The sequence below is a fragment of the Stenella coeruleoalba genome (genome assembly GCF_951394435.1).
Source record: "Stenella coeruleoalba genome assembly, chromosome: 8".
NCBI lineage: Eukaryota > Metazoa > Chordata > Mammalia > Artiodactyla > Delphinidae > Stenella > Stenella coeruleoalba.
This window is the reverse complement of record NC_137154.1, coordinates 30,644,580-30,788,758: the sequence shown is the minus strand read 5'-3', so window position 1 is coordinate 30,788,758 and position 144,179 is coordinate 30,644,580. Positions and strand designations below refer to the sequence as shown.

At 38.3% G+C, this 144,179-nt stretch overlaps 1 protein-coding gene across 1 annotated transcript; it reads left to right on the top strand.

Moving 5' to 3' along the window:
* Positions 1-32,605: 32,605 nt before the first annotated feature.
* On the top strand, positions 32,606-104,283 carry BBOX1 (gamma-butyrobetaine hydroxylase 1). The gene is made up of 7 exons (XM_079930221.1): positions 32,606-33,075; positions 34,289-34,403; positions 52,417-52,615; positions 78,715-78,820; positions 83,827-84,023; positions 101,835-102,001; positions 103,735-104,283. The coding sequence occupies exons 1-7, from the start codon at positions 32,857-32,859 to the stop codon at positions 103,893-103,895; spliced, it is 1,164 nt and encodes a 387-aa protein (XP_079786347.1). The 5' UTR covers positions 32,606-32,856; the 3' UTR covers positions 103,896-104,283.
* The last annotated feature ends 39,896 nt before the right edge of the window (positions 104,284-144,179 follow it).

Genomic DNA, 144,179 nt, shown 5'->3' with positions numbered 1-144,179 from the left:
CATCCCTAGATACAGTTTTGGCCCTGAGAGCTACACAGTCTGAGAACATCAGAGCTAGAAATAACCTTCACAAATGGAGAATCTGAGGTCCAAACAAGTGAAGAAATTTATTCCAGGTCATATAAACTCATGGTATTAAGGCCAGGATGTCACAGAATCACAACCCGAGGGGCCAAGTTCATCCCATTTACCTGGTCAGTCGTCAGCTGCCTGAATTTCTTATATTATAATATGGCAGCCCTGCCAAGTGATAATACAGCCCACATGCTTGCACTCCTCAAATTGTGGTGCATTCCTTTGTCTCTGGAGGAGTGCATTCAATTGTCAGAGAGTTCCAACTCTTAGAAAGTTCTTCTGTAGTTTGAACTTAAATCTCTCCTCATGGAGCTTCCACCATTCAGGGACCCACAGCCTCATTTATCCCTTTTCCATATCAATTTAATCAACGACCCGGCAGCTCCTCTGGCCAGGCTCCATAGCCTCCAAACTTTCCTTCTGTAGCATAATAACCAAGGTCTCCTTGCTCCACTTTATTACCAGCAAGCAATGATTTACAGTGGTTAAAAGCATGGGCTTTGCAAACCGACAAACCTCTGGGTTGAATCTCAGTTTTACATTTACAACACAAACATCCAAGGGCAGTTTATTTATTCTGACCATAACCTGGGTTCTTTTACGTGAACTGGTGATGATGATATCCACAACATAGGATTGTTGGGGTGAATAAATGAAATAACATGAATAAAATTCCAAGCACTACACCTAGCACTTCGTAAGAATTCAACAAATAGATCTGAATGGATGAATGAACAAACCCCAGGTTGGGTCTTTGTATAAATTCAGCATTGTTAAGGGAGCTGTATAGAAAGAATTGCAAATCTGGGGAAGACCCTGTTGGGGAGAAGGCCAAAGGAGGAATGAAGGGGAGAGGCCCGAATGATTACCCCAAAGCTGCCACGGCTTACGACTGGTGAGCTTTCCGTGCAGGACATCCTCAGCCCTTCTCTCACAAGTTCACCAACCACGTGATAAGCCGTGTAGTTCATGCTCATGGCTGTGCTCAGTAAGGGGACAAGAGGAGTCTTGAATTCAAATCTTTTTCAGCTAATTCTGGACTTTCTCATAAACGTCTGACCACATGCTAATTTGAAAGTCCAAACACTAAGTTATTTTGGGAATGGGAGAAAAGGTACTTTCTATCGTATCCCTCCCCACCCCCTTACCAGCTACAAAAACAGCTGAACAGACTTTCCTAACTCTTTCCCAAAACTTTCATGTTTGGGCTGAGCTCAGCCCTGGAAGGTCTCACTCTCAAGAGAAAGACCTGAGAAAGTCATTAAAGGCAAATGAAAGCCCTGGAATTTCTATACACAAGGACGATGGGAATTCAGTTGGCTTTCTCTCCCAGGTGATCCATCTCTCAGTAACAGGAAGATGAAACCAAAGCAAACTGTCTCAAGGATAATATCATTTTTTTTTTTTTTTTTTTTTTGCGGTATGCGGGCCTCTTACTCTTGTGGCCTCTCCCGTTGCGGAGCACAGGCTCCGGATGCGCAGGCTCAGTGGCCATGGCTCACGAGCCCAGCCGCTCCGCGGCATGTGGGATCTTCCTGGACCGGGGCACGAACCCGTGTCCCCTGCATCGGCAGGCGGACTCTCAACCACTGCGCCACCAGGGAAGCCCAAGGATAATATCTTTTAAAGCATATAAACTTCAACAGAGTGTTAAGAAGGGGCTCTTGGGCACAGACTGCCTTGCATTGAATCATGGCTCTTCCTTTGTCATCTGGGTTATCTGTGGCGAATGACTACACCCCCTGGGCCTGTTTCCTTCTCTATAAATGGATATTATGGTCCTTATCTCCTAGTATTTTGAAGAGAACCAAATGAGAGACTCCAGCTTGGTATATGGTCTGGCATGTATGTTACACTATTTCATTAAGTTTAAAAGGACAAAGAGCAAGCAGTCTTCGTCCCATGAACACGATGGGATCAAAATGATTAACACCTAGAGTCCACACTCTTTTTTTTTTAACATCTTTATTGGAGTATAATTGCCTTACAATGTTGTGTTCGTTTCTGCTGTGTAATAAAGGTAGAGTCCACACTCTTTTTCCTGTCCCTTACCTGTTTGGCCCCTCCTCTCCTCCTATCTCCTTCCTGGCTCTTGGCAAAAGGAAAAAACCACACTGACACATGATCCACCCCATTTCCCAACAAAAACGTTTTGAAGGAGGAAGAACCACATGCATTAGGGGGATAGAGTGTGACATGAAAGGAAAGGGATAGAGGCCAGGGATGCTGATCTGCATCCTACAGTGCATGGGACAACCCCCACGACAAAGAATTATCTGGCCTGCAGTGTCAGTAGTGCCAAGGTCGAGAAACCCTGGTCTATAATATGTAAGACATAAGGCAGCAGGGAGACAATAGGGATGTGATAGTTAGATTGAGGATCTTGAATATCAGGTTAAAATTCTTCCCAGACGTAATGGGTGTATTATAGAATTCAAGGCACAAAGAAAGTACAAATTTCGGAATATTTGTATTACAAAGGTTTGTCTAACATATTAGCACTCAGAGATACTAGAGACTTTCAGGCATCCTGATGCAAATTCACGTATTTTATATAGTATCATGGTTATAATGCCCTAACATCTGGCTGAAAAGTGAAAGCATCTATCAAGAGGCTAATTTTATCTCCTTGGCTTCAAAAGACAACTGGATTTCTGGCCCTTCCATTGATTAGGGCTTCCTCTACACTCTGGCAAGACAATTAAAAGGGATGAGGGATGTTGATTTTTCTAAATAATAGTTTGGCATGATGTAGACAAAACATCTGGTTGATTGGCACTTTCATTTTGCACTTGGTGGTTTTGATATGGAGGAAACATAATCATTGTTGGATGTTGGCTAGTCATCATTGTAAACCTAGCTGATGGCAGGGTACTCAACTGGTCCTAAAATAAAGAATTGTAGGTATGAATCTTCAACCTGAAAGACCATTGCTTATAAGAAAGAGGAGCTCTAGAGTTGAAAAGGAAGAACTCAAGCATAACCTTCATTTATGTCGCCCTGTGATTGCTCATCTCCAAATACACTCTCAATGTACTCCTGGGAAGTTTGTGTAATCCACCAAAGCATTAGATCAAGCCATGTTCCCTGGACAAGGAATATATCTGCCTGGAGAACAGGGCTCCTTTTTCTTCATGCACAAGTTACTGTCTGCTCACAAACTCAAGTGAATGCATCCACCCAGAAGGGGAACATTGTATTTTTGTTTGCTTTTTAGTTTCTTTTTTATTCATCTACCAAGAGGTGACACCTTGTTCTAATTCATCTAAAGGAACAATATAAACCAGTGAAGAATGTGGTCTCTTTTTCCTGCTTTTCCAGTTCTTACATATCTTTCCAAGCCCAGCTCATACTACCTCCCTAAAGCCTTCTCTAGGGTTCCTGTCGATGGTGATATAATGCATAACAACTGTGATTAATAAAGACTACCTGGATCACTGTGTCAGGTAGGATATTAAAGGTTTATCAATATAAGGAGAAAGAATTCTATGATCTATTAACAGCACCTTTTAAAATTACAAGATGGGGAGGAGGTAATATGTAAATCAAGTATTTTCTTTCCTTATCCTTTCCTGACATTTACTGACATTATCATTCATTTTGGTACCCATTATAGACATTAATATAACAATAGTGAGCAACAGTAGATATTATCCCTGCATTCTCAGAGCTTAAAGTCTAGTGGAAAGAATCACTAATCAAATAATCATTTACCTTCTGATGAATTAGAGACAGTCCCAATTCTTTGCTGTTTCCTTCATCAGGAGGTGGCATTTTACGTTCCTCCCCTTGAATCTGGATGGCAATGTGACTTGCTTTGACTAATAGAATGTGGTGTAAGTGACACTGTGCCAGTTTTGGGCCCAAACTTTAAAAGGCCAAGAGCAGCTTCCACTCTTTCCCCCTGGAATCTAGCTACAAAGGTGTGAAGAACATTGGGCTAGACTACTGCATGAAGGAGCCCACATGGAGAGAGACCAGGGAAGGTGAGAGGCCATGATGGACATGACAGGGCCAACTGAGCCCCCAACTGAATGCAGCCACATGAATGACCTCATCACAGAATATGGAATAGAAAAACCACCCAGCTGAACACAGTCAACCAAAAGAATTGCACAAAATTTAAATTGTCATCATTTTAAGCCAAGAAACATGGAGGTCATTTGTTATGCAGCAATAGCTAGCTAAAACACATCATATCTGAGATAGACTTCCACCACATTCTTTTTCTATCACATTACCCTGTTTTCTTTATAGCTCTTATCACTGCCTAAAATTATTCCATTTAGGTTTCTGTTGTCTGTCTCCCCCAGCAAGAGAAAACTGTGAGAGCAGGGACCTTGTCTATACTGTTTCCTGTGATAACTTCTGTGCCTAAAACAATGCCTGACACAGAGCAGAATGTTCAGTAAGCGTTGTAGATTAAATGAATAGATGGACAGTTGCAACTATGATAGATGAGATAACTGAGAAGTAGATGTTGCTAAAACAGTTTGTAATAAGGGAATTAGACCTGGACAGGGAAGTCAAGGATGAGATTTGTTCTGATAAAACCTTCACATGATTTGTTCAGGAGGAGAGTGGGAGAGGAGCTATTTTCTTTCTAGTTACTGTTCAATTAATCATTCTCTTATAAGTGACATTATCACTTTAAACTTCCCATGGTGGCAGAGCATAGAAATTTTTTCAAAATATTTTTAGAGCAACCTTCTGAGGATCCAGATATTAAGTAGGTAAGTAATCTCCTGAATTATATAAAAAATTTAATTTTACAAAAACTGCTCAAGAAAAGATGTGGAATCTGCTCTAGTCCTCTGCTAGAAATCTGAATGAAAGGGAAAATTCTTCTTCCTCAATTTGAGAAAGTACCTCTTTCTAAATGTGAGGAAATTTTGAGGTATATTTTGTGTTTCCTAAGTGTAGAGTCCATTTGAGAAACTTTACAGGAAGAAAGAAAGAGTTCTTAAAGAAGAGAATCAGTGAGAGAGAAACATGGAAAGATCTTTTTTCTCCTTCTTCCTGGAAAATGTTTCCTTGCTGGGAAAAAGGAAATCAGAAGAACTCTGGAGTTGCATGAACCAAAAACCAGAATGCTGTAGACACATAGTTCCAGGGCTGTGAGTGAGTTGGTGAGTAAGCAGCTGAGACCCTTCCTTCAAAGCCAAAAGATGAAGATAAGAAAAGATCAGAAAGAGAAAAGGATAAAAATGAAAACAGTTAGGAAATGATGGAGCTGATAGCAATTTTGCTATGTGTGTAAAATATATATGGAGTGTGTGGTAGAATTAAACCTATTTTCTTCCTTATAGTTGTATGTATTTTATAAATGTTAGTTTTATACACACACACATATACATGCATGCATATCTATAAATATATACATGTATCTTGAGTTTCTATCTGTTTTTAAATTTTTTTAATTACTGTTTTGATCTTTGTTTAAAGCTTGGTTTGGGTTGTTTTAATGGAAAAAGATAAACAGCATGAAAGGAAGAGAAATTCATGGTTATAAGACTCTGAGATTAGTTTGAAAAGAAAAATACTATCAATTCAGTGCACAGAAAGACAACGAGATCCAGATCAACAGGTAAACAGAGACTCTGGCTTTATTTGGACCATTGTCTGAATCTTTGATCCACCACTTACAATCTCTAGAAACTGAGAGCACTACTTAACCTTTTATCTCTAAAGGACAGGTTCTTTCAATGTTTTGAGGTATTTATGCATGAAATAATATGATGTCTGAGACTGGGTTTAAAATAATCTAATAGGAAAGGTCATGAGGTGGGAGGGGATGTGGGTAGAGGTGAAATAAAGTTGGCCATGAGTTAGCAGTCTTTGAAACTGGATATAGATGACTTTTTTGTTCTATTCTCCTTACTTGAGTATATGTTTGAAATGTCTATAATATAAAATTTTAATGTCAGGAAAAAATAAATAAATAAAGGACAAGTTCTTTCTATTCAGTTCAAGAAATATTCTATGCTTGAAGAACCTTCTATGCTAGGTTCTGACACTACAGCAGGAAGCAAGAGAGCTAGCTGTTGCCCTCATGGAGTTTAGATTTTAACCAAAGAAAGAGACATCTGGAAAGTAAATTATAAATGATCTGGGAATCTCCTCAAAAATCTTTAAGAAAAGTTCCCTTATAATGTAGTTGAGAGGATTTTGTAAAATAATACTTATAAGGTTTCCAGGATCATGCTTGTCACATCATAGACATTCAATAATTTGGAGTTCCAAGTCCCTGGGCCTTGAAGCAAACAGAAAGTAGACAACCAATATCTTCCAGATTTGAAAGGTTGATGGGAGCAAAGATCATAGTTGCCTATTGTTCACCATAGTTCTAATGCTTAGATTGGATTAATGAATGACTGAATTGATACCTCTTAAAGCTTAAATACAAAATACATTATGTAAGTGTGTAGCTTTGAAGCACTGCCTGTTCTTTGAAAGCCAGACAGTGTCTCACTTACCTTTTCCAAGTCCATGGTGAATAGCACAATGCTGAAGAAATGATAGGGGCTTCCCTGGTGGCGCACTGGTTGAGAGTCCGCCTGCCGATGAGGGGGACACGGGTTCGTGCCCTGGTCCGGGAGGATCCCACATGCCGCGGAGCGGCTGGGCCCGTGAGCCACGGCCGCTAAGCCTGAGCGTCTGGAGCCTGTGCTCCACAATGGGAGAGGCCACAACAGTGAGAGGCCTGCGTACCACAAAAAAAAAAAAAAAGAAATGATAGAAAGCGTAGACCAATGGGAAAACACTGGACTGGTAGGAGAAATAGTTCTCTCTCTGCCAGTTCTCACCTGTGAATCATTTCATCTCTAAATACTAGCATCCTTACTTTCAAGTAGGTTTTGAAATCTTTGCTTCCCTCACAAAATAGTGAAATGAGATAATATAAGGGAAAGTGCTCCGAAAACTACAAGACACTACACAAATATAGAGGAGTGTTATTATTAAGACACTTTCATGCTCTAATCCCCTGCAGTCTGGCTTCATCTAACCATCTCTTTATTGAGATTCATTTCTCAAAAATTACCCATAAAGTTGGCTTTAGCAGTCTTTCAGAGTTAATTATATTTGGGATGACAACTTGTACTGGTTTGGATATCTAAACCAGGGTATGTGTTAAAAAAGAAATAGAACAGTTGGACACTCTCTTTCTGTTGTACATTCTCTCCCTGTAGAAAAGCCATGTGAAGCCAGTTTATCAGGAGGTACCTTGATCAGCCAAGAACTGGCTGTCTTGCAGTCAACTCTGGTGACTGGAATGTTTAATGACACCAGCATGTCTGCTTCCAGGATAAGGATGCATCTGCCTGTGAGAAATGGATGTTTATACCATCTAATCAGAGCACTCTCCCCTCTGGCTTGTGTCTCTCTGCTTCTCTTTGCTGGTCAAAATCCCTTCTGAAATGACACATTCTTTCCTTAGATAAGGTAACTGCTTCAATCAAGTTTCAGTCCTGTCTTACTGGCCTGAAAGGCACTCTTTCTTCTTTATGTAGCTTTGACCATCTCTGATGGATCAAAGCTTAAGTGTTCATGTTATGGTTTAATTCTCACGTGGCCATCTTATTTCATTTTGTGTGTGTTTTTAGAGGGCACTTCATTGTTGCCCCATTTATCACCAACAATAATGACCTTCTAATACACCTTCAAACTAAACGGCCCTTTTTTGGTCCTCCTTCTCCGTCCTCCTTCTCCTTCCTCTCTAAGCAATGTGACAAAGTCCACCTTGCCTGCACTAGGAATTTCCCAGCATCATCCCTTTTCTCAATAGTACCCAGCTTCTTTGGGAGGAATTAGCTTCCCCCCATTGTTTTTGAAGTTGATAGAAGGGTAATTCCTGGCTTGCAAATGCACACCTCCAATTATGGACCAGACTCTGGTTCAGCCGTGATAGGTCTGTGACCAAATCTCAACTAATCAGATGATTTGGGAACTTTGAGGGGCAATTACTCTTATCACGGGGAGGATGAAGTGGCAATGACTACAACATCACCAGCATGCAAGATTCTTGGTCTTGCTGGAGATATTTGTTAAATGGTCCAATCTTCCTGCATTTTTTTGGCCTCTCGATTGATAAATATATTATACACATATTTTTATATAATGTATACAGTATATAATATATAACATTATTATTACATAATACACTTATATATTATAGTATATTATACATTGGTTCCTATTGTTCCTGAGCCTAGTCTACTTACTACCATTTTATTGCATTTAAGGACATTTTCAATAAAAATCTTGAGTTTGAGGTCTTGGCTAGGTAATCCCTTTGCATGAGAAGTCAGGTTTCTCTGACATAACACCATGGCCAGCTATGGGATTAATCAAAACCACAAGCTCAAGCACATTGACTATTTCAATATTGTACTCAGTTTTGCATATTGAACTATCTCATTAGCTACAAGACAAACCAATGAAATTCTTAATACATAGAAGAAAACAATAAAAGACTAACTTTCTACATGCCCCCTATTCTCTAGTCCTTCAGTAATAGTATTTAAATTGTTTCAAGGGGCTTCCCTGGTGGCGCAGTGGTTGAGAGTCCGACTGCCGATGCAGGGGACACAGGTTCGTGCCCCGGTCCGGGAAGGTCCCACATGCCGCGGAGCGGCTGGGTCCGTGAGCCATGGCCGCTGAGCCTGCGCGTGCGGAGCCTGTGCTCCGCAACGGGAGAGGCCACAACAGTGAGAGGCCCGCGTACCACAAAAAAAAAAAAAAAAAAAGTTTCAAGGATAATAACATTTATGCATCATTACCCGCGTTTTCTCAAAATTTTTAATCTAAATTCTAAAAGGCATAAACAAGGATCTGTATAGTCAGAGCCATTTTTATAAACTTTTGATGTTTATTTTGTTGTATATCTCACAAAAATGAATATCTGGAGATAAGGACAAATGTACAATGATAAGTTTACATTTAAGTCATCCGTGGTCGTATGAATTTTGCTTATATGGCTATTTGCTTATATGAGTGCTGTAAATGGCCAGATATAATAATTCTGTGTTCTATGACCCCTGAACACTTCCACTAAATCCTTTTGCTTAAAGTAGACAGAGGGATTTGTATTGCTTGCTACCAAGGAGCTTTTAGTCTCCTCGTGTAAAATGAATACAGCAAAATGGTCTCTCTTCACCTCCCCCAGCACACTGCCTTGTATATAATAGGTTCTCAATAAAGTCCGCATAATTGAACTATTATGTGTTATTCAGCAACTATAGTTGAATTGAATTGAATTGCCCTGAATCGAATCAAATTGAAATGAATGGACAGGCTTTTTCTCAGACCCACAGTAACTATAAAACTAGATTATTTGACCACCATTCAGAAAATTGTGCTCACAGGAATCTTGACAGATAAGGTTTCAGGAACCCCTTATTTAAACACTTCTCAGACAAATTACGTGTCACACTACATTACTAGGATTTCTGGCAAGGATTTCCAAGTAAAATGTTTTTCCAAAGCAACTACCTGTGTTTGTAGGTGGTGTGTCATCGTAAAGTGGCCATAACAGACTGCAGTGTAGTTTGGGGCTCTGGTTTAACCACAGACTCTGACTCAACGGCAACACTGGTTTGCAGAATCAGATGGAGTAATGTATGCTGAATAGGAATTGCAGATAACAGCACATGGATTGGGTTTTTTCCTCCTGAAGCTCAGAAAAAAAAAATGTTTTCTCTCTCTGTTACTGGGTTTCTATTGTTTTCTCTCTCTGTTACTGGGTTTCTATAGTACATCCCTTATCCAGCGTTAGATCAATGCTATTTGGCAGTTGTGCAAAAGATTGTTAAAGAAAAATAAGAGATCAAAGTTATGCTCATGGGGAACACTTCTTAAGCAACCTATGCAATAAGACACTTTTTAAAATAATAAGAATAGACTTTGATTTTTTTAAAAAAGTGGTCCATATTTATGTGGCTCAAAAGTTTACCAAAACAAGACTATATGCTAACTTTGTTAACTAATATTTTTATTTTTTCCTGAAAATGAACCTCTCTCCCTGGAGAGAACCATCATTGGAAACCACCAGATCTTGCTGACCACAGAGATCTGAATTTCATCAATGAGGCCATGGAACTCACTAAACACCACCACACACTTATACTGGGTGCATATATGCCATGCAGAACATACCATCTCAACAGTTTTTCACTTTTGAACCAGTGTGTCTTTCCCCAGCTTTTCAGAACACTCAAACCTATACTTTCTTCAAAGTGATCCTTGAATACCCTGGATGAAACCTCTACCGAAGGAGACCAGACACTCAAGGCACACATGCTTCATCTTTCATCGCTGATTGTGATCAGGGAGGGAGGATTTGGAGGCAATAATATGGCCCAGTTGGAAGAACTTAAGAGAAATGGTTTAGAGCAAATCAAATCAAATAATTTTGCCACTAAGAAAAATATAAAAAACAGTTTGATCAGCTTCATTAAAAAATAAAAAATTAGCCTTGGTGAGGACAGAACCTTTTCCCACTCAGTTATGTTGGGGAGAATTTATCTAAGGGAAGAAATAATGAGGCCCATTCTATATCATGCATGATGTTAACCCAGGTAGAATGTCAAACTCAAATCCCTGAAGTACAAATGATGTAATAGAAAGACCACCGCAAATTGGTTATCCATATAGCGAAAAATAAAATTGGATTTCTGCCTGCCCCATAAAAATCAATTCCAGATGGATTAGAGAACTAAATGTCAAAAGTAAAGATTTTAGTGGGAAATATAAGTGAATTTCTTTCTGACCTCAATGTAGAAAGGATTTCTTAAAATACAAAATGTGCTGATGTAAGTGAAAAAATGGATGAATTTAACTATATTAAAATTAAGGCCACTTGCTAATCAGAAGACACATTAAAGAAAGTGAAAATACATGTTATGAACTGGAAGAAGATATTTTCAACATGTATAACCAATAAAAAATTGATAACAACATATAAAAAACTTTTGGAAATCATAAGGAAAGGACAAGTAACACACTAACAAATTGTCAAAGGCATGAGCACACACCTCGAGATTAAGGAAATGTGTGTTGCCAATATACACACAGAAAGATCTAGTATCATCAGATATCTGGAAATCACAACATAAGATGCCATTTTAGACCCTTTTGATTGGCAAAATAATAATAGTAGTAATAATTTTTGACAAGTGCCAAGTGTTGAAAAGAATTTAGATAATAAGTTCGAGAGGTACATATTAACTCTCTGAGACCAATCCACTGCAGGCTGATCTCCCAGAAAAAAGGATGACTTCCTGCAAAACTTCATAGAAACCAGCATTGGTCAAATACTTAAGGTGACATCAATCCCAGTTAACCTCAAGGCTTAGACCCCAGCACACTGATGATGCCCCATGATGGACTGGTGCTTCTGTGAACATGAATACTCTTGCCAGGTGACAAATTCTTCCATTCACTCACATCATCATACAGCTGCAACTGATAGATTGGGACCCTGACCTCCTGATCACTGCAAGGGAAAGGCTAATGGTACCCTCTACTGAGAAGATTCAACTAGCAAGATAGGGCTGGACTAAAAGTTTTGCTATTTTATTCTGGAATCTGATCACATTGGCAGAGGAGCTGGAGCACCCTTAACCATAGAGATTAAAAGCCCCACAACCCAAGAACCAGGGTCTTCTATAGTCCAACATCTGGTTATGCCAAATAACTGTAATCTATCCCATAATGGGTGAGCAAAGGGTAGTTTCAAGCAGTATTCTAGTTCTTATATTGAATTGTGGTGAGTCCTCAAGTGTTTATTGTATTATTGAAAATAAACGAATAATTATAAACAAACAACAAAACAAATGCAACCATTCATGAGCCAGTGATGAGAGTACTTCGTAGCTAAAGACTATGATTAATCCAATCCTGTGCTCCTGGGTCTAAAATAGAAGGAAAAAATGGTTTTAAAGCTTTAACTTAGATGGTTTACCTACTTTCTCTAAAATCTTAATAAGAATTTGTAATGTAGCTATTTTTGTATCCATATTTCATACAAAGTGAGAGGATCAGAGAGGATAAGTGAAGAGTCCAACACCAAATATCTAATAAAAGTAAGTATCAGATTTGGACTTAAGTCTACCTGATTATGTATTAGTTTGATTAAGCTGCAGTGATACTAGTCCCCAGACTTTCAGTGGCTTAACACAATAGAAGCCTCCCATTCACATAAGTGTCCCAGGAGCATCAGTTGAGTCAGTGGGGCAGCTCTCCTTTATGTGGTCATCAATGGACTAAACCTCTCTGTCTTGTGGCTCTATAACCCTTTAAATCTTCATCATCGTGTACAGGAAAGAACATGAAAGAACAGATTGGGGAAGTCGTATAGGCCAGCTTGAGAAGGATACTCATTATTCCTATTCAAACTGTGTTAGCAAAAATGAAGTCACATGAGCACACTTAACTGTGAGGGGGGCTGGGAAATGTGGGAAGAGTGAATTTGGGTGGACAGATGGCAACTTCCACCACAGGCTCCAGATCTCATGCTCTTTCCAATCTTTCCAATGTAACAGGTTGCTTCCCTTGAAGACAATGGCAGGCCATGAGCCACAAGTTCTGTGATGCTAGGGCACATGTGCTCCCTGAACAAATGTATTCATTTTACTAGAGTATAAAAGAAACATATCCCAAGCGAAGCTGTGTGAGGTGCTTCCTCTTTATGCTTAAATCCATGGATGCATATTAAACAACTGCATTATACATAGAGTTGGCCATCCTTCAGTTGGTAACTATAGGAGAGAAACTGCACTGACTAATGTAGTGGGTATGTGTGCATTGGCATGAATACAAGGAAGTAATGAAAAATGTAAACAATCATAATGTTGAAAATCAGTATATGTTGGTTGTCATCCAAGACCATTTTTTGGGGCTTTACTTCATAAAATATAACATATTTTAAATTTGTTTTTAATTTTGGCTAGTCCATTAGAGACCGATATATTAAAGAATTACCAATATTATTTATAGGTTCTTCAGAATTAGGACTTGTAAAAAAGAGAGAGTTTTTCAAACAAAATTAAAAATTTCTATAGAGTGTGCCTAAGTTATTAGAAGGCAGTAGCAGATATTCTCTAAGTAAGCATGTATATGTCATACTAACTCAATCAGTTATCTGCTTTCATGCTTTTCTAAATAAGAGTAGCTATTTATTAAGCACATACTGTGTGCTAATAGCTTTATATACATTAGATCATTTAACTACAATAATGCTATCAGGTCGTTGTTAGGATTCCCAGTTTTCAGATGAAGACCCTGAACTTGGTTTAACTGCTTAAGGTCACACAGCTAGGAAGGAGTAGATCAGAATTAGAATGTAGATCTCTCTGATTCCAACACCCTTCTTCTACCCCATCATGATCAGTAGCCAGAAGACCAGCTCAGAGTCAATAATGTTATTCACAAGGTGTCAAAAAGAATGATGATTTCCTTATTTTGATTAGAGTGTTTCTACTGGGAAGGCTACAGCTGGTACTATATATGGTAAGTTTAAGTGATATCCTTGCATCTTGCCTCTCAGGATGGTTCCAATTAGCCACCCAATTCTGACCCACTCAGACATAGGGTGCCAGACAGCTGAACTGAGGATAGAAGAGATTAAGATGTTCTCTTGGTTTAGTCATTTTGGAAGCAATGCTTATCCCTAGGATCCCACCAACTAAGAATTTTAAGATGGAGCATTTTTATCCAAGACAGGATATTTCCAGGGCACTGAAATTATATCCTGAAGGTATAATACTTTCCCTAGTAGCATGGCTGCTCTTGACTGGAAATCCCAGTTTCACATATACTAAGTAATATGAAATTGAATGAACTTTTCCCATTTCCTTAGAATTGACTCTTGGGGGCCTCTGCTGATGACAAAGAAGTGACAAGTACCCCACATTTTAAAAAGAGCAAAAAACAAAGGTGAGCCAAATTCTCTCCAAGGCTTATTTAGAAGCAGTAGATCTGGCTCTTCCAAACCCAACCATATCTCAGCTACCTGAGTCATCTTCCTCTCTTCCCTGCCACAACAACCAGCCTAAATAAAAAGACAGAGAGCTAGCGGTGTGTGGGAGTAGAGAGTCATTGACTCCCCAGCTCCAGCTTCTTTTGGAGAAAGAAAAGGTGCCTCCTAACTTTACCCCACCCCAAAGCTAATGAGGAGGGCACATAGAAGACAATCTGAGAGCCTGAGGGTGTCCACAGCAACATGAAATTGTTATCTCATTCCCTGGTTGGACCTTTGCTTAGGCAATAATCATGCTAATCTGCCTGTTTAAGCAAGGCAAAGGGACTGGAGAGAGATGGCAGCATGGAGAGAGGGACTTCAATGGTGAGATTTGGCAAAGGTGTGTGAAATTTCCAAGGTTAAGTGGGCATGTCAAAAGGTGGTTGAACAGGAAATATCTTGCTGGTAACACACCCAAGAGGGCTGGGCACCCATTGAGATATCAAGAGCATCAAGAAGCTGTGGGATAAACGGCCAGGAGCACACGGTGCATGGGTTCAAAACAGTTAAGCTAGAAAGAATCTCATAATAAAAAACTAGGCAGTAAGGAAAGCTCAAAGGGGCCTCTTGTACCCCACAATAGAGTCGGCATGTTTGCCTTACAGGGGCATCAGCAGCCAGTCCATCTTAGCCAGCGACTCAGAGATTGCCCAGAGACATGGAGAATTGCTGAGACCTGCTCAGTTAGCGATGCTTGTACTATTCCGTCTTTTTCCATACTAGAGAGAACAAGAAAAGGAAGATAAAGAAGAGAGAGATCTAACAGGTGCCCCAGCCTTAAATCAAGCTGAAGTTGGATGTAGAAGAGTAGAACATAAGCAGTAAATTGAATATGACATTGAAGCTTTAAATTCAACTAGACTGGATTGGACTTCTTTGTACCTAAAATTTATTGGAAACCTGTGGGGTCTGTTTAAAATTGTTTAGATTATTCGATTTCATTAGATTGTTTGCAAATGGTCACTCCCTCCCCCTTGACCTCCTCCATAGACTGGAAGATAATGGCATGAATCCTGCATTCATGTTGGGCTCAGCTATGGCACCTGCTTTGGCATATGGATTGTTGGCAAGAACTCAAATAGCACTACATGGATTGGCTGGCCCTTTTGTACTTCTGCTTTTTTCCATGAGAAGAACATGTCTCAGGTGGTCACTGGTCCAAAGAGGATGGGAGACCCATGGAGAGGACATGAACCCAACTCATGAACTACAGCCAAGCCCAGTCTAGAACTGCTGTAGCCCAACCAACTGGCACAATGTGAGAAATAAAAGGATGGATATGGGCTTCCCTGGTGGCGCAGTGGTTGAGAGTCTGCCTGCCGATGCAGGGGACACGGGTTCGTGCCCCAGTCCGGGAAGATCCCACATGCCATGGAGGGGCTGGGCCCATGAGCCATGGCCGCTAAGCCTGCACGTCCAGAGCCTGTGCTCTGCAACGGGAGAGGCCACAACAGTGAGAGGCCACAACAGTGAGAGGCCCACCCACTGCAAAAAAAAAAAAAAAAAGGATGGATATGAATTAATGTAGCCATTCCACCATATTTATAGGCATTAGGTTGTTTACCTTCTCAAATTTTTTAAATTCAGAGAGTGCTGCAATAAATATCTCTTTGAATATATCATTTTACATATGAAAATTATTTCTATATGCTAGAAAACTAAAGAGGAATTTCTGAGCCAAAGACATTGCACACTAGAACTTTGTTATATACTGCTTAAATTCCCTGGAAAGCTGTTAGAGCTCTTCATATCATCACTATTTACATTCCCACCCACTGGACCTAGGAGGGCCTGTTTCTCCATGCCCTCCTAAAGACAGGCCTTAACAATCTTTTCCGATTTTACCAAGCCGAGAGGAAAAAACAAAGTCTCATTTTTTTCAATATCAATGGTTGAAGATAGTAAGGCATTACTCCATGTGCTCATAGGGAAAGTTTTCCACAATCCAAGTGAAAAAGCAAGTTGTAGAACTACGTATATAGTATAATCTCATTTCTTATATACATGTATGAACTTATACATGTCTCCTGTATAAATGTATGTATGTATGTAACTGTGTGTGTAGGCATACCTTTATGTAAATCTATATAAACATTAAAAATCTGGAAAGGTATTCTCCAAACTGTTACCATGATTCTCTCTGGCAAATTAATTTGGGGACAAGAGAGTAAGGAGAGAACTTCAGTCCTGTACTTTATATAGTTCCATGTTGTTTAAAATTTTATGATCATGTAAGATTTTATAAGAAAAGAAAGTGAAACAGATAAAAATATTTCCTTAAATATAAAACAAAGATCTTCATTATCCAGAATTATACAGCCATAATCTCCATTAATGATTTCTTTTATTTCCAAACTCACTAAGAAATCAATAAATTAGTATACTCATATGACATGTCACAATTCTTTTGTGCCTGGTATTTATCATTAATGTTTTTTAACTTAGTAATATATCAAATATGGTAAGTTATAATAAAAATATTTGGAATGTTAGTGTACTATAAAACAAATGAATTCCAGATTTCCATTTGTATTTCAGTCTCAGAGCTCTGTGTTTATTAATTTTTTTAAAGCCATTAATGGGCCAGCCCAACCCTTTTAAGTAATTTATTAGAAGAGTAAAGCCTTTCCATTGAGATGTTTTTATAGCTCTAGTCTATCTGTCTAAAAACATCTCAAAGTTAAAACTCACTCCTACGTTTGCAAATCAAGGACACATGTCTGGATGAAGCATTTTTAGTGACTCTTTATACTCAAGATGACATTCTCTGAAGTAGGAAAAAATAGAGTATTTTGAGAAATTGAAATTTGGCTAGACAAATAATGAACCCACAAATCATTGTTTCCCAAATGTTTTATATAAATGGTTTCCCACTGTTCAAATCATGTAGTGAGTGAGGAGTTACCCTCTTTCTGCCAAAAATGCCATCAGAGCCTTGTGAGCTAATTGGAAAAATGATCATGAAAGAAAAACAAAGAATGTTATAGAACCCTACAAAGCTAAGAAAAAATTTAAAGTATTGTAAATACATCTGGATAAGAAAGGAATGTGAGATTTAGGATCTAGTGTTAAGGGAACAAAAGACACTTAATATACTTTCTCAAGTGCAAGTCTGCCCACAGATTGCACACACTGGACGAGGTTCTTTAAGACATTTCAGTGTAGTATATATTTTCTTCCAGTCACATTCTAAATTCATCTTCCACAGTATATTATCAAACCCTAAATCCATTTACCCACACATATGTTTAAGTCTTTTGTTGAGGTATCCAAACAGGCTGGAGAGCACTTCATTTGTTAAACAACAAATCAGAAAACAGAACTATCTGTTACTTTGTTGAATTTGATTGCTGGCTTGCAGAAAAAGGTTTATGCAGGAGATACGCTCACAAGAAAACAACAAGGAAAGTTCCCTTGGATCCCCCTGGGTCTCCTAGAATTTAGCCACAGAATAAGAAACATGTTCCATCTTTGAGATCACTTGAACCTTTGCCTTAGAAACCCCCTCATTTCAAGGTGAACCTATAGGATTCAGACCCATGTTACAGTGCTGATTTGGGAACTATTTGATAATCTTAGGAAGGCATGTTTATCAATTTATGTCCTCAAATCCATGGGTATCATTTATTTAGTCCCATTTCCAGCTATTTGTGTTAACCTCAACCACCATCAGTGTGTTACACATCTTTCTAAATGTGACAGTCTTAATTACAAACAGCTGTTTGTAATAATGCATGCTTGACCTAACTGTGCTCAATGTTATAGGCAATCTTGTGTCTTGTGTTCAACAGGTGCTTGAAGGAATGCAATGGTTTGCATAGCTATATCCAAATCTGTAGTGCATGTCACTAGGTCTTGGCAGGGTGGGTACAAAGTAAGACTCTCTGGGAGTAAGACTGGTCCCTTGAAAGAAATATTTTTTTAAACCTCTGTCTTCCAAGACTCCTCAATTTTTCCCTCTCGTGTCTTTCACTCTCATCCAAGAGCAGATGCTGCTCCCTGCCTCCCATCTTCTGCCCTAAATGATTCCCGCTCATCTGTCTAACCTCATCTCCTCCAGTTCTTCCCCTTATCACCATGTGCATCTGCAGTGGCCCGTCTTTTCCTCAAGGGCACCAGACTGACCCTTCTCTCAAACCATTTTCCATTGCTCTTCTCCCTGCCTGGAATGTTCTTATACTCTCCTGTCCTCTGTTCTCTCTGCCTGCAATGTTTTTCATCCTCTCCCAAAGGCTGGTTCTCTCATCATTCGCTTCTCAGCTTGAGCATTTTCTGCATTACAAAAAAAAGCTTTCCCTGACCACCACAACTAATATATTTTCACTCAAATTTCTCTCCACCTCATTTCCCTGTTTAGTATTTTTTATAGCACTTACCACTAACTGGTGAAATTATCTCATTATGAAATTATCTCATTAATTTATTTCCTCCTTATTGTCTATGTTCCTCAGTGGAATAATAGCTCCCTGAGGAGCATCTCGAAGTGTTTATGGTGGGCTCTTAAACATGCTTGTTGAAGAAGTGAGTAAATGAATATTGCGATGACTTTTAGTCTCTTCATTGCTACATAGTGATGGGGAGCTCTGGTTTTGAAGTCAGAACTGTATTTGAATTCCAGCCTTGATAATTACCAGCTGAATAAACTTTTGCAAGTTAACAACCTTCTCTGAACTCCAGTTTACTCACCTGTAAAGTAAGAATAATAATGTCTACCTCACTGGGTTTTGTGAAGGTTGAACAAAATAGAGCATCAAACACTGATTAAAGTGTCTGCTCCACAAGAAATGCTCAGTAAACATTAGTGACAAAGTAGTGCTTCTCTCAAAGGATATTTGCATTTGAAAAGATCTCAGGAAGAGACTAAATCTTAATGAGAAGATGCTTGCCTTTCAATCAATGGGATGCCTATTACTAGTGTAGTTTCTTTTGGCAGAAAAGAGATCATGTTAAGAAAGGAAGTTAACTAGCACCCTGCACATCATAGTTTGAAGACAGTGTTTCCAATGGAGAAGGAAGAACTGTCTTTTAGAGGGTGAGACGGGAGGTCAGATATTGGTGAGGAGAAGGTCTTATCCAGCAGCGTTTCCTGGGTGACTTTATCTTAATCAAGTATTGGCCTTGCAGACCCAAAAAATGTCAGTTTCTCGGAGTTGATAACACTAAGTGAGACTGCCTTGCAATGTCCACACTGAAGCATATAAACTAGAGACCAATTTGTTGAATTAGAACAAGAACTCTTAACTTTGAGATGGAAAATATTCCTATTAGCCTAAGCTGTCCATTTTCCCCCTCTATGAAAAAAAAATCTGTGAAAGCCAAATTTTGATATAAAAATATGTTGGTGGGCAAGGAGAACTATTTGTGGGTCTCAAATGTTACTGGATATATGCTGTCAGATACTGATGCATCCATCTGCATTGCCAAATCCTTTGGGGGTGCTGGAGGGGTGCCATCAGCTTTCTTCTTCTAACTCCTGGTTTTTAATGTTTCCTCGCCTTCGATTGTCACTTTCCTTAGATAATCTTAATATCACTTATCTTGCAACTGCTTGGGTCTTACTAATTCAGACAGGTGAGAGTTGGAAGAAATGTTTCAGCCACTCAGTTCTATGCTAATTTCCTAGAATTAATTTTCTATAATTGTATTCTCAAAACATCTTATTGTTAGGGTCTTATTATGCCTTAGTATATATTATGTTTACAATCTATGTCTGTGAGTTCACACATTTGAAAATTGTCAGTGACTGTAGGAGTGATAAGGATTTGCAGACATTGGGACAGTTCAAAAGTATTCCATTTTCGTCCTCCCAATAACACGGTTGGATTGCAGTTCTTTACCTCCTTGAAGGGATGTGTGATGATTGACTTGCTTAACTAATAAAATGAGTGAAAGTGGTATGTGACACTTACAGATAGGAGTCTTTAAATTCCAGGCATAATTAGCCATGCTTACTGTCCCTCTGCTACAGCATCTGGTGATATGCCAGGTAGTAGAGACTTCATCAGTCTTGATCCCCAAGTTCATGGAGAAGATCCCACTGCCCACACATGATGGGCATGTCATGTGTGTGAGAAATACCTCACAGTTGCTTTAAGCCATTCAGCTTTTGCAGTTATTTATTTATGCACCATAACCCAAGCTATCTTCACTAACATAGAAATGAAAATCTCTAGAGTGGACACCTAGATGATATCACTCTTGATGTTATCTGGTTTTTCTTTCCTGCAGAAGTAGTCCAGATTCACCATCTATAAATTAAGATTTTAGATCAGAAGATGTCTAAGGTTCTTCCCAACTTCAATTGTACTTCTCCATTTACTGATGATTTTCCTGAGTGCTACCTTTAGGTTCATGTGCGCATGGATCCATTTGTGTTTCCATTCAGCAGCCTGTTCAGATGAGTTTTCAACACTTTTGTGGTCTGATCCTAGGATATTCTTTTTTGGAGATCTTTTGGAGAAAGAACTGTGTTGTTTTTTTGATAGTGTAAAGGAAGATTCCCAGACATATTTTTGCTATTTACAAGAGATTTCTTTCCCAGAGTTTTGAGATAATAGAAACAGAGCTCACTCAACTTTTTTCATAGAAATTGGGAGGTAAAACAAAAAGCTATTGGTGACACTATGAAAAGAAAACATGGCTAAAAAAAAAAAAAAAAGGAAAGGAAGAAAAATTACACCTAAAAAAAAAGAAAGAAAACATGACTATCGGCTAAAAAATATTGAGGAGGGAAATAATGGTTCATTGAGCACATGGGAGAAATACTGAAATACTTTGGGAGGAAGAAAACACCCTCATGAAAAGTAAAATATCTGCTATTAGGAATGATTGAGAAAAAGCAACGCTTAAACTAAGTGTATCAACAACCAGTCAATGGACTATGTTTCACAGGTAACAACTCTCTCAGCAGAAGTGATTACTCATCATTAAGATTTATTCAGTTAGCCAAGCAAATGAGAGGGAGAATGCCTCTGCTGAATCTTCCTTATTTCTCACATGTTCATCTTGAATTCCTCACTGAGGATAGTATATGGAATGACTAAATCTCAACTACTAATTCAAAGCCCTTTTTCTCTTCACTATCCCAGGATACAAAATACAGCTGAGAACAAAGTTAGAGCATAAAACACAGCCTTTCCTCCCCTGAGCTCGAATAACAGACTTGTAGCCAAATGGAATTTTACCAAACTTTCTAAAATGAGTAACATTGTGTGAGCACTGTTCCCTTGGGAACTGTATGAAAATGAGATGTCTATCACAAAGGATTCTCCAAGAAAAACCCTCAAAGAAATGGGCATTTGTCTTGACCTATAGACAACTGCAGAAAATTACAAAAACCTAAGAACAGCTTAAACTAAAAAACTTGAATTTTTCCCAAATATGATAATAAAAAACATATGAAAATTTATTGAAAGTCTATTATTCATTCTTTCAACAACATTTATTGATTGTATATAAGGTGCCAAGAACTGTGCTAGATGTTTTCACATGAACTGTATCATTTGGTCAAGAACTCTGTAAAGTACAGATGAATTTATAGCTGAATGGCTTACCTAAAGTCATGCACCTATAAAGCCTCTTATCCAAGAGATAGTTATTAAGGTTTACTATATTCCAGCACTTTTCTATGCACTAGGGTGCATCAGTAACATTCGGCTGTGGGGGGGGGGGGGGTTCCAAGAATGGGAGTACAAATTGAGGCTCCTATACTACAAAACTAAATATTTAAAATATAAATGTTACCTATGCACAATGAGGCCAAACAAACTGAAACATCAGAGTTTGGAGCAGAGAAAGATTTATTGCAGGGCCATGCAAGAAGAATGGGTGGGTCCTGGATACAGCCAGCTGTATGCATCTCCTCCCAAATTCACATTCAGTAATGTTGCATTGGCAGTTTGAATTTGGCCGTGGTGGGAGAATTTACACCATGGCAAATGGAAAACACTACAAATTGGTTCATTGTTGTTGTTGCTGCTGTTGTTTTCAGAGAGCCTCTTGTTAAACATTGACCAACATACCACTGCTTGTGACAACCTAACTGTTGAATAAAATATGTTCTATCCCCCAACCTTGAAAAATATACCTTCAAAATAATCTAGGAGGCCAAGTTTGAATTTATAATTCCCAGATTCCTGTTGTTCTGCACCAGATTTTGACAGGGAAGGGAGAGCCAGCCCGTAGACTCTAGCCCTCGGCCGGCAACCTGAGGCCACAGCTCTGTCCACTTCTCATCAATCTCAAGTTTCACCCTTCACTGGGAGGAAGATCATGTGGACACTCCAGAAAACACATGTAAGCTCATCTATCTGTACACCACACACACATGCAGAGCTGCCCCTGGACCACCCCTTGGGCCTAGGGTTTTTCATATCAGGGGTGCTGTACAACCTCAGTGGCCTAGCAGAAGAGAAGAGAATGGTTACAGACCCTGGTAGCAGACACAAGTCTTTGCAGGTCTGAAATGTCAGGGTCTGGGTTCACAGAGCATCATCTAGAATGGAGGGATGGTACAGGCTCCAGGTGGGTCCCCTGGTCCCATGTGAAGTCACCTATGGGGAGTGGTATGGATGGAGAGGAGCCAGAGTAGAGCCCCCTAAAACACAGGGCACAGCATAGAGTCCTCTATTGTTTGTTCTAAGAATGATACTAAATACAGAAGTCTCAAAGTCCTCATGGAGCTCATATTTCACTAAGAGGACATATAATAGTTTAAATATCAAATATTTAAATATTTAAAAAAAATTATTTTCAAGATCAAATTGGTTATATTACCACCCCTCTTTAAGATTAGTAGTGACTATTAATCATAAGATTAATGGTGACTATTTATGGACAGACTATTTTTTCAGAAATTACTAAGTTCTTGGAGACTGACTAAAAATTCAGAGCTTGGCTATTGATTTTAGTTCACAAAATGATTACCAATATTTACTTTTCATCACAGTATTTGTTATGATGTCTGAGGAAGGACTCAGGACAGCTTCCCACTCAATATAAGTGTTCCTTCTACCTACCTGAATGAGTCCTTTTGCAGATTCTGGGCTGGGCTTGCTCCTTGCTCATGGGTCCCATCACCCTAGATAATGAAAGTATTTTTGTTATTTACCTGAAAATTAGAAACTTGTGGGCAGAGAGAGCTGGTTTTTCAGTGCTTACCAGCATACCACTGGGTTACACATATGTATGGTAAATACTTCAGTGTAGACTAAAAAAAATTTTTAACAGCTATTACTTTTGGGACAAGTAATTCAAAAGAAAGAGAAGGAAGGCTTTTCATTGATTGTATTTCCATATTTTTCTGAATAATAATATGAGGTCAGTGGGATTATGGGTCATTTTGGTTTTCTTCTTTATAGAGAAGTATGTATAAATTATAGTCTTTTTAATATCATTAATTTTTGTGTGTGTGTTTTCAACCTTTATGAAATGACTAAAATTTAAACAGAAAGAATGCTACTATCTATTGACTGTATAGGAAGTATCATGTGCAAATCCTGTTAGTTTTTCCTCCTTCAAAAGTGGAAATGGTGTAAACAGCAGAATCTTTCCATAGGCACTAGATTTCACTGAAACTAAAGAGTCCTGCCAGTTAGCAATGTTTTCTTAAGCCCAAGTCACCCTCTTTAGCATCACCAGATGCTACATATGATACAGGTATGTTGCCACTGGAGTCTCCAGGCTCCAGTGGCTTTCCTCCTCTGGAAACACCGCCCACCTTCAAATCTGCAAGTGAGATCTTGCTCAGTCTCATCAAATTCTGCCACTTGGACGACACCAAAGAAGCCTTTCACGTAATCAAGACCATCTTTCATTTGTGCATGCTCACTGAAATGAGGGCATCATTCATTCTATTTCTGTTTAAAATAAAAACGGAGTTACAATGTGTTTCTAATGTCTAACTCATTGGCTGTACTTAAGTTCAATTAGCTGTACTTAACATGGAATTAACTTTTAAAATAAATTTTTCTTCAGCCTAAACCTAAAAGAAACACATGGGCAAAATATCAACATTTCTGGCTCTGGTACGGATGTCACCTCTTGCGCGTTTTGTGACCTTCTGTAGTCCATGAACCTCTACAGTCTCATTTTCTCTATCTGAAACCCAGAATTTTAACATTGTTTGCCACTGCCAGGATAGTACACTGAGAGACCACATATGAAAGCAAGCTGAAAACTGTAAAGGGTTAATACAGATAGAAGAGAGGCCTCAGGGAAACGCTTATTTTTTATTTTTTTTTCAATCTTAAAGAGGCTTCTCACAGTCAAGAGTAGGATTTGTCTGTTTGCTTTCAATGTGGGAATTAATTCTTTATGTGCAGGTGTTTAAACTTTAACCTTAACAGGTTTGTTTATTGTTGTCGTTTTGTTTTCTTTCACTCTTCTGTTACAAACCGTGTTCATGCAACCCAGTTTTTCAACAATGTTCTGAAGGCTGGAACAGAATTTACCTAATTTATTCCAGCAATTGTTACTAAAGCACAAAGTGTGAAATAAAAGTCAGTGGAGTGTATGGACACCAAGGGGGGAAAGCGGCAGGGGGCGGCGGTGGTGGTGTGATGAATTGGGAGATTAGGATTGACATGTATAAACTGATGTGTAGACAATGGATCACTAATAAGAACCTGCTGTATAAAAAAGTAAATTAAATTAAGTTAAATTTTAAAAAGTCAGTGGAGTGTATTTCTACACTATTATGTCATCTTAATGTTTAAAATATAATTAACTGATTGCTTCTGGCATACCTATCATCTCAGTTACTGTGGGTTTAAAGTGCTGGCAACACTGATGGAGGACCCCCATGTCCACACACCTTCTCCTCCCATATGTGGGAAACAAAACCTGCCTGATTTTCACTGGATTCCTGCGTGTCAGTCTTTTGACCTGGAAACTTGGGGGAGGGAAGAAGGAAGATGGAGGAGGAGACCACTGATGAAAGGACACAGTTTAAATTTTACTGTGAAAGAGCTGACAGGGCATCATTAATGGAGGGGATGCTGCAGTTCTGGAAGGAGGGAGTTATCCTGGGCAGGAGACCTTAGAAGAGGCCACGGAGAGTGGATCTGCATTTTCTCTCTCTCTCTCTCTCTCCCTCCCTCCCTCTCTCTCTCCCTCCCTCCCTCCCTCCCTCCCTCTCTCCCTCCCTCCCTCCCTCCCTGTCTCCCTCCCTCCCTCCCTGTCTCCCTCCCTCTCTCTCTCTTTCTCGCTCCTTCTCTCTCTCCTTCTCTCTCTCCTTCTCTCTCTCCTTCTCTCTCTCCTTCTCTCTCTCTCCTTGTCTCTCTCTCTCTCTCCTTCTCTCTCATTAATTCTTTTGTGGCTGCCTGTCTGAGTCTCACAGCTGTGGAGTCCTTCAGGCAAGAATCAACAAGTTGTGGGCTGAGGCTGTTTGGGTGTCTTCCTGGGAAGGGTGGTGTTTGGTGAGAGGAGGGCAGAGGGCTCATAGGTCACTTTCCTGGACTTCAGTTGCCACCTGCACACTTTCTTTTAATGGAATCTGGACCCCCGTTAAGAACTAGGACCTGAGACTTGCCCACCAGCCCTCCCCCTGCACGGGGCACGCACCTACTGAAGGCCCGGCAGCCAGGCTCTGGGTCCCTGGCAGGCTGCCCACCCTGGTCTTTCCCTTTTGTTGCCCTAAGGGCTGTGTGTTGGGAGTCAAGTCACTTGGCAACCAGGTGCCTGCAGAAAAGCCCCATGCCCTCTGGCCGCTACTGTTCACTCCAGCCAAAGCGGCAGAGAAAGGAGGGCATCGGGCTCAGGGGGGACCATCCCAGCCTTCCTACTAGCCCCTGAGAACTAGTCAAGCTCCCTCCAAAGAGACTCATATGGAATATTCTATGGGCACGGAGGTACCACCTCATCTCTGCTCAGGTGGGAGCTAGTAGCTCCTCCCTGTTAAATGTGCATCTCAATGTCTTTTCTCCAAGTGCGTTTTTCAACAATAAAGCTATTGCCGGGAACAGGTGGGACAGGAGTAACGGAGTTCCTTCACTTGCTGCTGCTGGCGCAGGGGCAGGAGATAAGACAGGTGAGAACTGTTCTGCTTTTACCAGGAAAGATTCTAACTACTGCAATGCATTGCAGTGAGTCCTGGGGTTTTGTGGTTTTAGGCACTAGTAGAAGTTAAAGTATTTTCTCTTTCTAACTCCTTCTCCTCTAGGCCATAAAAGCTCTTCACTTTTTTTTTTTTTTTTTTTTTAAATCTCCAAGCTCCCGTCAGGAGTTGCTACACCTTCAGATTGGGACATCCTTCCTCATTTGCAAACCTCAGCTGTGTCTGGGGGCAGGGCAGCAGCGGTGCTGCCAGGAACAGGAAGAAAGGCTTCCAAGTCAGAGCAGTACATCAGACGTAGGGAAACTGGGGGCAGATACATCTGGAAGGTGACGGGCATCAGGAGGCTACCTGCCCAAAGGACATTGAAGATCAAAGCTGATGTTTTCTTTCCTTGGTAAATTTTGCATGACTTGGCACACAACGCACATCTGAGAACAGGTATAATTGAGCTCAACTTTCCCTTATTTTGAAGGGCTTGTGGATTCGGGTCTACGGATTGGGGGTGGGGTGGGGGGAGTATCCAATTGGAAATCCAGTCACATGCATCTCACGGCCATGTGGGCTGAGATGGGGATGGTCCATCCGGCATTAGGAATAGGCTTGATTTTGGAATGCAGTGGATCTGATTGCTTCTTGGCAGCTTCCTTTTCCCAATTATGTTTGGCTTAGTCTCGTAGTCAAATTACTTTGCAGTCCCTAAGCTGATCCAGGAAGCATACAGCGGGCACAGAGAGGATACTGTCTAAAAAGTAGACTGGGTGAAGGGGGAGGGGGGGTTCTGGCTGGAAACTGGAAATGTTCACTAACTAATCCACCACCCAGCCCAAAGAAAGTGACTGTATATTACACCTTGGCCCTTTGTTAAGCCCCCAAACTGAATGTAACATGCTTTTTTAGAATATTGGTCAATTAAGGCTATTGTGCCCTCTTTCAATTATTTTGCTTCCTGAATATAGCTCAAGAAGACATAGGACAGGTATTTTGAATTGATTTTATTTGAAAACATAGAATTTCTCATAATGAATATATGTTCTGTTGCAAAGATTTAGAAACCTTCTTAAAATCTAGACCCAGCACTCTGCTTTACCTTGGTAAACAAATGAATTGATAATTTGAGTTTCAATCTGAATGTAGTAATGCCACCAGACTGAAGCTAAAATTTTCCTTTTTATAATTTAGGAAGGAAGTGTTTGCATAAAATGTGATACCTTAAAAAAAATCTGGTACTTTAAATAAGGGAGCAGTCAGAAGGGTAAACCTACTCAAGAGAATGGTCCAGTTTTACTAATGGCTTCATAGAATTCATTATTCCCATGAGAGTATATTCATGAATTATTAAGTAACTCAGCCACTTATTAAATCAAGGTAGAGAAAAAAAAGCAATAACTTCTAAAAGTTAAAAGGACTTAGGCAGCAAATGTAATGAGTAGAGTATGTACGTATTCAAACCATATTAAAGTTCACACACTACAAATGCAGTTTGGTCAGCTTCTACCTTACCAAGTGGAAACTGAGTTTTATGATTTAAAGGCTGTGCATAAAGGAATAATAATATTTTAAGCCTTTATGGTGTAATGTCTGAAAACTTCTTCCTGTCCTCTCCTTTCAATGATGAAATGTCGGATGGTGAGGTCAATCAACAACCAATAATCATGAGAGTTAGCTACTATTTTAACAGTACCTTTTTGGTAAATTGAAGTTATTGCCTGGAAAATTATTCAACCACAGATTCTCCATGAGGTAGTCCTGTGTAGTGGTCACAATTTCTATTTCCTCTTCCTTCAAATCAGTTTCTTTACCTCTTGAAGCTTAAGATCATCTGTAAAAGGGAAGTGATGGAACGGATCTCACAGTGTTTTCTGGAGGATTAAATAAGGTTTGTGCAGTCGAAAGCATCATTAGAGCAGCTAGAACATAAAAAGCGCTAAATACATGGTTTTGTGATACACCTCGCACACCTACTCATATGATTTGCATGTTTCTTGCATTTTGATCATTTTTTTGATCCTAATACCTAAAAGCAGGAGGTCAAACACAGAGAATCCTGTTCTATGACAGCAAGTCTGATGACTTACCAGAGGAAGAGAAAATAGATATTAACAGATCCTGACATTTGATAACATGAGTCCACTCTGTCTGGTCTTCCATTATAAAAATCAGTCCAAAAATGACGGCCTTTTATTTTGGAGGGTGAGTAATCTAGCAGATGAATCAGCCTTCTCAGGTGCATATTATTAATCTCCAGCAATTTTAATTTTAAATATAGTAACTATGTAGTTTCTACATCAACTTCCTGAGAATCCTAACTAAAACCTCTGATTCAAATTAGCTGTAATTCGCATTTGAGGAATTTTTGCACTCTTTTGTATAGAACCAGAAGTTGTTCACTTTCTATGTGTGTACTGGACTGGCAAATCCAGGTTTGGGGCAACCTCTCCCTCTAGCCAGCAGTATGTGCTTGGACAAATCATACCCAACATCTCTGAGCTTCCACTTTCCTTGCATAAAAATAGAGGGCACTTAACCCAGTGATATTGAAGACTGTTTCTTTCCAGCTCTGAGATTTCTAGTTCTAAGTTTCTTTTATTTCCAAGATCAATACATAAGATAACTTTCAGAGCTACTTTCTTGATTTTCCAAACCAGCTGACAAAATTTGAGTTTATAAAATTTTAAAGATGACAAAAATCACACCCATGGCTTAAGTAAGATGATCTCTGAAACAATTTAGTTGTGCAAAACAGGAGTGCCAAACACACTTCCATAACTCTGAAGGGGAAAAATATGTGAGTTAGGAAGGAAAACAACAAAAACAGCAACACATACACATCAAGTGATGGGATGAAGTTAAAAGAAATCTGTCCCATCAGATAGTAATCCCCCCGACCTGAATCCAAGGTCTATTTTCCAGGACAGGTAAAACTACTTCCTCCCACAAAAGTCAAGCTGATATTTCATAAACTAAATTATACTTGTGAATAAGAAGCAGAATAGTTAAGTATAAAATAAATAAACATTTTCATTTTATAGGACCTCTTTAATTCAGTAAAAAGGTCACACTGAGATAGATATAAAGAGAGAGAGATACAGATATAGATATATATACATACATATCTAGGAGCATCAAACTTTTTCTTTTTTCTCTTTTCAGAGAAACACAATAGTTTATCAAATAACTAAATGGTCATTATGCTTCAACAGGGCTCAGGTTTTTTTTAACATCTTTATTGGAGTATAATTGCTTTACAATGGTGTGTTAGTTTCTGCTGTATAACAAAGTGAATCAGCTATATTTACACCTATATCCCCATATCCCCTCCCTCTTGCATCTCCCTCTCAGCCTCGCTACCCCACCCCTCTAGGTGGACACAAAGCTCTGAGCTGATCTCCATAACAGGGCTCAATTTTAACAAGTCAAATTGAAAAACAGATTTCAACAAATCACACACACGTACAAGCCTATTCATTTTCATGAAGAATCTGTTTTCAAGTTCTGATGATCCTTGATGGTTTCTCCCTGTTTAAATTTTCAGCCCATTTGCCCCAATACAGCTTTAAATAAATCAAGAAAAGTTGAAGAGGGAAACTGTTTTCCCATTGCTCCCTGCTTTTGTTTGGATGACCATTCACATTTGTCATGAAGTTGAGAAAGGAATTGTGAAGTGTAGAAGTAACCCACCAAGTTCCTTCATAGATACCCAAACAATTTAACTTCAGCAACACCCAGGTCTTTCCAGTTCTTCCACCCTCTCCCAGGTGCCTCAGGCAGCCTCCATCAACCACCCTCCTGATGTGGCCACTGCTCTCGAAATACCCTCCTCAGAACAGCCATTTCAGGAGGGCGGGGGGGAAGAGTCTCAGGTTCCCCTAATACCTGGGAATGCACTTTCCCTCTCCAGTTCAAATTTGCTAAGCAGAAGAAGAAAAATAAAGAAAAAAGAGAGAGAAAGCCTAAAAAGGAAGGTTGGATTGTAACTAGTGTCTGTTAGTGCAGATACATCTATCGGTGTGATCAGTTCAACAGCTAGTGTGACTTGGCACAGTGCCAAGTTAAGTACAGAACAGTATTTATTGTGGTAGGGGTTGCACCCTTCAAACAATGTATCCATTCAGAATTCAATGTGTTATGACCCAGCAATCCCACAACTGGACATATAACCTGAGAAAACTATAATTCAAAAAGAGTCCTGTACCACAATGTTCATTGCAGCACTATTTACAATGGCCAGGACATGGAAGCAACCTAAGTGTCCATCAACAGATGAATGGATAAAGGAGATGTGGCACATATATACAATGGAATATTACTCAGCCATAAAAAGAAACGAAATTGAGTTATTTGTAGTAAGGTGGATGGACCTAGAGTCTGTCATACAGAGTGAAGTAAGTCAGAAAGAGAAAAACAAATACCATATGCTAACACATATATATGGAATTAAAAAAAAATAAAAATGGTTCTGAAGAACCTAGGGGCAGGACAGGAATGAAAAAACAGACGTAGAGAATGGACTTGAGGACAAGGGGAGGGGGAAGGGTAAGCTAGGATGAAGTGAGAGAGTGGCATGGACATATATACACTAACAAATATAAAATAGATAGCTAGTGGGAAGCAGCCGCATAGCACAGGGAGATCAGCTCGGTGCTTTGTGACCACCTAGAGGGGTGGGATAGGGAGGGTGGGAGGGAGATGCAAGAGGGAGGGGGTATGGGGATATATGTATATGTATAGCTGATTCGCTTTGTAAAGCAGAAACTAACACACCATTGTAAAGCAATTATACCCCAATAAAAATGTTTAAAAAAAATTCAATGTGTGAAATTTATAAAAACCCTTTCTACCAAGACATTTTCAAGCTCATTAATAAACACTTTATTGACAATGAGTTAAGCTTAGAATATACACTGATACACATGAAAGTTTAACGATAAAAATAAGAAGGTTTTTTTCCTTAATTGTCTTACTCCTTGGGAGAACTTAAGATGGTATCATCTGTATTCTGGTATTCCTCAACCTCTTTCTCCTGCTGTTTACTTGGGTAATTGCCATAGATTTTTCACTGGGCAGGGATGTTTCCAGTTAATTTGGGATAATATAACCAGACCCTTAAATAGCATACAACACATAAGAACAAAAAGAATAAACATAGTAAACTTTTCTCTAGCTCAGAGGTTGGCAAATATTTTCTGTAAAAGGGCAAATATTATATTTTTTGGCTCTGCAGGCTGTATACATTCCCTGTCACATGTTCTTGTTTTATTTTTTCAAACTTTATAAGAATGTAAAAACTACTCTTACCTCATGAGCTGTACAAAAACTTCTGGCCCACAGGCGGTACTTTGCCTGTCCTTGATCAAGTTATGTAAGTCATGCTTTTACTTCAGTAGATACAATCTTACTTAAATACAGAATAGAGTTCTATTTTTCCTCCTCATATGTAAAGCTAGAGTTATCATTCAAATATATATTAAATATCTTCTATGTGTCTGCTGCACTAGAGGATACAAAGATCACCATGAAGTTTCAGACCTCAAAAAAAAAGTGAGATAATTATGAAAGTAAACAAAAAATAAGGAAGACTGGGCACAAATGGCATTGATAGTTGTCTGAAAGGCTCCAAAATGCCTCCTTAAAGATGTCTATATGAGTAAGTTTTAAAGGGTGTGATCAATGCTGCTGAATGCATATTAACTCTATCTTATTCTCCTTCCTCACTAATAAAACATTGATTTCTGCAGAGCAAGCATGTGACTAGTAAACAGCTATGTTTCCCAGCTTCCCTTGTAGCTAAGGTTAGATTGTGATATAATTCTGGTCAATGAAATATACTTGGAAGTTGCTAGATGGCGAAATGTTTTAAAATGAGGTAGACTTAGCTGCCACATGACGTTTTTCCTTTTCCCTTCTTCCTCTCTGGAATGTAGATGTGGTATCGGTGATGCAGCAGTCATTTTGCAAACATGAGGCAAGAAGTAGAAGGAGAAAATCTACCAGTAGCCTGGGCTTCCCATGGTTCTGTGAAATCACATTACCATCACTGGACAGTCATGTTAGGACTTCTTTTCACACAAGAAAAATAAACTCCTTGCTTATTTAAGCCTTTATTTGTCAGATCATCTGGATACAGATAGGTTGGCTCTATCTGTTTGTGAAAGGTCATCCCTTTCACAAAAAAGTTTGTGAAAGGTCATCCCAAGCAATGGGGGCAGAATGAGCTGAGGAACTGAGATTTGAAAGTATGGAGGTTGAACGATAGAAAATATTTAGTTTGGCTGGAGCCAGTGTACTTGGGCATCAGTTAAAATAGCACAGGTATGATTATTACACTTTCAATTTGTGGAGTATTTTTCTCCCTTAAAACATTTCCAGAGCTTTTATGCAAACATAAAAGTGCCTGTGTCTTTGGTTCTGAACTTATGATCTAAAATTACTGTGAGAAAAACAAGGAATTCTTTTCATCTGGATCCTGACTCAGCACGTTTATCTTGTTTACTTTCAGTCACTGTGTTTCTGTTTACAGCTCATGAAATACTCTCATCAGAACAAAGGTCCTAGCGTTGATAAGTGAAACCACAAACTCAAGCAAATAGCAGAAGCCAGAGTCCATTTGAATTGAAGTCAAGTTCAGAGCCGATCTTCCTGAGAGTCCTTTTAACACTGATTTGTCATAGCAGGTAGCTGACAAGATTTACCCTCAAGGACCAGAAACATGCACTGTGCCATCCAAAAGGCAGAAGCGCTGGATGGGGCTCATTTGATGCGAATCCTCTGGCAGGATGGTGTAGAGTCTGTCTACCCCGCTGTGTGGCTGAGGGACAACTGTCAGTGTCCCGACTGCTACCTGGATTCTGCAAAAGCACGGAAACTTCTCATCGAAGCTCTTGATGTGAACATCGGTATCAAAGGCTTGACGTTTGACAGGAAAAAGGTAACTATCTCTAAATTATCTCTGCCTTCTCTCTCAACTTAAATGAAGGAACTAGTCTCCAATAATTTACATAATGAATTATATTTTATTAGATCATATTTTATAAATAAAGCCGTGATTGCATAGTCCTTGGTGCGAAGTCCACATGCTTACTAAATGGAAGCTTCTGCTATTATTACTATTTTTATTACTACTGCTATTATTTTAATAAAATGTACAGTGTTGCTCATTATTCCTTCAGTGAGTGGCAGCCTTGAAGACACAATCAAACTATGTCTGTAATAAAAGGAATGCCCCTGGGCTTCAGTTTGCTCATCTAGAAATGAGGGATACTAACAAAATTTGTTCCTAGAGATGATGTGAAGATTCAATGAGCTAATATGAGTAAAACTCTTAGCATGTGGCTGGCATATGGTGAGCGCTCAAAAACTTGTATTGATGAATATTTTTAGTCAAATTCGTGAGTAAATGTGTAAGGCTTTGTATGGGATTCCTGAGAGCATAGCTCTCAAAACCACAAACTAGATGTGGCCTCACCCTGTGTTTCTCTCTTCCAAATTTGCTAAGATAGTTATCAGAAGAGCAAGTGTGACCAGCAAGGTCATCCTCTCCCACTCTTGTCTCCATCTCAAATTAAGGACTTTACCCCCAGCGTTCAGTGCTTGCTAGCTGTGGGACCTTAGACATGTTATTTCCTCTTACTTTGCTCACCTGAAAAATGTGAGTATTAGCTATCGCTTCTCCCTCAAGTTGTATGAGGACTAAGTGGGTTATGTTTATAGCGCTCATTGTACAGTATACACTCAAAATGGTGTTATTCTTACTATTATTATCTGCCTCATCATCATCATTACTATTTCTGACACTCTTGGCAGGAATATTAATTGATCTCTAACCATCACAGAAAGTTTAGGGACCACAGGTTTTCAGAATATAGAACAAGAACTCAGATCTAGCCAGGTTTATATTTCTTTGTGATATTTAAAGGGCCTCAGATCTCAGCTGTATCCCCTTGGCTTTCAGTTTCCTTGTTTTCCAAAAGCTTATTCTATGCCTGTGAGTATATAAGTTAAAAAACAGAAAGAAAAAAGAGCAAGAGCTCATTCGATTCCCTGATAACCTTAAATAACATTCAGAAACAGCAAGAGTGGAGAACCAAAGTACATAGAAGCATAATAAACGTTTAAGTGATATTTGCTTCCTGTATTATAAGGTTCATATCACGTGGCCAAACGACCACTACAGTGAATATGAAGCTGATTGGCTGAAGAAAAGATGCTTTTCACAGCAGGCCAGAGAAAAGCTCCAGAGAGAATTATTTTTGCCAGGTAACCTTGCTATGGTCTTCAATGTCCTTTAAAACTTGTCTGGTAAGAAATTTGCTCAGAAGCAAATTAAAACCCTTGTGCTTTGGTTAAAGTATTATTGTAATTTATGTGGAACGTTTAATGATTTACCAACACAGATCATGTAGGTAGAGATGGAAAGAAACATAGAGGAGTTCTAGACATTCTAAAGAGAAAGAAAGAAAAGAAATGCAGCAAATATTTATCCTTGTCATCTAACACAAAAACTGGCACACCGTAGATATCCATAAGTGTTCCCTGCAAAGCAGCAGGATGAACCAGAGGCAGACTTGCCCTTAAGAATTTTATCTAAGGCCAGAACCACACAGAATCAATAAGGCAGAAATTCCTAACCTGGCATCAGATAAAACTATGTGATCTATGAACCTCATGAAATGATATACACAACATTGACAACACTGAGTGTGCATGTGAGCATGTGTGTGTGTGTGTGTGTGTGTGTGTGTGTGTGTGTGTGTGTATGTGTGTCAGGCTTGTGCACAGCAAATTGCTTGGGGAGAGTTTATATGAATCCCAAGGGAATCTGTGAACACAGAAACGTTTAGAAAATCTCCAGTAAAAAGATTCGGTGGAAAAGGAAGACTTTATTCTTTGTTGGTTTTTTTTAAAATTTGCTTTCAGTCTTTTTTCTTTTTTTATTGAAGTATAGTTGATTTACAATGTTGTGTTAATTTCTGCTGTACAGCAAAGTGATTCAGTTATACATATATATATATATATATATACATTCTTCTTTATATTCTTTTCCATTATGGTTTATCACAGGATATTGAATATAGTTCCCTGTGCTATACAGAAGGGCCTTGTTGCTTATCCATCCTATATAGAATAGTTTGCATCTGCTAACCCCAAACTCACTCCATCTTTCCTCCACTTCCCCTTTGGCAACTATGAGTCTGTTCTCTATGAAGAAGACTTAATTTTTGATCTGAGAGATAAAGTAAATACTTAATATAGATAAAAAGTTATTTTTTAAATACGATTTTTGGAGATACACAGTAATACAGCTCAAACAGAGGTGCTGGGGAGAAGTGGGAAGTATTAATACTTTACTCTCTGTGTATTTTGAAGATTTGTGTCATAAGATGATGTGGGTCAAAGGCCCACAAATTCATGTTTTCAAATTCTGAAAACATGCTGATTCATATGTATTTACTAGAACCTTGACTTCTACAAACACACTAACAAGCCAACTTTCCCTGAACATTCTTTTCTGCTGTTTACCAGATATATTGGACCACTGTCCCTTTGGGCAACTGACCAGCCTTGTTGGATTTTATACACACCTCTTCTGGGATTTCTGGGTCATACACCAAGATAGAGATTTTACCTTACTCCTTTCGAATCTGAAATTCTCAAACATGTGTGGTAACTGCATGGTTTTCAATGTTAGACTTACAGCAGTTTACTGGGTGTGGAGATGTTACTAAATAGCCAACTTGAACCCCACAGCTTCACCTTGTCCCATGGTTATCAATAGGGTACGACGTGGTCCCCTTCCTGTTCGAGCATAGTCCAGTCTTATCAAGAGCTAGCTTCCTCCATTCTCTTGATCTCAACATTCTGACACCTGACAATGTTTTGCTCTAGTGCTTTCTGTCTAAACCACCAGGAATCCATTTTCCTCTTTATCTAGTCCAGCTAGCTGGTGGAATCCAGATGGATATCAAGGGAAAGATGTTTTTCCTGCCTTCCCCCCAGTGAGTGCTTTGCTAGATTCTTCAAAGAGTCTTCAATTACAAAACTGAGTGGCAACTGTCTGGGTCAAATAGCAATATCACAAGTATATTATTATTTTTTATTTATTTTAGATTTCTTCTGGTACTCAAAATATTTTTCCTTAACTCTGCCCTAATTTTGTAATCCCGTTGGATTTTACTCTAATTTCCTTCGAGTTCTTCTTTTGATTATTTTCAGGGAATAAAAGCCAACTTTTTATTATTACAGCTTATGCTTTTAAGCATTGTGAAAGTATATGGCCACTCCCTCCATTAATATTTCTTGACGGGTTCAGTTTTATAGCTTACATTTCTCAGTACTATCAGGCAGTAGCAGGATGGAAATGATACTACATTCAGTTACACAGTGGAAAAAACTAGTCACACTGACAGGCTGCAATCATGAATAATATAAGGAGGACTGGCTGCTAGTTAGACAACGGAAACTATTTTAATGGTTTAAAACAAGATCAGATTTTGAAAATATATTCTCAAGCTGTGCAATTGGTAGGTGAAAGAAGAAATTAATGGACCATTTTTGAAATATCGCTTCTATGGCTTTTTGCCTGTAGAATTTGACACCTTATTTCCCTGCCATCGCATATTTTCAAACATTCATACTCAGAACAAGTAAACAAACTCAGTTACATTTGTCAAAGAATTTTGTTTTTAGTCCTCAGTGGCAATGTTTCCTCTACTGCTCTTTCCTTAGAGTGAGGAAACACTTTTAAAATCTGGCGTCAAGATGAAGATCACTTTTCCTTGATCTTTGCTTGGCACTAGATGTTGAACTCAAAAATGAAAAAAACATCAGCCAGAAAAAACTCTTGTCATGGGACAGCCACAGCTGGAAAGAAGGCATGGGTAACGATCATTCCGTCATAAATTTCTATTCAACTGCACGTATATCGCGCACCTATCTCGTGTGGGAAGCTGTAAGGAAATACCAGGTTTTAAAAAGACATGGATTCTGCCCTAGAGGATTTATCCAGTCGAAGAGGGGACACTAGGTATGGAAACAAATAAGTATAGTACATCATTTTAAGTACATGAAAGTGTGCATAGAAGGTTAATTAGAATGTAGAAGGACTCTGAAGAAATACTTGAAATACTAATACTTGAGCTGGGTTTTGAAGGATCTGTCAGACAAAGATAGAAGGAAAGGAAATTCTCAACAGAGAAAAGGGCATGGAGAAAATCAGAGAAGCATAAAAGGGCAGGGTAGGTGCGGGAAACTGCAATTAGTTTAAAATATGGGTGAAGTTAAACTTGTTAGGCAACAAGGAAGGAAGTGGCTTAAGTACCCTACTAAGAAGCTCAGCCCTAAACCCTTAGGCAAGGAAGTTTGCCCAGCACAGAGGTCAAGTATGTTTCCTTCCATTAGTTTCCCAGGCTGATTCTCTTCCTAAAATTCCAGAGAAATGAGTTTAAGGTCTTTATAAGTTTAAGAAGATTGCTTTACTTATTTTCTTTAGGATGCATTTTATATTTTCAGAGTTGTATCTTTCTGATTTTTACCAAATGCATGTAATTTCGTAAATGCCTACAAGGTTGTGAATGTCTTCTTAGCTTCCTTTGTCTCTTGATGCATTCTCTCCCCCTCCAGTGTACCCCTTTGGTTCTTGGTTTGTACTTATCTTACTAAAGATGGTGAAGTGATCAGTTCTGTGTTGTAGAAAGGTCTTGGGCATGGTCATCTGTGCTGGATGGATTGGCGTGGGTAGTGCCTGGGAGCAAGGTAACCATAGCATGGCCTAGAAATTGTCCTGTAAGAGCCATTAAGAACTTAAACTAGGGAAGTAGCAGAGAGGATGGGGGTAGAATTTGTACTCAAGAGAAACATATCATTGACCTGGAGGACAGGAGGTTGCTGGCCCTCTAATCTCTACCAATTTAAAACCAGACTGTTGAAGCCTTGCATGTGAGTGTTTCCAGATAGGTGGATGAAATGGAAGACTTTAATAAAACATTGGAAATATGAAGATTTTTAAATGTAATTGTTTTTTAACCTCCATGTGAAACTGACATAATTATACACTCATTTTTTGTGACTAACTTCATGATGCAAAATTCCCAAAATAAAATTGATAAGACTAAAATGGGGAAAAAAATCAATACATAGCATGATCTTATATATATATGAACCTAAATATCTGTTCTTCTTATTAACACTCAGAGGCAGAATGAATGCTTGTTTTCCTATCTATCTCCTTGAACTGGTACTGAAATGTTTGTATATTATTCTCTGACATCAGTAGTATTTGTCATTGCAAATTGAGATTTAAAATGTGGTAATTTGAAGAAAATCTTTTGTTCTATGGAAGCAGTCTGCTCAGTTTTCTCAGCAGTGCAGGGAGTGAGTACATTGCACTGTCAGAAAAGGATATTTCCCCTTGTTTCAATATGCTCCACTTTAGCAGAGCAAGTCTTCACCTGTGTACGTTATCAGACTACAACCCTTCGGTACATAGCTATGACTCCCTCCTTTGTTTCAAAAGGAATATGCCACAAGAGGAGTGAAAAATCTCAAGGAGATATAAGGTCCCTCTAAGATCTCTGTGCCTTGCACATGGTGACAAAAACAACCCAAAAAACAGAGCTCCCCCTTTCTTACAGAGGGCATGTGTTTCCTTGAAGATGAAGCTTTCTATTATAGTGCAAAGAACAGAATTGGTTTGGTACCCAGGCTACTTTTACAGAAACTTTCCAAAAGAGAAAAAATCACTATCTTTTAAAAAAAATTGACAAGTAATGTACACAATAAACATGCCTAACTCCCATGTAATATTTCACCCATGTCCCTAAGCTTTGCCCCATCCTTCCCCCTTTCTTAAACCCCTACAGGTAGGAATCTGCAGTGCATGTCGCGGATGGGTGAGGGCATTTTTTTCACATATTACTTGGTAATTATAAAAAGGACTGGGAGTTTGTTTGTTTCAAGCTGCCTTAGAACGTTCCAACTGTATCAGAACTGCCAGGTCAGAATGGCTTCAGAAGAGCTCTGTTAAATCAGTTGCATTAGAGCAATCAATTCACCATGTTATGTACCAAAATACATTCCCTTCCCAAGAAAGACCTTATAAAAATTCCTTCCCTGAGGTCATCCAGGCTCACATTGTCTGATGCACAGGTGGGAGAATGGTTCAAAGTCTTCGTAAGTTTCAGAAGCTAGTCTCTATTCTACTTTGCCTGCCATATGTGAAATGAACCTATTGACTTTCAGAGAAATGTCTTTGGGGTTTTGATGAAACGAATACAGGTATCTTAAATGCTTGTGAGTTTACAAATGCATATTTTGCTTCACTTTTTCTCTGTGCCATAGTGATGTCTTCCAACGTGTCTTGTTCTTTTCTGAATTACATATCATTTATCCCACTCAGTTTCTGCATTGTACTTGGTAAACGTGGGCGTAATATGTAAAGGGTCTAATATCCCTCCATGGGCTGTGAGTCAGTGAGTTCAAGATGGGAGATTCAAGATTCCAAGACTGGGAAGTACCCTGCAGTGCTGTGTACCCAGCAGAGGCCCCAAATCTGCGGGTTGTTCCCACAGCCATCTGCCTAGTTTTTGATTCCACTTGTAAACTCTAGGTCAGGTCCTTTTTCTTTTGCCTTTTCTCATCTCCATCCATACCTCCAATTAGAAAATACATAACCACATACTCAGAGATAAGTATTGGGTTGACCAAAAAGTTTGTTCGGATTTTTGTAAGATGTTATGGAAAACCCGAACGAAATTTTTGTCCAACCGAATATTAAAGATGTCTATTTTACAACTAGATACATTACAGAAATACTGGGGAAAAAAGGCCTGTGTACTACATCTATTACTTTTTTAAATTTTTAGGTAATAAACATTATATTCTTTTTAAAAAATCATTTTTTATTACTCAACAACTTCATAAAACAAAGAATCGTGTCATCATCCAATGTTAGTGCGAAATAGTATTTTGAAAAGCTGGTGTCTTCAAAAGCTGATATCTTTAAAAGACTTGAAAAAGTTTGAGGATATTTTTGAGAATCTAAAACAAATCCATTTTAAGGAAGAATTATTATGTTGTATTCCCTTTTCATATTTTTTCAGTATACTTACCACATCAAAAATTAAGAAAAATATACTAACTTTTTTATTCTTGGAAAAGTAATTTTCTAGAGTTACACTAAAGTAAATTTATTTCTTTTCCTTCCTTTTTCTTCTCAAACAGGGTAGAGTGGGCTTTTTTCAGTGAGTGAAGAACTTCCATTTCTCACAAACAAGACTTACTTCTTCTTGCAGCCCAGGAATAAGTTTTATAACATTGGCAGTTGGACTGCAAATTTAGGATTGATAAATTTAGAAAATTCCAAAGTGTGGCAATTTCAAGAAGTAAAGTTGGATTGCTTTATATGCTAGCTTCACTTTTACCAAACCTACACATAAGTTATAAACAATTATTCTCACTTCTGGTTCTACTTTGTTCTTCAAGATGACAGAACACAGCAGAACAACTATAGTTTTGGGATAGTAGATATCTTCATCTTACTTAAATTTCTTCCTTAAGATTCCAGTCCCAAACTTTCAAATATGCCCATGGAAAAAATTGATTTTTAATTTCTTTTTAAAGTTTTCTATCCCTGTAGGAAAAATTTGATTTTTAAAAAGAATCTTGATGTTGCTATTTACCCATTCTGTGTATTTGCCTAATATCTAGCTGAGCAAATTAGGTAAATAATTTTTAATCACTGCTCCATTGAATGAATTCTCTAACTTTATTCTTTTCCTCAAAATTCCGCATATTTCTCAATCTGTAACTTTGCTCTTAATCAAAAGAGCAGTGTAGCACTGAAATTAAAAGTGCTCTTGAACTTAGGTCTTTCTAGGTCTGTGATCTTGAGCAATGTACTTAACCTGTCTATGCCCCTAAATCTTTAACTGCATGATGGTACCTACTTATCACCTTGAGTAGCGCCATGTTGAAAGAAAAACAATGTCTCACTTTACATATTAACTCACTTCATCTTCACAAGTTTCCCTTGAAAGCAGTTGTAAATAACTACAGAGAACAGCCTTGAGAGGCTTCTTGAACAGTATGTGTTTACTGTTCAATGAAACATATGAAACGAAAAAACGTAGAATCCTATTAGTAAAATTCTTTCTCCTTTATTCCATTAGCTGTCAAGCTTCCATGCACATCGCCTGTTTGCCCAGAGAAGACTGACATTCAAAAGGTTTTAGGGGGAAAAGGTTGTATAGGTTGTCCTTCTTGCCAACAACTTAGTTGAAGCCTTTTATTATCTCACACTTGAATCCTCTGTGTTCACTCCCAGCTTGCACAACTCTGCAGGGTAATCTTCCCGATGCCCACCATCATCTTTCTTCCCCCCTGGCTCTGGTGTTTCACTGCAGCACAATAAAGTCCAAAGTCTTCCCTGGGACTTTCTAATCATCCCACAATGTAGTGCCCCCTCAGCAAGCATGTGGATTCTTCCTTTTGTCCAAACTCCTAGTTTCTCAGATCACTTATTCTATTCTTTCTGTCTGGCCAAACTTCACCTTTCCATCTTGCAAGGTGTAACTCACATCCCAAAGAAGCCCTTTACCAACCTACCCTATATTTATATTTATATTTATCCCCAAGTCAAACTACAAAATAGAGACCAGAAAGAAAGCAAGCCCAGGAAATGGACATAATTTCACTGGTAACACTAAAATGCAAAGCTATAATGTAACAATGGAAGCATATATATTTTTCTAAAAGAATTTTGTTAGAATTTGTTAGGAGAAGAAGTGAAAGAATGTGGTCTGCTAGGAAAGCGCTTCCCCCCGTGAAACAACACAGTGTTTTGAAAGGAGAACAGCTTTGGAGTCAGCAGAGGGGCTTTGACTTTCTGCTCTGTGAACCTGACCTAGTGTCATAAATGATCTGACTCTCACTTTTTCCATATGTAAAAGAGGCAATGCCTCTCAGCTCCAGGATGTGAAGAATAAATGGAAAAATGTAAGTACTTTGCCTGCCACACTGTGGATGCTCAGACCCTGTTAGGTCCTTTCCCTCCCCTTCTCCTTCTACTTAGAGAGCCATGAACATAGCAGAGGCATAGTAAAGAGCATTCAGGTAAGGGCAGGAGAGAGAAACAACAGTGGCATGATCACCTCTTATGCGTGAGTTCCCCTTACTTGACGAACAATCATGTTATAATCCGATTAAACACTTGAGAGTGACTCAGAGGTGAATTATTGCCACGAAAAGGATTTTAGTTATTCAGACATTGGTTTGAGTTCTGGGCCAAATTTTTGCCTACCTGACAGATAGTTTCCTTTAAATAATACTAAGGAAGGCAATGAAAAGACTGGTCAACTATGACCCTAATTCCAATCAGTGTTGTAAAAATGTTTACTGAAGCTGGGATGATCAGGAAACTTGGGGAAAAGTGGTGAGTTATCTACTAGTTAGTCAAGGATCACTACAGATGAAAATACCAGCACTCAGTAGATATATTTCATGTACAAACCTAGATACTTGGATGAAAAAAATTCCAGACCCATCTAAATACAGTCTCATCACCATATAGAAAACAGACAATATGAATAAGGAAGATAGAGGAAAGGTATCTAAAGAGAACAATTGCTCATGCAAGGAGGAAGCAGAGTCTCTCAACTCTAACTTCACTGAGACGTGATGGAAGTTTCTAGCCCAGAATAAATTGGTCAAGCACAATATATGATGGACAAACAAAAAGGAGATTTATAAAGTGATTTACTTGGAGCAATAAGAAAAAATGAAGAAAACCAGAGAAAAGGTGAATCCTCTGATGGGAGCAGATGGTCCTGTTTCACACACACAGTTTTTCCCATCTCAGTTGATGGGAACTCCATCTCTCAGGCAGCAGGACCACCCTAGACTCCTCATTATCCCTTATACCACACACCCAATGTGTCAAGAAAATCTACTAGCCCTATTACCAAAACAATCCAGAATCCATCCACATCTCACTACCTCCACCACCAACCCTCCATCTGAACTACCAACAGCATACGCCCTCTTCCTCCCCTCCCTCTTCCCCTACTCCTTTCCCAGTCTTCCTTCTTCATATTTTTAAAGCATTGCTATCTGCCAGGCACAGAGCTCAATGCTTGATGTGTATTACTCTATTTAATCCTAGCAACAACTTTACAAAGGCAACATCACTGTAACCAGTTTACACATGAGGAAAATAAGGCTGATAAAAGTAAGTAACTAGCCCAAAATCAAAGAGGCAAAGAAGTAACAGAGCCAAGATTTGACTGAAGAACATCTGCTTTACTGAATGCCTTTCTGTCATCCACCTCTTCTCTGTGCTTGCAGCAATTGGTGCCGGCTACTCTTCTTGTGTCGCTGCAATTATTGCACTGAAGGGTCAATGTCGGTGTATTTGACTGTCATCCCCACTAGACAATTGGAATCCAGCGAAATAGCTAATATTAATAACAGGTACCATTTATTGAACATCTTCCATGCATTATATTTATTCAGCAAGTACTTAATGAGTGTCAGCTATGTACCAGCCGCTGTTCTAGGTACTGGGAATGCATCGATGAACAAAACAGAGGTAGACTTTATCTGTAAGGAGTTTACATTTTGGTAGAGAAAGAGATCGTGAAATTTACCAGTTTATCTACATTACATCAAGTGGCCATAAGGACTTGGACACAGGCAGGTTGGTCGATGTGGCGATGGGGTGTATGGAAGTCTCTTCTGAGTCCTAATTTTTTACTGAAATAGGAAGCAAAGTTATCAGCTAAGCATGAATAGGAGGAGGAAGCGTGGGAAGTTTGAGGACAGGGAACGTGAGAAACAGTCAGCTAGGGGAGCACGAGATAGAGTTAACTATAGACTAACGGATGTGCAATAACATCACTCATCATGGTATGTTTTCCTCCAGCCATGTTCAGCTGCTCTGGGTCAAGTGCAGATTTAATTAAGTATACAATGTCAAGTTCTTTCGAGGTATCATCTCATTTAAATTTCCCAACAACCCTGCGGGTTGTTTAACTCTGTATTTTCCAGATGAAGAAATTGAACTGAGAGAATGCATCACTTTCTGAAGGTCACGTAGACGGAAGTATCAGAATTCAGATTTGAATCCACATCTGTCACCTTCAAACCTTGAGTGATGAATTTTGACACAAAGTCCCTATCACATTGGACCCGCATCCTCAACTCTGTATGTGCTTAGTATGTTCTCAGTGAACTAGCTTCAGAAACCTGGCTGAGGAGGAATTCGTACACATTCTGGTTGACCGAAAAGTTAGTATGCGTCAACAGACTTGAGACTGCCAAAAAAAGTTAATTAGATTTAGGCGGCCTGAATAAAAATGTAGTAGCGAGCCCACCGTGCCGGCACGCCTGTAGTGTTATGTCTGATCTGAGATGCCCAGGCTGCTGTGGGACATCAGCAAACTTGAAAGCATCACCCAGAGGAGAGCAGAGAGAGTAGTGCAGGGTTTGGGAGCCATAAAACATGAAAAATATGGGAGAGAAAGAGACTATTTAGCCTTGGAAAGAAAAACTCAGCTCAGGGCCTGTCTTTATACACATCTCCAAGACTGCCATATTCTGCGTGATTCTGGAGCACAGAATTAGTGCCTAAAAGAAGGTGACAGACGTAGATGTGCCTCTGCATAAGGAAAAAGATAGTGTTGATTGGAGCCGTCTGGAACCAGGATAGGCTGTGCCGTAGAGAGATGTGTGCTCTGGAATTAAAAGCCATCAAGAGGGTGTTCTATAACCTTTTGAGAGATGTCAGAGGGGATAGTCACAACAAGGACAGAGGGTAAAACTGAATTTTCTGTTAGTCCTGCCGATTCCAATGAAGTCTGAGATAATAATCTCCCTTATCAACATCCTTTGGTGCTTGTTATCCTTTGACAAATTTTCTTCAGAATATCCAGAGTCTAGCTCTTCGTGTGGGTATCCCAGCCCTGACATGTATTAGCTGTGTGACGTTGCCTAACTTAGGTATGATCCTGATGCCTGTCTAATCTATAAAGGGGGAATAATACAGAACCTCTATTATGGGGTTGTTGTCAGGATTACAGGCATCACTCCATGTAAAGTGCTCAGAAGGGTGCCTGGAATTATAAATGCCCAATAAGTGTTCACTCTCATTTTTTCAAGTGTTTTTCACACACTCCCCTTTAGTGCTGCTTCATTATTTCATGAGTTCTTGTTTTTTCCAACTAAATCATCACTCTTGTCATATATATATTATATATATGGGGCTGAGCATATATATATTACCGGGTACTTAATAGTTCAAAACAAAAATGTGTTTCTCTTCTTTCAAGCAACGTACACTTGTTTAGAAGCATCTTTTGTACATTCTCAGGGAGACTTTTCAAATTTGGTGGGATTATCACCTACAGGAGAGGTTTTATGGAATTCTCCATCTTTTAAAATACTAAAGTGTGCTCAGACACTACTTTTTCAGGGGTTGCTTCTTGTTTCCAGTCATCATTAGGAAATAAACAAAGATTTGTTTAGGATACAGAACGTAGCAGTTTTCTGAAAATCTACTGGGTGCAAGCCCTGGGCTATATATCAGGGGGAGGAAGAGTAAGGGGGCAACAGTGGTGAGGAAATAAAGATAAGCAACAGGATCTCTATAGTTTGCAAGGACCGTACAGTCCAGTGGCAGAGGGAAAAAGATAAGGACCTGCCTGACCCACACTTGCTTGCTTTTTCCCTTCATCTGCGACATCCACCTCTTTGTCTCGTGGGTCCTAGCTTCAGTGACTTTGAGTTCCTCCAACAAGCTAAGAGATCACCCCTCTTCCTACTGTCTTTCCTTTTTAGACACTTTCCCTGCCCTTTGCGAGACTGGCTTCTCTCACCTCTCAGGATGTGGCTTAAAAAGCTTCTTTTCAGTTACAGCTTTCTTATCCGCCATGTCTAAGCAAATAAGTTCTCCATCCCACTCCCAATGATTATTTGTCAATATACCCCATTCGTTACGCCCACAGCACTTACTACAACGTTTATTTTTATGTATTTATTTGCTCGCTTGGTTGTTTATTCACTTTTTCATCCCAAAGGCAACAATCACATCTATCTTTTTTTTTTTTTTTTTTTTTTTTTTGCGGTACGCGGGCCTCTCACTGCTGTGGCCTCTCCCATTGCGGAGCACAGGCTCCGGACGCGCAGGCCCAGCGGCCATGGCTCACAGGCTCAGCCGCTCCGCGGCATGTGGGATCCTCCCGGACCGGGGCACGAACCTGCGTCCCCTGCATCGGCAGGTGGACTCTCAACCACTGCGCCACCAGGGAAGCCCCACATCTATTTTTATTCACCAATGCAACCTCTTTCGCATAGCCAGACTTTCAGCAAATACGTGTGGAGTAAGTGAAAGATCCTTTCGGCCTAAGGTGGTGAGCACAGGGGCTGAGGTGTGCACTGGTGCTGGGGATCACAGAAGATCGCCATCTAACCCAGTCTTGGAGATCCTGAAGGTGGGCATTGCAGAGGCTGTCACTGCCCCATCAGACCTCCTCAGCACTCTTCCCATACTTGCCAACAGCTTGCTATTGCGAGATTGCCAAGCTCCTGGAGGGTTCTCTCTGCCTGAGGGAGCATGCTTGACCAACACACAGGGAAGGCCAGAAAGACCAAGGAGTGAACGCCCAGAAGCAGCTCTCAACCAATAAGGGGTAGGTGTGGGTGGCCTCTGCATCTCAGCTTCCTTGCCCCTGGGTGGGATAACTCTGTATCTGAGTATAGTCTACAGTGTTGCCATGAGGTCCAGCAGTGCTGAGCCCCAGCTGCAAAAGAAGTAACCCGTTCATTAAAACACCTTCCAGAGGCCCCCTTCCCTTTCTCACTTCCCCACCTCCTATTGGTGCCTCCAGGGAGACCTCCTTAGTAAATTGCTTGCATTCAAATCCTCATCTCAAGGTCAGCTTCTGGAAGATCTCAATCTAAAAAAGGACAAGTGACCAGAATCTTGAAAGGCATGTCGAGTTCACTAGGCAAGAGGTAAAAGAATTTCCAAAGAGGGCAGGATTTCCTTAGTGCAGAGAAGAGAATCAGGGTCCCAAAATCTGGGGGTCAGATTTTGATTATGGCTGGGCCCCTGCAAGATATTTATAGGAAAAGACAGTAAGCAATCAGCTGATCATCAGCACATGAGATGAGCTGTTTCAGAGCCAACAGCACAGTTCCGTGCAGGTAGACAGAAGGTCCTAAACTCTTGAAATAACACATTGCAACCCTGCACGCCGTACTCATGAATCTTTAACTGAAGAGCTTCTTTGTGTCTTTTCCTTTTTTGAAATACAACTCAGGATCCAGGAATGTGAGGCTTAATCCTGAAAAGGAAGCCTTGTACAAATGGTGTCTTGAAAGCCAGCATGTAGCCTGTTCATAAATTTTATGATGTGTGAAGCACATGTTCAAGGAAGCATTTATTAGTAAGTCCGTAAGTTAAATTAGAAAGGGTGGTTCATGCCTTAACTATTCCGTCATTTTCCACACTGTTTATGTTTCCAGACCCAAGTGTGAAATTTAAATTTTCTTTTAATGTATTCACTTAAAAAATGATTTACTCTAGGCCAGCATGTTTTCTTACGGTCCCCAGTAGTGGTGTTTTGCAGTTGTGGGGAGACAGGGAAAATGCTTCTAAATAACTTTTTCAATGTCAAAGTTTCTGCACAGAAATCATAGAATGATCTTACTGGTGGATTTATTAAGAAGATGTAGTTTATTTCTCCCGGAAGATTGGAGTATTTTATATCGGGGATGTTTTGATGAATTTGGAAACTGGCTAGTCATAGTGCTGTCTCTGAAAGTCACAACTGGCATAACTGAGTCTGTGAGTGGCTCGTATTAGGAAACAGATCCTGTGATGGGTTGCGGCCCTTGGTCACTGACTTTTTCAAAGCTCCTGCCAAGGCACACCAAAATAGGAGCTATAGTTGGAAAACTATAAACTCTGTAGAACGTAAAAGGTATTGTGACCAACCCCTGATTGTAAAATCCTATGAACTTGAAATTATGTATAGGACAGACTATGCTATGTATGATATGAACAGCCTCATACTGAGTTTCATACTGAGTCTTTGTGTGAATATGGTTAATTTTACACATGTAAAGAGTAACAAATTTATTCAAAGAATCTAACTCATTTTGTCATTTTAAAACAAAGAATATCTTGTGTGTATGTGCGTGTGTGTTTGAGAGCATGTGTTTGTGTGTGTGTTATTCTCTAATGGGAAAATGACTCATGTAGAAACAAAAATTCATTAAAATATGCTATAATTATATATAGATGTATATAGTGTGTGCCCTTAGCAGAGCCTTCTTGAATCCACAAAATGCTCAAAATACAAAAGTTTTGAAAGTATTTACATCTTGTGAAAGTGTTTTTTCCATCTCTATTTATTACATTTCCCTGCTACACAGTCACCAAAACTCTCTGGAAAGTGATAAAGGCCTTAAGTAAAACCAGACTGGCATGGATCACTGACATATACTGGCATAAATTTAAAAAACGAAGCTAGCTGATTTTTAAGCCTTGGTTCATTTCACAAAAGCAATGAATAACAATGCTGTCAAAGAGCTGTGCCTAGTCATAAAGCCTTTTCTGCATTTAAAATCCTGACTGGGAGCCAAGGTTTATCTTTAAACACTCATGCTTGAACATGTCCAGACAGAGTGTTCCTAATTGTAACTTGCCCTGCTTTCTTTTTCATCTAGAAAGTAGATTTCCTTTGTAAGGGATAGAATAAGCCGTGGACATTCAGACATAGGACTTAAGAATACATGTAACAACAGTATTTCAAGGCATTAAATGTTTATTTTCTGTGTAGTTGTTGAAATTACAGACTTTGGAATTAGTCACCTGAATTGGCCTAACTAGCTCTGCAAATCATTAGCTGAAAGACTTGGATCTCTGTTCCCTTCTCTGTAACATGGGAATACTGAAAGCATCTATCGCATATATTTATTATGGACATTAAAAGAAATAAGGTATGGAGAGCACCTAGCACTGTACCTGACACCTAGAAAGTATTCAGCAAATATTAACTATTATATTATTATTATTAGTCTACTATGTGCCAGGCACTGTACCAAGCTCCTTGCATAATCTCATTGCATGGTCAACATATGACCTGCAAGGTAAATATAAGTACGGTTATTTTATAACCGTACTTATCTGGAGGATCAGAGAAAAAATAAGGAAACAAACTGGTAAGAAGCAAGACAATGACTCAAACCCAGGCCTCTTTAGCTCCATGTTCTTTATTCTGTTCATGTCCTGTTTCATACAGTACCAGTGATATGTGGCTACTTAAGTTTAAATTTAAATCAGTTTGAATTAAATGAAGGAAAAAATTTAGTTCCTTCGTTCCACTAGACATATGCCAAGTCTCGATAGGCACATGTTATTAGTAGCTATGATACTGGATGGTACAGAGAGAGAATATTTCCTTCATCTGTTCTATTTGACAATATTGCAGTCTAGACCATACTATCTCTCCAGGCTGGTTTGCTCTCAATAGGACAACAAATTTTTTCTTTTAAATATTATAACAAAGGCTCATCAATTAATGACTTAACCCTTTGTAATAAAGACAACACATTGCTATAGATGGCCATGTAGATCGTAGCTAATCCATCTAACAGTCTACACAGGAATGAAAAATTTGCCCTTGGCCAGATCATCACAGTGCCCAAGAACTAGGAGAATCCTCCGCTGTAGTCTAGATGATCTTTTTATTCAATAATAAGAACCCATGGGGATGGGAAATCCTAAAGCCAATGTGAAAATGCAAGATGAGTCTCCACCTCTCATCTACCTCTAATATGCTATGGACCTATAACTTTCATTTGGGGCTCAACAAGCTTAAAGCTGTTTTCAATATTTTTTAAGTTTCTGGGTGTAGTCTACTTAGGTGTAAGCTTTGGAAAGAGGAGATAGTGATTTATTATGTCGTTAACAATGATATTCTGCCCACGAAATTTTTCTCTTCACTGGAAGCCAAATGACTTTTCTAGCGTGGTAGCCAATAAGTAATATTGATGATATTTATCACCTTCCTTTCACAGACCTTTTTGATTAGTATCAGATATTACAATCTGGAGACTGTAAATGCGAAGGGCAAATGGGAGTGGCAAAGCAAACAACCATATAATCCAATATTCAAAACAAAGTCAAATAGATAGCCTCTTTGAACAAAAGCTCTTTCATATAAAGCCAACTCTTGTTAGAGAGCAGAGTGGTGCAGCAGAACCGCGCTGGGCCCATAAAACCAACTTTGACTTCAGAAGAAATAGTTGAGGCATGAGGGACAGACCTGAGGAACTTCATGCATATAAAAGAGCAGCTGGCATCGTAGAAGGAGACTTAGGTAAGGGATCAGAAGATCTGATATCTCCATGGTATCCTGAACGTACTTCAACTATAGCATCTACCATATTAATTGTCAGTTTCCGTGTCCAAGTCTCCCATAGACTATGAGTTCCTGAAAACCTACTGCCTATCACTGTGTCTCACGACATGGTAAAATATGTATTTTACACCATCCACCCTCCAAAAAAATTATGATTATATCCCAAACCCTTCACACCCCATTGTTATCGCTTTAGCCAACTTGCTCTGGCCCATGTGCTGAGCTGCTTCTCTTTGCCAAGCTGACTTGGTTTAATAGTAAATTCTAAGGTTTTTCTCTAAAAGCACTTGATAAGAAACACTGAAAAAAAAAGGAACAGGAACGGCTATAGTTCTTTCAGTTACGGTTAGTCCCACAAAGAGAAGAGTTAAAACAAAAATTAGGAACCAGTGGCTGAATATAAACTTGACTTCCTGAGAAGATACAGTAAGTCACCTGGAATGTATTCAATACTGAAGAATATTAACATTGTCCAAAATAATGAATGCAACCACTAGGGAGGACTCATTTAGAGTTTGCAATTTAGGCCCTGAAAATTCTGCCTCATTATGCATTATGCAATATTATGCAAACTTTGGCAGTATATGTGTTTATAATCTGATTAGTTCTCCCCCCCTCTCCCCGCCCCGACACACACCTGCTCATCTCTGTGAATGTCCTCATGCAACTCACTGATGGGAGATCAGGAAGTGGCTTCCTGCACCTGTAAGTATCTTTGCTACTACTAAACCAACATCTGACTCCTGAGACATCCTTGGTTCTGCAGAAACAGCCATGCTGACATCAAAAAAGAAATGATTCCCAATCTACAACTACTACAACGGAACACTGACCCAATCTTTTGTCTTAAACTGGAGGCTCTGGGGTTGTTTTCTGTAACATGACATCTATTTCCCAGTTAGAAAAGGGAGGCATTGCACAGGATGATTTTGAGATCATAAGACCTCATTCTGTCACTTGTTAGGAAGGCTTGCCTTCCTAAGGTAAATTCTTTCCGCCAAAATGAAGAAATCAAGTGGATTAGCTAGAGTGGTCTTTGCTGAATGCAGTTGTTAATATCTGAGTTATTTTCCTTGGCAAAATTATGTTTCCTCCATGTTCTACTTCCTTTGAGAGAGCCTGGTTTGTAAGCAAATTATTTTCTACATTTGTTTTCCTTTCTGTTTTTTCAAGTAAACATTTTTATGAGCCATAAATCATGAGGAATCAGAAAACAAAGAAAGGCATTTGACTTTATCTCATGTGGCATTGTCATCAAAGCTTTGTGCGTGCCATGAGCACAGCTTTCATCTTTTCCTCCCCATGGACAGCTTTTGCTGACTCCTGTGAACAAGTTGACCCTAGAGCAAGCTTCTTATCAGGTAAAACAAGAGGAAGAAGGAGCAATTCCTACCATGGCAAACACTTCTCACCCCGACCCCCAGGGATAGGCATACGTTGTTCTAGCACATGATTCTGATTTTATCTCTATTTGGAATTGAACAATATAACTTAGCTGTTAAAATACACACTATTTCAAGGCTATTTCTAAGCAATGTCCAGGCAAAGAAGCCCTAAGGACCTATGTATCAAGAGCCATCACAAGCTAAACAACATTCTCTTGGCAAATGTGCTATAGTGAATACCTGTCATGGGTCTTCCACAGCTGTAGGCAGAAAGCATAGAGTAGACTGGCTTGGGTCCAGGGAAGAAGAGCTGGTAACTTAGGCATTTCTAATATGACTGAAATTTAATCAATTCCATGATAGAACAAAGGTCAGCTTCCATGAACTAGTCCCTTCTCTGAGGTTCTCATTGTATGTTAAAAACAGTGCAATCCCATCTGGTTTCTTCTTTTTCTTAATTCACAGAATGTCAGTACTGGGGCTCAGAGTTCCAGCTACCTACTCTGGATTTTGAAGATGTTTTAAAAGATGATGAACATGCATACAGGTGGCTCTCCAGGCTCAAGAAAGTCGGCATAGTGCGACTCACAGGAGCATCTGACAAACGAGGAGAAGTTTTAAAACTTGGGAAAAGGATTGGTTTCCTTTATCTCACATTTTATGGGTAAGTCACCCAATAGTTGGTGTTCTGTCATCATATATAGGGTTTGATATACTTTCCAGACAGGGACTCTTTTGATTGATGATATAGAAATTTCCACAATGTCTTGACAGGAAGTCAGATGAGAATCTAAAAGTGGAATTTCTCTGAGAATGACGTCAGACGCCAAAGACAGGATAGTTAAAGGTTGAGGATTAGTTTGCTAGGGCCGCACAACAGAATACCGTAGACTGGGTGGCTTAAACAATACAAGTTTATTTCCTCACAGTTCTGAAGGCCAGAAGTCCAAGATCAAGGTGCTGGCAGGGTTGGTTCTTGGGGAGCGCTCTCTTCCTGACTTGCAGTTGGCCACTTTCTCACTGTATCTTCACATGGCCTTTCCTCAGGGTACCAGCACTCCTGGTATCTCTTCCTCTTCTTATAAGGACACCAGTCCTACTGGATTAGGGCCCTGCCCTTAAGATTTCATGTAATCGGGAACTCCCTGGCAGTCCAGTGGTTAGGACTCCACGCTCTCACTGGAGAGGGCCTGGGTTCAATCCCTGGTCAAAAAAAAAAAAAAAAAAAGATGTCATTTAACCCTAATCACCTCCTTAAAGGCCCTTTCTCCGAATGTAGTCACATTGAAGGTTAGTGTTTCATCATATGAATTTGGGGAGGACACAATTCAGTCCATACCAAGTGGGATAGAAGACTGTTTCTCTAAGGCTTTTTAAAAATATTCAGCTTTACAAATGTGAACGTTCATTAAAGTTTTACCTCCCAAGAGTTGGCACAAAATTAGGTTGGGCCCTGGGGAAATGAAACCAGCCACCAGATGTTTTAAATAAAGCTAACATGCAGAAAATTAAGTCTACGCACTTTAACAAGTAACAGGAAATACAATTGATTTTAACTTTGGAACAAGAGGCTGTTTGCATAAGAATTGCCTGGGAGGTAACATTAATTACGGATAAAGAAAACACTAGCAACAGGAAACACTACCTGGAAGTGGGGGTATGACTGTATTTCTAATCTTTAGGGTGAGCCTGTCATTTGCGATGGAGACACTTATTCTTGGGCTCAGAGTAGAGGGCACTAAAAGTGAAAAGGACCTGCAAAATGCAAAGTTTGCAAACTGGTAGCACACGGGCAGTATTCAGATGTGTTTTGTTTGGCTCACATGATATTGAAAAAAAATGGGATCAACACTTAAAAACTGGAAGATTTTACATTAAATATGGAGCTGACTTTTCTTGAAAAATCAAATGTAGCAACAACTGAGCTTAAACCCCGGCTTGCCAGCAACCTGCTGGAGGTAAGAAAAGGCTGAGCCCGGAAGACAGCATATTCTCACTCTCCAATTTCACGAATTCTGCCCCCAACTCCCACCTCAGACCTGCAAGAGACCTGCTAGCCTTTGACTTTGCCCTTAGGTTTGTTAATCTAGAGTAAGACCTCATCTGTAGGTAAACAGAAGGTCAAAAATATTCAGTCACTTGCCTTCAATGATTTGAGCATGTTTATTCATGGTAGAAGACTCTATCATGTTTAGGCTTGGATGACCCAGTCCCCACCCCCATCCCAAGAACAAACTTTTACCATTAGCGAGTTTGTGTCATACAAAATTTTTATCTCCCCTACATCTGTAAGAATTTAAGCTGCTTTAACAGATTACAGCAGCAACAACAGACAAAGGAAAGAGGAAGAGTTTTGAAATTATTAAGAGCCCCAACTGTATTATTTTCTCTCTATTTTTCACAACTTTCTGGAATAGATATTATCCCTGAGTTCACTAATGAGGAAGCTGAAGCCCAGAGAATTAAAGTATAAACCCAAGTTTCCACAGATAGTAAACAAGGAACCAGAGCTGGAATCTGTGTCTGTCCCATCCCTGGGCTTTCTAATCTACCTCACTATCAATCATAGTATGAAGGAAGCACATTGAAAAGATGCCTTAGGGCACTGGAGGTAAACAGAACACTTCAAATATCTTCTAAGTTCTTTTTACTTCATTTTTATTTGCTGACAACAGACTTTTTGCACTGAGGCCAACACATTTCACAGTTTCATTACAGTGGCCAAATTTGGGGCTCTTTGTTATGGCTCCCTAATTTCCACCCCCATCCATCACATTAAGGGTCAGATTCTTAGTCCTGATTTATAACTTGTGTTTTATTTTGTTTTGTTGTTACAAATCCTAAAAAAAGGCTTAATAATTTGGCCGCTGATCTAATATTGTGAAATTTGTTGGAATGAATACTAAAGGTTTGTCGTCAAAACAAATCAGACTTCCTACTACTCTTCCATTCCCTTTGTCCCAGATCTTTGCATCTGACCACAGAGTTTACCTACACAATTTCACCTTCAGCAGTTGATCACATTTCTTCCCTAAATCTCTCAAACTATACTACACTCCAGAAAATGCCTTTCTTTCCACCTTACTGCTTCTTCCACCAATAATTGCCAAGATCTCTTTTTTTAATTTTTAATTTTTTTTTTTTTTTTTGGTAATTTCGAATTCCCTACCTCAAGAACTTAACGAAGAGAACAGTTTTGTTGTTGTTGTTGTTGTAGTAGCTTTGATTTTGTTTGTTTGCTTACTTGTTTGGGGGGATTTTGTCAACAGAATGAGAAAAGTGAATATTTTCCCCGAAGTTACTTGCCTTTTCTATACTGAAGTCAGGGTAACATGAGATTTTAAAAAAAGGGAGATATTTAGGACAATGTTTCTCAACCTAGGCTGCACAGTGGAATAACCAATTTAAAAAATACTGACATCTGGGTCCCATCTCCAGAAATTTTTTTTTTTAACAGGACTTGGATTTGGCCTGGGTATCAGGAATTTTAGAAACACTTCAGGAGATGCTCATTTGCAGCAAAGGTCATAAGCCTCTGGTTGAGAGGAAGGGTAGTTCAAGAGAAGGCAGGTCACAGGAGGTGTGGAGCTTGGTTTCTTTACATCCTCTGAACTCTCACAATTATGTAGACTAAATGGCACTTGTCATGTTCTTCTTTGTACTGTGGTAATGCCTGGACGTGACTTTAGAACAGAATCAGTAGCTGCCTTAGACAGGGTCTCTCCCTTTCATATCTTTGTTTCTCCACTGGCCTTACTCTTTTTATTTATTTATTTATTTATTTATTTATTTATTTATTTTTGGCTGTGTTTTATCTTCGTTTCTGTGCGAGGGCTTTCTCTAGTTGCGGCAAGTGGGGGCCACTCTTCATCGCGGTACGCAGGCCTCTCACTGTCACGGCCTCTCTTGTTGTGGAGCACAGGCTCCAGACGTACAGGCTAAGTAGTTGTGGCTCACGGGCCCAGTTGCTCCACGGCATGTGGGATCTTCCCAGACCAGGGCTCTAATCCGTGTCCCTGCATTGGCAGGCAGATTCTCAACCACTGCGCCACCAGGGAAGCCCTGGCCTTACTCTTGTTTGAAAAATAACTGGTTGGTGATTGAGTGAACAGAAAGAATAAATGAAGGCAATAAATAATGAAGGCAATAATAATAATGCCAGAAATAAGAAAGAGACAGAGAAAGCAAAGTGGGGAATGTTAAAGGTAAACTTTGCTTTCCGGGTAGATTTTTCAAGGAGCCTGGTTTCCGCTCTTGCTTAGCTGCCAAAAACAATAATAACTTGATGCTACTTCACATGTGCTTGCCTTGGGAAACTAACCTAGTACTTTTCCATTCAAATAGGGTTACTAGTTTAGAGAATTTAAACTGTGTGGGTCTAAAGTGAGAATTATAATGTCTATTTTGGGGTTTTCGCTGTCATCTACATTGTTAGATTGTTGGTTGGATAAACAAAAACAGTAGATTCCAGAACTTTCTGTATTTTTAGCATAGGGTAGGCAAGGAATAAATATATAATGAATAAATTCACACCGAGTTTTTAAAAGACTATAAAGCAGCTGACGAATGCAATAATTATTAGAGCATTTCATGTTATAAAATTATGTCCACCTATCAAAATGGCAATAGCTTTGAGAATATATGTTTACATCATTTTCCACAGCTGTATTTTCTCAGATACTTGACATTTTTTGACAGTGCATCATCTAGGCAATATTTTTTCATGCAGCCATATGAAATGCTCAGTAACCTTACTGCCTTAATGATGAAATCTTTCCTGGGAGAAAAGAATAAGAGTTGGTAAAGAAACCCCCATTGTCAATTTTGTCAAATACATATACATGTGGAGCAGTATGTAAAAAGATGACCTTTTCAGGAGGATTTAAACCTTTGACTTGGAACAATGTAGTTTTTACAGAATGAGGCCAAAAGCCTCATCCCATGTCCCTGACCACACCCCACCCTCACAAAAGGAATGAAAATAGCTTTCTGGATCATTTCTTTCTTTATTGAACAAAATATCTGAATTTTATGACATAATTTAACCCAATGGGAAATAGTCATTGTAAACTACACTCCACTGCCATCTTCAATGACTGAATGCAAGTTAGAATAATGCATTTGACAATGCATCCCACAGAGTAAATCTTAAAGAAAGTACAGTCACTGTCAATGAAAGAGAATGTCCTGGTCAGTGGTATTGTCGTCTTACTCATCCATACAACAACCATTCCTTGAATACTTTACCACATGCAAGGCACCATGCCAGGCATTTTGTTCTGAACTAGATCTGGGTTTCTACTTTATGCAAAACTATCTTTGGTGATTGCTGTATATGGGTGAATATAAAGAGTTGATTTGACTTCATATAGATAATCTGGAACAATAAATATTCCATAAAACCAAGGAAAAAACTGTAAAGTACCCCTGGACTTTTGGCATTATAAATGAGGGAAAAAGATAGTCAATACATGCCAACAGTAATTAAAAGGTAGCACATAGCTCAAGGGTGATACTCTCCCAGCCTGGTGAAAGCAAGGTGAAGATGGGGTGATATTCAACTATCAATATGGCAGCTAGAGAGAATGAAGCCAGACTCCTCGAACTTACACAGGCTACCACTGTATAAACAGGTGTGACATTACTACATACACATTTGATTACGACTATATAATTCTATACTTCTCCTCCCCATCTCCAGCTAGCCCAACTTAGATGCAAACAATTTTTTTTTTTTTTTTTTTTTTTTTTGCGGTATGCGGGCCTCTCACCGTTGTGGCCTCTCCCGTTGTGGAGCACAGGCTCCGGACGCGCAGGCTCAGCGGCCATGGCTCTCGAGCCCAGCCATTCCGCGGCATGTGTGATCTTCCCGGACCGGGGCACGAACCCATGTCCCCTGCAGTGGCAGGCAGACTCTCAACCACTGCGCCACCAGGGAAGCCCTAGATGCAAACCATCTTATCCACCAAAGAGAGTTGGTGGGGAACAACTACAGCCATAGCTCCTTTCTCACGTTGCTCAGGTTGCTTTCCTCCCTTCCAACTTAACACCTTCTTTCTTGCATGCATCTCCCTCGCTTTTCCATCTCCTTTATCCTGTCTACAAACAACATGTTCCAAGTCCTCCTCTGATTTTGGTTGCTTTTTGGCCTTTCGTGCCCTAGTTGCTTGACCTATTAATCTTTCTCCTCCTGTGTTCCAACCACCATCCCTGCTACATCCTCCCTTGATCTGGTAGCCTCTGCAGTTTTAAGGGAGAGAACCCCTCTCCCAGCCTCAGCTCTGTGAGATCACTACCAGCGCCACATCCCCATGCCCAGGCATTACAAGAAAACAAAATAAGTACTTTACTACTCATCCTAGGAGCCAGTTTTGCATTCTGAACCGCCCATCCAGAAAGAGGGGTGGAAATTCCCTTCTCTCCCATATATTCCTAATATCTAGTTAGGCAATTTCTGTTTCTTGTGGAAGATTCCACTTTTAGGGATAATGCATACAGTGTGAAAGAAAATAAACTACTGTGTTGTAAGATACCACTACTGTTAGTTTGCTGGGTTGTAGTAATATTTGCTAGTCATCATATTTTGAGACTGTAATTAAGACAACAATGAGAAGTTCACATGCTCTTCCCTAAAAAGGCAAAAGCATAACCTGAGAATTTCTTCTCTAATTAGTTGGACAACTAAATTAACTGGTGTGGTCAGGGTATTACTATTTATATATACTTGTGTGTGTGTGTGTGACACAGAGATGGGGTGGGAGAGGAGGGTTCGACATCGTATTTTTTAGTGTTTACCATTAATATTGTGTATTAACTAGTTACCTTTCTTGTGACTACTAGCCAGGATAATCTTTGAAAATAAGGCATGTGTATCTCATTGCCATTGCCACCGTCATATTGAACTCTTTGCAGGCAGAAACAGTGGCCTGCTCAATACTAGCTTGGTGTCCCACACACACTTATCTCTCAGGAAACGTTAATGAAAGGGAATGTATGCTATGATATTGAGAAATTCCATTTGATCAAGACATCAAAAATTCTTTCTTAGCATTGTCGACATTTATCAGTCCTTAGAAAATTAACCTCATGAACAACTCATCAGAAAGTCAAGAGGAAGAAAAATACAAATTTCAACCTTAGCTAACAAAACTCCTCTTTTCCAGATCAGAGCCCAGAAGTTCAGTTCTTTCTTCTTCCTTCTTCTTTCTAAGAATATTTTATTTTCTAGCACAAGCAAGATGTAGTAACACATGTAACAAGGATTAGACTAAGAAGAATAATCAGGTGAAAATTTAAAAATATATTTTTCTGAAACACTAACATCAGGAATAAAATAAAGATGATGAAAGACAATGAGGAATAGGTGTAAAAGCAAAGAAATTTATGAATCTTGGTGGTAGTCAAATTTTATCTTGTGGAGACAGCATGAAAGCTATGTAAATGCTAAGTTAAACTTATAAGGCCACAAATTGTAGTGGAAAATAAATAAATACTTTGAAACACTTCCTTCCATAAAGTTTAGGGAAGAATTGAGGACCCAATGCCCCAGAGCATCTGTATTGCCTTACTACCCAGAGAGCTGCCCATGGGACCAGTAGGGAAGCAGAGCTTAATCATGGCTTCACCACCAGCTATTTGTAGGTGAGAAGTTGGTCTAAACTTTTAGTTTCCCAGAGTTCTATGATTCTCCTCTACTGAGGCCTTGTTTCTCTTTCTAAAGGAGTGTTTTAATACCTATCATGCCCTTTGAGGCCTTTGGATGAAAATTTGCTGGAAAAAATCTAAAAATGCTACTATTACTGCTGAGTTTTGCATCTGCATGAGTACCTTGCGTGCAGGCTTCATGAGATGAATAAAATAATGTCAAACAGCAAATGTTTCTATTGGGCTGTTTGTCAAATGCACCAGCCAAGCCAGTTAAAAATTAACATTATTGAAATAGCCTCTGGGGAGAACAAACATATCTCCTTTCCAGCATTCACTGGATTTCTGCTAGCATTTCTGTAAGCCAGCCCAGCAGCACTTCACACATTAGCTTGTATTAGAGATTGAGGATGTATGAGTGAAAAATATGATTATTCTTTGGCATCTGGCCCCTTAGAAATTGCTCCTACCATTAGTACTTCCTCCAAATCTGACTTTGAAACAGCTACTTGCTTGATATACATGTTACTAGAAAACATTTGTGAAGTGTGGGGACTGAAGAGGGGAAGAAAAAACAAGTTTACCCATTTTGCTGAAGTTTCTAGCCAAGCAATTGCTTGAGAAAACCACACAGCCCTTCTTGAATAAAAATGGCTATAAAATAAAAACTAACCTAGAAGCAATTCAGACTTGGGAAGAAAACTTGTCTGAGTTCTGAATTGAGTTGTAATTTCATCCTACTTTGTGAAAAATCTACCCTGAAATTTCTTAATGAGCTGTTTTAGATTTAGTACTGATCACAGTATTTGAGGATTGGGTTGGGGGAGCTTTAAAACGTGTATTCTCCTGAGTATTAGGGTTTCCCAAGCAGAGTAACAAGCTGTGTTCTTTCGGCCATTGTGAATCCCAGTTTACGTTATCAGCCAAGAGCCAGTCTCTGGAGTTCCGTTTGTTATCTTGGGTTTCACGGTAAAGTAGCTGCCAACCAAAAACACTTGAGTATGAGGTCATCTCATGAATGAAAGGAAAAATAATTTCTGTATCTCATGCTCCTCTAGAAATCACTTGAGGAAATTTACAGGCTACCCTACTAAGGCAGTTGCTTTTCCACAAGCCCTCTGATCCCCATTACCTCTTTGGTTATACTCTGTGCAGCCAAGACAGGCAGCTGCTGTTATTGAGATGGGAGAAAATAATTTTCTATTAAGCACTTTTTATGTGCTAAGTATTGAGCTCCATGCTTTACCATCATGATCTTGAATCTTGACGATTTTGAAAAGAATCATTATCCCCATTTTAAAAGTAAAGAAACTGAGGCAGAAGAATCAGCTGCAAACTGTGGTTTACTTGACTCAACAGTCTGTAATCTTTCCTTTACAACACACCACTGCGGTGGTTTGTTGATATTAACATTTTCCCATAATCCCTAATGCCATAATAATTGTTGACTATCAAATGTGTCTTCAACTCATACTGCTAGTCCAGATGCAAGGGTATAATTTGACAGGATTATGTGGAAAGTTCTCAAACTAAACCATAATGACAGTATCAGACTATTCATTCCCTTCCCCTCTATTAAATTCAAATTATAGCCAACTGTTTATGCAAAGGGAAAATGACAGTTGACAAACAGATAACTTGTCACAAGAGAAGATAAAGTTTGTATTTATTTTTCTTTTTTTAAAATTTTTTAAATTTTATTTTATTTATTTTTTTATACAGCACGTTCTTATTAATTTTAGTCATCAATTTTATATACATCAGTGTATACATGTCAATTCCAATCACCCAATATATCACACCACCACCACAACCACCCCGCCACTTTCTCCCCTCAGTGTCCATATGTTTGTTCTCTAGATCTGTGTCTCAATTTCTGCCCTGCAAACCGGTTCATCTGTACCATTTTTCTAGGTTCCACATATAGGCGTTAAAATATTTGTTTTTCTCTTTCTGACATGCTTCACTCTGTATGACAGTCTCTAGATCCATCCATGTCTCAACAATGACCCAATTTCGTTCCTTTTTATGGCTGACTAATATTCCATTGTATATATGTACCACATCTTCTTTATCCATTCGTCTGTCGATGGGCATTTAGGTTGTTTCCATGACCTGGCTATTGTAAATAGTGCTGCAATGAACATTGGGGTGCATGTCTCTTTTTGAATTATGGTTTTCTCTGGGTATATGCACAGTAGTGGGATTGCTGGATCATATGGTAATTCTCTTTTTAGTTTTTTAAGGAAACTCCATACTGTTCTCCATAGTGGCTGTATCAATTTACATTCCCACCAACAGTGCAAGAGGGTTTCCTCTTCTCCACACCCTCTCCAGCATTTGTTGTTTGTAGATTTTCTGATGATGCCCATTCTAACTGGTGTGAGGTGATACCTCATTGTAGTTTTGATTCCACAGGCTGCAGGATTGTAGTTTTTCTTGCTTCTAAAGTTTATATTTTAATGTTTCACATTAATAATCTAAACTAGCATCCAATTCTTGTTCTGATGAAATAAATTAAGCACAGTTTTCCTTTCACCCCCCGAAAAACTATTAAATATGGTAAATGTGGAAATCTTATAGTTTTGTTTTTTTTTTTTGCAATGTACTACATTCTAAGTTTTTCCTAATGAAGGCCTTTGGAACTTTGGAGCAAATTGCTGTAACATTTTTCTTTATGTTTTTAGAGGCAGCTGCCATCTTTCTATCATTACCTGTCTTCATTTTTATTGTTGGGGGTATTATTAACCTTTAAAAATAAATTTTCAAAAAATACTTCTCATGGTAGAATATAGATACAGAAAAATCACATAAAACAAATGTATAGCTTAAAGAATTACTAAGGCAAACACCCTTAAATACCATTTAAGGTCAAGAAATGGTCAAGAAATGGAACATTGCCAGCCCCTCTACAGCCCATCCACAAGTCCTAACCAATCACAAACCTCTCTTTTCTCCCCACATGTAATAGCGCCCCTGAACTTTAAGGTATTCACTATCATATTCACTTACATGGTTTTCTAGTTTAAAGTATTAGCACCCAAGTGTGACTTCCTTAGCACTACAGTTTGGTTTCCCAACTTTTTAGTTTTCTGATATCTTTTTTCCTTACCTACAATCAGTTCTATTTGTAAACATAAATTTATTAATCAGCACCAGTGCTATGTCAATGTATTTCTATTCACTTCGCTTGCCTGAAGCCCATTCTCTCATAAATTCCTCAGGAAGAACTCATGGGAACAATACTCTCTGAATTCTTGCATATTGAAAGCAACTTAAGACCTTTATACTTGAAAATCAGCTTGGCTAAATATCAAATTCTTGTCTCACAGCATCTCTAAGATGTCAGTATGGTTTTATTGGTAATCTAATTTTCTTTTCCTTATAAATAATTTGATATTTTTACCTAGATTCTCAAAAGATTTTATTTTCTTTAAAGACCAATAATTTTATAGACTATTTCTTCATGTTGGTTGCTCTGGGGTAACTTTTTCAGGGAGTATATGGGTTGATCTTTCAGTGTGCAGTTTCGAAGCTCATTTTTTTAATTTCAAGAATTCTTTTGAGTTGTAGATTTTAGTATTTGTTCTGTTCTTTACTTTGAGTTTCTTCTCTTGAGGACACCTATTATGTATATATTAAACCATCTTTGCCTATCCTCTTAATTTGTTACTTTCTCTCAAATGTTCTTACCTTTTTTAAAAATTTTTTAAATTGAAGTATAGCTGATTTAGAATGTTGTGTTAATTTCTGCTATACAGCAAAGTGACTCAGTAATACACATATATACTTTTTTATATTCTTTTCCATTATGGTTTATCCCAGATATTGAATATAGTTTCCTGTCCTATACAGTAGGACCTCATTGTTAATCCATTCTATATGTAATAGTTTGCATCTCCTTACCCCAAACTTCCAATCCATCCTTCCTCCAACCCCCTCCCCCTTGGCAGCCACAAGTCTCTTCTCATGATCATGGTATCTTCCCTGCCAGGTAATTATACAAGTCTGTTCTCTATGTCTGTGACTCTGTTTCTGTTTCATATATAAGTTCATTTCTGCCATATTTCAGAATCCACATATAAGTGATATCATACAGTATTTGTCTTTCTCTTTCTGACTTACTTTACTTAGTATGATAATCTCTAGTTGCATCCATGTTGCTGCAAATGGCACTATTTTGTTCTTTTTTATGGCTGAATAGTATTCCATTGTATATATGTACCACATCTTCTTTATCCATTCATCTGTCAGTGGACATTAAGGTTGTTTCCATGTCTTGGCTATTGTGAACAGTGCCAACATGAACATAGGGGGGCATGTAACTTTTTGAATTATAGTTTGGTCTGGATATATGCCCAGGAGTGGGATTGCTGGATCATATGGTAATTCTACTTTTAGTTTTCTAAGAAACCTCCATACTGTTTTCCATAGTGGCTGCACCAGTGTACATTCCCACCAACAGTGTAGGAGGGCTCCCTTTTCTCCACACCCTCTCCAGCATTTATTGTTTGTAGATTTTCTGATGATGCCCATTCTGACTGGCATGAGGTGATACCTCATTGTAGTTTTGATTTGCATTTCTCTAATAATTAAGGGTGTTCAGCAGCTTTTCATGTGCCTCTTGGCCATCTGTACATCTTCTTTGGAGAAATGTCTATTTAGGCCTCTGTCCATTTTCTGATTGGGTTGTTTGCTTTTTTGTTGTTGAATTGTATGAGTCATTTGTATAATTTGGAAATTAAGCCCTTGTGGGTCATGATTTGAAAATATTATTTCCCATTCCGTAGGTTGCCTTTTTGTTTCGTTTATGGTTTCCTTTGCTGTGCAAAAGCTTGTAAGTTTGATTAGGTCCCATTTCTTTATTTTTGTTTTTATTTCTATTGCCTTGGAAGACTGACCTAAGAAAACATTGATATGATTTATGTCAGAGAATGTTTTCCCTATGATCTCTTCTAGGAGTTTTATGGTGTCATATCTTATGCCATTTTGAGTTTATTTTTGTGTATGGTGTGAGGATGTATTGTAACTTCATTGATTTACATACTCCTGTTCAACTTCCCCAGCACCACTTGCTTTGAGTCTTTCTCCCATTTTATATTCTTCCCTCCTTTGTTGAAGATTAATTGACCGTAGGAGTATGGGTTTATTTCCGGGCTCTCTGTTCTGTAAAATTTATGCATATGTATGTTTCTGTGACAATACCACATTGTTTTGATTACTGTAGCTTTGTAGTATTGTCTGAGTGTAGGAGGGTTTTGCCTCCTTCTTTGTTATTTTTCCTTAGGATTGCTTTGGCAATTCTGGGTCTTTTATAGTTCCATATAAATTTTAGGATAATTTATTCTAGTTCTGTGAAAAATATAATGGGTAATTTGATACAGATCTCTCTTTTTTTTAACATCTCTATTGGAGTATAATTACTTTAAAATGGTGTGTTAGTTTCTGCTGTATAACAAAGTGAATCAGCTATATATATATACATATACCCTCATATCCCCTCCCACTTGCATCTCTGTCCCACCCTCCCTATCCCACCCTCTAGGTGGTCACAAAGCACCAAGCTAATCTCCCACTGTAATGCTGCTGCTCCCCACTAACTATCTATTTTACATTTTCCAGTGTACATATGTTCATGTCACTCTCACTTCATCCTAGCTTACCCGTCCCCCTCCCCGTGTCCTCAAGGCCATTCTCTACATCTGTGTCTTTATTTGTGTCCTGCCTCTAGGTTCTTCAGAACCATTTATTTTTATAATCTATATATATGTGTTAGCATACAGTATTTATTTTTCTCTTTCTGACTTACTTCACTCTGTATGACAGACTCTAGGTCCATCCACCTCACTACAAATAACTCAGCTTTGTTTCTATTTATGGCTGAGTAATATTCCATTGTATATATGGCCACGTCTTCTTTATCCATTCATCTGTCGATGGACACAAAGGTTGTTTCCATGTCCTGTCTACTGTAAATAGTGCTGCAATGAATATTGTGATACATGACTCTTTTTGAATTATGGTTTTCTCACGGTATATACCCAGTAATGGGATTGCTGGGTTGTATGGTAGTTCTATTTTTAGTTTTTTAAGGAACCTCCATATTGTTCTGCATAGTGGCTGTATCAGTTTACATTCCCACCAACAGTGCAGCAAGGTTCCCTTTTCTCCACACCCTCTCCAGCATTTATTGTTTATAGACATTTTGAGGATGGCCATCCTGACTGGTATGAGGTGATACCTCATTGTAGTTTTAATTTGCATTTCTCTAATGATTTGTGGTGTTGAGCATATTTTCATGTGTTTGTTGGCAATCTGTATATCTTCTTGACAGAAATGTTTATTTAGGTCTTCTGCCCATTTTAGGATTGCGTTGCTGGTTTGTTTGATATTGAGCTGCATGAGCTGCCTATATATTTTGGTGACTAATCCTTTGTCAGTTCCTTCGTTTACAAATATTATTTCCCATTCTGAGGGTTGTCTTTTCATCTTGTTTATGGTATCCTTTGCTGTGCAAAAGCTTTTATGTTTCATTAGGTCCCATTTCTTTATTTTTGCTTTTATTTCCATTACTCTAGGAGGTGGGTCAAAAAGGATCTTGTTGTGATTTATGTCATAGAGTGTTCTGCCTATGTTTTCCTCTGAGAGTCTGATAGTGTCGGCCTTACATTTAGGTCTTTAATAAATTTTGAGTTTATTTTTCTGTATGGTGTTAAAGAGTGTTCTAATTTCATTCTTTTACATGTAGCTGTCCAATTTTTCCAGCACCACTTATTGAAGAGGCTGTCTTTTCTCCATTGTATACTCTTGCCTCCCTTATCTAAGATAAGGTGACCATATGTGTGTGGGTTTATCTCTGGGCTTTCTATCCTGTTCCATTGATCTATACTTCTGTTTTTGTGCCAGTACTGTACTGTATTGATTACTGTAGCTTTGTAGTATAGTCTAAAGTCTGGGAGCCTGATTCCTCCAGCTCCATTTTTCTTTCTCAAAGTTGCTTTAGCTATCCAGTGTCTTTTGTGTTTCCATACAAACTGTAAAATTTTTTGTTCTAGCTCTGTGAAAAATGCCATTGGTAGTTTGATAGGGATTGCATTGACTCTGTAGATTGCTTTGAGTAGTATAGTCATTTTCACATTGTTGATTTTTCCAATCCAAGAACATGGTATATCTCTCCATCTGTTTGTGTTATCTTTGATTTCTTTCATCAGTGTCTTATAGTTTTCAGAGTACAGGTCTTTTACCTCCTTAGGTAGGTTTATTCCTAGGTATTTTGTTCTTTTTGTTGCAATGGTAAATGGTAGTGTTTCCTTAATTTCTCTTTCAGAATTGTCATCATTAGTGTTTAGGAATGGAAGAGAGTTCTGTGCATTAATTTTGTATCCTGCTACTTTACCAAATTCATTGAGTAGCTCTAGTAGTTCTCTGGTAGCATTTTTAGGATTCTCTATGTATAGTATTATGTCATCTGCAAAGAGTGACACTTTTGCTTCTTCTTTTCCAATTTGGATTCCTTTTATTTCTTTTTCTTCTCTGGTTGCTGTCTCTAAAACTTCCAAACCTATGTTGAATAATAATGGTGAGAGTGAGCAACCTTGTCTTGCTCCTGGTCTTAGTGGAAATGTTTTCAGTTTTTTACCATTAAGAACGATGTTGGCTATGGGTTTGTCATATATGGTCTTTATTACATTGAGGTAAGTTCCCCCTATGCCTACTTTCTGAAGGGTTTTTATCATAAATGGGTGTTGAACTTTGTCAAAAGCTTTTTCTACATCTATTGAGAAGATCATATGTTTTTTACCCTTCAATTTGCTAATATGGTTTATCACATTGATTGATTTGTGTATATTGAAGAATTCTTGCATTCCTGGGATATACCCCACTTGATTATGCTGTATGATCCTTTTAATGGGCTGTTGGATTCTCTTTGCTAGTATTTTGTGGAGGATTTTAGCATCTATATTCATCAGTGATATTGGTCTGTAGTTTTCTTTTTTTGTGACATCTTTGTCTGGCTTTGGTATCAGGGTGATGGTGGCCTCGTAAAATGAGTTTGGGAGTGTTCCTCCCTCTGCTATATTTTGGAAGAGTTTGAGAAGGATAGGTGTTAGCTCTTCTCTAAATGTTTGATAGAATTCGTCTGTGCAGCCTCTGGTCCTGGGCTTTTGTTTGTTGGAAGATTTTTAATCACAGTTTCAATTTCAGTGCTTGTGATTCGTCTGTTTATATTTTCTATTTCTTCTGGGTTCAGTCTCAGAAGGTTGTGTTTTTCTGCGAATTTGTCCATTTCTTCCAGGCTATCCATTTTATTGGCATATCATTGCTTATAGTAATCTCTCATGATTCTTTGTATTTCTGCAGTGTCAGTTGTTATTTCACCTTTTTCGTGTCTAATTCTATTGATTTGAGTCTTCTCCCTTTTTTTGTTGATAAGTCTGGCTAATGGTTTATCAATTTCATTTATCTTCTTAAAGAACTATCTTTTAGTTTTATTGATCTTTAGTATGGTTTCCTTCATTTCTTTTTCATTTATTTCGATCTGGTCTTTATGATTTCTTTCCTTCTGCTACTTTGGATTTTTTCTGTTCTTCTTTCTCTATTTGCTTTAGGTGTAAGTTTAGGTTGTTTATTTGAGGTGTTTCTTCTTTCTTTAGGTAAAATTTTATTGCTATAAACTTTCCTCTTAGACTGCTTTTGCAGCATCCCATGGGTTTTGTGTCATCATGTTTTCATTGTCATTTGTTTCTAGGTATTTTTTGATTTCCTCTTCAATTTCTTCAGTGATCTCTTGGTTATTTAGTAACGTATTTTTTAGCTTCTGTGTGTGTATTTTTTCCTCTAATTCATATCTAATCTTATAGTGTTGTGGTCAGAAAAGACACTTGATATGATTTCAATTTTCTTAAGTTTACCAAGACTTGATTTGTGACCCAAGATATGATCTATCCTGGAGAATGTTCCATGAGCACTTGAGAAGAAAGTTTATTCTGTTGTTTTGGGATGGAATGTCTTATAAATATCAATTAAGTGCATCTTGTTTAATGTGTCATTTAAAGCTTGTGTTTCCTTATTTATTTTCATTTTGAATGATCTGTCCATTGGTGAACATGGGGTGTTAAAGTCCCCTACTCTTATTGTGTTACTGTAGATTTCCCCTTTTATGGCTGTTAGTATTTGCCTTATGTAGTGAGGTGCTCCTATGTTGGGTGCATAAATATTTACAATTGTTATATCTTCTTCTTGGATTGATCCCTTGATCATTATGTAGTGTCCTTCTTTGTCTCTTGTAATACTCTTTCTTTTCAGGTAGACTGCCTATTTCCTCTTCATTTGTTTGGTCTGGTGGGTTTTTACCTTGCTCCTTCATCTGCTATTTGTTTCTCTGTCTTCTCATTTTGCTTAACTTACTGTGTTTGGGTCTACTTTTGGCAGGTTGCAGGTTTGTAGTTCCCATTGTTTTTGGTGTCTGCCCTCAGTGGGTAAGGTTGGTTCAGTGGGTTGTGTAGGCTTCCTGGTGGAGGGGACTAGTTAGTGCCTGTGTTCTGGTGAAGGAGGCTGGATCTTGTCTTTCTGGTGGGCAGGACTGTGCCCGGTGGTGTGTTTTGTGGTGTCTGTGAACTTAGTATGATTTTAGGCAGCCTCTCTGCTAATGGGTCAGGTTGTGTTCCTGTCTTGCTAGTTGTTTGGCATGGGGTGTCCAGCACTGTAGCTTGCTGATGGTTGATTGGAGCTGGGTCTTTGCATTGAGATGGAGATCTCTGGGAGAGCTCTTGCCAATTGATATTACATGGGGCTGGGAGGTCTCTGGTGATCCAATGTCCTGGAGTCTGCTCTCCCACCTCAGAGGTTCAGACCTGACACCTGGCTGGAGCACCAAGACCCTCTCAGCCACAGGGCTCAGAACAAAAGTGAGGGAAAAAAAGAAAGAAAAAATAATAAAATAAATAAAGTTATTAAAATTAAAAATTATATAATTAAAATTGTAAAAATGAAAAAGTAAGTTTAAAAAGAGAGCAACCAAACCAATAAACAAATCCATCAATGATAACAAGTGCTAGAAACTATACTAAAAGAAACAGACAGACATAACCTTAGGACAAATGGTAAAAGCAAACCTACACAGACAAAATCACACAAAGAAGCATACAGATACACATTCACAAAAAGAGAAAAAGGAAAAATATATACATATATATATATATATATATATATAAAAGGAAGAGAGCAACCAAATCAATAAATAAATCTACCCATGATAATAAGCTCTAAATACTAAACTAAGATAAACATAAAACCAGAAACAAATTAGATGCAGAAAGCAAACCCCAAGTCTACAGTTGCTCCCAAAGTCCACCACCTCAATTTTGGGATGATTTGTTGTCTGTTCAGGTATTCCACAGTTGTAGGGTACCTCAAGTTGATTGTAGAGATTTAATCCCCTGCTTCTGAGGCTGCTGGGAGAGATTTCCCTCTCTCTTCTTTGTTCGCACAGCTCTGGAAGTTCAGCTTTGGATTTGGCCCTGCCTCTGCATGTAGGTCGCCCTCTGGCATATCTTCTTCGCCCAGACAGGAGAAGGTTAAAGGACCACCTGATTTGGGGGCTCTGGCTTACTCAGGCCAGTGGGGAGGGAAGGGTACAGAATGCGGGGCGAGCCTGCGGCAGCAGAGGCCAACATGATATTGCAACAGCGTGAGGCGCGCTGTGTGTTCTCCCAGGGAAGTTGTCCCTGAATCACGGGACCCTGGCAGGGGTGGGCTGCACAGGCTCCCAGGTGGGGAGGTGTGCATAGTGACCTGTGCTTGCACACAGGATTCTTGGTGGCTGCAGCAGCAACCTTCGCGTTTCATGCCCGTCTCTGGTGTCCGCGCTGATAGCAGCATCTCGCACCCATCACTGGAGCTCGTTTAGGCAGTGCTCTGCCTTCTGTGGGCACTCGGGGAAGGAATGCCCTCACCTCACACACCCCAAAACAATGGTCTCTTGACCCTTAGGCGGTTCCAGACGTTTTCTCGGACTCCCTCCCAGCTAGCTGTGGCACACGAGCCCCCTTCAGGCTGTGTTCACGCAGCCAACCCCAGTCCTCTCCCTGGGATCTGACCTCCAAAGCCCGAACCTCAGCTCCCAGCCCCTGCCCACCCCGGCAGGTGAGCAGACAAGCCTCTCGGGCTGGTGAGTGCTGGTCAGCACCGATCCTCTGTGGAGGAATCTCTCCACTTTGCCCTCTGCACCCCCATTGCTGTGCTCTCCTCCATGGTTCTGAAGCTTCCCTCCCACCCACCCCCTGTCTCTGCTAGTGAAGGGGCTTCCTAGTGTGTAGAAACTTTTCTTCCTTCATAGCTCCCTCCCAGATGTGCAGGTCCCGTCCCTATTCTTTTGTGTCTGTTTTTTCTTTTGCCCCACCCAGGTACGTGGGGAGTTTCTTGCCTTTTGGGAAGTCTGAGGTCTTCAGCCAGCGTTCAGTAGGTGTTCTGTAGGAGCTGTTCCACGTGTAGATGTATTTTTGATGTATTTTTGGAGGGGAAGGTGATCACATCTTACTCCTCAGGCCACCTTGAAGGTCCCCTATCTCTTTCTCTTTTTTTTTTTTTTGACATTTAAATTTTCCTCCCTTTCATCCTGTAGTCATCCAAAGGCATTATTTGTTATGCTTATTTGATCTTGTATTTCTTCTAATTTAGTTTTCATTTTCTAATTATTTTTAATTTTTTTTTCTTTTCTGAGTATGTCATCCCATTTTTGAGTTTCTGCTTCTTATGTAAGTTATTCTTTCATATATTGTACCAAAGTCTTCTGGATTCATTAGAAGTAGCTATAAGTAGAAAATAGAAGTTAGAAACAGAAAAAAATATATTTTTCATCTTTTAGGGGCATATCCTTCTATCAATGATGTATTTTCTGTAGGTGTGCTATTTCACTATTTTTTCTTTCTCTTTTATAAATTAACTATGAGACTAAACCTTAATCATTTGTATGTTGCTTATCTTTATATAAAATGTGTTTTCTTAACTATTAAAGGGAGATGTGATTCAGAAACCTTTTATAAGTTATGGTTTTAAGCTATATTTCAAAATTATGGGCAATAACATTCTAAGACCTCCCAGTCCTTCTCCTTTACTTTCATCTAGACGTTTTTCCTTTGTCCCTGTAATGCTCAACATAGGATCTTTTACTCAGAAGGAAGCTTTATCATGGAAGGGAATTTAGTAAGATTTTAGAGTTCATGGTGCTCAGACTATTCCAACTCCTTACTATAGACCTCTTGTATTCAGCTATAGTGGAATGTCAAAATCCCCTCCCAGATTTAATTACCATTCTCAAGTTGCCCTACTGCACTTTCCAGTGAATATCTGTCAGTAATTTGGGAATTTTTCTGGTCCATCAGACATCTAGTTGCTTCCCTCTGCTTCCTCCTACACAGTTGCTTTGGAAGGCCCATCTCTATACTCACTCATTTTGGGGGTTCATGGAAATAACTTGTCACCTAATTTTAACTAGATATTGTCACTGAGTTTTGGGGTTTGTACTCTAGATGTCTTGCAGAGAGAATTCAGAGAGATTAAAAACTTTGTCACCACCAACATTCCAGAATCCTCCTTGTTTACTTCATATCTTTATGTTTTATGGAGCTGTTCAGTTCCCTGCTGTAATGAGATTTTTTTTTTTGTAAGACTCTACAGGACTATAGGGAAGCAGAAAGTTGAAGAGAAGCCAAGAATAGCCATTGAGCAAATCTTCCTTGCTCATCTCTCACATCCTCTGATAGATCATATTCTTTCCCTCCACTAGGCCTTCTCACAAGGTATTTTTTTCTGCCTGCAATGTCCTTTAGCCTTCTAAGTAAATCCTACTCAATCTTCAGTTCTCCACCTGACTGTCACATCTTTACTCTCATAACACCTTGTACGTTAGCTTTGGAAGATAAATCACACTAATATGTCTTCTGCATAGACTGTAAGTTCCATGAAGTGCAAGTACCATGACTATTCTATTCACTTCTGCATCCTCAGTTCCTGGCCCATTGTATGTGTCTAATAAATGATAATGGAAAAATAAATATCTGGATGTCTGATGAGTGACTGCATCTAGCAAGTCACATGTGGAAGCATCACAACTATAGTTAGAAATAATAAGCAATATGTATTCCTTTAGATGGTTAACTATAAATTTTTTTGGTTTATTTTAGCTAGGAGAGTGTTTTCCATGTTAAAACTTAAAAAATAAAAATAAGATATGAACATTATGTTTTTGATACAATGGGATAAGTAATGATGTTCAAAAAGGCATTCTTTCTTATATCTGACAATAAGAGTTTGCAGCAGGTCAACATTGGAGGTTGTAGCTGCTGGGAACAATAAATCCAGGTTGCAGGTTTAGAACATCTTTTCATATAAATAGTACTTCAAAAAAGAAAAAGATTACAAATAAATTCAGCATGATTTTCCAAGTGTGAGCCACTAACCAAAAGAGTATAAAATCTATCACCCAGGTTATAAAGAAAAAATCTAGTGAAAACAAAATTTCAGCATTCCATAAATACTGAAGGATTCAAATTTGTCACAAAACACTATTAATATCATGAAATGCCATGGTATCTATGACTGGCCATCTAGATTAGGGTGAATCTAGTAAATTAGCATTCAAACCAATTCCATGAAATACAGTGCTACCTTAACATCATGATTTTAATGTACAGAAGATTTTGACAAAATTCTTGAATAGATGAGGAAAAATAGGGAAAGTTCTAATTAAATGTTGAGAATGACATGAATAGCTCAGTAAAAATACTTAGGCTTGTTTAATAACATCTTTGGCAAAAGCAGTATTATTTGTACAGTGACAATTACCTGCCCCAAGTACAATTACAAGCAAGTCTACACCATCAGATTTAGATGCTACACTGAGCCTGCTTCTTCCTCTTTAGAACAATCTGGTCCTGCACCTCTATTGCATGACAGCTCCTGATAATCTGCTTGAGTTGTTTCCTTTCTTAGAACAACCTAAGAATATGTCACTAATAAGAGGTGCATGTAAGTACACCCTAATCTCACTAAGGCTCCACAAGCGGACTTTTTAAAAATGCTTTCTACACAGGCCAATGGATCATACTTGCATTTATTTCTGCTATGTTTCATTGGAGGTTTGGATTTGAGAAGGATAAGTGAAAGCTTAGAGTCATAGAAGCCTTCCTGGCATGACTCATTTCTATAAGGAGGTAGAAAGGTAAATCAAATGACATTTCTAAGATTTTTCCAGACTTATGCTATAACTATTAAGAGAAGGTTTTATGATTGGAACTGGTAAACTACTTTCCTGGGATTTATCATTATGTGTGAGCATAGACTTTTAGGCTATACATCCCATACCGTGCCTAAGACACTTTAGGGCTATAAAATGTTTACCATCCCCTGCCAGTTAGCTCAGAGGGCTGGAGAACTGCTTTGAAGAAGCCAAGTCACAAGCCCCATCCCTGTAGAAGCCAGTTAGTGTCAAAGAAAAGATCTGTTCCCTGCCTAAAGCTTGCACCTTGAATCTCAGCCAGCTCTTGGCCACAGCAAAACTCAGTTCATTTACCCTTGATCGTAGGAGGAACCAGGAAAGAGAATGTAGATGGATCAAAGCAGAACGATCATCACTCTTGGACAGAAAATCTAAATAAAGTCATTTCCTCCTGACAGTGTCGACAGCATCATCTTCTTAGAAGACATTATATATTCTATAATTTGATGAAATTACTCTTTTTGTACCTAAATCCCTTCCTATATGTAGATTGTTCTTGGAATGCTGATGTTGACAATAATCTGAATCTGTATTATATATGGACCATGGAGTGACACGAACTTCATAGAGAACATGTATTTCTTGGCTATAGTCACAACAATATAATGGATTGCCTGACTCATACTTGAGTTGCAGCAGGCTATACATACCCTTTTCTCCTTTCACTATGACTCTTTCCAGTTTATGCCCACATATGGATGGCTCTTTAATTTTAATGAAAGTTATACCAGGCTTTCCACCCCAAATTTAAATGAGAAAAAAAAAAAAAAAACAGAGCAAAATAGCTAGTTTCATTCTCAGTCCCAGAGAATGGGGAAAAAGCCCAACCTTTTCATTTCAGAGTCCTCTGCCTCAAATACATCTCTCAGACATTCACATTTCTCCTTCCCTTATTTAATTCAGGTTTCTATGAAAAATTTCAGCTCTTTCTAGATATTTCCCAAAGCATCATTTCCACCATGATGTTCTCCTGACCCCAAGCCTTATCTCCTTGCCTTGCTTTATTTTCTTTATAGCACTTACCTCTATCTGATATTAGATTTGGTGATTACTTGTTTGTCCTTTTTGTTCCCTACTATATTACTAATGCTAAAACAATACCTGGAATAGAATAGGTTTTTTCAATATATATTTATTGAAAATGACTTAATATGAACATAAATTAACAAATAGACATTATAACAGCAATAAAATGGTATGCATGTATAGTGACATCTTTTCAAATCAGCTTTGGTTTATTTTGAGACACAGCTTCCTTCCAATTACCCATTGTTTCAATCTTCCAAGGAAAAGCCTTACAAAATCTGAATAACGGTTGCTTCTCTTGCCACAGAGTTGCAAGTAATCTCTAGTTATTTTTTTAATTAACTTTTTATAACGTTTAAGTCAAGCTATTCTCTGGTAATAGAGGTAAAATTGACATAACATAAAATTAACCATTTTAACATGTGCATTTCTCTGTCATTTAGTACATTGGCAATGTTGTGAAACCATTACCTCTATTTAATTTTAATCCATTTTCATCAATGATGTTACTTTTTAGAAAACTTATTATTCATCTTGGAGTGGTAGAAAACTAACCCATTACATAGCAAAATGGTAAATAAAGGAAAGAATCAAGCATTTATCTCATCATCCCTATTTAAGCTATTATATGGGGTAAACAAATAGTAGATGAGGGAAAATGAATCTTTTTAAAAGTATTCCAACTGATAAATAAAAAAGAAATTATTAATTTGGTATTTCACTATTTGGAATCCCCAGTGAATTAGTGGGTCTAGCTATTGAGCACGAGCAACAAATATCACAAAAAGAAAGACATCTAGATATTCTGTGCCTTGTAATAAAAGAACACAATCACATCTACAGTTTTGTCCAAGAGAGAAGAGAGAGTCTGCCCAAGCCTCTGCATTTAGCTGCCAATTTTCCAGAAACACAGAGGACAGGGAACATGTTGAAGTACGCCATGAGTATACAATCTGCAAAGTCCAGGCTGTGAGGAACTCTATAGGGCAAATTCACTAATTTCTTCAAATAATAAATTGTAAGAAGTATAGGCTGGAAGAGAAACATATAGATTAAGAGACTTAAAAGACATAACAATTGTTTTTAATGGGCAAGATTAAACATAGTGTCTTAGGATACATGTTCAGGGAATAAAAATGTAAAGAAATGCAAAGAAATGATAAATATAGAAGTCACAGTCATGGTTATTCTAGAGAAGAAAGGATGGTGACTGGGACAGGGCATATGTTTGAGCTTAAAGTTCTGTTTCTTGATCTGAGTGAAGTTACAAGAGTGTAATTAAAACTTCATTAAGTTCTCCCTAAGATCAGGAATAAGACAGAATGCTGTTTTTTACCACTTATATTCAACATTGTACTAGAAGTTTCGACAAGAGCAATTAGGCAAAAAATAGAAATAAAGGCATCCAAATGATAAAAGAAGAAGTAAATCTATCTCTTTTCTCAGATGGCATGATCCTATATGTAAAAAACCCAAAAGAATGCACAAAAAAGTTACTGGAGCTAATAAATGAATGCAACAAAGTTGGAGGATACAAGATCCATGCAGAAAAGTCAGTTGTTATATGTATATCAGCAATGAACAATCTGAAAAGGAAATTAAGAAAACAATTCCATTTACAGTAGCATCTAGAAGAATAAAGAATAAAGAATAATAAAGAATAAAGAATACATAATAAAGAATAAAGAATAATAAAGAATAAAGATAAAATAATAAAGAATAATAAAATAAAAGATAAAATAATAATAAAAAATAAAGATAAAATAATAAAGAATAATAAAGAATAAAGAATACTTATGAATAAATTTAACCAAGGAGGTGAAAGACTTGTAAAATGAAAACTACAAAATGTTGCTGAATGAAATTAAAGATCTAATAAATGGAAGGACATCCTATATTCATGAATTATAAGACATAATATAGTTAAAGATATCAATACTAACCAAAGTGGGCTACAGAGTCAATGCAGTCCTTGCCAAAATTCCAATGGCCTTTTGGCATAAATGGAAAACCCAATCCTCAAATTGATAGGAAATTGCAAGGGGTTCAGAATAGCCAAAACAATATTGAAAAGAATAAAGTTGGAGGACTTACCCTTCCTGATTTTAAAACTTACTACAAATCAACAGTAATCAAAATATTGTGGTACTGGGATAAGGATAGACATATAGACTAATGGAATATAAGTGAAAGTGCAGAAATAAACCCGTACATCTATAGCTGATTGATTTTTAACAAGGGTGCTGAAACCATTCAATGGGGAAAGAATACTCTCTTCAACAAATGGTACTAGGACAACTGTATACCCACATGCAAAAGAATGAACTGGGACCTCTTACTCACACCACTTATAAAAAAGTAATTCCAAGTGGATCAATTATAGAGCTAAAATCATTAAATTCTTAAGAGAAAACATAGGGGTAAATATTCATGACCTTGAATTAGGCAGTGGATTCATACATATAACACCAAAAACAGCAACAAATATAAATTAATAGGACTTCATCAAAATTAAAAACTTTGAACATCAAAGGACATTCCAAGAAAATGAAAAGACAACCTACAGAAGAGGCAAAAATATTTGCAAATCATGTATCTAAGGGTCTAGTATCTCAGATATATAAAGAACTCTTACAACTTAACAAAAAAAAGAGAGACAATTTTAAAATGGGAAAAATACTTGAATACATTTCTTTAAAGTAGATATACAAATGCCCAACAAGCACAAATGCTCAACATCTTTAGTCATTAGGTTCTCACAAATCAAACCCACAAGCTACCACTTCACACCGACTAAGATGGCTATAAATAATTTTAAAAAAACAACAGACAACAAGTGTAGTGAGGATGTGGAGAAATTGGAACCCTCACACATTGCTGGTGAGAATGTAAAATGGTTCAGCTGTTGTGGCAAACAATTTGGTGTTTCCTCAAAAAGTTAAAGATATAATTATGACATAATCCCATAATTCCACTCCTAAGTATTACCCCCCCAAAAAAATTTGAGAACAGTTATTCAAATAAATGCATGTTCTTGAACATGTTCACATGTTCAAACCAGCAATATTCACAATAACCAAAGAGTAGCAACAGCACAAATGTCCATCAAATGATGAATGGATAGAAACATTGTGGTATATCCATACAATAGGACATTATTCAACCATGAAAGAGAATGAAGTACTGATACATGCTACAACATGGATGAATCTCAAAAATATTATGTTAAGTCAAAGAAGCCAGACACAAGAAGTCACATATTGTATGATTCTATTTACATTAAATAGCCAAAAGAGGTAAATCCACAGAGATAGAAAGCAGATTGTTGTTTACCAGAGACTGGAAAGAGGACAGAATGGGAAGAAACTGCTTAATGGGTAAGAGGTTTTAGTTTGGAGTGATGGAAGTGTTTTGAAACTAGATAGGAAGAGGTGTTGGTTACCCACATTGTAAATGTTCTAAATGCTTCTGAAGTGTTCACTTTAAAGTGGTTCCTTTTATGTTCTGTAAATTTTGCCTCAATGAATCATTTTTTTCAACTGCATTAAGCTACTAAAAAACATAACCTACACACATATACACCTCTTTATAAATTCTGCACTCTCTTTTGGAGAGGAGAAGAGAAATGAGGAGATGCTGATTCTGAAACGGTTACTTTGGACAAAGAAAGGTCAGACTCTTTTCCTGACTCATAGTCATTATGGTAATTATTTCATAAAATGAAGTTTCCATTTGCCCCATGTCTCAAGTTCATTCTCACACATTTCCTCTGACTTAGTGACAGCCTGTTTAAACACGTTTCTTGTATTTTACAGACACACTTGGCAAGTGCAAGACAAAATCGACGCAAACAATGTGGCTTACACAACTGGGAAGCTAAGCTTTCACACTGATTATCCAGCCCTCCATCATCCACCTGGGGTAAGGTGAGCTTCAACATATTTTCCACAAGGCAGGCCAAGGACTAATATCCTCCTACATTTTGAGCCTAGAAGATTATATGTTTCACTAGCTAATTTGTCTTATGTAGATCTTTCTCCAAACACAATCCAAACTCAGAAAATCTCTGTATTTAAATCCTGAATAGCCTCATATTCCCAAGGAATAGAAGATTTTCATGTTTTTGTTTTGTTTTGTTTTGTTTGGGGTTTTTTTAACATTTCTTCATTTCTCCCTGGAAATAACTATTGGCATTTGTTGCTTTGCCAAGACATTTTACCACAGTGGTACATCTTGAGGTCTTTTTGAACATTTACCATTCCCAAGAGAGTTAAAAGAGAAAATAAAACCAGGGAACACAATGTAGAGTTTTTCCCACAAAGTCACATGGCCACCATTCATATCAGTTAGCTATTGCTGCAAACCCCCCCCCCCAAAAAAAAAACCCACTCCATAACTTCACAGCTTAAAAGAACAGCCATTTACTTAGCTCATGTCTTTACAATTTGGGCTATGTTCAGCTGGGTAGTTCTGTGGTTGCTAAGTCTGCTAGGGACTGGTTGACCTAGGTGGTAGCTGAGATGACTTGCCCCTGCTCCATTTGATCTGTCATCCTCTCCCCTCAATCAGCAGAATGTCATCTCTGCCATGTTTTATTGGTCAAAGCAGGTCATGAGTTTAGCCCAGATTCAAGGGGTGAGGAAATAGAGGCCACCTTTTATGGGAGAAGCTGCAAAGATGTACTACAAAGGAGTATGAATACAAGAAGCAGAATAACCCTGTCTGGTTGTGGAAATCATCTACTCTCCCAGCTATCAGATACTTCATTGAGCAGGGAGATGTTCACAATGGAACCACAAATCCTCCAGATTTTCTGGAAGCCTCCTCTTCCACTACATTGTTACAAAATTACCATTTTACTAAACCAGCTACATTTTTACAAAAGCATCATTTTGTTAAACCAAGAAATAAATGGTCAGGAAACTACCTTTGAAAAGATATTTTGTTCCTATTTTTAGAGCTAAATGAGACTAAATGAAATAGCCACACAGAAATTTATATCTTCAACAGTAAATGGAAATTTGGGGCAGTTCCCTAGCTAATGAAGGTGAAATGGGGGAAAATCAAAATTTCTGTGTTTTTCATCATATTGACTGGACACATTTTCCCTGTGCCTTTGTTACCCATTGTCCTCATCAGTATTAACTAAGCTAGTCTAGTATTTGACTTCACATATTTTATTTTGCTGATTGTAAAACACCACATGATTTCTCTGAACTAAATGACGACAGTGAAGTTGACCCACAATAGTCACCTTTTTGGGTAGGGATTGAGGGGAAGGCACACAATGTGATTTCTTTTAAACGTGGTCCAGAAATTTTCTAAAACCCTGAGGGTTAAAAGCCAAACTAATCAGCTCAGTTCATCTGCCAAAGACAGGTTGGAGAAGTTAAATGGAATAAAGTTTTAAAAATTAGACTAGAAAACTAGATTCTATTTGAATTTTTAAATTGTCTGCTTTTTATGAGTTTATGTTTGTTTCTGGGTTAAAATTGAAAGCCTATGGAAAAGTAATTAAAAGACTTCATAAATGTCCCTGAAGTATAAGGCTTGACATTTTCATAGCATTTTATTTTTTTTTTCTGCATTTTATATTTTTTCAAAGCATTTTTACTTATATTGCTTTATTTGATGCCTCTTAGAATTCCTTTAAGGTAGACAGGAGACATCATGTCTTTTTATGTTAAATGATGAAATGGTACCCAGCATGGTTAAATACTTTCACAGGGTGACATCTGATTAATAGGGAACTTGAACTTGAAACCAGGCCTCCATCAAGTTTTTTCACCACACCATAGGGATCTTGAGTTGGACTTTCTAATTACCATAATTTCTATAAAATGTTGATTATTTATAGACATTGTCATATATTACAAACTCTCAAAATACAGGAATTGAATCATACTTCCATACATTTCAAGACTTAACCCAGCACCTTACATGTAATAGAGACTTAATAAATATTCCAAAAAGAGGTTTAAAAATGCCACAAAATTGTACCAATCTCTACCAGCAAGTGCAATATCCAAATCTAAGTGATCTGATAGGAGATTTTTAAATAAAAAAATGATTCCTGAAATGTCTAGATTCTGGTAAAAATAATGAATAAAATGTAGCCACCTGCTTGTGCTATTGTTTAAATTTCCATTTTGAATTATTCAGGGATTAAACCAAAGTTTGCGCTCTTTTATAACAAATAAAATAAATCAATGCTCTTTTCAGTACAGATGAAATGATCTGGATAATGAGTTACCTGTTGAGAGTTCAGTTTGATCAATTTCAATCACGTGGGGGAGGATAAGGAGACATCTTTAATGAAACACAGATGTTGCTTCCTTCACTGTCTTTGTCTGGGCCAAAAGTCACATGCTGCCATAAAGTAACATTTAAAAAGAAAATATTTTTGGTTCTGAATGACTTACATGACATCAAATTTGGTTTTATACACATCAGGCGTATATTTACCTTTTGAATTCATGATGAAAGTATTGTCTGGCTCCATCGTCTTTTTTCTTTCATAAGATGGCATTAAAATGTAAATGTACAAAAGAAGATTATTAGTTGGCCTTGACACATGTAAAAGACATCAGCTGACCTTTTTTTTTTTAAGATTTGTATTTGCAATATTCTGTGACTTCATTATGGCAGAGTATAAAAGGATTTAAAGAACACTCAGATCCTCCCAAAGACAAAGTTATGCTATTGCTTTGCCTTCTTGGAGTTTGGAAGACTTGAGTTTGATATTTCCATTTCATCTTCTTTTTAATCATGCTGTTTCACCCCTCATTACCCTGGCGATGAGATAATTCTCTACAATGACTTGGTCAGCTTATGCACATATTTTTTCAAGCTTAAAAAAAATGGCATAAGTTTAAGGACTGAACCATTATTCATTTAGATCAGTTATCTCCTAATAGCAGAAAATAAGGTATTATCAACCTGTAATGGAAGTTTAAGTTTACAAAACACATAAACACACACACCACATAATACCAAATTAGTAAGAGTACTATAAAGGGACTTCTCCTATTACAGGAAAGGAACTTGCTGTATGAGGACTTTGAAGCAAATAGGCTGAGGTTTGAACATTAGCTTTGCCATGTATTAGCAGAGTTCTTACCAGCTGGCCAGTGTTTACACCTGACTCTCAGTTTCTTCATCTATATAATGGAGATGAAATTATCGAATTCTAAGGACTGTTGTGAGGAATTAATAAATATGCATTATAACATCATAATTTAAGATCAAGTATGTATAAAATTTTAAATATTGAGAAATTTTGTGTGGACTCGGGAGGAGGCAGAATTTGTGTTCTAGATCTGCACTATCCAATATAGTAGTCACTAGTCATCTATGATTGTTTACATTGTAATTTAAGCTAACTAAGTCACACTAACCACATTTCAAGTGCACAGTAGTTGTATAGGACTAGGGACTACTATATTGGGCAGCACAGAAGAACATTTCCATCAACACAGAAAGTTCTAATGGACAGCACTGCCCTAGCCATCTACAGAGATAACCAAGCCAAATAGATATTTTCCCCCCTTATACTGATATCCCCCTAGTCTGAGTATTTGATCATATTTGCCTCTTCCTTTCTACAAGAACTGTCAGACACTGGCTTTTATTTTTATTTTATTCAGTAAAGAGGAAGTTTTAGTTTATAGTATTAGTTTCTTTAAGCTGAATAGTGTTAATTTCTTTAAGCAGAAAAATTACTGTCTAAATTTAGGTATTAAAAATTTAGGTATTCAGGGCTTCACTGGTGGCGCAGTGGTTGAGAGTCCGCCTGCCGATGCAGGGGACACGGGTTCGTGCCCCGGTCTGGGAAGATCCCACATGCCGCAGAGCGGCTGGGCCCATGAGCCATGGCCGCTGAGCCTGCGCGTCCGGAGCCTGTGCTCCGCAACAGGAGAGGCCACAACAGTGAGAGGCCCGCGTACCGCAAAAAAAAAAAAAAAAAAAAGTATTCAAAATCACCCACCCATGCTGACTTACCAAAAAGAATCATATAACCGAGGAAAACAAATCAACTCCATTCAGAAGAATATTGTTAAAATATTACTACATTTAGTTTTTCAAAATGAAATAATGTTAAACATTTTTCCCTAACTCTTAGTAAAAGTAACTAACATTCCTTTTGGTTTCTCATTCCCAGTGTACCTTGGGCTTATTCATCCTCATAGCCACATCCTTCCTCATTCCCTTATCATTATGCTTGAACTACTGCATTAGATTCTCAAGTAGTTACTCTCTCACTAGTTCCCCCCCCCTTAAAAAATGTATCTCTTGTCAACACCACTAGACTAATAATTTCCAACTCAGTCTTGACTACATTACTTCCATATTCAAAAGACTTTAACAATTCCCCTCTGTGCACAAGAAAGTCCAATATCTTTCATCTGACATTCCAGACTCTCCTGATGAAATCCTAGATTACCTTTCCAGCTGGATCTACTATTCCCAGTTGTGACCCTCTACCACAGCCAAACTTTTTGAGACCCAGTGAAGTATGCATTTTTGCATACCCATCAACACTGCCACCTGATTAGCTCTTGCCATTCCATTCTATGTATCCAAAATTTTATCCATCCTCCTTTGCCCATGTTAAATCCCACCTCCTCTGTAAAGTCAACACAGAGTGCCCACTCAAAAGATCACTGCTCTTGTGATCTGTGCCTTTTGTTTACTAATGAACATTATATGCCTGTGCCCTTGTCTTCAACTATAACAATGTTTGAACTATAAATTATTGATTACAAGCAACTTTTTCTCCCTAACCTCTTTCTCTGTTGTCACCAAAGAGACAGATATAAAAGGTTTGCTGATTTTAATTCAGTAACTTTTATGAATCTTTTCTTAAAACTGTCAAAAATGTTAAGTGCATACCATTTTAAAACATAGTTCTCTGTTTCTTTTCATAGGTTCAGCTTCTGCACTGCATAAAGCAAACAGTCACTGGGGGTGATTCAGAAATTGTAGATGGATTTAACGTATGCCAAAAGCTCAAGGAAAAAAATCCTTGGGCATTCCAGATTCTGTCCTCCACCTTTGTGGACTTTACAGACATTGGAGTGGATTACTGCGATTTCTCTGTACAATCGAAACACAAAATTATAGAGTAAGTACTGTTTCTAAATTTGTCAGAGCAGTAAAACTGTTGACAGCAAAGGCTTCATTAACCTGAAGCTTAAACAACAGAAAAATTCAGTTAACTCACGAACTTTAGTTTTTATTAACTGTTTACTCCAGTTCTTGAATGAAAGAGGAAAAAAGAACACTATCACCATTAAAAAAATTCTTTATCAAATTCCCTGTTCTTAATCAATATAAGAAGAGTAAATAAGACTTCATGTATACTTCATTTTAAAAATATAAGTTCTACAGAGTTATAATCAGTGTGATTGTATGCTAATCAGGACCCTTTCAGAAGTGAAAAAAATATAACTCAAATTAGGTAGGTCCAGGAGTTTTAAAATATCATCTGATATTGATCTCTTTTTTTCCTTCACCTCTTAGCCAACATATCTTCTGTGTTGGTTTCATTTTCAAAGATAATCAATAGAAGCTCCAAGTTTTCATTGTTATTAGAGCTGATAATCACAGCACACAGAAAACACTTACTTCCCAATAGCTAACACAAAGATGTAGATTCGCTGCTCAACATGTGTTCAAGTCTATACTGGAAGCAATCACCATGGCTAGGAAGTCAGAGAATTTTGACTGGCTGTCCCTGGATCACATGTTCACCTCTGGAGTAAGGTCAGGCTCACCTGAACTACAAGGGCTGAGAATGAAACAGTGACATCTCCCCAGACTGATGCCAAAAACTCTTATGTTCCCTACACAGAATGTTTTGTGTGCTTTTTTCATTTAACATTATTTCACAATAATTTTTCAAGTATCTACAAGGACCACACATTTATTCTCTTATATGAGAATTATCCTACATTGTGTTTCTAGGACATGTTTTATTTAATCCAACCTCAGTTAATGAATGCTGGGGTGTTTTCCAATTTTATAACTGAGTTTGTATTCTTCTTTTAGGAGAAATAACCAAATAATACGAAAATAAACTCATTTAATAAATAATCAAATCCCCAGTATACTAACTCAGCTTTATTATATACACATATGATCTTCATTTATTCATTCAACAAATATTTACTAAAGCCAGTCACTCTTCTTGGTGCTTGGGATACATCAGTGGACAAAACAAAGATTCCTGCCTTCATGTAGCTTACTTTCTAATAGGGGAGGGGAGAATCAGGAATTTTAAAATATATGAGTAAATTGCAATGAATATTAAAATATTTTAAGTGCTTAAGAAAAAAGGAAAAGTAAGGCAGGATAGGGGAATCTGTAGAGCCAAAGACTTAGGGAGGATAAAATTTGTATCATTAAATAGTGTGTCAAGGATAAGCTTTACTGAGTAGGTGATATTTCAGCAAAAATTTAAAGAAGTGAGGGAGTTTTTCCAGAAGATGAGCAGCTAGAGAAAAGTTCCTAGGATAACCCTAAGAAGATGCTGGGTGTGTTCAAGGGACAGCAATGAGGCCAATGGGGGGATGGTATTACAAAAGGAGGCCAGGTGGGGGTAAGTTTATATAGAGCCTTACTAGTCATCGTAATAACATTAGCTTTAATTCTTAGTGAAAAAAGGGCTTGCTGGAAGATTTTGACCAAAAGAGAGGCATCTATATTTATATAAAGTCATTTACATTTTAAGTGGATCACCATGGATGCTGTGCTGAATATAGTGTACAAGAGCAAGGGCAGCAGCAGGAAGACCAGCTTGGAAGCTCCTACACGACCAGAGGTCAGAGATGAGGGTAACTTGAACATGAGTTGTCCAGGTGGCGATAGCAGCAGTATGGAGAAGGGTCTGCTTGGGGATATATTTTGCATATCAAAACAGCATATTTTCATGACAAATTGAATGATGGTGTGAGAGAAAGACACATGTGAAAAATAAATCCTAGTTCATAATAACATACCCTGAGAGGTAGGTCATTGAGGTGGGAAGAAGATAAAATAGCTCCTGAGATTCCCAGTTTTAACAGGACAGATTTCACTGTTTAAAAGTTAACTTAGAGGGCAAACAGCAGAAGCAAGAAGAACTACAATCCTGCAGCTTGTGAAACAAAAACCACATTCACAGAAAGATAGACCAAATGAAAAGGCAGACAATTATGTACCAGACGAAGGAACAAGGTAAAACCCCAGAAAAACAACTAAAGTAAGTGGAGATAGGCAAACTTCCAGAAGAAGAATTCAGAATAATGATAGTGAAGATGATCCAGGACCTCGGAAAAAGAATGGAGGCAAAGATCGAGAAGACGCAAGAAATGTTTAACAAAGACCTTCAAGAATTAAAGAACAAAGACCTAGAAAAATTAAAGAACAAACAGAGATGAACAATAAAATAACTGCAATGAAAAATACACCAGAAGGAATCAATAGCAGAATAACTGAGGCAGAACAACAGATAAGTGACCTGGAAGACAGAATTATGGAATCCACTGTTGCAAAACAGAAAAAAAAAAATGAATGAAAAGAAATGAAGACACCATAAGGGACCTCTGGGACAACATTAAACACACCAACATTCACATTATAGGGGTTTCAGAAGGAGAACAGAGAGAGAAAGGACCTGAGAAAATATTTGAAGAGATTGTAGTCAATAACTTCCCTAACATGGGAAAGGAAATAGCCACCCAACTCCAGGAAGCACAGAGTCCCAGGCAGGAAAACCCAAGGAGAAACACGCTGAGATACATAGTAAACAAATTGACAAAAATTAAAGACAAAGAAAAATTATTAAATGCAAAAAGGGAAAAATGACAAATAACATACAAGGGAACTCCCATAAGGTTAACAGCTAATTTTTCAGCAGAAACTCTACAAGCCAGAAGGGAGTGGCACATATATTTAAAGTGATGAAAGGAAAGAACGTACAACAAACATTACTCTATCCATCAAGGAACTCATTCAGATTCGATGGAGAAATCAAAAGCTTTACAGACAAGCAAAAGCTAAGAGAATTCAGCACCACCAAACCAGCTCTACAACAAATGCTAAAGGAACTTTTCTAAGTGGGAAACACAAGACAAGAAAAGGACCTACAAAAACAAAAACAAAACAATTAAGAAAATGGTCATAGGAACAGAGATATCAATAATTACCTTAAATGTGAATGCATTAAATGCTCCAACCAAAAGACACAGGCTAGCTGAATGGATACCAAAACAAGACACATATATATGCTGTCTACAAGAGACCCACTTCAGACCTAGGGACACATACACACTGAAAGTGAGGGGGTGGAAGAAGATATTCAATGCAAATGGAAATCAAAAGAAAGCTGGAATAGCAACACTCATATCAGTTAAAATAGACTTTAAAATAAAGAATGTTACATGAGACAAGGAAGGACATTACATAATGTCAATGGATCAATCCAAGAAGAAGACATAACAATTCTAAGTATATATGCACCCAACATAGGAGCACCTCACTACATAAGGCAAATGTTAACAGCTATAAAAGAGGAAATCAACAGTAACACAATAATAGTGGGGGACTTTTAACACCTCACTTACACCAATGGCCAGATGATCCAGACAGAAAATTAATAAGGAAACACAAGCTTTAAATGACACAATAGAACAGATATATTTAATTGATATTTATGGGACATTCCATCCAAAAACAGCAGATTACACTTTCTTCACAATTACACATGGCACATTCTCCAGTATGGGTCACTTCTTGGGTCACAAATCAAACCTCGGTAAATTTAAGAAAATTGACATCATATCAAGCATATTTTCTGACAATGACACTAAGAGATTAGAAATCAATTACAGGGAAAAAACGTTAAAAACACAAACACATGGAGGCTAAACAACACGTTACTAAATAACAAAGAGACCAGTGAAAAAATCAAAGAGAAAATCAAAAAATACCTAGAGACAAATGACAATGAAAATACGACGATTCAAAACCTCTGGGATGCATCAAAAGCAGTTCTAACAGGGAAGTTTATAGCAAGAGCAGAAATCAATGAAATAGAAACAAAGAAAACAATGGAAAAGATCAATAAAACTAAAAGCTGGTTCTTTGAGAAGATAAACAAAATTGATAAAACATTAGCCAGACTCATCAAGAAAAAGAGGGTGAGGACTGGGCTTCCCTGGTGGTGCAGTGGTTGAGAGTCCGCCTGCCAATGCAGGGGACACAGGTCCGTGCCCTGGTGCAGGAAGATCCCACATGCCGTGGAGCGGCTGGGCCCATGAGCCATGGCCGCTGAGCCTGCACGTCCGGAGCCTGTGCTCCACAACGGGAGAGGCCACAGCAGTGAGAGGCCCACGTACCACAAAAAAAAAAAAAAAAAAAGAGGGAGAGGACTCAAATCAATAAATTTAGGAATGAAAAAGGAGAAGTTACAATGGACACCACAGAAATACAAAGCATCCTAAGAGACTACTACAATCAACTCTATGCCAATAAAATGGACAACCTGGAAGAACTGGACAAATTCTTAGAAAGGTATAACCTTACAAGACTGAAACAGGAAGAAAGAGAAAATAGGAACACACCAATCACAAGTAATGAAATTGAAACTGTGATTAAAAATCTTCCAACAAACAAAAGCCCCAGACCAGATATCTTCACAGGAGAATTCTATCACACATTTAGAAAAGAGCTAACACCAATCCTTCTCAAACTCTTCCAAAAAATTGCCGAGGAAGGAACACTCCCAAATTCATTCTATGAGGCCACCATCACCCTGATACCAAAACCAGGCAAAGATACTACAAAAAAAGAAAATTACAGACCAATATCACTCATAAATATACATGCAAAAATCCTCAACAAAATACTAGCAAACAGAATCCAACAACACATTAAAAGAATCATACACCATGACCAAGTGGAATTTATCCCATGGATGCAAGGATTCTTCAATATACGCAAATCAATCAATGTGATACACCATATTAACAACTTGAAGAATAAAAACCATATGATCATCTCAATAGGTGCAATAAAAGCTTTTGACAAAATTCAACACCCATTTATGATAAAAACTCTCCAGAAAGTGGGCAAACCATGGGAACCTGCCTCAACATAATAAAGGCCATATTTGACAAACCCACAGCAAACATCGTTCTCAATTGTGAAAAACTGAAAGCATTTCTCTAGATCAGGAAGAAGACAAGGATGTTCACTCTTGTCACTATTATTCAACAGAGTTTTGGAAGTCCTAGCCATGGCAATCAGAGAAAAAAAAGAAATAAAGGATACAAATTGGAAAAGAAGAAGTAAAACTGTCACTGTTGCAGGTGACATGATACTACACATCGATAATCCTAAAGGTGCCACCAGAAAACCACTACAGCTAATCAATGAATTTGGTAAATTTGCAGGACACAAAATTAATGCACAGAAATCTCTTGCAATCCTATACACTAACAATGAAAGATCAGAGGGAGAAATTAAGGAAACAATCCCATTCACCATTGCAAAAAAAGAATAAAATACCTAGGAATAAACTTACCTATTAAGGTAAAAGACCTGTACTCAGAAAACTATAAGACACTGATGAAAGAAATCAAAGATGATACAAACCAATGGAGAGATATACCATGTTCTTGGATTGGAAAAAACAATATTGTGAAAATGATTATACTACCCAAAGCAATCTACAGATCCAATGCAATCCCTATCAAATTACCAATGGCATTTTTTTACAGAATTCAAACAAAAAATCTTAAAATTTGTATGGAGACACAGATGACCGGAATAGCCAAAGCAGTTTTTAGGGAAATAAATGGAGCTGGAGGAATCAGGCTCCCTGACTTCAGACTTTACTACAAAGCTGCAGTAATCAAGACAGTATGGTACTGGCACAAAAACAGAAACATGGATCCATGGAACAGGATAGTGACCCAAGAGATAAACCCACGCACCTATGCTCAACTAAACTATGACAAAGGAGGCAAGGAAATATAATGGAGAAAAGAGAGTCTCTTCAATAAGTGGTGCTGGGAAAACAGGACAGCTACATGTAAAAGAATGAAATTGGAACACTCCCTAACACCATACACAAAAATAAGCTCAAAATGGATTAAAGACCAAAATGTAAGACCAGACACTATAAAACTCTTAGAGGAAAACATAGGAAGAACACTCTTTGACATAAATCACAGCAAGTTCTTTTCTGACCCACCCACTGGAGTAATGGAAATAAAAACAAAAATAAACAAATGGGAACAAATGAAACTTAAAAACTTTTGCACAGAGTGAAGTAAGTCAGAAAGAGAAAAACAAATATATATTAAAGCATATATGTGGAATCTAAATAAATGGTACAGCTGAACCAGTCTGAAATGCAGAAATGAGACACAGATGTAGAGAACAAACGTATGGACAAAAAGAGGGAAAAGCAGGGGGGTGGGTGGTGGTGGTGGGATGAATTGGGGTTTGGGATTGACATACATACACTAATATGTATAAGATGGATAACTAATAAGAACCTGCTTTATAAAAAATAAAATATAATAAAATTCAAGAAAAAAAGAGAAAATGAATGGTAAGATTGTAGATTTAATCATGACCTTATCAATAATGACATTAAATATAAATGGGCTAAATACAACAATTTAAAAAAAAGTTACCTTAAAACCCTATGACAAATTACCATTTTGTTGTGACACAATATGGGTGCAGACTCTTCAGGGCTAGAGAACAGAGGCAAAAAAACAAAAATGAAAAGAAAACAACACTTAGCTATTGAGTGATTTTTTTTTTAACAGCTTTACTGGAGTATAATTGCATTACAATGGTGTATTAGTTTCTGCTTTATTACAAAGTGAATCAGCTATACATATACATATATCCCCGTATCCGCTCCCACTTGTGTCTCCCTCCCTCCCTCCCTATCCCACCCCTCTATATGGTGACAAAGCACCAAGCTTATCTACCTGTACTATGCAGCTGCTTTCCACTAGCTATCTATTTTACATTTGGTAGTATATATAAGTCCGTGCCACTCTCTCACTTCATCCCAGCTTACCCTTCCCCCTTCTCCTGTCCTCAAGTCCATTGTCTATTGTAGGGCGCGGTCAGCTAACTGCTACGCGGCAGGAAGCTGAAATAAGCTGAGTCATCCTTCCTGTGGCCACTGCGCTTGCGCTAAGTATACTAATGAGGTTTTAAAGTAGCGACCTATCCGATGCTGGCTCACAAATCGCACCATCGGCGAAAGCCAATCACAGAGCGACACATGTTCTTAATCCCTATATAAGCAGACTGCTATAGGATTGCGGGGTCTTCCTTCCATCTTTCTTCAACCAAGCTGTGCTCCAATAAAGTGTGATACGAGAAGAATCTTGCGTGTGGCGGCTCGTTATTCTGCCGGTCAGAAACGGCTCGCCGCAGTCTATGTCTGAATCTTTATTCCTGTCCTGACCCTAGGTTTCTCAGAAACTTTTTTTTTTTTAGATTCCATATATATGTGTTAGCATATGGTGTTTGTTTTTCTCTTTCTGACTTACTTCACTCTGTATGACAGACTCTAGATCCATCCACCTCACTACAAATAACTCAATTTTGTTTCTTTTTATGGCTGACTAATATTCCATTGTATATATGGCCACATCTTCTTTATCCATTCATCTGTCAGTGGACACTTAGGTTGCTTCCATGTCCTGGCTATTGTAAATAGAAATGCAATGAACATTGTGGTACATGACTCTTTTTGAATTATGGTTTTCTCAGGGTATATGCCCAGTAGTGGGATTGCTGGGTCGTATGGTAGTTCTAGTTTTAGTTTTCTAAGGAACCTCCATACTGTTCTCCATAGTGGCTATATCAATTTACATTCCCACCAACAGCGCAAGAGGGTTCCCTTTTCTCCACACCTGCTCCAGCGTTTATTGTTTGTAGATTTTTTGATGATGGCCATTCTAACTGGTGTGAGGTGATACCTCACTGTAGTTTTGATTTGCATTTCTCTAATGATTTGTGATGTTGAGCATCCTCTCATATGTTTGTGGGCAATCCGTATATCTTCTTTGGAGAAAAGTCTATTTAGGTCTTCCACCCATTTGTGGATTGGGTTGTTTGTTTTTTCGATATTGAGCTGCCTGAGCTTCTTGCATATCTTGGAGATTAATCCTTTGTCAGTTGCTTCATTTGCAAATATTTTCTCCCATTCTGACGGCTGTCTTTTCATCTTCTTTATGGTTTCCTTTGCTGTGCAAAAGCTTTGAAGTTTCATTAGGTCCCATTTGTTTATTTTTGTTTTCATTCCCATTTCTCTAGGAGGTGGTTCCAAAAGGATCTTGCTGTGATTTATGTCATAGAGTGTTCTGCCTATGTTTTCCTCTAACAGTTTTACAGTGTCTAGCCTTAAATTTAGGTCTTTCATCCATTTTGAGTGTATTTTTCTGTACAGTGTAGGGAATGTTCTAATTTCATTCTTTTACATGTGGCTGTCCAGTTTTCCCAGCACCACTTATTAAAGAGGCTGTCTTTTCTCCATTGTATATTCTTGCCTGCTTTATCAAAAATAAGGTGACCATATGTACATGGGTTTATCTCTGGGCTTTCTATCCTGTTCCATTGATCTATATTTCTGTTTTTGTGCCAGTACCATACTGTCATGATGACTGTAGCTTTGTACTATAGTCTGAAGTCAGGGAGCCTGATTCCTCCAGCTCTGTTTTTCTTTTTCAATATTGCTTTGTCTATTCAGGGTCTTTTGTGTTTCCATACAAATTGTGAAATTTTTTGTTCTAGTTCTGTGAAAAATGCCATTGGTAGTTTGATAGGGATTGTATTGAATCTGTAGATTGCTTTGGGTAGTATAGTCATTTTCACAACTTTGATTCTTCCAATCCAAGAATATGGTATATCTCTCCATCTGTTTGTACCATCTTTAATTTCTTTCATCAGTGTCTTATAGTTTTCTGCATACAGGTCTTTTGTCTCGTTAGGTAGGTTTATTCCAGTTATTTTATTCTTTTGGTTGCAATGGTAAATGGGAGTGTTTTCTTAATTTCTCTTTCAGATTTTTCATCATTAGTGTATAGGAATGCAAGAGATTTCTGTGCATTAATTTTGTATCCTGCTACTTTTCCAAATTCATTGATTACCTCTACTAGTTTTCTGGTACCATCTTTAGGATTTTCTATGTATGCTATCATGTCATCTGCAAACAAACAGTGACAACTTTACTTCTTCTTTTCCAGTTTAGAGTCCTTTTATTTCTTTTTCTTCTCTGATTGCTGTCACTAAAACTTCCAAACCTATGTTGAATAATAACGGTGAGAGTGGGCAACCTTGTCTTGTTCCTGATCTTAGTGGAAATGGTTTCAGTTTTTCACCATTGAGAATGATGTTGGCTGTGAGTTTGTCATATATGGCCTTTATTATGTTGAGGTAAGTTCTTCTATGCCTACTTGCTGGAGGGGTTTTATCATAAATGGGTATTGAATTTTGTCAAAAGATTTTTCTCCCTCTATTGAGATGATCATATGGTTTTTCTCCTTCAGTTTGTTAATATGGTTTATCACATTGATTGATTTGCATATATTGAAGAATCCTTGCATTCCTGGGATAAACCCCACTTGATCATGGTGTATGATCCTTTTAATGTGCTGTTGGATTCTGTTTGCGAGTATTTTGTTGAGGAGTTTTGCATCTATGTTCATCAGTGATATTGGCCTGTAGTTTTCTTTCTTTGTGACATCCTTGTCTGGTGTTGGTATCAGGGTGATGGTGGCCTCATAGAATGAGTGTGGGAGTGTTCCTCCCTCTGCTATATTTTGGAAGAGTTTGAGAAGAATAGGTGTTAGCTCGTCTCTAAATGTTTGATAGCGTTCGCCTGTGAAGCCATCTGGTCCTTGGCTTTGTGTGTTGGAAGATTTTTAATCACAGTCTCAATTTCACTGCTTGTGATTGGTTTGTTTATATTTTCTATTTCTTCCTGGTTCAGTCCCTGAAAGTTGTGCTTTTCTAAGAATTTGTCCATTTCTTCCAGGCTGTCCATTTTACTGGCATACAATTGCTTGTACTAATCTCTCATGATTCTTTGTATTTCTGCAGTGTCAGTTATTACTTCTCCTTTTTCATTTCTAATTCTATTGATTTGAGTCTTCTCCCTTTTTTTCTTGATGAGTCTGCCTAATGGTTTATCAATTTTGTTTATCTTCTCAAATAACCAGCTTTTAGTTTTATCGAACTTTGCTACTGTTTTCTTCATTTCTTTCCAATCTGATTTTTATGATTTCTTTCCTTCTGCTAACTTTGGGGGTTTTTTTGTTCTTCTTTCTCTAATTGCTTTAGATGTAAGGTTAGGTTGTTAATTTGAGATGTTTCTTGTTTCTTGTGGTAGGATTGTATTGCTATAAACTTCCCTCTTACAACTGCTTTTGCTGCATCCCATGGGTTTTGGGTCGTCATGTTTTCATTGTCATTTGTTTCTAGGTATTCTTTGATTTCCTCTTTGATTTCTTCAGTGATCTCTTGGTTATTTAATAGTGTATTGTTTAGTCTCCATGTGTTTGTATATTTTACAGATTTTTTTCCTGTAATTGATATCTAGTCTCATAGCATTGTGGTCAGAAATGATACTTGATATGATTTCAATTTTCTTAAATTTACCAAGGCTTGATTTGTGACCCAAGTTATGATCTATCCTGGAGAATGGTCCTTGAGCACTTGAAAAGAAAGTGTATGCTGTTATTTTGGGATGGAATGTCTTATAAATGTCAATTAAGTGCATCTTGTTTAATGTATCATTTAAAGCTGGTTTCCTTATTTATTTTCATTTTAGATGATCTGTCCATTTGTAAATGTGGGGTATTAAAGTCCCCTACTATGATTCTGTTACTGTCAATTTCCCCTTTTGTGGCTATTAGCATTTGCCTTATATATTGAGGTGCTCCTATATTGGGTGCATAAATATTTACAATTGTTATATCTTCTTCTTGGATTGATCCCTTGATCATTATGTAGTGTCCTTCTTTGTCTCTTGCAATAGTCTTTATTTTAAAGTCTATTTTGTCTGATATGAGAATTGCTACTCCAGCTTTATTTTGATTTCCATTTGCATGGAATATCTTTTTTCATCCCCTCACTTTCAGTCTGTATGTGTCCCTAGGTCTGAAGTGGGTCTCCTATAGACAGCATATATAGAGGCCTTGTTTTTGTATCCATTCAGCCAGTCTATGTCTTTTGGTTGCAGCATTTAATCCATTTACATTTAAGGTAATTATCAATATGTATGTTCCTAGTACCGTTTTCTTAATTGTTTTGTGTTTGTTATTGTAGGTCTTTTCCTTCTCTTGTGTTTCCTTCCTAGAGAAGTTCCTTTAGCATTTGTTGTAAAGCTGGTTTGGTGGTGCTGAATTCTCTTAGCTTTTGCTTGTCTGTAAATGTATTAATTTCTCTGTCAAATCTGAATGAGATCCTTGCCAGGTGGAGTAACCTTTGTTGTAGGTTTTCCCTTTCATCACTTTAAATATGTCCTGCCACTCCCTTCTGGCTTGCAGAGTTTCTGCTGAAGGATCAGCTGTTAACCTGATGGGGATTCCCTTGTAGGTTATTTGTTGTTTTACCATTGCTGCTTCTAGTATTTTTTCTTTGTATTTAATTTTTGATAGTTTGATTAATATGTGTCTTGGTGTGTTTCTGCTTGGATTTATCCTTTATTTGACTCTCTGTGATTTCCAGACTTAACTATTTCCCTTCCCATATTAGGGTAGTTTTCAACTATAATCTCTTCAAATATTTTCTCAATCCTTTTCTTGTTCTCTTCTTCTTCTGGGACCCCTATAATTCGAATGTTGGCGAGTTTAATGTTGTCCCAGAGGTCTCTGAGACTGTTCTCAATTTTTTTATTCTTTTGTCTTTATTCTGCTCTGCAGTAGTTATTTCCCCTATTTTATCTTCCAGGTCAGTCATCCGTTTTTCTGCCTCAGTTATTCTGCTACTCTTTCCTTCTAGAGAATTTTTAATTTCATTTATTGTGTTGTTCATCATTGTTTGTTTGCTCTTTAGTTCTTCTAGGTCCTTGTTAAACGTTTTTTGTATTTTCTCCATTCTATTTCCAAGATTTTGGATCATCTTTATTATCAATACTCTGAATTCTTTTTCAGGTAGACTGCCTATTTCCTCTTCATTTGTTTGGTCTGGTGGCTTTTTACCTTGCTCCTTCATCTGTTGTGTGTTTCTTTGTCTTCTCATTTTGCTTAACTTACTGTGTTTGCGGTCTCCTTTTTGCAGGCTGCAGGTTCATAGCTCCTGTTGTTTGTGGTGTCTGCCCCCAGTGGCTAAGGTTGGTTCAGTGGGTTCTGTAGGCTTCCTGGTGGAAGGGACTAGTGCCTGTGTTCTGGTGGTTGAGGCTGGATTTGTCTTTCTGGTGGGCAAGTCCACATCCAGTGGTGTGTTTTGGGGTGTCTGTGACCTTATTATGATTTTAGGCAGCCTCACTGCTAATGGGTGAGGTTGTGTTCCTGTCTTTCTATTTTTTTGGCATAGGATATTCAGCACTGTAGCTTGCTGTTTGTTGAGTGGAGCTGGGTCTTAGTGTTGAGATGGAGATCTCTGGGAGAGCTTTCACCATTTGATATTACGTGGAGCCAGGAGGTCTCTAGTGGACCAATGTCCTGACCTCAGCTCTCCCACCTTCTCGGCTCAGAAGAAAAGGAAGAAAAAAAGAAAGAAACATTGGAATAAAATAAATAAAATAAAATAATTATTAAAAATAAAATAATTAAAAAGTAATAAAAAAGAAAAAAAAAGAAGGAAAGAAGAGAGCAACCAAATGAAAAAACAAATATACCAATGATAACAAGTGCTAAAAACTATACTAAAAAAAAAAAAATGGACAGACAGAAGCCTAGGACAAATGGTCAAATCAAAGCTATAAGACAAAATCACACACAGAAGCATACACATACACACTCACGAAAAGAGAAAAAGGAAAAAAATATATATATATTGTTGCTCCCAAAGTCCACTGCCTCAATTTGGGATGATTCGTTGTGTATTCAGGTATTCCACAGATGCAGGGTACAGCAAGTTGATTGTGGAGCTTTAATCCGCTGCTCCTGAGGCTGATGGCAGAGATTTCCCTTTCTCTTCTTTGTTCGCACAGCTCCCGGTGTTCAGCTTTGGATTTGGCCCCGCCTCTGCGTGTAGGTCGCCTGAGGGCGTCTGTTCTTTGCTCAGATAGGACGGGGTTAAAGGAGCTGCTGATTCAGGGGCTCTGGCTCACTCAGGCCGGAGGGAGGGAGGGGCACGGAGTGCTGGGCGAGTCTGCGGCGGCAGAGGCCAGAGTGACGTTGCACCAGCCTGAGGCGCGCCGTGTGTTCTCCCGGGGAAGCTGTCCCTGGATCACGGGACCCTGGCAGTGGTGGGCTGCACAGGCTCCCGGGATGGGCGGTGTGGATAGTGACCTGTGCTCACACACAGGCTTCTTGTTGGTGGCAGCAGCAGCCTTAGCGTCTCATGCCCGTCTCTGGGGTCCATGCTTTTAGCCGCGGCTCGCGCCCGTCTCTGGAGCTCCTTTAAGCAGCGCTCTGAATCCCCTCTCCTCGCGCACCAGGAAACAAAGAGGAAAGAAAAAGTCTCTTCCCTCTTAGGCAGGTGCAGACTTTTCCCCGGACTCCCTCCTGGCTAGCCGTGGTGCACTAACCCCCTGCAGGCTGTGTTCACGCCGCCAACCCCAGTCCTCTCCCTGCGCTCCGACAGAAGCCCGAGCCTCAGCTTCCAACCCCGCCCACCCTGGCGGGTGAGCAGACAAGCCTCTCCGGCTGGTGAGTGCCGGTTGGCCCTGATCCTCTGTACGGGAATCTCTCGGCTTTGCCCTCCGCACCCGTTGCTATGCTCTCCTCCGCGGCTCCAAAGCTTTCCCCCTCCGCCACCCGCAGTCTCCACCCGGTAAGGGGCTTCCTAGTGTGTGGAAACCTTTCCTCCTTCACGGCTCCGTCCCACTGGTGCACGTCCCTATTCTTTTGTCTCTGTTCTTCCTTTTTTCTTTTGCCCTACCCAGGTACGTGGGGAGTTTCTTGCCTTTTGGGAGGTCTGAGGTCTTCTGCCAGCGTTCAGTAGGTGTTCTGTAGGAGTTGTTCCATGTATAGATGTATTTCTGATGTATCTGTGTGGAGGAAGGTGATCTCCACGTCTTACTCTTCCGCCATCTTGAAGGTCTCCTTGAGTGAGATTAACAATATCTATCATCATAATTTGCTTTTGTTATTTTTTGCAATAACATTCTAGAATTTGGCCGTTATCAAGGTCTCAGGGATATCCATAAAGAATATCAAGTGGTTAACATTAATTCACTTAAAATGTATTGTTAACAACAGGAGATGAAACAAAGAGAGTTTTCAGTTAATCAAGGGCCTCGGTCCCCTGAGTGTTTGGGTTAATTTTCCTGGTGGTTAAATCTTTTAAGTCTTTTGAGATGCTTATGTCCTATCTAATACAAAAAGATCTTGGAGGCTGCTGAGAAAGTTAAGTATCATGCAGTACAATAAAAAACAAAGTAACTAGGACGAAAATAATAGTGAGATTAAGCTATAGTGTTGCATCCTACTGGTTACAAATTCAGTCACATGAACACAACTCCTCTTGTTATCTGTGAGTTGTTGGTCAAGTGACTTATTCTTGCTAAGCCACGAAAAGGAGTAATTCTCAGTTAAAAAAAAAAGTGATATTAATACTTACCACATAATAATTGTAGTGGGAATTATAGAGATAATATACAGACAGCCCTGTCAAAGTGTCTGGATCAGAAAGGGCAGAATAAATTTTAGCTAGCCATAATTTTCATAATCCAACACATTTACTGGTGATAGATTTTAATTTCAGCTCTGAGTTTCTAAAGACCAAAGCAAGGAGGGAACATAATCCATTTGCAAGATTTGAGATGCTTTTAAAGTCTGAAATAAATTTTTCTTGCATAAAATGTGATGTGGTGGGCAAGACCATAGTGATATTCTCACAACAAATTCACATCACCTCTCTCAATGAGAAATAATATTTTAACTAACGAGGCGTGTCCACAGCATCCACCTGGATTGTAGGAGATGATTCTACAGTCTTTCCCTTGGGTTCTTTTATTGGCATCACTGATGATGTTTTGCTTTTACTAATTTGCAGTCATCATGTTGCTTGTTTCTGTTTAAATGCTTGTCCTTTATGCATAGCTAATACATAGCTGGTTATTCCTCATCTTTGGGGGCTTTTTACCCTTCCTCAGCATATAATCCTGCATCAAGACCTTCCTTTCATTCTGTTTTTGCACACAGAATATCCTGCTTACTAAGATTCAATTTTGCATTTTAGGTTGATCTTCAAGATGCCAGCCACTCATCTCCTCTAACATTCTTCAATCCTCAGGATAACATCTTCTCTAGACCTCATAACTAAATTTACTTTCTATTTCTCCTCAGGTCATTACTGAGAATGCTAAATAACAAATTTGTTTCTTATTTTCTCATATAGAAAGTAGATACCAGGTGAAAAGAGACAGAGGCTGTGTTACACACACGTACACACACAGAGAAATTGCTTCTTTTTGCCCACATGTGTGAACTCTGGGAAATGAAAACTTAATACAATGTACCATGGGACACACAATCCTGATTTCATGAGATTAATGAATCACGAAGTTCCTTTCAAAGATATGTGAGGATATATACATGGACTCCAAAAGAGAGAGCTCATAACTAGCATAACCATTCCCATGCAAGAATTACGGTGTTAGTGGGAAAAAAAAAAAAAAATCACCAGAGTGGCTGGGATGGAAGACCCCAAGAAGTTTCAAAGATGTGACATACTTGTCAGTATCATGGAGGATGACACAAAGGGTGTCATTGGTATATGTACAGAAAATAATGCAGGGGGAGAGGAGGGAATATGGGTCAGGAGCAGTCAGGCTAGAATTTTAAAGATAAGATGAAAAGGCAAAATGCCCTCAGAAACTGTGAAAGGGGTCTGAAACCAGCAGTATGAACACTAATGGGGCAATTGAAAGGCCAAGCACTGTCCTTTGTACCCCTCAAACCCAGAGGTCCACAGTCTCTTCTGCTGACTGTCCTCTTCCTTGATTCTTTGTTCATAAAGCCACAACCTGCAGGCCAGAGAGCATCCTTTATCTATGTGGAGAAGATGGGGCAACAGGGGAGGGCCCTTCACTGCCTATTCAGTCATATTTGTATTTTATCAATATATATAAATTCAATTTCTAAGAGTCTTTTTTGAAAACCTGTTCCTTTCTTACATTCTTTCCGTATATGGTTCAATAGGTAGTTTTCAGTCACTGTTCAATAAGCAAAGAGTTGCTGCTAGTCACTATTTCTTAGAGTTTATCATTACATTTGCCATTGGCTCAGAGGATTGACTATTAATCTGAGGTACAAAGCACAGGGGCCCAGATAGCCATACTTTGTATACCACAGGCCATTGCATCCTTCCTCCCATAACCTAGCTTGTTGATAATGGTTCACTCTGTGTGAGCAGCCAGCTAAGTGTAATCTAGACCCCAAATCAGTGTCACCAACCCCTGGAACATGTGACAGTCTGTTCGGTTTGACCCATCAGTCAGCTGTTGGTTCACATTACCACCTCCTAAGCTGGCCCAGGAGTAATTCTTGGCACTTTGTCACCATCCTTGCCCACCTTCAGTTTTTATCCATCACTCCTGTACCTAAAGAAAAGGTAAAGTTGGCTGATGTTTTAGAACTGGAGAAAAGTTCACCTTCCGAATAAGCTTAAAAAAAATTTGTCTCTTCCTTTTGTCTCTGTGTCTAAATGGTCATGCCTTCCTAATTATAACCAGCAAACTTAAATTTAGAAATAATGTTATCATTTGATACATTGAAAACAGTATTATGTTACATTGTCATGATCAATATTCTAAGAAAGAATATAGAGATCACAATATTAGGCTCTCCCAAGGTACTAAAAAGACCTTGGTACTCTCTAAAGGTACTGAAAAAATATATACAAAGTTACATATGCAACAGATATTTAATAACTGCCTGTTATATCCAGGATCTATGTTAATTGCTGGGAATACAACGTTAAATGACATTCAGTATCAGTCTTCTAGAAGCCTATACACTAAGATACATAGTATAGATGGAAAGATCCAAAGAATGTGCCTCAGGCTAGACTCTTCTTTCTCTGTGCCTCAGTTTCCCCATCTATAAACTAGGGATTGAAATAGAACAGAGTATTTCCAATTTTTAAAAAACAATTTTTTGGGGCTCCCCTGGTGGCGCAGTGGTTGAGAGTCCGCCTGCCAGTGCAGGGGACATGGGTTCGTGCCGCGGTCCGGGAAGATCCCACGTGCCGCGGAGCGGCTAGGCCCGTGAGCCATGGCCGCTGAGCCTGCGCGTCCAGAGCCTGTGCTCCGCAACAGGAGAGGCCACAACAGTGAGAGGCCCGCATACCGCAAAAAAAAAAAAAAAACAATTTTTTCTTCCCAATATTGTTCCAGTAAAATCATATTTAAAACTTCCATAGATGAAACATATAAAGTGATTGACCTATGAACTGTAATATAAAAATATTTTAATATGTAAAAGCTACTGTTTTAAAGAATAAAGAATGAATTTATTTTCCTAAACAAATTTTAACTGGAATTTCTCAGAAACATTTATTTTAAATTAATTTGAATCAATTCTGGAACTTATGTAGTAAGATTTCAAAAAATTCTTGCTAAATGAATATGTGAAAAAAACAAATGAGTACATTGTACCACAGATAACCTTAATATCTTCTGTACATGTGTTTGGATTCTTTAATATTGTATTTCAGAAATATCTTCCAAGATGAAATGACCCTTACAAATGTAAATAGATATTTCATGACTTCTATATTTTAACTTTTTCTCTTTGAAAAATAGATTAGACGATAAAGGCCAAGTGGTTCGCATCAACTTCAATAATGCAACTAGAGACACAATATTTGATGTACCTGTTGAAAGAGTTCAGCCTTTTTATGCTGCTCTGAAGGAGTTTGTTGACCTCATGAATTGTAAAGAATTCAAGTTTACTTTCAAGATGAATCCAGGTCAGTGAACACATTTTCTCAGACAACTGAAAGAATGGATTTTCTTCAACCTTAACCATTTAGCACAATATCTAGAGCAGTGTTTCTCAAACATGGCATGTGGAACACTAACAACAGAGTCTTGGTGAGCAGCCAGCTTGCTTAAATAGCAGACTCCTGGCCCCTACCCTTCCTCTAAATTGACTCTCCAGACTTTAAAATACTCATAAGTCCCTAGGTAATCCTTAAGCACACCAAAATTTAATAACCTCTAACCTAAAGAATAAATATTGAAAGACAAGCTACAGACCAAATAAAATCTCATGTCTGATATGAAGACTGATGACTTATATTTTCTATTTTGATAGCCAATCAATATAAACTGAAACCTGTACTTAATTTTCCTATCTTGGTAAATAAATAAAATTATCTCCATGAGTCTCACTCTAAAGTACATGAGTAGGATTTACTCATTATGCTTATCTGATCTGGCAAACATGGTGCTACCTGAAATAAAGTAGTACTTGAAGTATTCCAGCCACTTGGATAAAGGAGCAGAAAGCACTATGGTTTGTCTGGACCATCTCTACTCAATAAAGTGACATCAAACTTGAGGCTTTTGATATTTAAAATAAAAAGCATAATTTCTCCCTCCTACTGATTGGGCCAAGTGGAAGATACTTTACATGTGTGATTATTTTTTGAACTGATCTTTGGTATAATAAGGTAATACTAGAAATCTCCATAAGTCCGCTGCTATGAAGTCAACACCAAGTTGAGTTTAAGAGCAGCAACATGTAAAATGGAAATACCGTGGGAGAAAAGTACCCCCAAAATAGGAGTTGGAATTCAACCTTCACCATTCAATGGCAGTGTATCTCCTGGCAAGTGCCTCAACTGCTCAGAGCTTCAGTTTTCTCATGTATGAAAATAGGAGATAATACTCTCCTTTCAAGATTTTTATGAGGCATAGAAATTATGTACATAAAATACTAGGAAGATGAAAGACAAACCAAGAATGTCACTACCCTTATAATTGTTTGAAGCTGTTAAAGTAGAAATAAATACTTCTTAAGTCAGGAGGAGAAAAACAAATACCATATGATACCACTTATATGTGGAATCTAAACTATGACACAAATGAAACAGACTCACAGACATAGAGAACAGCCTTGTGGTTGTCAATGGGGAGAAGGTTGGGGAAAGGGATGGACTGGACATTTGGGGTTAGCAGATGAAAGCTATTATATATAGAATGGATGAACAACAAGATCCTACTATATATCACGGGGAATTATATTCAATATCCTGTAATAAACCATAATGGAAAAGAATATAAAAAAGAATGTATATATAACTGAATCACTTTGCTGTACAGCAGAAATTAACACAATATTATAAATCAACTATACTTCAATTTAAAAAAAAAACACTTCTGAGTAAGAGATAAGTAACCATTAGGAAGAACAATTCAAAGGTTTTATACAGAGATAATACTTTAAGTAAGAATTATAAAAGTGTCTACAAGGGCCCCCCAAGCTATGTAGTTCAAATGTCAAAAGGTCTAAAGCAGTCTCCATTCCGTGGGCCTGATTTGTATGAAAAAGCAAATGTGCAGTTTCATGTAAAGAAATAAACATATTGCGTCTTGATGTGAACCAAGTAGCAATGCTGTTTTGCAGTTTACATTTTCTAGCTCAGAAAATCATTTACACATAGAATTATATTCATATTGAACAAAATCTTTTGTCTAGGTGATGTGATTACCTTTGATAACTGGCGCTTACTTCATGGCCGACGGAGCTATGAAGCAGGAACTGAGATATCCCGCCATCTAGAAGGAGCTTATGCCGACTGGGATGTGGTCATGTCAAGGCTTCGTATCTTAAGGCAGAGTGTCCGGAATAGAAACTGAATCTCCTGTCGATAAGATTCCAGTGAGTGTATTTTATAAGATATGGCAAGGTTATTTGTCTTCACAGGCCATGAGCCATGTCAGTAACACATTAATTTCTTTAACACAAGAGTTCTCTTTTCTTTGTAGTCATATACACTGCCAACTTTTTAGATGTTGTAGCCATGCACTCTCTTTTTCAAATAAAGCATCTCTTCTGTCCAATTGCATGTATGATCTAATTTCTTTTGCACATCTGTGAGAGTATCCAGAATACCTTCAAATAGTTTTGTATCAAAGTCTTTCTTCAAGTAAGGCTTCTTCTAAATAAAGCTTTTGTTTCAAATAAAGGTTGTGTTTCAAATAAACTTGTCTCAAAACATGTTTCTGCTCTGTTGCCTGGAGGGTCTCATTTTTCATGACTACATATGACTGTCTTTAGCATGCTTGGAAAGAGGCTTCATATTTTCAAAGATCTCTTTTGTTTACTCTTATTACAGAATTACGTGACCCCAATTTCCAGACCTCACCAACTTGGTGATCTCAGCATTTCTTTTAATACCTAAATTATGATACCAAACCCAAGAATATGCCAAATGAAAAGAAAATCTAGTTCCACCCCCCACCAAGTTGCTCTTGCCCCAAAGAAATACTCCCAAGGACTGCCAGCATAGCTTACCCCTGTCCGTGGATCAGTTCTCCTCACTCCTTGCCTTCAACTAATAACTAGAAAAGGTAGAACCAAGATGCAGGCAACACTCATAAGTGGACATGATGTTTGTTAACCTCTGGACAGCTTGACTTGCTGGTCTTGGCTTCTTATATGGCCACTGCCTTGCTTCCAGTGATGGAACACAGGTGTCACCACCAGCCATGAGAGTTCCACTCTGGTTGTGCCCAGTCCCTTCCCTACCTCTGGCGAAAAGGGGAGTCTCAGCATTTCCATTTGCTGAAATCCTGGTAGTACATAGATTTTTAGTCCATACATTTTGGGACCTAACCAAGCCTCCTATTTCAAAAGTCTTAATCACTGCCACCACTGTAGCGCTCTACCTGTCACCTTAAGACCGAGTGAAAACACTACTTCCATCCATGCTTTAACTTTTGTTTCACACTCATAGTGTGCCCAAGGCACTGGGAGTCTGGATCAAAAGTGTCTTAGGCCTATGTCAGCACACCCCTCTATTTTCTGAACTCTGGTAGTAAGTCCATGTTGCCTGCCCAGGCTCCTCTTTCTCTTGGAACACTGCCCCTTTCTGGGGCCTTCTTTGTCCTTTCCCATCATCTGGTCTTGCCTGGGGCTACTATAGTACACCACACATGTTTGATTCCTCTATACTTCAAATGAAATGGGTTGTGTTCTCAGTCTCACCTCTCCTAAGAGACTCCTAGAATGAAAACAGGTTAAGTTCAATGGGGGCATGGCTTGATTTGAAGAGGCTGCATTCAATAACTGAAAACAAATAAGTTTCTGGACTAACCCTAGCTCCATCCATTTACAGCACCTAAACCACAAACACTTGCAACACTAAAGTGACTTGTTAGACTTTTATTCATTTGACAGATATTTAATCACATACCTGGTATATATCAGGCATGGTGCTAGACTAAGGACATAGAAGGACTTGGGATGTGCCTGCTTATAGTCTGGTAGAGGAACAGATAAGGATGTAGATGACGATGTGTTATGTTAACAGAACGGTTCATAGGGAGACAACCAATACTGGGGAGGTTAATGAAAGCTTCAGTGTAAATTGAATGAGTGTTAACAGTAGTTTTCCTGGCAAAGATGGGAAAATGACTTTCCAAGTCAAAGGGCAGAAGAAGCACAGAGAATTGAAAGTGATCACAATGCAGGCACTGAGAGAGTAGAGTATAGCAGGGCTGTAAATCCTGGGATTGGATGCCTAGGTTCAAATTGTAATAATGATAATCTGTTAACTATGTGCCTTTGGACAAATGACTTCTTCCCTTAAGCCTCAGATTTCTGTCTATACATGAGACTAATAATAGTTCTTATCTCATTATATTTTTATGTGGATTAAGTAAATGTTCATGTAGAGCAGTGTTTTCCCAAACTTCTCAGATGATAAGAGTCATGTGTGTGTGTATGTGTGTGTGTGTGTGTGTGTTTAATACAACTTCCCAGACTCGGTCCCTGAAGACTAGGACTCAGTAGATCTGGGCTAAGAACTAGGAACTGTATTTTGAGCAAAGATCCCAGGTGATAGGCATCAACAGAGAAGTTTGGAAAAAATTAATGTAAAGCATTTAGCATGGCTCTTAGCTGAGGGTAAGCACTCAGTAGATGTTAACTATAATTAGTTATAATAACAGAGGTTGTAGAGGGAGAGGGTAGATAAGGATGGAAAGAGATATATGATGCCAGAGATGGAGATAGGGACCAAGTCATGAAATGTCAAAATGTATGTTGCACTAAAGAGCTGACATGTTATCTTGAAAGCAATGAGGAGCCATTTAAAGGTTTTTAAACAATAAAGTGCCTTGGTCAGATATTCATTTTTTTAAAGATCCGCCTGGCTACATTGTGGAGGAAATTGTAAATGAGCAAGGCTAGAAGCTGTACATCCACTTATGAGGTTATAAATCTACTTACTGTAGGAAGCCAGATGAGAGATTAAGAAAGATTGAATCAGAATGCTGGGAGAGGGAACAGAGAGATAATTAGAAGGCTGAATCTAGAGAACTTGGTGCCTCTCGGCATGTAGAGAATGAATGAGATGTCCAGGATGCCTGCTGTATTTCTAGTTAAGAAAAATGGATTAACAGTGATTCCATGCTTAGGAAGAGAAGCCACAAGAGCAGAAGAAAGCTTGTGGGCAAGACAACAAATCCAGTTTTGAACAGACTGAACTTGAATTGTCCTTGGACTAGTCCATTTGGCAGTTGGCTCTGTATATACCTACAGCTCAGGACAGAGACCTGGATTGGAGATCTGCATGTGGAAAGTATATAAATGATGGATGAAATCATTACTTGTTTTCCTGGAGACATTTAGTGATCATGATCAAGATTACAAGCCTCATGATATGATGATAAACTAATGATATTGGCCTAGTTTGTGGAATCAGTTACACCCTGAACATATCAGCGGTGGCTTACATTCAAAATCAGCTAGACCTCTTACATATCATATTTAGTCACTAGATGACAACATTCCAAACCAGCGCCCCATGGACTGGCTGCTTCCTTCTCTGATGAAAAATTATTTCTGCCCTGGAAAGAAGGGACAAAAGGATTGGATGCCATTGCAACAATTTCTTAAGTATTATATAGGACATGACATATTATGGGCTATGACAACTGGTGCTGACTGAAGATGATTAGGTTTCCTGGATATAATAGTCTAAAGATTTGACTTTCCTCCAAACTCATAATAGATCTGATGCAACTTGGATTAGAATTTACCCCTATTTGGCAGCGCGGACTCTTACTGTCTGTTCTATTTCTCCAATTTGAATTGCAGAATATTAGCTTCTTGGCTGGTTAATCAGAATAACTTCACAGGTCACCAGAATGACATGTCACAAGGTATCTTTGTTGTTCTCTATTTCTCCCCCTAATGGACCATTAAAAGGTAAATAAATGAATTTCATTAGAGGGAATTTATGCAAAAGAAGGAAATCCATGGAAAAGCTGAGTAACACTGAGGGTAATTTCTCTGTTCAGAATTTAAGCTAAGAAACAGGAGACACTTTATGAACAAAAATACCCTTTTATGTTAAATATCATTTTGAGGATAGATTTGAACCAAAAGTTCTTGCAATGAAAATGTGATCTGTTCAGACTAAATGGCTTAGAACATACCTCTGTGTCGCTGCACATACTTTTCCAACTGTCTGGACTATTCTTCCCTACCACCTTTTATGCCAGGAAAACTCGTCTTCCTCCTTTCACCTCTCTTGTGAATCCTTCCCTGATTCTCCAAGTCAGGCTTAAGCACCCTTTCCTCTGGCTCCCAGTGAGCTTTAAATAAATGTTTGTATATTCATCTATTTATTCTATCAATATTCATTAGCACCTACTATGTGCCAGACACTATTCAAGGCATTGGTAACACAGTGGTGAGGAAGACAGACATAAGGGCCCTCGTAGAGCTAATGGTCTAGTGGTAATATCAGGCATTGATCAAGTAATCACAGAAGTAATTAATTACAAATTGTGGTAAATGCTATAGATGAAAAGTCTAAGACGTTACAAAAGCATAAAATAAGAGAATAGGACTAATTTGAAGGGAGTGGGGCTCAGCCTTCCTTGAGGAATTGACTTTTGAGTTGTTTGATGAAGAATGATATATATAATGGTACTTTTGACATCAACAGAAACTCTTAATCTAACAATAAAGAAAATTTTTATCTCACAACACTTGAAGTCCAGGAATGAGGCAATCTCCCCACATCACATTTCGTCAGTCCCACTCCTCTGTATCTCTCTTGCTTCTGCTTTACTTCATATGTGTGCTTCATCCTCAAGTTGGTAAAATGGCTACAGAAGTTCCAGGCATCACATCAAGACACGGCTGTGTGAAAAGGAATAAAAAGTCTGATATTTTTCTTGGAAGCAGAGAAACATTCCTAGAAAGCTCTCTTTCTTGGAAGCAGAGAAACTTTTCCTAGAACCCCTCCTACAGGCTTCCTCTCATGCCTTCTCAACCACAATTGTGTCAAATACACTCTCCTAAGCTAGTGACTGAAAAAGAAAATGAGATTTCCATGTTTAGCTTAGATGAATCAGGATCTGCCCTTGGACAGGGGAGGTAGTCTCTATCACTGGTGCAGGTGGTTGTGTGGAGAAGAGCAAATAACTAAAACATCAGGATGAAGATTAAGGTTAGATGATGTGTAGGCAACCACCAGTGTCTGCTCTAGATAGGAGAGACTTGTCTAGGTGAAGGAGAAAAACAGGCAAGGAGAGCATAGCAGGCAGACCAAAAAGAGTAAGTGCTCTGATATGGAAGGCAATATGGTACCTCTGAAGAAATAGATGAACGCCATGAGTCTAGAAGCTGAGTAGCCAACCAACAGTGTCCAATAGATTATATACTCTTTAGACAGAGATATTTTCATTAGTATATCCCCAGTGCCTAAGTATGTGGAATAAATGATTGAAGCTAGGGCATACTAGTACTCTCCATTTTACATCCTAGGTCACAACCCCAGAACCTCAGTCATCTAGAAAAACCTCAGTTTTTGTGTCAGGTGGGACCTCATTTCTTTTCCCTCTTCCACTTGTATAACACATTTTATCTATGCACATACCCAGTTTTAGCCTCAGAAGCTTTTTCATTCTCTACCAGGATCAGTCCATTCACCAATTTAAAACAACCCAGCAGGGAACTTTCAGTTTTCAGACCAGCATGCAAGGAGCTTCAAAGCCCTTGCTCTCTTTACAACAAGTAAAAAGTAAAACAAACTGAAAAATCAACAACACTTCCTAGATCCATCAAACAAGTGAGATCACAGGGTAAACTGCTGTGACAAACTCTACAGACAAAAAAGCAAGTACAGAAAATCACAACTTACCAGAGCAGAAACTTCCACAGGACCAGTACCAGGGTAGGAAACCCTAATTTATAATTGACAAATTGCTGGAGGCTCAGAGTAGACATATCTAAGAGGGAAAATCTCTAGGGGACCCCAGTCATAGGGAGGCCTTCACATTTTTGTGAGTTTTATCTTCAGGAGCTCTACAAGTTCTCATAGTGAATATCAGAGAAAAATCCCCTGCTCTTCCAGCAGGGGGAGGGGAAAGGAACCATTTTAAAATGTGCCAGATCATTCTGTTCTTAACAAGGCCTTCCCTCAGGGGAAACTATGTTACCAGAGCCTAATCTGTTGGTGCTATATCAGAGCCTAACCTACCTGAGGGAAGGGAAACACAGAGCTCCAGACCCCTCCAGTCACCCTGTCTCACCTAAGAGAGTGAAACTGAGATGTACTGGTGAAGTTCACAGTCCAGGGGCATAAGTTCACCAAAAGACTGGGACCTAATCATAAGACTAAGGAACACTTTCCTCACTCACCATCTTACCACTACATTATTAAAGGCCTAGATACTAGTTTCTTTTACCTAGTGTATCATGACCACATTTCAACAGAAAGTTACAAGGCATACTAAAAGACAAAAACACAGTTTTAAGGGACTGATCAAGTATCAGAAACAGAGTCAGATATGGCAGTTGGAATTATCAGACCAGGAATTTTTTAAAGTTATGATTAATATGCTAAGGTCTTTAATGAAAAAAGGAGAAAACTTGCAAGAACAGATGGATAATATAAGCACAGAGATGGAAATTCTAAGAAACAATCAAAAATAAATACTAGAGATAAAAAAACACTATAATGGAAATGAATAATATCTTTGATGGGCTCATTAGTAGAGGGGCCACAGCTGAGGAAAGAATCTCTGAACTTGAGGATATGAAAATAGAAATTTCCAAGATTATTAATCAAAGAATAAAAGGAATGAATAAAAAGAGAACAGAATATCCCAAAACTGTGATACAACTACAAAAGATATAATATATATGTAATGGAAATAGGAGAAAAAAGAGAGAAAGGAATAGAAACAATATTTAAAGCAATAATGACTAAGAATTTTTCCCAAATTAATGTCGGACATCAAACCACAAATCCAGGAAGTTCAAAGAACACCAAGCAGGATAAATATCAAAAAACTACACACAGTCATATCATATTCAAACTTCAGAAAATCAAAGAAAAAGAAAAAATCTTGAAAGAAGCCAGAGGAAGGAAACAACTTACGTATAGAACAGTAAGGATAAGAATTACATGTAACTACTTCTCAGAACCCATGAAAGCAAGAGATTAGGGTGAAATATTTAAGGCGTTGAAAAGAAAAAAAAAAACACTAAAATTCTACAGAATGCAAAATTTTCTTTCAAAAATTAAGGAGAAATAAAGACTTTCTCAGACAAACAAAATTTGAGGGGATTTGCTGCAAGTAGTCTGCCTTGCAAGGAATGTTAAGAAGTTCTCCAGAGAGAAGGAGAATGATATGTCAGACACTCAGCTTTACAGAAATAAAGGAAGAGCACTGGAGAATGGATAAGTGAAGGTCAAATAAAATATTCCAGCACCTGAAGCAACAGGTAGGTCCTCAAGTATTTGGTTAAATTAATCCCTCAGCCTCTGTCTCTGTTGAGAGTCCACTTTTTACTAGATTCTTTTAGTCAGGACCTGAAACAAGTTGATCCAATCATCTTCTCACAAAACATTTTTCTTGAATCTAATATAAGTAGATAGCACTGAGTGCTTTCCATATTGATAATGTTGATACAGGGCTATAGTATTAGCCTGTTGATATCAGACTCTAGTCATTATATTGTAAAACCAAAGAATCTTACTATCTCTTTCGTGGACTTCTAGGTCCAGTGATTTGACTTTGAGAATTACATGAATACCCTGAAAGTGTATGTAAAAGTCTGGGTGTATTTATGTGTGTAGTATGTGTGCACATTTTTCTGAGTCAAAGGATCATAATTTTATCAGATTTTCATAGTTCACTTAGATCCAATGTAAAAATTAAGAAACTATTCTTATAAATTCTCATTATGTCCTTATAAGAAAAAAATATATAATCTCTTAGGCTATTAGTCTTTTACAACTTTTGAAAATACTTTCAATCTATTATCTTATCCCCCCAACAGCTCTCTGAAAAAGGCAGAAACTGTTCTACCTTTTTCCCAGTAGATAATACAGGCTTCTCATCTTATTTAGTATAACACTACATCCAAATGAGATGAGTTTGTGTTCATCTTTACTTTTTCAATACTACCAGTTAACAGAAAAAAAAAATCAGTCCCATAGAGAGTTGTTAGTCTTTACCATAGGTAGTTTTGACTATCTTTTTTATTTTTACTAAAGAAACCAATTATTATGTTATTGTTTTGTTATTACAAAACCAAAATGAATTCCTTTGATGAAGGATATAAAAGACCTATACTCAGAAAAACTATAAGACTCTGATGAAAGAAACTGAACACAACACAAACAGATGGAATGATATACCATGTTCTTGGACTGAAAGAATTAATATTGTTAAAATGACCATATTACCCAAAGCAATCTACAGAGTCAGTGCAATCCCTATCACAATACCAATGGCATTTTTCACAGAACTAGAACAAATAATTTTAAAATCTGTATGGAAACACAAAAGACTCTGAGTAGCCAAAACAATCTTGAGAAAGAAGAATGAAGCTGGAGGAATCACGCTCCCTGACTTCAGACTGTACTACAAATCTATAGTAATCAAAACATTATGGTACTGGCACAAAAACAGACACATAGATCAATGGAACAGTACAGAGCCCAGAAATAAACCCACACACTTATGCTCAATTAGTCAATGACAAAAGAGGCAAGAATATACAATGGAGAAAAGATAGTCTCTTCAAACTGGACAGCTACATGTAAAAGAATAAATTTTCTTATACCATATACAAAAATAAAATAAAAATGGATTAAATACCTAAATGTAAAACCTGAAACCATAAAACACCTAGAAAAAAACATAGGCAGAACTCTTTGACATAAATTATAGCAATTTTTTGGGATCTGTCTCCTAAGGCAAAGGAAACAAAAGCAAGAATAAACACCTAACTAAACTTCAAAGCTTTTGCACAGCAAAGAAAACCATCGACAAAACGAAAAGGCAAGCTATTGAATGGGAGAAAGCATTTGCAAATGATCTAACAAATAAGGTGTTAATATCCAAAATATATAAACAGCTCATACAACTCAATATCAAAAAAATAAACAACCCAATCAAAAAATGGGCATTTTTCCAAAGAAGACACACAAATGGCTAATAGGCACATGAAAAGATACTCAACATTGCTAATTATTAGAGAAATGCAAATCAAAACAACAATAAGATATCACCTCATACCTCTCAGAATGGCTATCATCAAAAAGACCACAAATAACAGATGTTGGGGAAGATGTGGAGAAAAGGTAACCCTCATACCCTATTGGTGGGTTGTAAATTGGTGCATCCACTGTGGAAAACGTTATGAAGGCTCCTCAAAAAACTAAAAGTAGAACTACCATATGACCCAGCAATTCCACTCCTGGGTATATATCTGAAGAAAATGAAAACACTAATTTGAAAAGATACATGCACCCCAAAGTTCATAGCAACATTATTTATAATAGCCAAGATATGGAAGCATCCTAAGTGTCCATCAACAGATGAATGGATAAAAAAGATGTGGTCTATATATAGAGAGAGACCACATCTAATGCACAGCACTGTGATTATAGATAACAATACTGTATTATTAATATTTACTTGAAAGTTGTTAAAAGATTAGATCATAGATGTTCTCATTACAAAAAGAAATGTTAATTATGTGATGTGATGGAAGCATTAGATAACACTATGGTGTAATCATATTGCAATATATAAGTGTATCAAATCAACATGTTGTACACCTCAAACTTACACAATATGTCCATTATATCTCAATAAAGCTGAAAAATGATGCACAATAAGTATACTGTGGACAGATTTCAAATTTCATTTATGCTAAAACTGTAATTTTTTTTCTAATTCTGTTCTAGTTTTAGTCATTTGAAAAAAGAAACAGATGCAGTTAAAAGATGTTATTAAGAAAAATATTTCTTGCTTAAATACTGTATACTTAATATAAGCATTTAATTAAATATTACAGTAACATTAAATGCCATTTATTTTGAGGAAAAAAAAGTCATTTTTTTTATAGCTTTTGTTATGATACTTTTTCCTGATAATCATCCAAGGTTGATTTTTCAGAAACTGTTTCTCAAGTTTAAACTTTTTTTCCTCCCAGAAATAATGAAATAATTGGCATGACACTCCAATAAGTCCTTAGATTTATAAAACAGAAAATGGTCTTAAATACTATTTAATTAGCTGTTTCCCCAAGTATGGTAATAATAATATTAAAAGTAGATTTGATTATTTTAGCACTTCAGGGATAGACTTTTTAAATTTTTAGTTGTTATATATTTTATACTTATGACTTTCTAATTATCGTGATGATTGGTTTTCCATTTATGGTAATGATATGAAGTTCCTTTTTCAAATTAAACTTAAGTAACAATAAAAGAAAAATATTTCTTTTTTTTTAAGTTACTGGAATTGAGATTTTGTTTTTTTGTGTTTTCTTTTTATAAATTTTATTTATGTTATTTTTGGCTGCATTGCGTCTTCGTTCCTGCATACAGGCTTTTCTCTGGTTGCAGCAAGCAGGGGCTACTCTTCATTGTGGTGCACAGGCTTCTCATATCAGTGGCTTCTCTTGTTGCAGAGCACAGGCTCTAGGCGTGTGGGCTTCAGTAGTTGTGGCACGCAGGCTCAGTAGTTGTGGCTCACGGGCTTAGTTGCTCTGCGGCATGTGGGATCTTCCCAGACCAGGGCTCAAACCCATGGCCCCTGCATTTGCAGGTGGATTTTTAACCACTGCGCCACCAGGAAAGCCCAAGAAAAATATTTCTAATAGCACAGGTGATACTATTTTCAAGGTGATACTCCACTGACTGAAGTTGGGAAAATGTGGATCATCTTATGAACAAACAGAAAGAGAGAGGAGAAATTACTTTCCATGGTTATACATAGTGAGTGACAGGGCCAGAATTCAAACACATATTTTGGTTTCCCGTTCAGGTTTCTTTCTTTCTCACATTGTGAGGATTTCAGTTTCACGTGGAATTAGGCTGGCTCCTTGCTGCTTCCAGATTTCTGACCAATGGCTTCACTTTACTTTCCCTGTGAAGTAATCCCAGAATTGATTCACAGACAAAAGTGAAAGGGCACAAAGGTCATTTGGGGGTCTAATAAACATGAGAATCTAAATCAGTGCAAAATTCTCAAATTATGGAGTACATAAGAATCACTGGGAAGCTTGTGTAAAATGCTGACTCCCGATACATCCCCATTTGAATTCAGTGGACCTAGGTCTTGGAGTCTTGATATTTAACAAGCATACCAGGGAACTGGCTGTAGGTGGTCCATGGATGACACTTTAAGAAACACTGTTCTGAACACATGGCCCAAAGGAAGTATTGCAACCCTGACTGAAAAGGCCTCTGGGACTTTGAATAGCCACACATTGTCTGCACTTGTTTCACTGTCCTCTCTCAAAGATTTCTCTTATTTTCCTTTGGTATACCAGTAGCAAAAGAAGTGTCACAGAGAGTCTCCTTACCCTATTCTATGTTAGTAGAGGTCAGCAACTACATCTGTCTGTCAGCCCCAAGAAGTCATATTTCTTCCTCAGCCTCTTGTCTACCACACATTTTCTTTATAAACTGAACATTTCCTTGGAAGCATTTACTATAGCTGCAATACAACGGTTTTCTGAATAACTAATTATTTGGGTTTATTTTTCTCCCTGGACATTGTTATACTCATAATACACAGTATACATGGCACCCAGGAGACACTCAATGAAGGGTTGCTGAATAAACAAGCAGAGTATCACTTTGGGATACAAACTTTTGAAAATGATCCAAATTTCACACTTTGTAGGTAGAAGAGAGGAAAAATTTCCCTTCCTTTTCTTTTTGGAGAAAGTGACATTTCCAAATGTCATACTGTGATATGGCCTGGAAGATATTGGTTATAGACGTTCTCAAATTGTTGAAATCAATATAATGAAAAAACATTTACCATGCATGCAAAAATGGTGTTTTGGCTTGTTTATGTATGATGTAAGCAGCGGCACTGAGCTAAGCTTTACATTCTCTGGAGACCATATGGAAAATATCACTGTCTATGATGCTTGATGAGCCCAAATATTGCTATGGTTTCTCTCCAGGAAATAGCAGTGTGCTGACCCAGCTGCTTGGTGTTCATTATGTATTTAAAGATACAAATCACAAGGTTTGCCTTTTAATACATTTATGCAAAATTAAAGATCTTACCATCTGAGATTTTCTAGGTTAAGTCATATTCAGAGAAACCTAAATCATCGTAAGGAGCTAGGTAGTGAGGAAGCAGGGTACAGAAGATGCAATTCATATAGATATGTTTTCATTTTAAGACATAAATCAAGCATTTCCTTTTTAATACACTTGGGCAAAATTGCAGTCCTAGTTGTTTTGAGTTAAGACATACATAGAGAGATTTAATTCTTGGACCAGTGGTGGGTCAGGGTCAGATGGAAACAGGATGCAATGAATATAAATATGCACATGAAAAGAAACCGTATTTAGTGGTTTGTTTTTCCCCCATACAATTTGCTTTCAAATTTTAGGCAGTGTCTTTGAAATGTGGGATTCAACCAGCATTAAGATGAAACCCTTGTGAAAGCTATCATTTAATGATTTCTGGAAAGTCCTGCACTCTTTCTTGGATACCACTGAAACTATTGGTGGTGATAAATAATGTACCTTCTTTCCCAGGAACCAAAGGAACACCTGATATCAAGTTTACAGAAGTCCACATCTGAAGCCATCACCAAGGTGTTCCCCACTGGGATTATCTGCTGAAGAACCAGGATCCAACTGGAAAGCCTCTTAAATAAGACAATCAAAGATACCATTTGCTTTCCCTTAGCAGCAACCACTAATAATGTAGCTTTTTAAATTAACTTTAAAAAACAATGTGGTATTTAAAAAGAAAAACAGAAAAAGGTATGATTTACTTATCAGTAAGCCAACCAGACTAGATGACCCTTACATCAAAAGCTAATTTTTGGCAAGTTTTATTTTAAATATTTTGGCATATAAAAAATGATTCAGTAAGTATATCCAATTAAAATCGGGAGCCATAGCCAGCATTAGTGACGCTGGATATGAGTCCCATCCTTGGTGATAGGACTGTCCTGAGAGTAACTGCAGCTAATTTACTACTGATTCAAGAGCTTAATAACAAAGCCACTTTATTTATTATGGTATTGCTACTGAAATAGCCAAACAGAAATAAAAGGATGAGTACCTTATTAAGTGATGACAAAACAACTGACTGTCTTTCTGGAAAAATAAAATAGAGTCATCCCTATCCTAATCTTACATCATCCACAAAAATAAATTATAGATGGATAAATGACTTTAATTTTTTAAAAAGAATAAAATCTTGAAAATAAACCTAGGAAACTGCATGCACAATCTGCATTGAAAACCCAGAAGTTATAAAATAGAAATTATAGCCATTTGACTATGTAGAAAAATTTTTACAAGTTTTTTGTCTGAATAGAAAACCAGCAGGTGTTGTTGCTGGCTTCTTGCCAAATGTCAAACTTGATAGAATCATAGACATAAGAAGGAAATATGGATTCCCAGAATCATCAAGAAAACGTGAGAAACCCTGGCGAGCATGATGACTGTCTTGAGCCGATTGTATAAGAAACAGATCAATGCAGCCTGGGGCCAAAGATGGTCTGAAAAGCAGTGAGAAGATAAATTGGAGAAAATCTTTAAAGTTCTCTTCTTGTTCTCAGGCTGTTACTTTGAAAAAATCATGGCCTGTCCCTTCAACACCCAAATCTACAGCAATAGCACAACCACAGGGGTCAGCTAGGTAAAATCTTGATTTTATGGCAGCTCAGTAGCCATAATGAGATGAAGAATATTGAAAATGGGTACAGTTGCCAGATTCTATCCTTCTACTCTAAAAACCCCAGGATTGGCAATATTACCACCTACAGTGTTGACAACCACACCACGCTATTTTTTCCTAAGAGTTAAAAGAGAAGTTACCTGGTAGAGTGGCACTAAACAAGAACGATCTTATGGTGCTATGTTGTAAGCCCTCTTTCTTCCCCTCTCCTCAAACTCACTGAGGTGGACACAGACTAGGGCCTGACCGGTGGCCCTTCATTAATATTCATTTCCAGTGTAATTGTTACCCCTAGGTCAATGTGATCTCACAAGATAAAATAATAAGTCACATGAAGATATGGTCATTATAAAAGAAAGGCAGCACTAAAGAAACAGCCAGAACAAATGGCTAATAATTTAAAATAAACATGAAAATATATATTTAGGGAGATAAGGAAAGATAGTAGTAATATGAGTTATAATAATATTCATAAAAAGATATTAAGAAAAATAACAGATATGAATAAACACAGTACTTAAAATTGAGAGCATAATATATGAGACAAACAGCAGAATGAATTCAGTCAAAAATAAACTAGGGAATTCATCATTAGGACAATTCAATTAAATAGAAATAAAAAGACAATATAGTAAAATTTTTAAATGAAATAGAATGACAAAAATCAGTCCCAATTTAACTGCAATTAGAATAAACAAAAAATGGATTAAGCTCACAAATTAAAAGAAAGGGACAATCAAATGGGAATTTATTTAAATTTTTGAATTTTATTTTATTATTTTATAAAGCAGGTTCTTGTTAGTTACCTATTTTATACATATTAGTGTATACATATAAATCCCAATCTCCCAATTCATCCCACCACCACCACCCCACCACCCCACTTTCCCCTCTTGGTTTCTATATGTTTGTTCTCTACATCTGTGTTTCATTTCTGCCTTGCAAACTGGTACATCTGTACCATTTTTCTAGGTTCCACATATATGCGTTAATATACAATATTTGATTTTCTCTTTCTGACTTGCTTCACTCTGTATGACAGTCTCTAGGTCCATCCACATCTCTACAAATGACCAAATTTTGTTCTTTTATGGCTGAGTAATATTCCATTGTGTATATGTACCACAACTTCTTTATCCATTCATTTGTCAATGGACATTTAGATTGCTTTCATGAGCTGGGTATTGTAAATAGTGCTGCAGTGAATATTGGGGTGCATGTATCTCTTTGAATTATGGTTTTCTCAGGGTATATGCCCAGTAGTGGGATTTCTGGGTCATATGGTAATTCTATTTTTAGTTTTTTAAAGAACCTCCATTCTGCTCTCCATAGTGGCTGTACCAATTTACATTCCCACCAACAGTGCAACAGGGTTCCCTTTTCTGCGCACCCTCTACAGCATTTGTTGTTTGTAGATTTTCTGATGATGCCCATTCTAACTGGTGTGAGGTACTACCTCACTGTACTTTTGATTTGCATTTCTCTAATAATTAGTGATGTTGAGCAGCTTTTCAAGTGCCTCTTGGCCATCTGTATGTGTTTTTTGAAGAAATGTTTTTTTAGGTCTTCTGCCCACTTTTTGATTGGCTTGTTTGTTTTTTTAATATTGAGCTGTATGAGCTGTTTACATGTTTAGGAGATTAATCCTTTGTCCATTGATTCATTCGCAAATATTTTTCCCATTCTGAGCGTTGTCTTTTCATCGTGTTTACAGTTTCCTTTGCTATTCAAAATCTTTTCAGTTTCATTAGGTCCCATTTGTTTGGTGTTTTAAATTCCATTACTCTAGTGGGTGGGTCAAAAAAGATCTTGCTGTGATTTATGTAAAAGTGTGTTCTCCCTATGTTTCTCTCTAAGAGTTTTATAGTGTCCAGTCTTACATTTAGGTCTCTAATCCATTTTGAGTTTATTTCTGTGTATGGTGTTAGGGAGTGTTCCAATTTCATTCTTTTACATGTATCTGTCCATTTTTCCCAGCACCACCTATTGAAGAGACTGTCTTTTCTCCATTGTATATCCTTGCCTCCTTTGTCATAGATTAGTTGACCATAGGTGAGTAGGTTTATCTCTGAGCTTTCTATCTTGTTCCATTGATCAATATTTCTCTTTTTGTGCCAGTACCATATTGTCTTGATTACTGTAGCTTTGTAGTGTAGTCTGAAGTCAAGGAGTCTGATTCCTCCAGCTCCGTTTATTTCCCTAAAGACTTCTTTGGCCTTTTGGGGTCTTTTGTGTCTCTATACAAATTTTAAGATTTTTTGTTCTAGTTCTGTAAAAAATGCCATTGGTATTTTGATAAGGATTGCATTGAGTCTGTAGATTGCTTTGGGTAGTATAATCATTTCACAATATTGATTTTTCCAATCCAAGAACATGGTATATCTCTCCATCAGTTTGTGTCATCTTTGATTTCTTTCATCAGTGTCTTACAGTTTTCTGTGTACAGGTCTTTTATTACCTTCATAGGTAGGTTTATTACTAGGTAATTTATTGTTTCCTTAATTTCTCTTTCTGATCTTTCATTGTTAGTGTATAGGAATGCAAGAGATTTCTGTGCATTAAGTTTGTATCCTACAACTTTACCAGTTTCATTGATTAGCTCTAATAGTTTTCTGCTGGCATCTTTAGGATTATCTATGTATAGTATCATGTCACCTGCAAACAGTGACACTTTTACTTCTTCTTTTCCAATTTGTATTCCTTTTACTTCTTTTTCTTCTCTGATTGTTATGGCTTGGACTTCCAAAACTATGTTGAATAAAGCGACAAGAGTGGACATCCTTGTCTTGTTCCTGATCTTAGAGGAAATGCTTTCAGTTTTTCACCATTGAGAAAGATGTTTGCTGTGGGTTTGCCATATATGGCCTTTATTATGTTGAGGCCGGTTCCCTCTATGGACACTTTCTGAAGAGTTTTTAACATAAATGGATGTTGAATTTTGTCAAAAGCTTTTTATGCATCTATTGAGATGATCATATGGTTTTCATTCTTCAAGTTGTTAATATGGTGTATCACATTGATTGATTTGTGTATATTGAAGAATCCTTTCATCCCTGGGATAAATCCCACTTGATCATGGTGTATGATTCTTTTAATGTGTTGTTGGACTTTAATGTGTTTGCTAGTATTTTGTTCAGGATTTTTGCATGTATATTCATCAGTCATATTGATCTGTAATTTTCTTTTTTTGTAGTATCTTTGCCTGGCTTTGGTATCAGGGTGATGGTGGCCTCATAGAATGAATTTGGGAGTGTTCCTTCCTCTGCAATTTTTTGGAAGAGTTTGAGAAGCATGGGGGTTAGCTCTTCTCTAAATGTTTGATAGAATTCACTTGTGAAGCCATCTGGTCCAGGGTTTTGTTTGTTGGATTTTTTATTTTTTAACATCTTTATTGGAGTATAATTGCTTTACAATGGTGTGTTAGTTTCTGCTTTATAACAAAGTGAATCAGCTATACATACACATATATCCCCATATCCCCTCCCTCTTGCATCTCCCTCCCACCCTCCCTATCCCACTACTCTAGGTGGTCACAAAGCACCAAGCTGATCTCCCTGTGCTATGTGGCTCCTTCCCACTAGCTATCTATTTTACATTTAGTAGTATATATAAGTCCATATATACGTCCATATATAAATCCATAAGTAAGCCACTCTCTCACTTCATCCCATACTAAAGTCCATACATTTAGTAGTATATATAAGTCCATAAGTGAGCCACTCTCTCACTTCATCCCATCTTACCCTTCCCCATGTTGGAAGTTTTTTTTTGTTTGTTTTGTTTTTGCGGTACGCAGGCCTCTCACTGTTGTGGCCTCTCCCATTGCCGAGCACAGGCTCTGGACATGCAGGCTCAGTGGCCATGGCTCATGGGCCCAGCCGCTCTGCGACATGTGGGATCTTCCTGGACTGGGGCATGAACCCGTGTCCCCTGCATCAGCAGGCAGACTCTCAACCACTGCACCACCAGGAAAGCCCCATGTTGGAAGATTTTTAATCACATTTTCAATTTCATTACTTGTGATGGTCTGATCCTATTTTCTATTTCTTCCTGGTTCAGTCTTGGAAGGTCATACCTTTCTAAGAATTTGTCCATTCTTCTAGGCTGTCCATTTTATTGGCATAGAGTTGCTTGTAGTAGTCTCTTAATGATGCTTTGTATTTCTGTGGTGTCCGTTATAACTTCTGCTTTTTCATTTCTAATTTTATTGATTTGAGTCCTCTCCCTCTTTTTCTTAATGAGTCTGGCTAAAGGTTTCTCAATTTTGTTTATCTTCTCAAGGAACCAGCTTTTAGTTTTATTGATCTTTGCTGTTGTTTTCTTTGTTTCTATTTCATTTATCTCTGCTCTGATCTTAATGATTTCTTTACTTCTACTAACGTTGGGTTTCGTTTGTTCTTCTTTCTCTAGTTCCTTTAGGTGTAGTGTTAGATTGTTTATTTGAGATTTTTCTTGTTCCTTGAGGTAAGATTGTATTGCTATAAACTTCATACAAATTTCCTTTTTACTATTCTTGCAACTTTTCAGTAAATTTGAAAGGAGAAAGGAAAGAAGGAAGGAATCTTTGAAATGAAGATAATAATATCTACCTTGTAGATTTAAGTAATATGTGTAAAGTGCTTTGTGCTGTGACTAGAATCTAGAAGATGCTCAATAAATGACAGCTATTTTACAGCCTGAAGCTCTCATAATATACCTATGCAGTGGTTCTAATGGACTTTTGAGAAAGGTTTCTGACAAGTTTACTTCTCTTTAACTTAAAAGGATATTGTAACATACAGGGATATTTGAATTATAGGAATCTTCCAGAGCTTATTAAGTCCATAAAAATGTGTACTCACTCACCATTTTCCCAAATGTTTTAGTGAAAAGATTTCTACTGACAGTCCTTTACATTTATATAATGCATATTCCCAAATACCATCTCACTGGATACTCATAATGACCCTGTGTGTAGTTAAAATTATTGCTCCCATTTTACAGATAAGAATCTAACCAAAAAAAACCTTATGATTACATATTATACGTAAATGATTTACATATAATAAATGGTGGGTGCAATCTCATGTTTCATGACTCTAAATCTAGCATGTTTTCTTCTACTTAGAATTAATGTTACCATATTGTTCAGCATGACAGAATATTATATAACTCAAACAAATTAGTTCCTCTGAGGTGAGTAAAATCTTGCTGAAACAAGACTGGCAGTACCATTTAGAGAAGACAATTTAAAAGGAAACTAGCCTATATAGGAATAAATAAATCTAGCAACAAACATGAAAGATTTAGATAAAAAGCAATGTTAACTTCACTAAAGTGCTTTAAAGACCTGAACACTGTAGAGATACCATGGTCCTGGATATAAAAGTTCAATATTATAAAAATGTCAGTTCTGTTCCAGTTAATAAATTCATAATAAAATGCAATTAGAACCATAATTCCAACTGGATCATCTATAAACTGTGACAAGTTAATTCTAAAATTTATGTAAAGATAAAATGTGTAAGTATAGCCAAGAACATTAAAAATAGTATAAGGGGAGGAAAGGGGATTCTTCCCTACCAGATATCAAAGCAAACTGTGTTGTATTGACAAAAACAATGGTATTGACACAAGAAAAGAAGGCTCTTTCATGGTATAAGATAGATTCCAGAAACATATCTATAATTTTATTTGTGATAAAGGTGACATTTCATATCAATGGGGAAAATATGCTCTTTTCAATAAGTAGCATCAAAAACTATTGGCCATCCACTTTGAAAGCATTAAATTTAGACACCCCCCCCACCTCACTCTATATACAAAACTAAACTCCAGATACATTATGGGGTTAAGATAAATGCACAAAATATGAACATATAATAAGAACTATAGGAGAATATTTTATAACCATGGAGGAGGAAAGATCTTCCTTGACAAGATAGCCTGGAAAATAGAGGAAAAGATTGGACTTCCCCCAAATGTAAAACGTCTATACAAGAAACATCATCATACAAAAAAACAAAAATCAGATGACGGACTAAAAGCAAATATTTGCAAAATATTTAACAAATGACATTATAGGAAAAATATAAAAAATTGCAAATCATTTCTTAAAAGTTACTAATAAGGAAATGGTAAAAAAGACATGAACAAGCAGCTCACAGAAGAAGAAATGTGATTGGCCAATAAATATATAAACGATACTCTATCTCACTAGTAATTGGGAAATTATAAATTAAACAACAGTGAGATATTTATATCTATCAGATTGGCAGAATATTTTTAAAAGACTAATATCAAATAATGAGTCAGAAGTGAGGAAAAGGATACTCTTACCCAAAGGAGTCAGAAAGACAAGGCTGGTGAGATGTGGGAGGACAAGCAGAAGTTCTAGATGAGGAAAGATGAATAAAAACAACCACGCCTCCTTTCCTGAAGCAAGGCCAAGATGAAATAGGGATGAAGCCTCAACTTTAAATCAAAGCCAGATTTTTGTATTATGACTTGGAATTTAGCATGGTAATTAGTGCACTGAGATGGTATTTTGTGACTTGAATTGACTAGAGAAGGCACAAGAGCTAAATGTGCTCTCATCCAGGGCAGGGGAAGAACTAGCTCCCCAGATAAGGACCAGTGGGAATACAAATAAAATTGCTGTATGATTATCTATGAGTTATGCTTAGTAACCATTGTATACATATATATAAACAATATATGTATTATATGTGTATGAATATATACATATACTAAAAAGATACAACTAAATTGTTGCCAGAGGTTTCCTCTGGAGAAGGAAGTGGGAAGGTGGGAATTCTCATAAATGGTACATCTCTTTCAACAGTGGTTCTTAAGCAATTGTTACTAAAGAGCAGCAGTTTAATTCTGTGGCATATAATGAATTGAAAGAAAGAAGGAAGAATGATTCTGAGGCTAAGAAAACCATATCTTATTCAAATAACAAAGAAGGAAAGATTCCATCCTAACTCATGCCCTCATCATTTCTCACCTGAACTGTTGGAATCAGTCGGAACTTGACTCAGTTCTTTACCCTGGTTTCTTTTTTTTTTTTTTTTTTTTTCCTATAAATACTTCTTAATTTATTTTTAAAAAATTGTGCTGTTAACCCTTTTACGGGGCAACAAGCCATGTGAAAAGTACAAAACTTTTTGTCAAATGTAATATTGAGAGTGCTTTTGACATAGTTCACTGGTTTATCATCTGGATCAGTATATACTGCGCAACGGGCAAGGCTAGAATCCATGAACCAAGCTGCAAAGATCTCAAGCTAAATAAGGCAGAAAGATTTGGAGAAACAAAAGAAGGAAATTCTTTCCTATCCAATGTATACTCTTCAGACTAATGCACTCTTTCTATCAAGCCTTCTAAACTGTTAAATAAAGTTTTCCAAACAAGCATTTAAACTTCATTACACAGAAGAGTAACAAGAATGGATCCTGCCCGACAAAAGGCAGGAGGGAAAAAATTATATATACTGAGTTCAATGGGTAAGCCTGAATGTAGCACAGTTCTTCACAACCGATGGGGGGATAATTCAACATGGTGTCCAACAACGTTCTAACGACGTGCTTCATCTCAACTGGTTACTATGAAGCAAGGTGTAAATGTTTGGCCCCAGTCGGGCTTCAGAAATGGTTCTTTTTTCATGACGAGCATGTCTGTCCAGCTATCAATCATGTTTGTTTGCACCAAATCCCAAGCCATTAAAATACGACTAATTTTAAGTTAAACAGAAGTTGTCTGCTCCAGATTCGCCATCAACTATCCATGCTACTGCATTCCTCTTCAATATTCTGGTGGTCTATAAAAGGCGCTGGTCCCCATATTCTAACGGTGCCGTCATCTGAGGCGCTGGCCATCATAGATGGGATCTGTGGGTTCCAGCTCACACAGTTTACGGTGCGTGTGTGCCCTGTCAGCTCCGCGATTGGCAGTTCACTACGTTTGTGCCAGATGTAAACCTTGTGATCTTCACTGCCACTAGCGATGAAGTCTTCATTATGGCCTCCAAAACATGAATGAATTGTATAAAACCCTTGTGTAACACCTTGATACTTTCTTACTAAAACTCTGTCTTGCAAGTCCCATAAATGAACTCCCTGAGTTGCTACATTTAACAAAGCTAATCGGCCGTTCTTTGAAATAGTAAAAGACATAATGGGATGATCTTCTTGTACTATGTTCCTATCTGTAAGGTCCTCGAAGTTATATCCCCTACCCTGGTTTCTTATTGGCTGTGTGATATTGGGCAAGTTACTTAGCTTTTCTGAGCCTAAATTTCCTCACTTGTAAACGGAGGTTAATATCGTTATATTTACCTCTAGATATTATTGTGCAGATTAGATATTATGCAAGAAACAAATGACATTACGTTTGAAAATTAGCCCAGTGTCTCAATCCTTATGCTTAATATAAATGTTTAACACTGAATACTTATGATAGTACAAATACTTAATACTTATATTAATATACCATACTTAATGCTCAGTATATGGTAGCTATTGTTACTATAAGAAATTCCTAACTGACCTCCCTACCTCTAATCTCACCACCATCTAGTCTCACTATGACAAAATTTCCTTTCCAAAATAACAGTTACGTCAACTCCCTATTTTAAAATTTTCTGATTTTCCATTACATTCAAGATGAAGTCTAAAATCCTGAATAAACATCCAAGCCACATTTTCTATTCCTTCCCCTACCACCTATGACCCCTATACTCTACGTATAACAATTTCCAATCTCCCAGATATGTCATATGCTTTGGAACCTCTATGCTTTTGAGTCTGTCCTTCCTTCTCATCCTCTAAGCCTCAGCTTGGACATATCTTCTCCAAGAAGTGCTCCCATTTCTTTCCATGCTGTGGGAGATAGTCCTTCTTCATGGCTCCTCTGTATAACCCTTTGTTAAAATCTATTTCATTTTACCTGATATATGTAATCCCCCTTATTGGTGGAGCCATACAAAGTGAGAGAAACGAGCATATACTGAGTACATCTAATGTGAAAAACACTGCTTAGCATTCCACATTATGTTTTTAAATTATCCTTAACAGGTAAGGAAACAGATGCTAAGTAGCTTGCCCATGGTCGTTGGGTGACTCAGGTGGAGAGTTGCTAGAGAAACCCAGTCTTTCTACTCTAAAGTCCAGATTTCAACTCCTTGGCCTTGTACCTCTTGGTGTTCCCAGAACTTGCTACATGATTTAGTAAATACTTTCGTAAGTACTAGGGATGTAATGTACAACATGATAAATATAATTAACATTACTGTGTGTTATATATGAAAGTTGTTAAGAGAGTAAATCCTAAGAGTTCTCATCACAAGGAAATTTTTTTTCTTTTACTTTATGTCTATATGAGATGATGGATGTTTATTAACCTTATTGTGGTAATCATTTCATGATGAATATAAGTCAAATCATTATGCTGTACACCTTAAACTTATACAGTGCTGTTTGTCAACTATATCTCAATAAAATTGTAAGAAAAAAAAGTCAACCCCAAAATGACCTAGATTCAGGGATTATCAAACAATGATTTTCAAAAAGCGATTATGACTATGCTCAAGAGATAAAAGAAAATATGCCTTAATAAATCAAAAATGAGGAAATCTCAAGATATGGACGGAACCTGTGTCCATCAATAGATGAATGGATAACGAAGATGTGGTATATACATGCAATGGAATACTACTCAACCATAAAAAAGAAAAAATGCCATTTGCAGCAACATGGATGGACTTGGAGGTCATTACACTGAGTGAAATAAGTCAGACAGAGAAAGACAAATACTGTATCATGTCACTTATATGTGGAATCTAAAAACTACAACAAACTACTGAATATAAGAAAAAACAAAGAGTCACAGATATAGAGAACAAACTAATGGTTACCAGGGGAGAGAGGGAAGCGGGGAGGGGAAATATAGGGGTAGGGGAGTAAGAGGTACAAACTACTAGGTATAAAATAAGCTACAAGGATATATTGTACAACATGGGGAATAGAGCCAATATTTTATAATAACTATAAATGAAGTATAACCTATAAAATTTTTGAATCACTATATTGTATAACATATAATAGTGTACAGCAACTATACTTCTGTACTTCAGTAAAAAAAAAGAGTCTGTACTTCAGTAAAAAAAAATCTTTATTCTTGCAAAAAAAAAAAAGAAAAGGAGGAAATCTCATCAGAGAAATAGAAAAATTTTAAGTGGAATAGACTGAAATTTTAGAACCAAAATATACAACATCTGAAATAAAATTAGCTGAATGTGCTTATGATCATAATGGTAATAACAAAGAAAATACTCAGTAAACTTAAAGATAAATTAATAGAAATTATGCCAGCTGAAGAAGAGAGAAAAAAAGATTGGCAAAAAATGCACAGAGGGCTTCCCTGGTGGCACAGTTGTTGAGAGTCCGCCTGCCGATGCAGGGGACGCGGGTTCGTGCCCCGGTCCGGGAGGATCCTGCATGCCGTGGAGCGGCTGGGCCCGTGAGCCATGGCCGCTGAGCCTGCGTGTCCAGAGCCTGTGCTCCGCAACGGGAGAGGCCACAACAGTGAGAGGCCCGCGTACCGCAAAAAAAAAAAAAAATGCACAGAGCTTTAGGAACTTGTAGGAAAAACTCAAAATGTCCTAGCATGTGGATAATTTTAATCCAAATGAAGAAAAGAGAGAATGGAGAAGAAAAACCTATTTGAAGAAAGAATACTGAAAAATTCCCAAACATAGTTGAGGATATATGTACTGATCCACAGTTTCAAGAACCTCAGCAAACACTAAACACGATAAGTATGAATAAAATCACATCTAGGCATATAATAGTCAAACACCTGAAGCCAAAGATAAAGAGAAAAAATCGAAAGCAACCAGAGAAAAATATATTTCATAAAAGGAAACAAGGATGCAAATAACCATGAACTTCTTATCAAAAATTATGGGGACCAGAAACTAGTAGAACAACATCTTTAAATTGCTGAAATAAAACTGTCAATCTAGAATTCTATAGCCAATGAACACATTTTTCAAGAATGAAAGTGAAAAAAAGCCACCTTTTTATAACATTAACTAAGAGAATTGATTGCTCGCAAATCTACAGTGAAAGAGGTACTACAATAAATTCTTCAGACTAAACAGATTTGATGGCATAGGAAAACACAGTTCTTTAAGAATGAGCAAAAAGCATCCAAAATAGTAAAAACTGAGTAAATTAAAATCCAAGCTTTCTTTCTTAATGTCCTCCAAATACATATAAATACTTAAGGCAAATATTCTTGTGATACTTAATTTTTTGTGTCAACTTGACTGAGCTATGAGATGTCAGGTAACTGGTAAGACAATATCTCTGAGTGAGTCTGTGAAGGTGTTTCTGGAATTTTTAGGACAGTGGAAGTTTTCTGTATGATACGATAGGGGTGGATATATGTCATTATATGTTTATCAAAACCCATAGAATGTAAAACACCAAGAGTGAACCCTAATGTACACTATGGGCTTTGGGTGACAATGACAAGTCCATGTTAGTTCATCAATTATTACAAATGCACTCTGCGGTGCAGGAGGCTGTGGGTGAGGAGGAATGATCTGTCCTTTCCACTCCATTGTGCTGTGAGCTTAGAACTCTTAAAAATTGTTTACTAATTTAAAAAATAATAAATAAACATAAACTCTAAAAGCACATTTACATGTTCAATACATCTGTCCTCCTCTAGCTATGGGTCTAATGGAAATACAAAAACAGCAGGCTCTAGTATTGTTAAATTCCCAAGATTTTGCTTTTTAATATTTTATTTAAAGAGGTCCTAACTTTGATCCAACCACTTAAATGAAGAAGAATCTGGACTGAATCAGAAACTAAATTTTATTTGGAAAAGTTTTGAACAGTTTCCATCATTTGACTCTTTATAAATGCATCCCTTAACCACTCCCTGATTTTCTATTTGGGGAATTCTAGGTACAGAAGGTGTTTAGGCTACTGTATGGTCATCAGTGCCTACTGATATAGGAAGAAAGAAGACGGGGAGGAAGAGAAGGACGGGGTGGGGAAGGGAGGGAAGGAGAGAAAGAAGGAAAATGTAGTTTTAGGTACTCTCTTTTTTTTAGGGTTTCCCAGGTGGCGCAGTGGTTGAGAGTCCGCCTGCCGATGCAGGGACGCGGGTTTGTGTCCCGGTCTGGGAGGATCCCACATGCCGCAGAGCGGCTGGGCCCATGGGCCCGTGGGGCCATGGCCGCTGAGCCTGCGTGTCCGGAGCCTGTGCTCCGCAACGGGAGAGGCCCGCGTACTGGAAAAAAATAAAAAAGTACTCTCTATTTATAACTTTGCCCTTGGCTTCTACAACAGATTATAATTTGATAGCCTAAAAATAACCATTTTACTATTGTCGGATCCTGTCCTTATGGAAAAGGGTTTTTTCATAATATTTGGGTTTAGAAAAAATATAGGTCAAATTCCAATTTTGCCAGGTGCCTTATCTGTGCTGTACTGTCAAGAAATCTCTCTGTAGAATCACAGCAAGTGAAACCAGCATATGTTGTATTTAATAGGGTTTATAAAAACTTATTTTGAAGGAAAAAAATAAAGAAAACACAACTCTTAATAGAATCATAATGGAAAGTTTTTTTTAAAATTGATCTTAAATACCACCTAAGAACTATCTGGACCTAATACAAAGGAGAAAGAGATTAGACTAGAGGGCTCCAAATTTAATAAAACAAAACCTACATACAGAAGTGCTGGCAGGCTAGCAAAAAGGGACTTAGTCAACAGTTATGTCCCCATCACAGTAGGCACAATTACAAGCCCCCTAAGCTGGGCTGGCACAAAATGGTACCCTTGATGCAGAGATCTTTTCCATTCCTGCATAAGGGTTTTTCCCTTTCCTTGAGTACCTAAGTTATTCACTAAGCCATTAAAGGAAAGACCCCCAGAGGCTGCCAGAAGGTTTAATACCCCAGCCAAGTTAATTCTACATCTTCCCTGCATACTTCATACCTGCTTCTTTACCCTGTCTCCTAACTCAGTGAAGAACTCCATCATCCATCCCATTGCCCAAGCCCTGGGAGCAATGAATCCATGGCTCTCGCTCTCCCTCAATCTCAGCATCCACTCACTCACCTAAACCCCTTTGATTCTACATTTAAAATGGAGTTAAACTCTGCACACTCTCCTACATTCCCCTTGTCACTTCCCAAGTAGAGGTTCCATCATCTCTCTCCTAGTCTAATACTCTCCTCCCCAGCCTCCCTTGAATCTTGTAGGGATGCCTCCCATCTATTCTGCGGTCGACTTACAACACACAAATCCAGCTCATCCTTAGCTATTATGTAGCCGTATTGCCATAACAGGTCTTTAAGACTGAGGGGTCATTGCATTTCACCGGTTGTTAAATACTGAATATCAGCCTGATTGATAATCCTATCACTCTCTTCCTTAAAACCATTCTCTTATCTAAGATTTATTGCCTTCAGGATATAGTCCAAACTGCTCAGCAATACAAATAACGCAAGATAATTTCCTAAAATATCAATTTGTTGTTTGTTATTGCCATTTCCGCCTAATGCTTGTTCCAAACAGGTAACCAAGCTTTGTAATTTCTTGCTTTGGGAATTCCCAAGGAAGAAAATTAGAAGCTGAAGTGTTTTGTAAATGTCTAAACCTTTTAAAGAAATTAGATTATGTTAGACTGCCTGGAAGATTAGGGGAAGAGAGAAGTGATAAAGTCACAGGAAACAATTGTAGGACACTGGGGGGGAAGGAGAGAAGTTTATGAACCGTAGGGATCCAAGCCCTACACCTCAACAGTAAAGCAAGAAAGTGGAAAGACCTTGAGAAGGAAAGCAGAACGGCTTAATCTGGGAATCCGGATCCTAGACACTAGAGTTCCCACCTCAACAAAGATTCTCCTGGGTGACGGGAAGGCAGCATACGCGCAGGAACCATGAAGGCTGAAGTAATGGGTTCTCCATGACAACCACTGTGGACAGATGACCGACACCCTAAGAGGCCTCACTAATGGCATGACCCTGCAAACATGGGATGCTTCAAGAATATCTAAAGTGTTGCCTCTCTTATGCCCTCCTAAGGCATCCTACAGTATATTTCCTTTCCCTGTTTTTACTCTCAATGCAGTTACTATTTGTCAGCCCAGTGGATGGCAACCTTTCTTTGTAAAGCGCCGAATAGTAAATATTTTAGCCCCAAATCACAATCTATGCAGTCTGTTGCAGCCATTCAATTCTACTAACGTTGCATGAAACAGCCAAAGACAATATAAATAAATAATGGGTGTAACCCTGTTCCAACAGAACTTTACTTACGACAAAAAGTGGTGAGCCAGGTTTGGCCCAGGGCGATTTTTCCAACGCCCCCCCCCCACCGCCCAGTTCAGCATATTAAACTATTAGTTCACTGAAGTCAAAGATGGTATCTTTTTCTAATTCAGCAAAAATTTATTGAGAATTTACCATCAATATCCCTGAAAAGCTGAGCATCGGGGTTTCGTAGTGAATAAGATAAAATCTGTGCTCTAATGCAGCCTAGATTCTAACACATGGGGAGAGAGTAAATAAGCAAAAATCAATAAAATCTGAGAGCAATCAGTCTTGTTGACCAGTGAGGTTCAGCTTCCTGGCCTAGCATTCAGTACCCATAAGGACTGAGAATACTTTTATGCAATGAACACGTTTGGTACCAGGAAGTTTACACTCGACCCTCAGTGCCCCTATCCCTAAGCAGCCAGGGGCCTAAGCTGCTGAGAATTCTAACAGGAAGTGGATCCCCAAGCTGGCCCTAAAGCAGCTGGCTCAATCACTCATCATTTAATGAAGCCTCAAGGCAGTACCTGCCTTCAGCCCCCACCAAGAGAGTCGTGAGGACCGGGGGCTGGAGGACAGCCATCCTCAGTGTGGGTGATTCTCCAGAACACTGTGCCACCTGCTGAAATGACAAGGGATAAATGCTTTTATGGTAAGCTGGATAAAGACCCCCAAAGTTATCCAGGTCTTAATCCCCTGAATCTGTGAACTTTGCAGATGTGATTAAATGAAGGATTGTGAGATGGGGAGATTATCCTGGATGATCCAAGTGGGCCCAATCTAATCATAAGGGCCCTTCTAAGAGGGGTTCCAGAGGGTCAAAGTAGGGAGCAGAGGTAGGAGAGAGAAAAGGGGAGGGGGTGGAAGGTCAGGAGGGAGATTTGAAGATGTTATGTTGTTGGCCTTGAAGATGGAGTAAGGGGCCAGGAGCCAAGGAGCATAGATAGTCCCTAGAAGCTAGAAAAGGCAAGGAAGTTATTCTCCCCTAGAACCTCCAGAGGAAACTCACCCTCCCTACACCTTGATCTTAGCCCCATAAGACTCATTTCAGACTTCTGACCTTCAGACCTGTGATATAATAAATCTGTGCTGTTTTAAGCCTGTGGCGATGTGTTAAAGCAGTAATAGGAAATGAATACGGTCCCTCACGCCAGAGCTGGCACAACTCTGAAGACGCCTGCAGGTCCTTGGGGTCTTACCGTAGATGACCGGACCCACCACGCCAGCTCTGTGCTTGTGGCCCCTGCTCCGGAGGCAGCTATGCAGAGATGCCCGGGCACCACCAGAGAGGCTGGGCGAAGCGGGGGCCAGCCCAGGATCGTGCTGTGCTCTGCATCTTTCTTCCCCTTTGGGAACGTTCTCCATCTGCTCCAGCAAACCCAGCCCAGCCGAGGTTTCTGCAGGACTATCCTCCCCACTCCTCACCTCCCCATCAGCCTTGACTCACACCAGGCCAGCAGGGCTTCCTGTGTCCTTGATGAGAAAATCCTGTTCTTGGACCCATCTCAGCTGTGCAGCTCAGCTCGCTACAACCAATCCACCAGGAACATCAAACAAGCTGTGTCAATTCCTAAATTTCAGGTACAAGGAAAAGGATCATTTAGGAAGGTGCTGAGAGTACGATCTTTAGTTGGACAGGTCTTGTAACCAAACGGCGTGGCCGAGAAATGTTCCCTACACCTCCACCTAGTCAGCCCCGTCTCTGGAATTACACCTCTTTCTTCAATATAGGCCTTAGTGCACAGCTCTATAGACAGGTGATTGGACTAGATGTGTTTTCTTAGGAACCATCTACCACACCACGATCTGTGACCTACACAGTCAATTAGGTTTGAAGAGAAGGGTTTCCTTAGTAGACTGAAGCTGCATTCCAGCATCCACCTCACAGCCCTGAGGACCCTCTGCCCTAGAGTTCTTTCCAAGGAGTCCTTCAAGGCCTCTCGAGTTTACAGGTCTGGCTTAGCCAGTAAGGCCAAGGTTGTTTTCACATGGCAGGGCTAGACAAAGAACTCCTATGGTGCCAAGTCCACATCTAATCTTAAATTGATTTCTTTTTTATAAACCTAAACCTGTCCTTGCTTTTATCTCTGCTTAGCTTGATTTAGTCTTTGACTCTTTTATTCCTTTCATTTTAACTCTTTACTGTGTTTCCATTGTCCTTTGTCTACTTTGTGTTTTTATTATTATTTATACTGCTTCCTTATCTTCATTCTTTTTAAGACCTTATCATGATTCAATGTTATTTTATTCTTCTCTCCTGTCTGTTTTCGTCGTAGTTTTAATGTATTCTTTTTGGTTTTCTAGTCAATTTATTTTGTGTTTTATCCTTTCTGGTTTTCTAAGTTACATAATTGGAAAGCATAAGACTAACATCTGCAGGAATAACCCATAGTCCAAGCAAGAAAAGTGGAATCTATTTTCTCCTCCAGGGACCTGCCAATCTGTTCTGTGGGTAATTTCTGAGATGTTAGTAAGAATTACTAGCTGTCTGCTCTCAGTGTGGAAAACTAAAATAAAGTGCAATACAGAGTCTCTCTCTGAGAACCAGGAGCTTGAATCCCCTTCCTGTGGAGATTAACTGTCCATAAGTGGTTAGAATTAAGGGGACAATGAGATGAGAGACTATGACCTTCCCCTGCGGGTGCTGTCAGGAGCTCAGAGTCAACAAAGCGCACTTCTCAGCCTGACTGCCACAAAGGCCTTCTTGGGAAAAGTGAGTCTGATTATTTTTTAATACTTATTGATTGATCAACAAATTGGTTTTATTGCATGACTGGATCTATAAAATAGATTAATTTTAAAACTATATTTAAATTCATTTTAAAAAGTTAACATGACATTCGTCTGTGTGCATGCAACAATTGTTAAATCTTTAAACTGATAATGTGAAACTTAAAAAAATGAACAGAATATTCTAGGAATATGCACCTGGGTCTAATCGTGTGTCACACAATATGCTACTGAACACTTTGTTTTGCATAATCTTAGTTTGAATTTTTTCATAAAATTGTCTGAAAACTTCAAAGTAGCATTTTATGGTTATTAAATTGATAACAGCTTTAACTAACTCTTCTCAGGAGTTCGTTATATATTTAATTTGAAAATACTTTTTTTCTACAGGTGCTAAGGTTCTTAGCAAACTCAGGGCAAAATCTACTAAACAGAGAACGTCAACATTTTATTTTTTATTAAATGTATAAAAGTTCAGCCCAAATGTGACAAAAGGCACTTTATTTTTGCCTCTATTTAAATCATCTTTATTTGATAAATATTTTATTATAAGGCAACCGTTATCAAAAAGCTTGTCTCTGATTCTTTTGAATGTGTCACCAAATTTAGATTCTACAAACTTATAGGCCTTCTTGTTTTTACTCCATTCTGGAACAGAATACAAACATACCCCATTAAAATTTAGAATCTCCTTCAAAAATATTCTTCCCAAAGTCAAGATATTACCAAGCACCATTCAGTTTCTCCCATGATTTTGTCTTTTATTTGGAGCATTTAGTCCATGGCAAACTCTGTTTCTAATTTTTATCTCCCCAGCACCAGCACTGTAAGATTGCCAACAGCTGTTGCTTCTCCCCTCATCCCCTTAGATGCATGTTTCTCTTGCCTTCTCTGCCTCTCTATCTGGCCACTTAGAAATCAGTGAAGACCTCCAGGGGAAAGGCAATTTAGAATGCTTCACCACCTCCATGGGCTTCCTTTCTCTCTGGGATCTTGGCTCCTTGAGTCCTGACTGCTTTAGTAACAATCTGATCCCTTAAAACAGATTTTTATTTTTATTTATTTATTTTTTATTTTTTGGCAGTACGCGGGCCTCTCACTGCTGTGGCCTCTCCCGTTGCGGAGCACAGGCTCCGGACGCGCAGGCTCAGCGGCCATGGCTCGCGGGCCCAGCCGCTCCGCGGCATGTGGGATCTTCCCGGACCGGGGCACGAATCCGCGTCCCCTGCATCGGCAGGCGGACTCTCAACCACTGTGCCACCAGGGAAGCCCCCTTAAAACAGATTTTTAAAACATCTTCCACCCTTTCTAGTATTTTTCTGTAGGGAGTTGGTCTGTTGTAAGCAAACCCAACACAGCCTAAAAGAAATGGACTTAGATCTGGGATAAAGGCATGCATTTCTGATCAGCAGAGATTGAAGACAAGGGAAGTGCTTAAGCACAGGTGGTGAGACAGGAAAGCACACAGTACTGGAGGAGTATATCCTATTACAGCTTAGGTATATGGGTCTGAGCACTGAGACTTCTAGAGGCCCCATGAGAGCATGAGGCCTGTTCAAGTAACACTGAGGCTTTTTTAACAGAAGAGCAGTACTCTTGAAAGAGAAGAGTCTTTTCAAGGTCAGCTGCCACTATGCTAGGAGCAGTCCCTCAACTAGTCCTCACAACAACTCCAGTTATCAACCCCCTACAACAGATGAGGAACTTGAGATCCAAAATGATATAACTACTTGCCTAGATCACGCAGCTGATAAGCAGTAGAATGGGAATAAAAACTTGGATCTCCAGACTCCAGGTCCAAGACTATTTCCATGACCCCATAGCTGCTCACCTTTAGGAAGGCAACAAGAATTTCAGATTCTACAAACAAGAGGATTCTATTGTCCCCTCTTTATTCTACAAGTATTACTGAACACTGACCCTGTGTCAGGAGATGGGGAAGAGAAAAGAAGGTAACCTAGTAGAGAACTCAAGGAAACACTAATATTTAGGGTCATGCAAGGAGCCAGAAGTGTTTATAGAATATCAAATCCTCAGTGAGACTAGGTCCAGAGGCAGAGGCAGTGGACAGATGGAGGGACCAGAAAACGAGCCCTGTCACAGGTGCCATGTCCTCCGAGAGCCTGCAACTATGTAGCAGAGCAGACACATATTTCCTTATCACACGGTGATGCAAATCTTTTTTGCAGGGGCGGGGGGTGAGGGGAGGAGAGAAAATATCTAAAGAAGCAAATAAATTAACCCTACGTGTACATGCAACAATTGTTAAATCTTCTTTAAACTGATAATGTGAAACTTTAAAAAAAAATGAACAGACTATTCTAAGAATATACACCTGGGTCTAATCCTGTGTCACACAGTATGCTACTGAACACTTTGTTTTGCATAATCTTAGTTTGAATTTTTTCATAAAATTGTCTACGAGCTTACAGGGGTAGAAGACCTCTGTACAGATAGAAGACCCACAAAGCCAAATATGTTTACTATCAGACCTTTACAGAAAATGTTTGCCAACTTCTGGCGTATGGTGAGTTCAGCCAATGGGAGGCATTACTGGGAGACTGAAGAGCCAATGAAGGAAAAAGCCAGGGTATTTCTCCATCCTGCTCTGCCTTGGGTATCATCTCAGATGGGTATGCCTCTTCCCCACGGCTCAGGCTCCTGTTGTCAGCCTTCTCTGGCTCCAGGTTCTGAATGGTGATCCTAGCCCTTGGGATCGGGTACCACCTTCTCTCTTTGTCTCTTCCAGCCTGGGGATAGTAATGACTTCTTGTTATTGTTGATCTCTGGGTTGCCTTACTGCCCTCTTAGGCATCATAGCTCTTTCATCACTTGTGTAACCAATTACCTGCATTGTTTCCTATGTTTTAAATATGAACTCAGAGTAGCTTAAGTTATCCTGGTAGATCCTGGTGGTATTGCCCTGGTCTAGTTGGCTGGGATGGTAGGATACTGCTGCCCTCTTCCCAGTCTCGGACAGGGAATGGGGTGAGCATGCAACTGACAACCATGTCCCCTGCTGCTGACCTGCAGGAAGTAACGAGATAAAGAGAGACAAATCAGTGGCAGACACCCTACCTGAGCACCGAGGACATTGGAAAGAAACATCTTCAGCCCGCAGTTGTCTTTCAACCACCTTGACCTTGGTCAGCCCAGCAAGGAGGGATTCAGAGGCCATTTGGTCTAATATTTCCCCAGGCTAACATTAATGTAGCCTAGTTCTCCATCAGGCTAAGCAAGAAAACAAATCACTCTTTGTCAAGTGCAAAGTTGTCACCTCCTGACACACAAAAGGGAAACAGGCAGACCCTGTGAATTGTCAGTTCACTCATAAATCTCAAGTGTGAAGCTTTTTGTTGGAAAAAGTGTCAAATATTTCTGAATTTATAGCTCATTAAATCGATCTATAGTATGTTTAAATTCATGGAGTTTTTATTTGCAGAATAAATGTGCACTTGCTTCTAGTAATCCTCGCAATAAAAATAAAGTCTGTCCCGAGTTCCTTAGCTATGGGGTAATTGGCGTCAGTCATGAAAACTCAACTCAACCCCCAGAAAGAGAGGTTAGCTACCTTCAGATTTATCTGAGTTCCTTTACTGCCTTGCTTGCACTCAAAATTCTCATATTGAGAGAATTACCTCCGTTTGCAAGGTTTCCTTTCAAGGAACAAAGAACGCTACACAGGCGGCACTTAAAGCTCATAAAATGGAGAATAAAAGACAAAACTGGCCTTTCTGACATTCAGAGGAATAAAGCATGGAAAAAGTAAACATTCTTATGGTTGTCTAAGTGTAATGAACCATGTGGCACCAAATGACCCATATTTGGAGCAATTTCTGAGTAAGAAAATGGAGACTTGCTGAAGCAGATTGAGAGGAAGTGTGTTCCACGATGAAACAAGATCACAGGGCCCTTTGGGTAGACTAGGGTTTCACCCGGTGCCCCCAACTCACGTTTCCATCTAGAGGAGGAAGCCTGCAGATTGCAGTGCCTGGGCCTTCGAGTGTGTTCTTTAGGCAGGACCTCCATCTAGTGGTTTGCCCTGGAAATTGTCCCACAGCCTTGATCTCACACACACCCAAACACACACACACACACACACACACACACAATTTCCTTGCACAAACTTGTTGAAAATAGAAAAATAGATTTCTCTCTTGTTGCCTGGAAGGGTTCCCCTTGAACCCACTGGACCCTGTCCCTCCATCCCCAAGAAATGAAGATTTCTTAACCTCTCGATTTTGTCATACCCTGTCCATGCACGGCGATGTCATCCAGTTTACCTCTTTGCACATAGAAGAAAAGTGATTTCTAACGACCTAGAGGAGCAAAGCTGTGAGAGTGTGTATTGTGTTTGTAGTATGTAGTGTGTGTGTGTGTGTGTGTGTGTGTGTGTGTGTGTTGGGTTGGGGTGTGCCGAGGACAAGTTCAGTTGCAGAACAGAGTGGGCTATGGCAATTGCTAAAGGTGGGGATGTAGGATACAGATCAGTAAGGAAGACAGGAGAAGGAATGAATGAGAATGAATGAATGGGCAATGAGATACAAGTAGATACACAAACACTCAGGGTAGGGTCAGCATGGTGCCTCGCAGGACTGCGAAGCAGAGTGTGGCCAAAAGGCGACCATATTGGACGTATGTGATTCATAGCCCTGAACAAGTGACCTCAGGTTTCCAGAGCCGCCCCCCTCCTACCTGCATGTGACTGTGATCACGTCCTTCTCTGCCTGAGCTTCTGACATTCTATCAGTGTATTTCAAAGATTCTTTGGCCACATACCACTTCGCCGTTCCAAGTGCTATGGACCCTCTTCTTCTATGTGTGTGTGTGTGTGTGTGTGTGTGTGTGTATAAAATTTGGTACACAATTTTGATGGTTTCAGGATTCCCCCCCAAACCATCTCAGATCTCTAGGTTCACTCTTCTATAAATAACATGCCTGTGACAATTCTTAGCACTGGTGCAGTTTTCCCTGTTCTTTAGTATTTCCTTACTTCCACCCTTCAGTGTTTTTCAGTGTCTTCTTCGTGTGCTCTCACGTATCATTCAACATCACTGACTCTGTTTTCCCCATCATTGTTTCTACTTGTGTTTCCCATTATTCATTTGTGTCTTTCCCCTCCATTTATGTGCTTCCTTTATTTGACATGCCTCCTTTTAGCCACACGAAAAGCAGAAGTGTTTTTAAAGGAAATCTTTATGCCCACTAAGGGAGAATCAGAAAACACGACATGGGAAAGAAGATGAATGATAGGTGTGGAAGGAGTTCTAAGAAGCCATGAAGGTGTGAAAATAGAGGGAGAGAAATACAGAAAGGCATCAGATAAAAACCCGTCGATTTTAGGGCAGCAACTTTCAGCTTTTGTTGAGTTTATGGCATTTACAAATGCTAGAGTTTTGGGCAGCATAGCTGAGGTGAATGTGTGGCAGAATTTTTTTTTGCAAAGATGACCAAAACCATGTCATTCCACAGACTCTTCTTAAAATGTGACTTCACCCAATGAAAGTGGGTCTACGTCCCCTGCCCTTGAATCTGCGTCGTCTGTGACTCAGAACCAATAGGATGCAATGATAGTAAATCCAAAGCTGGCTCAGAAAAGGTGAGGCTCCCTCTGCCTTGTCCACTGAAGTACCTGCACTAGGGCTGTTAGTCAGTGTGCAAGCAGCCCGACTGTTCTGAAGCTCCCATGCTGTGAGGAAGCCAAACTAGTTCATGTGAAGAGACCACATGGAGAAGCCCCGAGACTTCTCAAGAAGGAGGGATACAAGGACGAGAGATACCTGAGTGGTCCCCAGCCGCTTCAGGCCCCTGTTCCAGCGGCAGCTGCCAAGTGACTGAAACCTAAGGAAAGGCTCCAGAACCATCCAACAGAGCCTTTCCCCAAATCATGAACCCACAGAGACCAAGAGACATAATCAAATAATCGTTGTTTAAAACCACTAACTTTTGGAGTAATTTACTGTACAGCAGCAGGTAGTTGGAAGAGAATGAAAGACGTGGACCAATACTGAACAAGTGAGGAATCATTAGAAGGTGGTCACTGCTACACAACCATCATGCCTCACACTGGCCACAAAAACATGCTCGATTTCTTCCACAGACTCCCCTCAGCAGCGTCCGCTTTGGAAGATACTCAAGCTCCAGTAAATACTCTTTCTTGGACCCTGGCTTGATATTATTAGCCTATATCCTGCCCTACAGGGCCTCTCAGACCAACTCAACTTAGTGTTTCATTTAACGGACATTAACAGGAGAGCAGAAATATTTGCATCAAAATCCAGTGGCTCCTCCAGCCCTCACACCTTGGTTTCGAATACCATTCTTCAGTAAAAGAACAAGGGCTCCTCGGTGGAACGGCCAATTCCAGAGGTGGGGCAGGGGAAATACAAAGTGGGTCTGGAGAATCTTGCAGTGGCAGAAAGTAAATAAGCGCTCAAAAAAAAAAACCCAGAAGGGGTGGGGGGGGGAGGCATGTCAAAATTTAGGAGTTTGGGATAACAGATGCACACTACTATATATAAAGTAGATAAACAAGGACCTCCTGTATAGCACAGGGAACTATACTCAATATCTTGTGATAACCTATAAGGGAAAAGAATCTGAAAAAGAATATATATATATATATATATATGTATATGTATATATGTGTGTGTGTGTGTGTGTGTGTGTATAACTGAATCACTTTGCTGCACACTTGAAACATTGTAAATTAACTATACTTCAATTTAAAAAATTTTTAAAAATATTAAAAAAAAAAAACAGAAGTCAAACTGAAAGAGCTTGCAATGGCCAAAGCTGGACCAATTTCATCAAAATAACATAGTATTAGATTATTACCCGAAGTACAAAATACGTATTCATGAATACCCCTCTTATAGATAACAGTTACATAACTATATTATAACTATATTGTTATTAATAACAATAATTGCTTACATATATTACTTACTATGTGGCAGATCCTGTCCTTAAACACTTTTAAATATTAATTATGTTAATCCTTACAGCATCCTGTCAGGTAGATATTATTATCATCATTTTTACAGATGAGGAACCCAAGGTTCATCACATCAATGAACAAATAGAAAAGGATACAATTAGTACCGCACATTGTAGGTACTGGCAGCCATAAGAAACCATCCCTGGGTCCTGGCACCCTAGGCCGTCCAGCCACCCAAGAGCTGGGGGCATTAGCGTACCCTTTCAAGTCATACCAAGTGGCTCTGATATAATTTTTTCAATATCGGCCTAGGACTTAAACCTAGATGTCTCCGTCTAACAACAAAATGCAATCTCTTGAGTTCTCTGCCATACAACCAAAATAGTAAATGCCAACACTGTGATAATAATTATATTGAGATTATATGAAGATGATACAGTTTTACTAAGCTGCAATGTAGAGTCTCAGAAGTTCTATGAAGTCTAGGGCCCTGAGGAAAATGTTGTTAATAATCTGTTAAGTAAAGAGACAGTATATATCTGCCCAAACAAGAGACCCGGAACAACCCACTCAATGTAGAAACACAGAGAAACCTCTCAAGCAGAACCCCGTTGACCTGAACGCTCTGTTCCCAGAATTTTAGCTGAGTTCCACCTCTTGGAGGAGAAACACACAGGGAACAATCTGACTTTTTTTCTCTTGAACTAAAACAACAATCACAACAACATCCAGAGGTCTTCCGGGGCCAGAACAAAGTCAAGGTCCAGCCTCCAGCCCCTCCCACCGCATGCATATTACTGTAGTAGAACAAAGAATAATGGCTCTGTGGGGCAGAGCAGAGAGCAGGACTTGGAGAGGGGTGGGATCCTGGCTACAAAGTACCTGCTTTGTGCTAAGAACTGTGCCAGATATCATCCAGCGTCCTTTATTGTTTCTCATAACAAGCTTTTGAGAAGAGTTTTATTAACACCATTTTACATGTGAACCCAAGGTTCAGAGAGGTAAAATAATTTGCCTTCAGGATTAAAAGTGGGATGTGTTCATCAAAGGCAAAACCCCCTTGGAAAATTGTCCTTCCTCTTCCAGTGATTCCTTCTCAGAACTCTTCCCTTCTTACTTGTAGAAGTTTGAGTTTAGTTTTTTTTTAAAGAAATAATTCTCTTATCACACCACCTACCCCCCATGAACATCCATGATTTGAAATTCCAAACTCTAACAGTTTCTGCCCACACTATGTGGAAGGAAGCGTCAGAAGCACATTTCACAGTGAGCACGAAACGTGGTAAAACTAGACAGAAAAACACCCAGTGATGGCACAATTCTGTTAAGAGCAATGGGGCTGCTTCCTTTACCAGGCAGCAAAGCTTATTTTAGAAGCATACCTATCTATCTATAAAACAAATTAGATTCTATAAAAAAATAATAATAATTTGCCTAAGGTGACACAGCTAAAAAGAGATGAAGAGAGTATTTGAATCCAACCAAGAGTGGCTCCAAAGCCTTTGTTTCTCTTTGTAAAACCACAACCAAGGAAGGGTAGTTAAAGGTACAGGCAGACCCCCAAGCTTGAGGGAAGGCTAATTCCTAAAGACAAAGCCCCAGAAAGGACCTCGTGGCTCTGTGACCAAATGCAGGCCCCAAACTCCATGTTTGAAAGTAAGGGTCAGTCCACAACTGGGTAGTAGATGATAACATCCTCTTAAATTATGGTGGGTAACTCAGCAGGAGATAGCCAATTGGGAGATAATCAGGGAATCATAGAAGGCTAGATTACAGAGGCAGGTTTCCTGTCTCTGGGGAAGTAGAGAATGAGTTTCATTTGCATATCCTCGAGTTCTCCCCTTATAACCTAACACTTTTATTGAGTGCTTACTGTGGGCAGGATACTTTCCTGCTTTTTCTCATTCAATTCTCCTTACCTCCGATTCATAATGAGAAACTGAGAACTAAATTGCTTACCTAACTAACCTAATGTCAGAAAGTCAGGGAAGAGCCAGGTACTGTGTTTCCAGAATCCAAGTTCTTAATCACTAAGAGGAAAAAAACAAGGTTCAAATACTGAGGTTTGATCCATATTATGTAGTCTATTAAGAATATTAAGTTTTATTGCCATTACAATACTGAATTTTATTTTACTCTAGTAATAAATTTTATTAGCATTGAGTTTTATTACCATAGTTTTGAATTTTAGTACAACTACAATACTCGCCTTGTTATTAATACTATATTATATGTATTATTTTAGTACTATTATTTTAGCTTTATGACAATAATTATCATTTTTACAGTTCTAGACTTTATTATTGCTACCATGTTTCATGTTTTAGTAATAGTCTTTTAAAATTTTATTGAAATATAGTTGATTTACAATGTGTTAATTTCTGCTATACAGCAAAGTGATTGAGTTATACATATATATATATATATATATATTCTTTTTCATATTCTTTTCCACTATGGTTTATCGGAGGATATTGAATATAGTTCCCTGTGCTATACAGTAGGACCTTGTTGTTTATCCATCCTCTACATAGTAGTTTGCATCTGCTAATCCCAAACTCCCAATCCTTCCCTCCCCCACCCTCCTCTTCCTTGGCAACCACAAGTCTGTTCTCTATATCTGTGAATTTATTAATAGTTTTATGGCCTGAGTAGAAATGGAAAATAATGACAATCACGGTATGAAACCAATCTCATGTTTGCATATGCCAAACGAAGAATGAGTAAA

Coding starts and splice junctions, on each gene's coding strand:
- BBOX1 (XM_079930221.1), top strand. CDS start 32,857: ATGCACTGTGCCATCCAAAAGGCAGAAGCGCTGGATGGGGCTCATTTG. Junction 34,404..52,416: donor GAGAGAATTATTTTTGCCAG/GTAACCTTGCTA, acceptor CTTAATTCACAG/AATGTCAGTACTGGGGCTCA. Junction 78,821..83,826: donor CCCTCCATCATCCACCTGGG/GTAAGGTGAGCT, acceptor TTCTTTTCATAG/GTTCAGCTTCTGCACTGCAT.